This window comes from Molothrus aeneus, chromosome W (assembly GCF_037042795.1).
Source record: "Molothrus aeneus isolate 106 chromosome W, BPBGC_Maene_1.0, whole genome shotgun sequence".
Classification (NCBI taxonomy): Eukaryota; Metazoa; Chordata; class Aves; order Passeriformes; family Icteridae; genus Molothrus; species Molothrus aeneus.
In genome coordinates this window covers 3970122-4114300 of record NC_089679.1, presented here as the reverse complement: position 1 = coordinate 4114300, position 144179 = coordinate 3970122, and the positions used below count along the sequence as shown (strand labels likewise).

Here is a 144179-nt window from a genome sequence, read left to right as displayed (position 1 = left end):
TCATTCACATTCTTCACTTCCAGGTTTCCTAGCAGAAGGTAATGCCATGGCTGATTTTTAAGCCATGCCAATACAGAATACACTTCCCGATATTATTGAACAAGCCAGAATGAGCCATGCTTTCTATCATCAAAATGCACCTGCCTTAGTAAGAATGTTTATCTCTTAGAATCAGGCAAAAGCAATTGTTCAGTCATGTCCAGATTGCCAAAAATTAACCATACCAGCAATAGCAACAGGGGTTAACCCTCAAGACTTAAATAGCCTGCAGATATGGCCAACTGACATAACTCAATATAAGTCATTTGCACGGTTCAAACATATACACGTATCAACAGATACGTTCTCAGGAGCAATTTTTGCTTCCACTCATCCAGGAGAAAAGAGTAGAGATGTAATTAAACATTTCTTACAAGCATTTGCATCCCTAGGCATTCCTCAAGAAGTCAAAACGGAGGACAATGGACCAGCCTACGTTTCTAACAAACTGCAGGAGTTTTTCAAAACCTGGGGTATCAAACACACCACAGGTATTCCACATCCTTCCACAGGTCAGTCTATTGTAGAAACAGCACACAGATCACTGAAAATGATCTTTGAAAGGCAAAAGGGAGGGACAGAAGTGCTGTCTACAATAGAGAGGCTGAATAAAGCTATAAATGTTTTTAATTTCTCAAATAATTTTTTTTTTGAGCAGCTACCAACAATTTTCAGACATTTCAGCAATACCAGTGAGGCAAAGCTCAAGGAAAGGCCACCAATCTTCATCAAGGATGCAGAGACAGGACAGATTTCAGGACCACATCCTCTTGTGACTTGGGGGAGGAGGTTTGCGTGCATTTCTACAAATGCAGCTCTTTGATGGGTTCCTGCAAAGAATGTCAAGCCACGGGTACAGCTGATCCAAGAGCAGCATAAGACACCTGAAGAAGAACGCACAAACAACTGAGTGACAGCTGGAAGCAGAGACTGTGTTTTCTGTTTGCACTAGTTAAAATTGTTGAAAAAAGTTTTGCACTGAAAAAGTTCTGTAAGTTATTGTTGTTGTGTCAAAAAGTTATTAATCTACCTCCAAAGATGCTTTAATGTTCTATATGTTAAAATCACATATAGCCAGAAAATTGAGACTTTCCTGGGAAAACACTTCACCAAAGTTAAGATAGAAGAATAATTCACAAGCAATAAAAATTACAAACCAAAATTTAAAAAAAAATTAGCATAACTAAAAATTGTCAACAAGGGTGAGACTTCTTCAGATCATGTTCCTTCCTCCTCTTTCCTTTTTAGATATATAGAAAGGGTGAGATGTAGGAATGTGTCCCCTGTTGACAGACAAAACTATCCTTTGTCTCCTAAAAAAGGAAAAAAGCCCAGAAGTTTCTCTCCTCAATAAGGTAAAAAGACACCTCATAGGACCTTGGGGACTTCACCTCAAACTGAAGGATAGCCAGTTGGACAGAAGCCAAAAAGTCCCACCTGAGCAATTTACTAGAAAAAGAACAGAACAAAGAAACTAACTGCTTTTGTGAGGTGTTTTACCAGGAGCAAGAACCTCTTGCCCTGGTTCGGTTTTTCTCTGTAAAGAGTTTTGTTATTTTGCCTTTTATTAAAACTTTTCTGTTTCCAATACTGCCACAGAAGCCATCCTGCTAATTTTATGCCATCTGAGGTGGCTGAGCTATCTTGGGTGTGATATAAATCTGCAAGAGCTTAAAGACCTGGTTCGAGGAGACCATATATCACAGTGGTTTGGACTTGATCCCTGGAATTTTACTGTGTGCTGTTATTTTGACTGTGTCCAGAGTGTGTGAAGACCAGGGGAAGCTGATGTGGGTAGATGCTGAAGTGCTTTATGCTGTGTTGTGTTGAGAAAAGTGGGCACTTTGAGAGATACCCCCTTTCCCGAGTTCTTCCCTCGCATTGTGGTAATTTGATTCTTGGGATTGTATGGTTGTGTTTGTGGAGATTTTAGGATTTTGTTTGCAACAAGTGTAGCATTTTATGCAGAAAAACTGCAGTATGGTGATTTATGTTTAACTGTGGTAAAACGGATTAAAGGAATTCCAGGAATTCCCCTCCTACAGCAACTTAAGCCCTGACTCTTGTGAATTTGAGAAACAGCGGGGTGGGGAGTGGGGTGGGGGGTCTGTGTTTGTGGGCATATCAGAGTTTTTGCTGTAAGAGGCACAGCCTTTGCAAGGCAGCAAAGTGAGTGTCAGTGGAAACAATGCTTTAATTAGATTGTGCGGGAAGAGAACTGGAAAAAACTAAGATTTCGTAAAGCAGAGTTTAGGTGGAGGAGACCAGGACAGGCACTTTGCCATTTGTGTTATTCTAAGGAAACAAAGGCTACTCAGAGAGCTATAAAGATTTTAGTAGCAACCAGTTGCAAGAAGCAAAGAAGTAACAGGGTGTTTGAATTATTAGAAAAGTAATTTAAGAAACCCAGCAGAAATAATTAAAGTTGAGTGTGCTCAGCCTATTTTATACCCCAAGACTTTGAATTAAAGCAAAGAGTTGGGATGGGGTAGAAAGATGGGAACTAAGAAAATAGAGTTTTTAGTAGACATGGGAGCAGCATACTCACTGTTAAATAAAGCTTGAATGCCTATAACAGATGATTATGTTATGGTAAGGGGGCAACTGGCCAATCTGAAAAAGCATATTTTGCACTGGGAATATTGGCTCAGGACTTGGGTCCATATTGGAGAGCAGGTGCTTACTTTTCCAAGCAACTAGATGGAACAGCCAAAGGATGGCCAGGTGGCCTCAGAGCTGTAGCAGTTGTGCTGAATATTCAAGAAGCACGCAAGTTTACCCTGGGACAGAAATTTACTGTGTTAGTGTCCCACTCAGTGTCCGGAGTACTGGAAGTAAAGTGCGGCCACTGGCTTTCACCACAGAGGTTCCTGAAATACCAGGCCATCATGGTAGAACAAGATGATGTAGAGATAGTAGCAACTGATATTGTCAACCCAGCTTCTTTTCTCAGTGGGATTAAGGAGAAGCAGTACACCATGATTGCCTGAAGACTATTGAAGCTACTTACTCCAAATGCCCATACTTAAAAGGACACTCTTTTGGATGATACAGAGACCTGGTTCACTGACAGGAGTAGCTACATTGCCAGTGGAAAGTGACATGCTAAATATGCAGTCACTACTTGCAGAGAGGTAATAGACTTCGGACCCTTACCAACAGGCACCTCTGCGCAGAAGGTCAAGATAATTGCACTGATCCATGCCCTGGAAATGGCAAAAGGAAAGAGAATAAACATCTATACAGACTCAACGTATACATTCAGAGTCATGCATGTGCATGGAGCCATCTGGAATGAGATGGGACTGCTGACCTCACAAGGAAAGAACATCAAACATGTGCAAGAGATAATCCGGCTGCTGGAAGCAGTTCAGCTGCCTGAAAAGACAGCAATTATGCATATTAAGGAACACCAGAGAGTGAGCTCAGAATTGGAAGAAGGAAATGAGCTGGTGGATAGAGAGGCAAAGGAAGCAGCAAAAGGTGAGGTAACTATTGAAGGAGCCCTAATTCCAGATGGACAAATTTCCCTTGAATATAAGCCAGAATATAATAAGAAAGATAGAAAACTTATCAAAGATCAAAAAGAGACATACAAACAAGAAGGGTGGGCCACCGTTGAATGGAAGCTGGTAATCCCTTCCCATTTGTTGTGGTCACTAGTATGGGAGGAGCACCAGTAAACACAATGGGGAATAGATGCCCTGAACACCTATTTGATTGAAAGAATCGTTGCCAGGAATTTATATGCCACTATTCCTCAAGTGACCTGACTGTGTGATCTTTGCCTCCAGACTAACCCCAAAAATATCCCCCGACCAAAACTTGGTCAGATTGGGAGGGGCCATGGACCAGGACAACAGTTGCAAATTGAGTTTTCAGAACTCCCAAGGAAAGGGGGGTATCGGTATTTATTGGTATTGACAGATACATTTTCAGGGTTGCCAGAAGCGTTCCCCACCAGAACTGTCAAGGCTCAAGAGGTGATCAGGGTATTATTACAAGAAATAATACCACGCTGCCGAGTTCCAGCTACAATATCCTCAGACAGAGGATCACATTTCATTTCCAGAATAGTGCAACAGATTAGTAGCCACATGGGAATAGATTGGGAACTTCACACTCCATACCGCCCCCAATTGAGCGGCCAAGTGGAGAAAATGAATCATTTGATAAAGCAGCAAATTGTAAGACTGGGGCAGGAAGTTAATCTACCCTGGCCCCAAGCTCTTCCACTGGCACTGTTGTGAATTCGAACTAAACCTCGAGCTAAAGAAAGACTTAGTCCCTTTGAAATGCTTTATGGAAGACTATATGAAATACAAAAGGGAATGTCCACCCACTTTGGGGAGGTAACATTGGCCACCTACATGGTGGCTTTAAGCAAACAGCTCAGAGAAATTGAGAAACATGTGGCTGGAACTCAGAGCAGGGAGCTAGATGGACCACTACATAACATACAGCCTAGAGATTATGTATATGTTAAGTCTCTTACAGAAAAGACACTGGAACCACAGTGGAAAGGACCGTCCAGGTGCTTCTCACCACTTTTACCATGATTAAGATAAAGGAGCAGAGTGCCTGGATCCACCACTCTCAAGTAAAGAAAGCCCCAGAAGCCCCTTGAAGAGTGACACCAGGAGACAGTGAACTGAGACTAAAACTTACTCGGGTAAAATGAGTATATTGCGGCTGGGGCTAGTTTGTAATTACATTTACAGAATTGTTTTGTGTATAATTATAACTGGAGTCTTGGAATTAGAGAGTACTTCTATCCAAAGCGATGCTGAATGGCCTTGGTCCCAGGCTTTTATTCAGTACACTGGATCCATGGGAGAATCTTCTGAAATAAAAGATTTAAACCTATGCACTGTAATAATCTACAGGGATCAGGTATATGAGAAGCAGGAGTGGCAGGAACAGGAACTGTGGACAGTTCAGGGGATCAGAGGAGAAGAAATCAAGGTAGGATGCTGGGTGGTCAATGGGACCACTCATGAGAGACCAGATGAAAATAGTGTCTCAGCCTCTCCTGTATACAGGCACCAGGAAGTTTGTGATAGCCCAAGTGAATCAGACTGTTGGTGAAATTTCACCTTAATACAGCCTGTAGAAGTGACTTGCCTTTGGGCTCATGATGCTATCAGGCTCTTATTCAAATTTAAAATAGATGCTATACATTTTACAATGGCAGGACCTTATACAACTCACACCAGTACTCAAGGAGTTCCAACCCAAACCAAACTTGAACCTAAAGTATATGAAATAGGCCCATACGTAGTGAGGAATCTGGATGAACAACAACTGTTGTTCAATCCAGAGTGGTCTCTCAAACGTGTTGAATTGCTAATGCAAATTAACATCTCAGAAATCCAACCAGCCTGCTCCTCTTTCCTAAGAACATCCTTTGAGGGCTGGACAACGTGCTTACAAAGACAAGTACACCTCAGGAGCAGAATAAGAAGGGATATAACGGGGATATTAGGGACAGGATTGGGAGTTTTAAATGGAATTGATTCAGAAATACTAATGAACAAGCTGGCCACTTGTCAGAGTCTGTCCGAAATAATCTTAATTTTTGCCTCACGATTGTCATGAAGAGAGAGACCACCAAAAAATCAAATACTGCTGAACCAGTGGGGGGGAGGGGGGAATCATGTGCCTCTTAGCTCACTGTTTCCACAGCTGTTGTTTGCTATACACAACACTGAACTCGAAGAGGGCACCCTGCCCTTTTTCCTGAACAATAGTCCTGGAATTTCTCCCCACCTCCTGGCCTGGCTGGTTTGAGCTTTGGGGTGGTCCCTCCTCCAAAAGAAGATCCCTCTCGCCCATCCTCAACCATCGTGACAGACAAGTAGAGATGTAGGCCTCTTCATCAAGGAACCAAGACAAGAAACCCCCGTACAAGAAGACCCCCTCTCACCTTCTTCCAGAGACTGGGACTGAAACCCACTCCCAACTCAGGGGAGGTGTGCGGGGGGGGGGAGGAAAGCTGCCCAGAGCAAGCACAGGTGCCAAGCACTGAGCCATGAAAACAATAGTTCTTGCTTATTGCCTGGCTTGAGTTTGTGTACCCCTATTCTTTCCCCCCTGAAGACCTTTGTTTCGGCTGAGAAACTCATTCCCCCTTCCCCCAATGAAAGATAGTATAACTGGGGTCCAGATCAGCCATGCCTTTCGAGATGTCCCCAGACGTGGCCTGGTGAACTTCGACGGCTGGACCCCGAAGGATAAAGCATCACCACGTTTGGTAGCGATACCCATTTTCCCCTCTTTTCCTCCCTCTTTTCCTTATCTTCTCCTTTTCCCCCGGTTTCCCCTCATCAACGCATTTCTGTTGTGATTATTTCAATAAAACTGCATTTGTTGATTGTTACTGCAAATCCCCTGTGCCTTCGTTGGTTCTTTTGCACCTTGAAATCACTCCTACGAACAACCATGTTACCCATTCACTAGGACGGGTGGTGACACCACTGCAGCAGCTGGTCTAGCAAAATTGAAACAGTCCTTACAGTCATCTCTATTGGCATTAGGAACTAGACAGTGGCAGATTTCAAAAGTACTGCCAAAGTGGGAAAAGGCCAGGGACCAAGACCACAAGTTAATAGTAGAAGCGCTTAGTACAGTTCAAGATAATGTGTCTTTAGCTTTCAGTTGTATACAAGCAGAGTTATGGGTGCAGGCAACAGCAGCTTTAATCATACAGGAAGGGGGTGAAGGTGATTTTCCAGCTGAAATTCGAAAGATTGTCTGGGATAATGCGATCGATTTTGAAAGGAAGTTTCAATCCTGATGGACTGTGGTAAATTTCACCTATGATCCTGCTTCTAATGTGGCCACTGCCTTTGCGCTTACTATACATAATGCCACTGTTTACATTATCCTCCCCATCACTGCACTAGGATTAAATCATGAAAAACCAGTGCTCTACCCTTCAGAACATAGGGTGTGGGCACGAAAAGTGAATGAAAAGTGGCAAACAGTAAACTTAGAATCTTGTGTTACTAAGGAACACCTAGGAAGCAATACTATTAATGCTCAAGATGTGTGTTTTGACACTGAACAAAGTATTTGCCACTTCGAGATTCATCCAATCACTGATCAGAACACTGCTTGTATATACTGGTAAAGGTTGTGTATGCTTGAGGAACGTCCTTGGCAAACGTACAGGGTAAAGCATTAAGGCACGCTTATTGTTGTAGGGATTTGCATTAAGTAAAAGAATTTACTTATTCATTTTAGGAAAGGGGGGAATGAGACATAGTGGAAATTATCCAGAATAGAAATCCATTGCGATTTAGGTAAAGAGTACCTCTTTGAATTGTCTGTAGCTTGCAAACATAGCTGTTTAGTCTGACTGCCTGTTCTAGCAATAAAAACCCTATGTTTGAAGAAACTGCTTCAGCCGAAAGACAGAGATAAGGGGAGACAGACAGAGAGGCCGTGGGAGGCGGAGCAGGGTGACCCAGGAGTTCTTTCTGTACTTTCTGATAAAAAACTAGCTGCAAGTGTAACTACCTGCAAGTGTAACCCGAAATCAGTAAAATGAATATGTATGAACCTGTTGTGAAATTCCATGCATATGGATTAGTAAGGAAGATAAAAAGAGATCTGGAGTTCCAAGTGGTACGCACGTTCTTTTAAGGAGAGCAATCCATACATGCGTCCAGCGCTGTAATAGACATACTGTCTTTACAACTTTCACAAAAGTTGTGGAGTTTGTTTCCTTTTCCGCAATTCACCCAGTGCCTCACACGGCTTCCCAGAACACCATCCTGAGCCTGGAAAAGCATGTCCTTTGGAAGCATGGTACCCCCGAGAGAACTGAGTCTGACAATGGGACTTGTTATAGATGAATAATGAGATAGTTGGCTCTCACAATTAAAGGGTGAACATTTTAAGTATGTTAAGAGAAGTTTTATAGATATATAGTTATGTTAATGCAATATGTCCCCTCCAGCATTTTCATCCCAGGATGGTCTTGGTAGTCCAGGCATTTGGGGGAGGGGCAAGCTTGTTACTAATAGGCATGGCATAGCAACACATGACCTTCAATCAAGTTACAAGAAAGCAGTCTACACCAATGGACAGCAATAAAGAGTCAACAGACAGATTTTGGGAGGAGTTAAGGTTACCTGTTGCAACACCAAGGGTATAAACGGTAGAGCAGCCCTTTTGTAGATGAGCCAGCCATGTGGCCACCAGCCACGGGGGGGGGGGGGGGGGGGGGGGGTGGTGCTCCCAGTGCTGTAATTTTTTCTTTATTTAGTCATTTTGTTTTAATTTTTTTTTTACGGTTTTAATAAACCTTTTAAATTTTTGAGAAGTGAGCAGTCATTTCTTACAGACTCATTTCACAAACAGCCTTATAAACACCTGGTCTAGACAACATGCTATTGAGTGAGTGTACCATATTCCTTATCATGCACCAGCTGCTGGGAAAATTTAGCAGTGCAACAGACTGCTAAAAACAACCTTGAAGGCACTGAGCGGGGGGACTTTCAAAAATTGGGAGCTGCATTTAGCAAAGGCCACATGGTTAGTTAACACCAGAGATTCCACTAACTTAGCTGGATCTTCCCAATCTGAACCCCTGCATACAACAGACGTGGATAAGGTTCTGGTAGTGCATATGAAAGCTATGCTACGAAAAACTGTTTGGATTAATTCTGCCTCGAGTACAGAAAAACTCATCCATGAGGTTGTCTTTGCTCAGAGACCAGGTTGCACCTGGTGGGTGTGAAAAACATGTTCACTCTCCTGTGAAAATTCACAAGTTCAGTGAGCCTCCAAATTATGATTCATCTGTGAGAAGGATTACCACCTCTAACATCAAAAAGGAAAGAACGGTAATTGTAGTGGGTGATTCCTTTCTGAGGGGAACAGAGGGCCTGTCTTGGTTTCGAAAGACAGGTGCCTGCTAAGGAAGGCAGGAGCCTCCCCTAAAATGGAGAATGTAAACCCTCCCCACCCCTCTGAATTGCTATGAATTTTAAATTAAGGGGCTCTCAGGCAAAAAATGTGGGAGCAGGAAATAACAGTTCTTTAATAGGGAAGAAATATAAAAGGATAAAATAATGCAATACACTAGAACAACACTGACAGAGTCAGAGCTCAACCTGACACCCTGTTGGTGAGGGTGTTGGTAGCAGTCCAACTGGAAATGTGGCTGCAGTCCTCCTGAAGTGTCAGGTGTGGTTCTGTTGGAGCAGGGGGTCCTGTAGGAAGAGGGTGTATTCTTCCTCCAAAGATCCAGTGGAAGAAGAGGCAGCTGCTGTTCCTCTGGGAAATCCAGTGGAGAAGCCATGCTGCTGTTTCAGAACCTCCAGATTATATCTGGGTAGCAATGCTTGGCTCCTCCCTCTGGGTGGAGCATCTCACAATGGGATGCCGTAGTTCTTATCAGTCATGCAGTGACATTCAATAGCCTGTTATCAGCAGGTGTCCCCACCCGAGGGAGGAGTGATTGTGATCACTCAGAGAGGGAGAGATAAGGCAAACTGCCCACTTGACAAAAGACAACTGCCATACAGATGTTAATAGAATACGTCTTGCCTTGCAATCTGGAACAGGGCCCCATATGTCAACCAGAACCACCCCACAGAGAGGTCTGCTGCCTCCCTGGGGCCCAGATATGGGATATCATTGAGAGACTTTCTGGGCTGTTTCAGCCCTCTGATTATTACCCACTGCTGATACTCCAGGCTGGCAGTGATGAGATTGAAAAGAGGAGTGTCAGGGCAATTAAAAGGGACTTTAGGGCACTGCATCAAGTGGTTGATAAGACAGGGGCACAGGTAGTCTTTTCCTCAGTCTCTTTGGTGGCTGAGAAAAACAGTTAAAGGAATAGGAAAGCTCACATTATTAATATGTGGGCCAAGGGTTGGTGCCATCAGCAGAATTTTTGATTCTTTGATCATGGGGCAACTTTTATGGCACCTGGCCTGCTGGAACCAGATGGGCTTCATATCTCTGTTAAGGGTAGAAGGTTTTTAGCTTGTGAACTGACAGAACTTGTTGAGACGGCTTTAAACTAGGTTTGAAGAGGGAAGGGGATGCTGTTGGGCTGTCTGGAAGCAGGCCCAAGGGTGGTAAGCCTGAGAAAGGGGTGAAATCAGCAGCCCAGCTGAGGTGCATGTATACCAATGCATGCAGCATGGGTAACAAACAAGAAGAGCGGGAAGCCATGGTGCAACAGCAGAGCTATGATGTAATTGCCATTACAGAAACGTGGTGGGATGACTCACATGGCTTGAGTGCTGCACTGGATGGCTACAAGCTCTTCAGGAGAGATAGGAAAGGGAAAAGAGGTGGAGAGGTGGCCCTTTATATTAGAGAGGTTTTGGATGCCATAGGAATTGAAACTAATGATGACAAAGTTGAATGCCTATGGGCAAGAATTAGGGGGAATGCCAATATGGCTGATACCTTACTGGGAGTCTGTTATCGTCCACCCAACCAGGAAGAAGTGGTGGACAATTCTTTCTGTAAGCAGCTAGAGAATGTTTCTGGATCATTAGCCCTTGTTGGCGATTTCAACATGCCAGACATTTGTTGGGAACTCAATACAGCTGAAAAGAGGCAGTCCTGGAAATTTTTAGAGTGTGCGGAGGACAACTTTCTGTCACAGTTGGTGGGTTAGCCCACCAGGGGAGGGACTATGTTAGATCTGTTATTTGCAAATAGAGATGGGTTGGTGGGAGATGTGGTGGTTGGAGGCTGCTTGGGGCATATTGATCATGAAATTATAAAATTTTCAATATTTGGTGGCATCAAGGGGAACATTAATAAGACTTTTACATTGGAATTTTGTAGGGCAGACTTTGGCCTATTCAGGAGACTTATTCAGAGAGTTCCTTGGGCAGCAGTCCTTAAAAATAAAGGACTTCAGGAAGGGTGTGTGTGCTTGAAAATGGAGATCTTGACGGCACAGGAACAGACTGTCCCTGTGTGCCAAAAGACAAGTCGACGAGGCAAACGTCCAGCCTGAATGGGCAAGGAGGTTTTGAAAGAACTCAGGAATAAAAAAAAAAAGGATGTATTATCTTTGGAAGGTGTTGGGAAGGATCAAAGTTTGACAAGAAAGTCTCACAGATATGTATGATTGGCAGAAAGATTTTTGAACATAGTATCTGAAGAAGGAATAGAGATGGAAGCAAGTTTTGATATAGAAGAAAAGAATTGCTGAGCCAGTCTTACTGGATAACTATAAAGGCAAAGGGTATGTTAGTTAGAAGGGGGTTTTATGACTTAGAGCAAAACCCACCTCAAACAAGGTGTTTTTACCAAGCAGAAAGATACCACAGGCAAACAAGTCAGCAGATGTTGCAAGTAGAAAAAAGGTCTCAGAATTTTCCACTGCAAGAAAACTGAAAAACAACTTCTAGCTTAAACTGTAATGTACTAAACTTTAGTGATTGGAGAATAGTAACATGAATATGGTAATTATAGTAGTTATGATAGGCTATAGGTAAAAATTAAGGTATAGATTGGTTCTTCTGTATTAAAATGCTCAGTAAAGTATATAATGCATTGTAACCAAAACCAAAAGGTCTCCAGGCCTGCCTGCAGCTGGAGCTGACAGCTGTAGGCACAGGCTCTGTCGTCCATGATCCTGGACTGCTGTAACCTCTTGGATGTAATAAACTGCATTTTGAAGAGCTGCCTGGAGTCCCGCATCCCTCATTACGGCTCTTACAGGAAGGATGGTTAGGTTTCTCAGGAAGTATTTAAGAGGGCTGCTAGAGTATGTAGAAAAAAAATAGGGAGGCTAAAGCTCAGTTTGAATTTAAAATGGCAACTTTTGTAAAGGAGAACAAAAAATGCTTTTATAAATATATTAATGGTAAAAGAACAGTAAGACTAACCTTTGTTCTTTATTAGATATAGATGGGAACTTTGTTATTGCAGATGAGAAGGCAGAGGTGCTTAACACCTTCTTTGACTCGGTTTTCAGTGAGAAGACTTACCTTCTGTCCTCTTGGGTTGCTTGATGATATCAGGGAGCAGAATGGTCCCCCCATTATCCTAGAGGAGGCAATTAGAGAACTACTGAGATGCTTGGATATTCATAAATCCGTGGGAACAGATGGGATCCATCCCAGGGTGATGAGGGAGCTGGCAGATGAGCTTGCAAAGCCACTCTCCATCATTTATGAGCAGTCCTGGCACACTGGTGAGGTTCCAGATGACTGGAAGATGGCCAATGTGATGCCCATCCATAAAAAGAGTGGGAAGGAGGATCCTTGCAATTATAGGCTGGTTAGCCTGACCTCTGTACTAGGTATGATGGGTTTTCTCCTCGAGCCAGGTCTTATGAGCTCTCAGAGAACCTATCACACCCCAGATAGCCCAGCTACATCGAATGGCATAAAATTAGCAGGATGGCTTCTGAGGTAGTGTTGGAAACAGAAAAGTTTTAATAAAAGGCAAAATAACAAAGCTCTTTCAGAGAAAAACTGAGCCAGGGGCAAGAGGTTCTTGCTCCTGCTAAAAACACCCCAGAAAAGCGATTATTTCCTTTGTTCTATTCTTTTTCTAGTGAATTACATAGGCGGGACCTTTTGGCCTCTGTCCAATTGAGTGGCCCTAGGTTTGAGGTGAAGTCCCAAAGGTCCTATGAGGTGTCTTTTTACCAAATTGAGACAAGAAACTTCTGGGCTTTTTGCCTTTTTAAGGAGACAAAGGATAATTTGGTCACTCCATCAACAGGGGGCACATTCCTACACAGGTAAGGTTATGGAACAGTTCGTATTGAGTGTCATCACGCAGCACTTACAGGATGGCCAGGGTATTAGACCCAGCCAGCATGGGTTTAGGAGGAGTAGGTGGTATTTGACCAACCTGATTTCCTTTTATGACCATCTGGTAGATGCAGGAAAGGCTGTGGATATTGTCTATTTGGACTTTATCAAGGCCTTTGACACTGTCTCTCCACAGCATAATTCTGGAAAAGCTGGCAGCCCACAGATTGGACAGGAGCACTCTTTGCTGGGTTAAGAACTGGATGGATGGCCAGGCCCAAAGAGTGGTGGTGAACGGTGCTGCATCCAGCTGGTGGCCAGTCACCAGTGGTGTCCCTCAGGGGTCTGTGCTGGGACCAGTTCTGTTCAATATTTTTATTGATGACATGGATGGGGGGATTGAGTCTTTCATTGGTAAGTTTGCGGATGACACTAAGCTAAGATTGTGTGTCAATCAGTTGGAGGGTAGGATGGCTCTGCAGAGAGACCTGGAACAGTTAAATGGATGGGCTGAGTCTAACAGGATGAAGTTTAATAAATCCAAGTGCTGAGTCCTGCATTTTGGCCACAATAACCCCCTGCGATGTTATAGGCTGGGGACAGTCTGGCTGGACAGGGCTCAGGCAGAAAAGGACCTGGGAGTACTGTTTGCAGTGTGCCCTGGTGGCCAAAAAAGCCAACGGCATCCTGGCCTGTATCAAGAATAGTGTGGCCAGCAGGACCAGGGAGGTCGTCCTTCCCCTATACTCAGCACTGGTGAGGCCGCACCTTGAGTACTGGGTCCAGTTCTGGGCCCCTCAGTTTGGGAAGGACGTTGAGGTACTTGAACACATCCAGAGGAGGGCAACAAGGCTGATGAGGGGCTTGGAACAGAAACCCTATGAGGAATGACTGAGGGAGCTGGGATTGTTTAGCCTGGAGAAAAGGAGACTTAGAGGTGACCTTAGCACTCTCTACAACTTCCTGAAAGGTGGTTGTAGTCAGGTGGGGGTTGGTCTCTTTCTCCAGGCAGCAACTGACAGAACCAGAGGACACAGTCTCAAGCTCAGTCAAGGGAAATACAGGTTGGATATTAGGAAAAATTTTTTTTACGGGAAGAGTGATAAAGTTCTTGAATGGTCTGCTCAGAGTGTCTTAGGTTGGAAATGGGTGTGTGCATTCTATTCCTATCTGATGGGGCAGTTATCTTCTGTTAATTGGGCCATTTTCTTTATCTCTTCCACAACCAATCCTCCCTCCAGGGAGATATCTTCTGTTAATGGGCCATTGAGTCTCCCTGCATGACCGATAAAATTGCATCATCCCATTGTATGATGCTCTGCCCAGAGGGAGATGCGACGGTGTTCACAGGGGTTTTCAGGTGAGGGAAGAGATGAGAATGTTGACTCTATGTTCAGAAGGCTTGATTTATTATTTTATGATATATATATTACATTAAAACTATACTAAAAAGAATAGAAGGAAAAGTATCATCTCAGAAGGCTAGCTAAGCTAAGAATAGAAAGGAATGAATAATAAAGGTTTGTGTCTCGGACAGAGAGTCCAAGCTAACTGGGCTGGGATTGGCCATTAAATTGTAAACATCCAAGATGGCCAATCACAGATGCACCTGTTGCATTCCACAGCGGTAGATAACCATTGTTTACATTTTGTTCCTGAAGCCTCTCAGCTTCTCAGGAAGAAAAATCCTAATAAAGGATTTTTAATTAAAAGATGTCTGCGACAGGGAGGAGCCAAGCATTCCTACCTAGATTTAATCAGAGATTTGGAAGACCACAGCCAGCCTTTTCTGCTGGATTCCCAGAGGAAGACCAGGCCCATCTACTCCACCACTGGATTTTCAGAGGAAGACTACACCCTTCTACAGGATCACTGCTTCAACAGAACCACATTTGTCACTCCAGGACTGCAGCCACCATTTCAATTGGACTGCTACTAACACCCTGACAGGGTGTCTGGTCGTATTCTGACTCTGACAGTGTTGTTTTGTATTACTGCATTGTTTATTTATTTATTTTTAAAAATTTTCTTCCCTAATAAAGAACTGTTATTCCTGCCCCCATATCTTTGCCTGAGAGCCCCCTTAATTTCAAAATTATAACAATTCGGAGGGAGGGTTTTACATTTTTCCATTTCAGAGGAGGCTCCTGCCTTCATTAGCAGACACCTATTTTTTCAAACAAAGGCACCGGAGAGTTGGTGGAGTCACCATCCCTGCATGTGTTTAAAAAAAGACTGAATGTGGCACTCAGTGTCATGGTTTAGTTGTTAGGGCATGGGTTGGACTCAGTGATCTTTAAGGTCTCTTCCAACCCAGTCATTCTGTGAATTCTGTGAAGTTTAATAAAGGACAATAGGAGACGAAACAATAAAGCAAAGGTTATGGCTGGCTGCATCTTGGCACTCAGCCAAGAGCACACCTGCTATTTTGGAAACACCCTCTATATACAATTTCTATTGCATCAGCCTGTTACATATTCATAAACAATTATGCATAGTAAACTTTTTCCACAAACTATTTTACATATTCCAAGAATTGCTTAGCCTGGCTCCTCCTTGGTTCCACCTTTTTAGAGCATGCATATTCCTTGGTTGTGGTTTTAGTCCATTATTATCACCTCCAGTTTTTGGGCCTTGGTCCACACTGTCTTCAGATGGTGAGTGCTGATAGTTGGCATATCTGTAGCAGGTGTCCTCTTCATATGTTCATTGGATGTTATCCCATCGAAGGAGGCATTTTAACACAGGCATACTTATATCAGCTATTTCACTTCTATGTTTAAGCTTATTTAACAACAGAAATAAAAACTATATCTTTATAAGAAAGTTACTTTAACAGCGCACATATAAAATCCATTTTAATATCTGTGAAAAGCCAATATTATAATATGTATCTATTACACGGGTGATGCAGAAGGATGGAAAGACACGATGTATACCTCAAGGGGACCTTGTTTTAGGGTGAACCACCTGTCACACTGTTTTTATATCTAGATCTATATGTATACATGTATATAATTACGGTAGTGCATGTATGTATTTAGTTTAAAAGTCTAAGTTTGATGTAAAAGGTTGATATGGTAAAAAAAAAGCATGGTGGATAATGTTGCAGGTTAGGAGGTTAGGATTTTTCCTCTTTTTTTTTTTTATGGAATTTGTCTCTTATTTGTCGCCTAAGAGATGGATAGTTACGAGAAACAAAAGATGTGGCCAGGGAAGGGGGAAGGGGTGCAGCTTGTTATCCTCTCTTAGCTGGGGGGTTTTCTCTTGGGAAAGGCAGAGATATCGTGAAATTTTGGCTGGGGGTGAGGAGCTGGCCTCAGCCCTCTTTCTCTCTCTCAGGACCACAGTAGAGACAGGTGGGGTTTTGATGCCTGACTATTGCTACCCAGAGGATTCGCTGCCACTGTGCAGTTTTTGTCCTGCACTGCTACTACTTATCATGTGTGAGCCTTTGCTTGTAAGAGCAGCTGTTGAACTGGGACATTTTCAACATCCGACCTCACTGGGAAGGGGACCATGACCCCTTCCCCCACCCCACTCTGAAGGGAGCATCTGCTGGCTGCTTGCGGCAGCTGCTTGCAGAATCCTGGCTGCCGCTGCCAGACCAGCCCTGCTGTTTTCTGTTGCTGCTTTGGGCTTTTTTGCTACACTTGAACCTGACACCCTGTGTCCACCAAGATCTCCCACGGCTCCTGGCATGGCTTTGGAGTTCATGTTACACTTTGTTTGCCACCCTCGGTGTACTTGCCTCTGCTGCTCCAGCCTGCTGCTCTGAGGTTCCTGCTACAGTCCATTTTACCATCTAGAGGGGCACTGGGACTGGCTGCTTCCCGTGAGTTTGTAAAGGAAGCCCCTTTTCTCTCTCTCTCTCTCTCTCTCTCTCTCTCGCTGAGTGAGCTGCCATTACCACATGGAGAGGCTGCTGAGCTCATGCCACAGCACCCCCTGCACCTATGGGGGAATCATCACACCTGCCCTGTCTTGCCAGGAGCCAACAGCACCCCTGCTGGCTGTGGCCATAACTACACCAAAGGGGAGGTTGTGTGACAGCCAAGAGAAGGCTGTTATTGGGTGTCTGCTTCTTTCTGTTTGTTGTTACTGCTGTTGTTGTTTTCCTTGTTATACATACATATACTGGTAAAGAACTGTTATTCCTTTTCCCATATCTTTGCCCAACAGCCCTGTAATTTCAAAGTTATAATAATTTGGAGGGAAGAGGGTCATATTTTCCATTCTAAGGGAGTAAGGGAGCTTCCCACCTTTTTTTGGCAGGCACCTGTCTTTCAAACCGAGACAAATAGGGAAATGAAAATTGGTATAACCCTGAGGTGGTGGTTCAACACATAAATGTGGTTTTAAGTGAACAAAGGGTGCGAAAGGAGAAAGGTAAAGTAGTTTTATGTGCAATTTTGGGAGTGGTTTTAACCACTGCCAAAAAGGAAAGGTATCCCAGCAAATGGGCAGAGGGGGAAATTATTGGATCTCTGCAGGATATGGTGAAAGGTTTGCAGGATCAGTTAAATGAGGAAAAGGAAAGAAGGCTTCAGGCAGAGGTGTTGCTTGTTGCTGAGTGCGATCCTATTAGGAAGCTTCAGGTGGAGCTTTGGGATGCATATGAGTGAATCTTATGTGAGAAATTGCAGGATTTAGAATCTGGACCATTTGCAGAAACACTGTCTCACAACTCTGACTTTTTGTATCCAGTGAAGGAGCTGGAAGACAGTAAATGTATCTATTATTCTGACAAAAAATGAGACGTAACATTTGCATTGTTATCTATGGGGAATAGGACAGATAGTAAGATGGAACTGATAAAGCAGCCTGATATGTTAGGCCTGATCGAGCAGAAACCATGGGAGAGACAGACACAGATAACTGCTCCCCAGGGTAGAAGTGAGCAAAAGACATGATTTGAAACTTTGTGATAAGATAATGATTACCAGGTAACCAATGTCATGAAGCATGTGCAACCAATGGGAAATTGTTACCAAAAATGGAATCCTATATAAGTACCATAAAAATAAAACCATATATAAATGCATTGTATTCTCAATAAAAATCAGCTTCTGATCCAAGCTCAGACATCCTTGTCTCTCCATCGCTGATAATTGGTGCCCCTATGTGAGGAGCAAGAAACAGCCTGTCTGTGCTGCAGTAGGCGAGCCCCCGGAACTGGAAGTGCTGGAGCGAGAACCAGGAGCAGGCCCAAAATAATCTCTCCACGAGAAGGAGGTGAGCCAGGGGGAACATGGGGCAAAGTATGTCTAAAGAACAGAGAGGCGTTATTGAACTAGTGTTTGCTTTGCTTGCGAAACATGGCAAATCCTTGCCAAAGCTGGACTTGAAGCTAATTCTTAAATGCGTGGCTGTTAAATGTCCTGACCTCACTGCCTCCTCTATTTTTACAACAGGTGTTTGGGATGATGTGCGGATCAAGCTCTATGATTTAGCCACTGTGGGACATGAATCAGCAATGCATATGCTCCCATCTTGGAGAATGATTTTTGAGATATTGAAGAATCAGAGCAGTCTCAGGCTGTATCCTCTGTGGATACCGCTGGCCCCCCTCCCCGCTCTGACTCTCCCTGCCCACTTGAAACTGGCACCTCTGATACTGATGAGTGGCCACAGCCATCAACCCCCCCATCTGCCCAGTCAAAGGAGGGGAAGACATCGTATCTCACAGTTGTTAGCACCTTATATTGCTGACCATAGCTCTAGTAGTGAGGAGGAGGGGGACCCCTTTGATCTGGGACTTTCAGATAACTGATGCCTCAGGTTTTAGCTTTTATATTTTTCAGATTCTGTGCTGCTTTAGTGTGTGGGTCTGGGCTTCATATTAGGGGATAGTAAGCTCTCTTCACAGAGTAGGTAGACAAAACAATTCCTTCTCTAGCTGGGGACCCAAGGACAAGAGATCCAGATCTCAGGCCCAAGAGCATAAACAACAGTGGACTAAAGAGAGAAAGACAAGAGGGATGGGACTTCATGGGCGAAGCTGTAACTGGACAATTAACTCCAATATGCTAATGGACCAAAACTTATAAAAGTGTAAGACTCCGTGACCGGTCATCCATTTTGTGACCATTTTGAGTTCACTTGGGGTATAGCTCTGGCTGGGCTCTTGTGCTGCCCAAGGTGGATCTATTGAAGCCTCCTAATAAATACCTACTTTATTATTTAGCTCCGTCTAGTCTCTGTTCTAGGTCAGCCTTTACAAAGCATCATTATGAGCCTGACCTATTCCCTCCTGACCCTCTTGATTACTGGATGCAGTTAAGGGAAAAGGCTCTTAAGGAAGGGGACTTTGATATTGCAGAGAAAATAGTCACGCCAATCAGGCTTGATGGCACCAGGGGAAACAACCCACGGTGGGAACACCTCGCTTATTTGGAAATTAAGAAACTAAATCGCACGGCTACAGAACATGGGCTGGGTTCTCCCTATTTTGCTAATCTTTTACGGTCTATGTTGTCAATTCATCTTATGACCCCTCATGATTTAAAGGGACTGGCGATCTTATTATTAACCCCAACTCATTATGCCATATTTGATGGTCAGCAGAAAAAGGGGTTAGAAACTTTGCTTGTAAGATTTGGGGGCATGCAAACCAGAATATTGCAGGTCTCACGACTGACCACCTGGCTGGAGAAGGGGCTCACTCAGACCCTGTGAGGCAAGACCAAATTCCTAGAGAGGCCCCCAAGGGTATTACCAAAGCTGTGCGTATTGCATTTTTTAAAGTTCCCAATGCTGCGACCCTCCAAAAAGTGTTTACTAAAGTAAATCAAGGACCGGCTGAATCTTATATGCAATTTACTGACTGCTTAAAACAAGCTCTTGAAAGACAAATTGAGAATGACATTGCCAGAGAGGTATTGCTTTTAAAAATAGCTGTTGAAAATGCTAATGAGGACTGTAAAAAACTCCTTAAGTCCTTGCCTAACGAGAAACCCATCCTGCTGGAAATGACTGAGGCATGTAATCACGTCGACACGCTTCAGCATATGGCAACAGTTACTGATGCGGCTGTGGGGGCTGGTACAACTAATGCCTTTGCAGCTTTGAAGATTACACTGGGGGACCCCTGAACGGGCTTTGGGTGCAGGAAATCTGGGCATTTGAAAAAGGACTATTTTGAAAAGGGGGAGGCCAGATCCAAAACTACCAGTATTTGCCCTTGGTGCCATAAGGGAAGGCATTATGCTAATCAATGTCGGTCCAAGTATGATTTTGAAAGGTGTCCAAAATCGGGAAACAGGAGACAAAGTGCAGAGCGGCACCACGCGAAGACACAAATGCCACAGCTGATGCCTCAGAGAAGACCACTGCAAGCCTCAGCCCAGCCGCCGCCCCAAGCAGCCTTCGACAGACCACAAGCAGCCTTCTCTGAACCGTCACCGATTTACCACCCGCCACACCAGGGAGTGCTGGACTAGACCTAGAAACCTCCATCACAGTAACATTACTTGATTCATCTGGTCATTTGCTTCCCACAGGAGTTTTTGGACCACCAGGGCAGCATATGCATGCATTGCTTTTATGTTGGTCATCCACCTCTTTGATGGGGCTGTTTGTTCTCCCTGGGGCTATAGAGTCTGACAATGCGATTATGATAATGGCCTGGACACCTTGACCCCCTTGCACCGTTCCCCAAGGGACTCGAATAGCTCAATTGACTTTACTTCCCCAAACCATGAGCGTACTCTTCACAGACGTAATGCAAAAAGGGAGATTTAGGTCTACTGAGACACCCCAAGTATGCTGGGTACAGCCTATATCAGAACAACGCCCCATATGCCGATGTAACCTGACATTAAAAGGAGAAGTATTGTATTTGCTGGGACCCTCGTGGCAGGAAGGAATGATGAATCTGACTCCATGTTCTCAGAAGGCTAATTTATTATTTTAAGATACTATATTATATTAAAGAATGCTATACTAAACTATACTAAAGAATACAGAAAGGATACTTACAGAATGCTAAAAAGATAATAATGAAAACTTGTGACTCTCTCCAGAGTCCCAACACAGCTTGGCACTGATTGGCCAATGGGTGAAAACAATTCACACCAGAAACCCAATGAAAGAATCACCTGTGGTAAACAATCTCCAAACACATTCCAGAGGAGCAAAACATAGGAGAATGAAATGAGATAATAATTGTTTCCCTTTTCTCTGAGGTTTCTCAGCTTCCCAGGAGAAAAATCCTGGGTGAAGGGATTTTTCCAGAGAATGTGAATGTGACAGAGAAGAGGTAACACTTGTTGGTCTCATAGACACTGGGGCTGATGTTACAGTTATCTCTCAAGCTAAATGGCCCTCACAATGGCCCGTTGCTGAAGTGCCTTCAGGCACTTTCAGGCACTGGAGGAAGCAGTTGTAGCTATCAAAGCTGCCACTTGATACAGATCAAAGGCCCTGAGGCACACCTAGCCTCAGTCAAACTGTTTGTGTTACCAGTGCTGATGGTGCTTTGGGGGAGGGATGTTCTCTCCCAGTGGGGCTTTAGAATTCAATCAGATTTTTAATGGGGGCCATTGAAGCACGAAACACTTCAACCTGGAAAACCAAAAATCTGGTTTGAGTGGATCAATGGTCCCTACCATTGCAAAAACTGCACGTGTTAACGGAGTTGGTACAACAACAACTCCTGAAAGGACATATTGTCCCTTCTACCAGTCCTTGGAATTCTCCTTTGTTTGTTATCAAAAAACAAACTGGCAAGTGGCATTTACTCCATGATCTTCAAAAAATGAACACAGCTATGGAGGACATGGGGGCATTACATCCTGGTCTCCCATCTTCTACCATGATCCTCTGAAATTGACACTTGACTGTTATTGATTTAAAAGACTGTATTTCTGATATTCCTTTCCATCCTGAAGATGATACTAAATTTGCCTTTTCAGTTCCTAGCACAAACATGCAAGCACCCTTACAGCGATATCACTGTGTTTTTTTATCACAGGGCATGGAAAACTCCCCTACTATTTTTTCGTCAACAAATGCCTAATGTTCTTTTGTACCATTATATGGATGATATTCTTGTAGCAACTGAACAACAGGAGATCATGGAGAAAACCTTAACACTTGTCACCAAAGCTGTAAATCAGGCAGGGCTTTGCATAGCTCCTGAAAATGTAGAAAAACACCCCCATGGAGGTACTTGGGGTGGTGCATTGGAGTCCATTCAATGTCTCCCTAAGCTCTGCAAATTCAGACAGACATTCACACCTTACATAATGCACAAAAACAATCACCTGGGTGGGCTCCTTGTTAGGGATTTCAAATGCAGAGCTAAGTCCTTTTTTTGAAATGCTAAAAGGAGACTCAGACCTTTTATCACCTAGACAACTTACTTTACAAGCTCAGCAGGTGCTGCAGTGCATATCTGATGCCTTAGCAAGCCAGTAAGCTGCACACTGGGCACCTGAGCTGCCTTTCTTTTTAATAATTTCGCATCCAGCAAAACAACCCCATGCTTTGATTTATCAATGGGACTCCAAGGCACCAGACTCTTTGCTTATCATTGAATGGATTATTTTACCACACCAAATGACCAAAAGCATCACTACCCAACATGAAATGATGGCCCAACTAGTTGTTAAGGCCTGACAGAGACTCACTTCTTTTGGGGGAGTGGAATTTTCCACTATTTTCCTGCCTCTTGCCACCTTTTATTTAAATTGGATATTTCAGGAATCAGAGGCTGCTCAGATAGCCTTTGCTGAATTCAGCGGACAAATTTCAATACATCCTCCAAAACACAAACTTTTAACACCTCTATTTCAATTGATAGAAAAACCAAAGAAGAGTGAGGTTCCAATTCAAGCCTTAACAGTATTTGCAGATGGTTCTGGTTGCTTTCATAAATCAGTGGTAGTATGGAGACATCTCTCTTCTAGTGCCTGGAAAGCAGATATATCCACAGTTGAGGGGTCCCCCCCACATTGTTGAACTTGTTGTTGTCAGAGCTTTTCAAAAATTTTCTGTTCCTTTTAATCTGGTTACAGATTCAGCTTATGTTGCAGGAATCATGATGAGATCTGAAGCATCAGTTTTGAAAGAGGTTGAAAATTCACAACTTTTTTTTATTGGTTGCAGCTCCTTGTTTTTTCCTTAGAAAACAGAACATCCCCTTACTTTGTTATGCATATTCAATGGCATACAGACCTTCCTGGATATTTGGCTGAAGGGAAATCTCAGAATCTCTACTGGTTAGGATGACCCGGAGATGCATTAGAAAGTCTCTTTTCCCAGCCTGGCAGTCAAAGAAGGAGTCAGGATTCTTCAGCTGTGGTTTTCAAGGTTGTTTATTTTTCTGTTATCTATAACATTCTTTCCCTGGCCTGCTGAGGTCTGTTCAGCAGGTCAATCCGAGGCACACTGACCGCCTTCAGAGGCAGTGTTATCTTTTATACTAAAAACTACGTGTACGTTATTTCCAATAATTTTCCAATACCTATCACCTATGTTAGACAGTGTGTTCCTACCTTAAACCAATCCAAAAGTGCCACCATCACCCAGAAGATGGAGGCTAGGAAGAAGGAGAAAGAAGGAGAAAACATGCCCAAATTCCTCCATCTTGGGACCCCGAGCCCCCATTCTAAAAACCCAAAAATTCTACTTTTTCACCCTGTGACAACTAACTATTATTCTACTTAAACTCTCCTGACTTGTAATTCTTTGTACAAAGCTGGTAATTTGCTCCATGGGTCAAAATCAAAGTCACAGGTGTCTTGGGCTCTGTGCCAAGGTCTCTGAGCCCCCTGGCAGGGGCTCAAGCCATCCAGGACAGCCAGAGAGATGTCCTGGGTTCCGACAGGGAAAAGGCAGGCTCACCTTTTAATAATGCCTGGACAGCAATCTGTCCTACCTAATAAGATGGAACAGTCTAAATGGAGCCATTATTTTTTTCTTTAAAATGCTGCCACTTTGATTTGACACTTTGTCATTACTAAAGCCCAAGCTTCAGGAATTATTGCTGTTTGTCCTGATTGCTAAAGGTGTTCTTTTGTCTCTGTTGCAGGAGGAGTTAATCCCAGAGGGCTTCAGAGACTTCAAGTCTGGCGGTCACACGTTAACCATTTTTCTGAGTTTGGCCATTTAAAATATGTTCATTCTTCTATTGATACCTTTTCTGGTGCTCTTTTTGTATCAGCCCATTCAGGGGAAACAGCTAAAGATGTCTGTAGACACTTCACTGCTGCTTTTGCAACTCTTGGTATACCATCTGAAGTAAAGACAGACAATGGCCCAGCTTATACTTCCCGTCAAGTTGCTACCTTTTTTGCCTTATGGAGAAGTACGCACAAAACAGGTACTCCTCATTCCCCAACAGGCCAATCTCTCATTGAACAGGCTCATGGCTCCCCCAAGCATCTCTTAGGTCAACAGAAGGGGGGAGCTGGAGACGGCACCCCTGCCAAGAGACTACAGAAAGCCCTTTATGTTTTCACCTTTTTGAATTGTTCTTTGATGGACCCTAACCCACTGATCGCTTGACATTTTAATTGTAATTCACAATTGCAACAAAAGGAAAATCCCCCTGTTTTAGTGAAGGATATAGAATCCAGTAAGATATTGGGGCCTTATCCTTTGGTCACCTGGGGTAGAGGTTTTGCTTGTGTCTCCACAGAGAATGGTCCCAAGTGGATTCAAGCAAAGAATGTGGAGATGTTTCGAGAACCTTTGACTGCATCACCTGAAGATTCACCTCTAACACCAACATCAGAGGAGAACCCTTGTGAACAGGACCTTGTCACTACATCAGCACCTGTCTGAATGCAAATGTATTTAATGTGGGATACTGTGGTATTGTACATCTCATAAAAAGTGAGATACTTGCTGTCAATGCAATCCAACAAGATGCAGCAGAATGATTAGTGTGTGGGTATAAGTTTGGTCTACCTGAACAATTGAAAATTACTCTGGAGCAGTGGCTTACTGCTACTGAGAATAAGGATAAATTATGATTTCCCGAATACTATGGTATTTACTGGGAATTGTTTCTAGTGTTCAGACACGGCCTGTTAGCCGATCTAAAACAAATGTTTAGGTAACCTTAGCAAATTATACAGGACAAGATACATTGTGTTTGGCCACTGCATCCCCTGATAATCCTTTTTCAATGTGCCTTGTTGCTCTGCCCTTAGACAATTGGCCTTGCCTGACTCAAGCCAATACAATGTTGCAAAACAGCAATCATGCTGACGCCTGAGATCAACGGACCCCTTATCTCTCCCTGGCATCCCTTGAGCCTCAAGAGTTAGAACTCCTGGGCTCAGTGAAAATGGATCTTTGTGTAAGGTTTAATTATTCTGGGAAAAATCAGTCTAAGGCTTGGGATATTTTCCCTCATCACCCTGTATATAAAAATGCGAGCACTTGGTGTCATTATAAATCCGGAATTATTTCTAGCTCAACCAATGCTCCATTACTTTTACCTCCTGGGGTATTTTTAATTTGTGGGGATAGGGCTTGGCCTGCCATCCCATCACATATTAAAGGAGGACCATGTAGCCTATGGCGATTATCCCTTTTAACCCCAAACACGTCCATGATTTTTCAACATAAATATCCCTCTAGAATTAAGCAAACCTTACATGCTTTTGACAAAGATTGTGATGACCAGTTTGATTTTTGGTCCAAAGGACAGCAATGGGCAGCATCGTTTTTTACCCCCAGTCTAGCAGCAGGAAAAGCTTTAGGATTATTTAACAAATTAGGTTGTTGGCTAGCTAAACAAACTAATGCTACGTCCTTAGCATTAACAGGACTTTTAACTGATGTTGATTCTATTAGACATGCTACTTTGCAAAATAGGGCAGTGATAGATTTTTTTGCTTTTAGCACAAAGACATGGATGTGAAGAATTCAATGGAATGTGTTGCATGAATCTTTCCAACCACTCCTAATCGATCCATGCAAGCATTCAAGCCATGAAAGAGGTTGTAAAAAAACTGCAAGTAGATGATGGATTTGATTGGCTAGGCCAACTTCTGGGAGATTGGGGACTTAGTGAATGGATAAGAAATTTAGTTAAAATAGGCTTATATGTATTAGGCATTATATGATGTATTTTTATAGTTATTCCTTGTATTTTCCAGTGTGTAAAAAATTAACAAAGTCACTTAAGAGTGTATTGAAAGGAAAGGGGGAGGTATGGGGAATAAGACAGAGAGTACAATGGAACTGATAAAGTAGCCTGATATCTTGGGTTTGATCAAGCAGAAACCATGGGAGAGACAGACACAGATAACTGCTCCCTGGGGTAGAAGTGAGCAAGAGACATGCTTTGAAACTTTGTGATAAGATAATGATTACCAGGTAACCAATGTCATGAAGCATGTGCAACCAATGGGAAATTGTTACCAAAAATAGAATCCTATATAAGTATGTCCTAGGTTTCAATATAAAAATGTATTCTATTCCCATCCTCAAGAGCTGCTGAAACCAGGAGGGGTATTGTTTTTTTCCTTATCTCCTGTTAACGGCCCATCAATGTCTTACCCAGCCATTTCTGTTTAATGGGTAATCAAGGACCCACCGTATGACTCAGAATGATATCAGCCCATTGTGAGATCCTCTGCCCAGGGGGGAGGAGTTAAGCATCCCCACCTGGATAGACTCTGGGTTTTGGGACAGAGCAGTCAGTCTTTCCACTGGATTCCCAGAGGAATGGCTGCCCTTACTTACTGGTTTCCAGAGGACAAGAGCTACCAGATTGTTTCTACAGGATCACCACTTCAACAAGACCATTTCATCTGGACTGCTACCACCACCCTAACTAGCAGGGTGTCAGGTTGTATTCTGACTCTGTCAGTGGTTTTTCTTTTGTATTATTGCATGCATTTGGGTTTTTTCCCCTTTTCCTAATAAATTGTATTTCTGACTTGGAGTCTCTCACTGGTTTTGCTTTCAAACCAGAACATAGATTTTGGTGTCCAACATGAGGCCAGAGGTACTGAGAAAAGTCAAAATTACAGTTTTGTATTGTAGAAGCCACCTATTTGCTATGATGCTCAACATGCTTATGTGGGTCTTATACCTAGCTCTCTATATTTTTCCATCCATGGGGAATTATCTGTCGATTATAATGCTCCTGTGTAAACCAGGGTATGGTATAAAAATTGCTTTATTGGTCTGTCTATTGCATGATAACCTCGGAGGTAATGAACATAATTTGGAATATGTACTCGATTTTGTTTGCTTGTCCTAATCTAGGCTGCTACGTCTAGGGCCTCAACAATCACACCCAACCCCTGGGGGGAGGGGTAAAGAATTACTTTTTCAAGCCTTTCAGGTTTGACACGGCAGTTTTTGAAAATGTTGAGTTCTCTCTGGATGCCAAGGACAGCATAGTGTTGTTGTTAGTTCTGCTTTGCCTTCTCTGCACAGCCTGCAACATGCTTAGAAACAAAGCACTACATGGTGTGGTGCAGCATTTTCTTGAGGAAGAGGAAAGGAGAAGCAAAGCAACAGTGTCCGTGTCCACACAGAATGCCACAGAGGAGGAAAGAACCAAATGCCAAACAACAGCATCCATGTCTACGCAGACTATTTCTGACTTGGAGTCTCTCACTGGTTTTGCTTTCAAACCAGAACAAAGCACCATACCCGTAAAACCATGTAAAATGTGTTGTATTCTCAGTAAAAATCAGCTTCTGATCCAAGCTCAGATGTCCCTGTCTCTCCATTCTGATGATGAAGAAGTAACATTACGGCCCCAAATTAAAACTGACACCACAGATGATGGTCAGGGTCAGCAAACTGCTACTAAAATGGTGCTGTATAAGGCAACTGAGATATCTGTTCCAGGAAAAGTATAGCAGGCTTACATGGGATGGAAACATTGGGGTGATTCCAACAAGAAAGAACTGAAGAAAGATGATTCTTCATCTCCTTCAACTCCTGAATCTACTAGACCTCGGGGTAGAGTGGAAAATCACACATGAAAAATGATCCCATTCAATCAAATTCAGGTGTTTAATTTGCAAAAGCATTATGGCCACAAGCCAGGCAAGATTGAAATCCAGCAAGTAGAATCCTATCAATGCATGCATAATAATGGCCCATACATTCAGATTCCAGTAGGTTCTTGTCAACAATTGATTAAATTTCTAATTGATACAGGAGCACAACATTTCATATTGACCCAGCAGGATGCCAAGAAGTAGGGTGTGCAACTCAGGCGGCAAAGAGTTAAAATCACTGGAGTAAATGGAGCAAGTGTTACCTGCTGAGCTGCTAAGATTAATTTATGGCTCCTGGGTGAGAAGCAGGATGTCAGCTACTATTTTTTCAATTAAAGATTACAATGAAAACATTCTAGGTTTTGATCTTCCTAATGATTGAATCTGGTGTCTGCTGAGCAGTAGTGTGTGGATCTTTGGTTCGAGCATCAACCCTAACAGAAATCCAGAGACTGCAGTGTGCTTGCTCTGCACGACACCTGCACTCCCTGATTCAAGGATTGCTAGTGTATCACAGTGCCAAATTTTTGCTGTGGAAATTTGGCCCCTCTAACACCTGTGGTACCCAATATCACAAACCTAGCAGCCACAATACAAGCAGACGTGCTTGAGCATTGACAGGGTGGTAGCATGTTTGGGGAAAAAAGGTATTATCACTCACTCAAACCTCCCTTCTAATTCTCCTATCTGGTCTGTGAAAGACCTGAACAGACAGTCCTGGCTCACAGTTTATTATAGGTAGTGGCCTGCTTGGCCTGCTCAGAGCATACTGACATTGCTGAAAGCTCAGCGTAGAAGAGCGGCTTGTCATGTTTATCTTGACTTTGATAAAAGCTTTCTGTTCTCTTGGGGAAGGTGCATACCAGAGGGATGACTACAGCCATACAGCACATGTGAATGTTTTTCTTTTACCACCCAGAATGCTGGGAGGTGGCATGTTTGAGAGGCATTACCAACCTCTCTCATTGGCCCAGTTTTGGTCAGCAGCATGTCTATCTTCAGAGCCATCAGCTGTTTGGTCTGCTGGACATGGTGGGAAGCTTCATCTCTGTGGTAATATATTTAAGAACATAAAAACAAAAGTCACAAGTTTGTGCTTGCAGTTAGAGAAGAGGAGGATGTCGTTGTGGAGATAGTCATAACAAACAGAAGAACAGAAGAACACACTGTATTTAAGAAGGCTTCTCTATATTTATTTTACAGCATGCTGTCTTTTTATACTCTTCCACAACGTTTATACATATTCATTGGTCAGAACAAATCAACATAGTATTCATTGCAGCAAGGCGGCCTCCACCACTGTTTTCCACCCAAAACCTTACTACAGGCCACTCGTTTATCTCTCTCCCTCCTTTGTTTCCATGCTGACAGCCTTGGTAAAGCTCCTTTCAGGAGCAAAGGTGACTTTTATCAGCTCCTGTTGGAACCCAGGACATCCCTCTGAGTGCCCTGGATGGCTTGAGCCTCTGCCAGGGGGGCTCAGAGACCTTGGCAAGAAGCCAAAAACACCTGTGCCTTTGATTTTAACCCATGGAAAAAATTACCAACTTTATATGAAGATTTACAAGCCATGAGAGTTTAAGTAGAACGATAGTTAGTTTGTTAGAAGATAGAAAAGTAGAATTTTGGGTTTTTAGAATGGGGGTTCAGAAGCCAAGATGGAGGGATTTGGGCATGCCTTGTCCTTCTTTCTTCTTCCTAGCCTCCATCTTCTGGGTGATGGTGGCACTTTTGGATTGGTTTAAAGTAGAAATAAACTGTCTAACATAGGCGATAGGCATTGGAAAATTATTGTAAATAATGTACATGTAGATGTACATGTAGTTTTTAATATAAAAGATAACACCGCCTCTGGGGCGGTCAGCGTGCCACAGACCAACTTGGTAGACAGACCTCAGCAGGTCAGGAAAAGAATGTTATAGATAACAAAGAATAAACAATCCTGACAATCACAGCCGAAGAATCCTGACTCCTTCTCCAATCTCGGGGCTGGGAAAAAGAGACTTTCTAACACCTTGGGGTCATCTCAACAACAAAAACCCCGAGAAGCTCCTCTCTTTCTGACTCACAGACCAGCTATGAGCCCCTTCCACAGGAGGAGGTAAGAATGTGTGAGGGAAAACAACATGGCGACACCAAGGTCAGTGGAGAAGGAGGGGGAGGAGGTTCTCCAAGCACCAGAGTTGAGATTCCTCTGCAGGTTGTGGTGAAGACCATGGTGAAGTAGGCTGTCCCCCTGGGTGGGATGGGTCCACGGGGGATGCAGAGACCCACCTGCAGCCCGTGGGGGAGGTGCCCATGCTGGAGTGGGTAGATGCCTGGAGGAGGCTGTGATCCAGTGGAAGACCCAGTGGAGAGAGGGGGCTCTTGCTTCCAAGCTGAGGCAACCTGTCCTCAGAGGACTGCATCCCGTGGAAAGAGACCCATGTTGCAGAAGTTCTGGGAGGATTGTCTGCCTGTGGGGGGAGTTCATGTTACAGCAGGTGTGGTGAGTGGACCCACACCAGAGAAGTTCACAGAGAACTGTCTCCCGTGGGAGGGACCCCATAGCCTCACAGGGGAAGGGCTCCTCTCCTGGAGCAGTGGAAGAAAATCTCGGTGATGAACTGACCAAAACCCCCATGCCCTGTCTCCCTGTGCTGTCAGTGGGAAGGAGGGAGGGGCTGGGGGGATAAGGTGTTTTAAGGGCTGATTTTACTTCTCATTATCCTCCTCTGATTCTGTTAGTAATAAATTTCACTTTGCAATTTGAGCCTATTTTGCCCTTGAAATGTTTCTCCTGGTCTTTATCTCACTCATGAAGTGTTTAGTTATTTTCTTTTCCCTTCTGTGCCCAGCTGTGGCAGGGGAGGGTGAGTGAGTGACTCTCGTGGGTGCCTGACATTGGGCCAGTGTCAAACCATGACACTGTACTCAGTATTTCATCCACACCTCTTGATTCCCTTAAATGTATTTCTAAGGCTTCAAAAGGGGCATGTGGTTTGTGCTTACCTTTTCCAAAAAAGGCATTCGGTACAGTGTAAATAACAGATGCTCAATGACACACAGAAGCCATTTAGCCCCAGGCAATGGCCACACCATTAGAGAGGATAGGGGAGATACAGCAGGGTTTCCCAGATGTGGGATCCTCACCATCACTCTTTCTGGTACACCTCTGTTTGTAAAATCTCACCAGAGTGCTCAGATATGCAGGCCCTGTTGATGTCATTTAGCTTGTTGTCTAGAAGATTCTCAGGTTTTGTGCAAAGTTTAAGTGCCCTGGAGATGAAGGTGTCCAAGTCAAACTCAGGGTCTGTTTCACTGTTCACCTCTGTGGGTTCTTTGTGGAGATGGTGTGGAAAAGATGGCAGACTTTGCTCCTGAATCTCTGGAAGAGAGCTGGGACACTCAGACCCATCTGCATACTCTTCACCCACTGAGCAGTCTCCAGTAAGAGGTTGGATGGTTCTTTTTCCAGTGATAGCTCAGCTGCAGGTGCTATGGTTGCTCTTTTCCAGTGGGATAAATCTAAAATTAGCTTGGGATCTGAGTAATGATGGGGCTTATTGTCTCTCCCTAGCAATTTGTCCAAATAGGAAGGTGACCCTGCTTTGTAATCACATGATTTCCCACAATTGGCATTAAATACTCGTTCCATGGATGAGCAGGATAGCTCCAAGAACCTCGGCAAGCTGCTTTGTGAGTATTTCCGTGGATCAACCTGTACTTCTTCAGCGATGGATTCAGACCCTGCCCAGGAGTTCCGGTGAACCTCATCCATGTCATGGTGTTTATAGTGTCTCCATTCCAAATCAGAGGAGAGGCTTATGTGATATTTGTGAAAGACATGCTGCTATTACACACACAGATGATGGCTTAATTGGAAACAGCAGTGCTCAAACCAATATGCTTTGCCTTTTACTTGCTAATATACCATTTACCTAGAGGTCACTAAGTTCTTATTAATACTAAAGACCTTTTTCTTGTGTGCTAAAAAAGATGGGGGTGGGTGAGTAATTTATTATGAATCTGAGATGGGACCAGTAGCAGGAATAAAACCCCAACAACCGAGTCAATTGGCCCCTTCATTTAGTCTTTCATCTTCTCTCCACTTGGGATTAAAACATGATTATCAACATTAATAATCAAACTGTCCCTCAGCCCACAGACAAGTAACACAGTGTGAGTGCTCCCTGTCTGTTGCCATAAAAGTAAAAAAGATGAGCTTAAATCCCCACTGAGATTGGACATCACCAGTTTACTCTGACAGTGAGGACCAACAGCAGCCCTGAAGGATCACATTGCTAAGTGATAACTTCTCCAGCCAATTAAACTCCCTTGATTGCAATTACCCAATAACATCCGTTCTTGGACAGTTTTCAAAGTGACATCTAATTTACTGGTTCCTAACTGAGCTGCTTTTAAGACATGTTATCCCAGGTATTGAGGCTCTATGTCCTGTACCAAGGGGGTCTCGGTACCTTGAGCTGCAGGACCATGACTGAGAGAATGAACAACTCCCAGTCAATCCTGAAACTACGAGATCTGCTGCTCCAGCTGGATCCTGACAAATCTATGGGGACTGATGGGATTCATCCAAGAATCCTCAAAGAGCTGGCTGATGTAATCTCGAAACCCTACTCAGCTATCAGGAGTCTTAGGAATCTGCAGAGGTCCTAGCTGACTGGAAGATGGCAAACACTGTCCAGATTTTCAAGAAGGGCAAGAAAAAGGACCCTGGAAACTATAGGCTTGGAAGTCTCACTTCAGTGCTTGTGGAGTGCTCCTGTTCCTAAGAGGCGGGAATTTGATTGTACCCTCCTTATGTTGCTAATAACTCCTCCCTTGACCCAAACCCTCACTCCACCCCTGCGATACCCAATAAAAACCCCATGACCCTGCCTTTGCCTGGTCTTTCATCTTTGTCCCACCCCTCCTCCCCGGGGCTAATAAATGGATTCTGGAGCTTTATGAAACGAAGACCCGTCTCGTTTGTTCCCATGCCCAGCACCGGCAGCTGCACCCTCCCTGGATACGATGAACTGTGTTGCAACGCAATGCAACAAATGGCGGAGAATGCAGGCAACCAGTGAGAACAGCACAACTGGCACCTCGTAAGTCACCCGCTGATGGTTACACCTTGTGGGACCCCTATCTTAAAAAGGAGGACTCAAGAGTACCATGGCGAGAGGCCAAGTTGAGAGTGACCTTAAAAACATGGGGGGAGGGGAATTCCCAGTAAGGAGACCAGCTTACTGGGACCGGACAATGGGACTGACATCTACCATCACTCAGCAAGACATTTATGAATGGTTAATTTTTCTCATTTTTTATGGGAGGGAGTTTTTAAGTGGTACAAGTGGCTAGTCTGCCTGCAAAAAGGACCATTCTACGGACTCTTGTCAACTTTCCCGACATGTCTGCTGCAGCTTATGGACATTAAAGCCCTGGAGGCTACTTATGCATGGTTATGGATGATTGCATGCAGTGTGTCATGGCCCTAGATCAGTGGTCCCCCCTCCTGTAAACCCCAACGTTTTTCAGTTTTTGTGAAGCTGCCCATGTCTTTCCTTACCCTTTTGTTCCTAAGACAGCAGCAAGGAGTGACAACTGCCAGGATGGCATGGAGTTGCTACCGTCTCTCTGTCACCCCCTGTCCCTCTCCACCACCCTATACCCCTTTTCCTGAAGGCAGAACAAGGGTCAGAATCCATCCAGAAGTGATGCAGGAGTGCTACTGTCCTCTCACTGTCCTGTGTCCTCCTTTACTCCCTGTCTTTCCATATCCCCCTGTTCCCTACCCGGGAAGGTGATGGCTGCCCTGTCCTGAGCTCTCCTTCTAAAAATGGCGCTTACCACGCTGTTTAAGATTCCCCCTTTTCCTGTCCAAGTTCTTATTTTCTGGTCCCAAACCTCCCCTTCCCCCCTACTTACTTCCCTCCCTTCTTGCTGTACGGCTGCAGCTGGCCCCACCCCAGGCCTGCATGGCAGGGCTGCTTGGCCCAGTGAGAAGCCAGCCCCTGGAGCTGGCCCTGCTCCAAGCCCTACACCTGGGGCCCTCACCGCTTCTCTCGCTTTGCAGTTATCATCATCCAAAATAACAACATCCATAACACCAGTGCCAAAACTGAGACTGAACACTAAGGACTGTGTCTCTTGTGAAAAGGTGATCAAAGAACTGCACCCCTGCTGGTGAGAAGATCAAAAGCCAGAGGAGATTGAACTATTAACTCATTAAGTAAAATGTATTCATTTAATAAAGCATCATCATTTCTGTTACCATATCCTTGGTGATTAAGTCTCAAATGCTTTTCTATTCCTTGTTAATTTAGCTTAATAATTTTCATTTTGGTTTTGTAAACTATTAAGTCATATTCCCGAGAATCCCCTTATTCTAAGCTATTCAACATACATTGATCAATTTAAAAATGGGGGAGTTGTGGAGTGCCCCTGTTCCTAAGAGGCGGGAATTTGATTGTACCCTCCTTATGTTGCTAATAACTCCTCCCTTGACCCAAACCCTAACTCCACGCCTGCGATACCCAATAAAAACCCCATGAACCCTGCCTTTGCCCGGTCTTTCATCTTCGTCCCACCCCTCCTCCCCAGGGGTAATAAATGGATTCTGGAGCTTTATGAAACGAAGACCTGTCTCGTTTGTTCCCATGCCCAGCACTGCAGCTGCACCCTCCCTGGACATGATGAACTCTATTGCAACCTGTGAGACAAAGTAGAAATTCTCCAGAGTAGAAATCCATTTTGATTTAAGTGAAATGTACATCTTTAAGTCTGTGTAGCCTGACTGCAAGGCCTAGGCTCAAGAGAAACTGCTTCAATGAAGGACAGAGATAAGGGAAGACAGAAGGTGATAGAGAGACACAGAGAGACTGCTGTGAGAGCAGGTCAACCTGACCTAGGAATTCTTTCTGATAAAGAAGAACTAGCAGCAAATGTCACGCAAAATTCGTAAAAATGAATATGTATGAACCTATTGTGAAACTGTATGTATATGTATTTGAGAGAGAGATAAAAAGGGACCTGAAATTCCTAGAGGTACGCATGTCTTTTAAGGAGAGTAATCTCCACATGCGTGCAGCGCTGTAATAATAAACATACCAGCTTTACAACTTTCACAGAGTTGTGGAGTTTTTGGCTATCTCCGCAAAACACCTGATGCAACAAGTTCCTGGTAAAGTTATGGTGTAAGTTATTCTGGGAGATATTGAAAAACACCTGAAAGACAATGCAGTCATTGGTCACAGCCAGCACAGCTTCTTGAGATGGAAAGTCCTGCTTATAAAACCTGATTTCCTTTTATGACAATGTAACCTACCTAGCTCATCAAAGGAAGCCAGTTGATGTAATCTTCTTGGATTTCAGTAAAGCTTTTGATGCTGTCTCTCACAGGATCCTTCTGGACAGAAAAACCAGCACACAGCTGGATAAACACATCATGCAGTGGGTGAGCAACTGGCTCACAGGTTGGGCACAAAGGGTTATAGTGAATGGGGTGACATCAGACTGGCAATCTGTCACTAGCAGGGTTCTACAGGACTCCATCTTAGGCCCTGTGTTCTTCAATATCTTCATAAATGACTTGGATGCAAGACTAGAAGGGATACTGAGCCTAGTAACTGGGGAAATCATCTAAGACATGAGAGACCTCAGCTCAAGGCTTTGATCTACTCCTAACTTCCCATATGGCTGAGGAAGAACTTTCCAATGGTACCTTTTCATCAGGGCTTCCCTGTTGATAGTGGGGACCGAGAATGCGAAACGCGGTGCATCGTCAGGGCGTAGGGGAATTTGGAAAAAACAATCTTTTATATCAATAACAGCTAATTTCCAATCCTGGGGAAGCATCAATGGGGATGGCATACCAGGTTGGAGAGAGCCCATATCTTCAATGACATTATTAATTTGTCGGAGGTCGTGGAGGAGCTGCCATCTCTTTTTGTCAGCTTTCTGAATGACAAACACTGGAGAATTCCACGGAGACGTGGTCTCCACAATGTGACCCTTTTTCAGTTGCTCTTCCACAAGCTCCTCAAGCACCTTCAGTTTTTGTTTACTGAGTGTCCACTGCTCTACCCGAACTGGTGTGTCTGTCTTCCAATTCAGTTTTTGGGTGTAGCGCTTTTCAGTGACCGCTGCCCAAAAATCCTGTGGAAAGTCTGGAATATCAATTGTGACACCCCACTGAGCCATTAAATCTGTTCCTAACAATGGTTCCGGATAATCTAACACAAATGGAAGTATATTTGTCAGTTGTCCATTTGGTCCCTCGATTTGGATGACACTCTTGGATTGTCTTGCCAATTGCATGCCCCCTACACCTTGAACGTGACCAGTCACGTTTTGCAAAGGCCAATGTGCTGGCCAGTCCTGTGCTGGGATCACTGTGCAGTCTGCACCCATGTCTACAAGCATCTCAATGCGTTTTGACTCCCCACCCCCACTGACATTACACCATAATTTGGGTTTGTTTTTCCCAATAACTTGGACCCGGGCGACTGTGGGCCCTTGTTTTTCGGTGCCTTCAGGTAAACTCGGCACAGGGATAGCTTGTGCAACAATTTGTCCCTTGGGAAGAAACAGGGGTGGGTGGAAACAGTGCAGCCCAAGAATTAATTGCTCAGGATCTGACGTTGTCATTCCTGGAGCAATTTCGATCTCATGTGGTGTGTGTTTGGTGTCCCCAATGAGGATGTACTTACAGCGAATTCGGTGGCAAGTACCCTGCTGTTGTGGGTTCACGGAGACAAAATGCCAGTCAGTGTCTTTCAGGTGGAGTGGTTCTGTCAGCTGCAATCTGTAAGGCTCATTAGCAGAAGTTGTGGTTAACATAGGTTCACCTAAGTCATAACAAAGGTTATTTGGTTTCACTTTCAGTGGTGGACCAGCAGAAATGGTACTTGAAGCATCTGCTTCACTTAGAGAAATAGGCATGTTACGGCGCGCTTGGTCTTTTTTGCTTCCCTCATTGCCTTGGCGTGCTCTTTTTGTGTCTGCGCGCCTGGCAGGCGGGCGCTCCCCATTCAGTTTTTTTGTTGTTGTTGACCCCCTGGGAGCACTTGTAGTTCTCCTCCCCTGCTATTTTTAAATTAATCAAATTGATTTTTCAGGGGACACTGGTTACTCCAGTGCCCAAGGTTGTTACAAAGCAGGCATGGCTTTGTGGGGTCAACCCTTGCTGGTCTTCGCTGCTGCCCAGTGTGCTGCTGTGCTGAGGGAATGGGCGCAGGGCTGGCAACGGCGACTCGCTGAGGTGGTCTTGGCAGCAGCTTTGGTCTGGTGTCTTCAGCCACACTCATCAAAGGCACTTTCCTGTTACAGACTAGAAGCATATCTTTTAGCGTAGGGGGAGTTTCTAGAGGTAAGCTTAAAATTGCTGCTCGACACTGCTCATTTGCGTTTGTAAATGCCATTTCCTCTAAAACCTCTTCCCTTGCATTCTCTTTTTAAACTTGGATTTCAATAGCTCTAGTCAACCTTTCTACAAATTTCAAAAAAGGCTCTGATGGTAGCTGCTTGATCTTACTATAAGGCTCAAATAGGCCTTCAGGTTGGAGGGAAAAGAAGGCCTTTTCAGCTGCTTCTTTGACTCTCTCAAGGGCTTCTACAGGAATTAGTGCAGCTTGGATTGGGCCTAAAGACCATTAGCCCTCACCAGCGAGATGCTCAATGGTAATTGGCAAGCCATTGGCATCCTTTGCTGTGTTTGGATCAGCATGCAAGTCTGGGAGAGCTTCCTTTAACAGTTGTTTCCATGCCGATTCCCATAATTTGAATTCAGTAGAGGTCATGAGGCACGAAAAAAGCTGTTTTAAATCATGTGGTATAATAAAGCCTCTATTCTGGCCTTATTATCGAGCAGTGCAAGATGGCCCAGGAGCCCAGTCCTCAGGGAGAAAGGGTGCCTGAAAGCTCAGCTAGCTCATGGCCCTTGCTGCAGGTTACCCCCTTAGCAAGCTTGGTGATTGCCAGCTCTATAGTGGTATCAGCTCTCTTAGGTTATCAGCTCTTAGCTTGCTAGGTAGATAGCCCTTGGCTTGAGGCTGCAGCAGATGGCGAGAGAGGAGGAGCGCCTTGGTGTTCCACAGCGAAGGTTTATTGCGGGAGAGGCCGTGAAGGTTCCAACGACAGCTCTTCTTCTGTTGAATGGGCTAAAATAGTCCCCTTCTATAGGGTTAAGGGGGATCCAAACTTGACCAATAGTAATGTTTAGGTAAAATGGCCTATAGGGTTACAGAGATAAGCTTTGGGGCGGGGGTTCTGAGAGACAGGAACTTATGATGACTCAGCAGTTCCTACTGTTCAATTCTCCATGGAGCTTTAACAAGCTCCATGGGGTTTGCTACAACTCCACTTTCTGTTTTTACAAAAAAGGCGTTCACTATAGTTCTTTTGAAACAGTGAACAAGGCACGAGAACATAGCTAACACAATAACAACTACAAGGAGAATCCACAACATTCCCTTAACCAAAGATGCAACCCATCCTGTTAATCCCCATTGCCCAAAAAGTTCATTGACCCAGTCTGGGATTCTCTCTACTTTCAAGTCCTTCATGAGATCTTTCAGTTTCTGGATGTTCACATGGATGGATTCCGAGCATGAAGAGAGGTTGAAGCAGCACATCCCTTCGAAGTCTTCACAGCCGTGTCCATGGGCAAGCAGCAGGAAGTCAATTGCTGCTCGATTTTGGAGAGAAGCCTGTCTTGTGGTTTCTTCTTCCTTTAAAAGATCGCTCAGGGCTGCAGATGTAGCGTTAGCTTGTTTACTGAGCCAGCACCCAAGGTGATTGATTTCACCGAGGGCTTTAGCTGCAGCTACCCATGGTAAGAATAGGGAGACAGCAATCTTTCTTGGTTTGTTCCAATCGTATAATTTGGGATCACAATTTTCATCAAATTCAGTGTAGGACCTTTTTTGGCGTTTTGATTGACTTTCTTTTTTCCAATTATGTAACAGGGTGATGTTTGTAGTGAGGGTAGAAAGTTTTCCAAGGGTACAGGGACCTCCCTGGACTTGGGAGGGGATCCCAGCCCATACTCTGTCACCACAGATGAGAAACGTTCCCTTGGGTAATACTTTGGGGTGGAGAGAAGACACAGAAATCACACGAGCCATGTAATTGCACTAATCATGAGAGTTATAGGCTTTGTTAATTGGTGATATATCCTTTCGCTATGTGTTTTTGTTCTGGTTAATTTCTGGCCAATTGTTTTTTGGACGTCTAAAGTAAAATTTGACACAATATGTGGCCTTGGAGGACCCCAACAGATCTAATTCTTGGGGTTCCTCTTGAGCATCTGGCAGAATTTTTGTCCACTCATCCCAAGTATCAGCCACATTGGGTCTCTTACCTGTTGTGCAGAGGAGCTCTGAGTTATAGACGGGCCAGTCATCTGCTACAAAGGGAATTCCTACCAGACATGTGGAAAGTGGGTTATCAATGCTTCCCATGGACAAGCACATGTTGTCCTGTTTTAATGTTTTTGCTAAGGTTACCCAAACATTATGGCTAGGCTGTGGGCTAATCCAGCCGAAGGCACGTGGTACGGTAAAGAACATCCAGGCAGCAGTGAGGACAGCACCAACGGAGATATTTTTCATCTTTGCACAGGGATAGGGCGTCTGATAGGGAATATAAGCAGAATTTGTTATCTTTATGATGGGAGGGTTTTCTCCCTTGTTTCTTTCTCTGTTCCCCTCCTCCCCCCCCTGTGATGGTGGTCACAGGGGTTTGCAGGTGAAGAGAGAGACGAGATTGTTGACTCCATGTTCAAAAGGCTTGATTTATTATTTTATGATATATATATATAACATTATAACTATACTAAAAAGAAAAAGAAAGGAAAAGGTTCATCTCAGAAGCTTGCTAAGCTAAGAATAGAACAGAAAAGAATGATAAGAAAGGCAGCTCTCTCGGACTCTCTCTGATATAGCTCCGTCTTGATTGGCCATTAATTATAAACATCCAAGAGGAGCCAATCACAGGTGGACCTGTTGCATTCCACAGCAGCAGATAATAATTGTTTACATTTGTTGCTGAAACTTCTCAGCTTCAGCAGGAAAATCCTAAAGAAAAGATTTTCACAAAAAGACGTCTGCGACACCCCCCTTTTTTCTTTTAATTTCTAAACTACACTAAGGGAGGAGTGGGTAGAAGGTTAAGGGGTTTTAAAAGGTTAGGAAGAGGGAATAATAGGGTTTTTTGGGATACAAAAAAAAAAAAGGGTAACAACACATAATTCAGAGAACACTTTTGTGTCAAGGCTATCTATGGCTTGATGCAGCAGAATGATATTTAGGTTTCAATTTTGTCTGCTGTCTTGTGATGGGGGCAGTCTGTTCTTGTGTTTGTGGGTATTCGGCGATGTCTTCGTCTCCAGGCAGAGCTGGTTTGGTTTTGAGGTGGTCTTGTGTTTGACTCAGGAGAGTTCTTGTCCTCATTTGCAGGAGTAGTGTTTGCAGTGCCTAGGTATGGTTTTATGTTTTTTTCTGGGTACCGCCTTGGACCGGATGGTAGTAGCAGGCACGCATATACTTTACCCCAGGTAATCAACTGGTAAGGCCCAGAAATTGGGTGTGTTTCAGGGTCCTTCACGAGCACCGGTGGTTTCTCAGTGAGCTTTGCTTGGGTGGTATTTGCAAAGTGGCGAAGTATTTGGGGGTCAGGCTCTGATGCTGTACAGTTCAGGAAGTTGATGACATAGAGAGCCTTGCAAAGTCTTTCCACTGGAGGTATGATTCTCATGTCTCTGTTCTGTAGATTGAGGACTCTTTTGAGGGTTTGATGTGTCCTTTCCACGATGGATTGTCCTGTGGGGTTTGCAGGTATGCCGGTCTTGTGTGCTATTCCCCATTCATTGAAGAATTCCTTTAACTTGCGGGAGGTATAGGCAGGTCCATTATCTGTTTTAATCTCCTTTGGTACTCCCAGGGCAGCAAAGGCGAGGAGAAAGTGTTTTATTGTGTGCAGGGTATTTTCTCCTGAATGTGATGATGCAAATACTGCTCCTGAAAACGTGTCAACCGATACGTGTACGTATTTTGACCTTCCAAAAGTTGCGAAGTGAGTTACATCTGTCTGCCACAGCTGGCAGCTATTCAGACCTCGGGGATTGACTCCCGTCCCCATAGATGGTATCTGATAGTTTTGACAGTTCAGACACGTAGCCACAATAGCCTTTGCCTGATCCTTTGAGAGCTTAAACATTCTCATAAGGGCAGGTATATTTTGATGAAAAAATGCATGTGACAACTTTGCCTGGGCAAAGATGTTAGGAACATTAGCAGTTTCTGCTGCCATTGCTAATGCATCCGCTTTTCTGTTGCCTTCTGCAACAAAACCTGGGAGGTCTGTATGTGACCTCACATGCATTATATGGTAAGGTTGCTTTCTGTGGGAGATTAGGTGTATTAATTTAGAGAGCAGTTGGTACAACTTTGGATTAGAAACCTCTTTGAGAAGAGCATGTTCTGCTCTCATAGATATCCCAGCAACATAAGATGAATCTGTGACCAGATTGAAAGGTTCATTTTTAAATTTTTCAAAGGCATGGACAACAGCTGCTAATTCTGCGATCTGTGGAGATCCCTCCACTATTTGTATTTCAGATTCCCAATTTTGTGTTTGGGGGTCTTTCCATGTAATCACTGACTTGTGGGAAGACCCTGAGCCATCTGTAAAGATGGCTAGAGCTTTGAGAGGTTTTCTACTTTGGATTAATTTTGGAATCAAATGGAAGGTTACATCAGGGTTAAAAAGTTTGTGTTTTGGGATCTTAACTGAAGTTTGGCCCATATAGCTATCTAGGGCAAACTGGAGGCTTTCATTGTTCTGGAGCAAATCCTCAAAGTCTGTAAGGGTTATTGGCAAGTATATGCATGTGAACTCACAACCTGAAAGAGAGCGGAGGCGAGTCCTAGCCTTTTTTATTAAATGTGCTATGACCTCCTGGTAGGTGGTAAGTGTCTTTGTGGGCTGGCTACTTGTAAAGACCCATTCCAGTATCAACAAAGGGTCTCAAAGCTGGGAGTCCCATTGGAAAATCAGTCCATGGAATCGAGGTGCTTTTCCCAGGATGATGAACTGGAAAGGCAGGCTGGGCTCGAAGAGATGGGCTTTGTGTGAAGACAGGGCTTCCTGGACTTTAGTAATGGCACCTCTGGCTTCTGCTGTGAGAGTGCAGAGAGTCCAGGTCTTTAGGCCCATGAAGAAGATTGAACAGGGGAGCAAGGTCCTCTGTTGTGATTCCTAGCAGTGGACGTACCCAGTTGATGGATCCGCACAGGCTGTGTAAGTCCCTCAGGGTTTTTGGGTCGTCGTTTATGGTGAGCTGCTGGGGTACGATGGTCCTTTCCTGGATCTGGACTCCAAGGTAAGTCTATGGGTTGGTGTACTGTATTTTATCCTCATGAATCTCCATTCCTGACTTTTCTATGGTTTCAATAGTCTTTTTAACTGTTTTGTCCAAGTAAGCTTTATCTGAAGCACACACCAGGATATCATCCACATAGTGGTGGATGATAGCATCTGAAAATGATTTCCGAATGGGAGACAGGAGGTGAGCCACGTACCACTGGCATATAGTCGGACTGTTTTTCAGGCCTCGAGGAAGATAACACCAATGATATCTTTTGAGCGGGGCCTCCTTGTTAAGAGAGGGAATGGAAAAAGCAAACCGTGGAGCATCCTCAGGGTGTAGAGGAATTCTGAAGAAACAGTCCTTAATGTCTATGATAGCAAGTGTCCAGTCTCTAGGCAGCATCGATGGGGAGGGCAGGCCAGGCTGGAGGGTGCCCATGTCCTTGATGACCTCGTTGATTCTGCGAAGGTCGTGGAGAAGCATCTACCTGTTTCTCCCAGCCTTTGGTAGAACCAAGACTGGAGAGTTCCAAGGGCTGTTGGACTCTACTATGTGGCCTTTTGTGAGCTGTTCTTCCACAAGGGTGTTTAGGGCGTGCAGCTTGGCTTTAGAGAGGGGCCACTGTTTGATCCAGATCGGCTTGTGGCGTTTCCAGGTGAGACGAGGTGTATCTGGCAGTGCACGTGCTTCAGTGGCCCCAATTAGAAATCCTGAGTGGGAATATGTAGGGAAGCTCCCCACTGGGATAGAACATCTCTGCCCCAAAGGGTGATGGGGGCCCTTACCACGAATGGGTGGATGGTTGCCAGCTTGCCTTCAGGCCCTTCCACGAGGATGTTGTTCTTGCTTCTCATGGATACTGTAGCTCCACCAATCCCGGAAATCATGCCTGCAACAGGTTGTAGATCCCAGTGTGCTGGCCATTCTGAGCGGGCGATGATGGTCACGTCAGCACCGGTGTAGAGCATCCCTGGTAGGTGGGTCTTCTCCCCTTTGCAGGTAAGGCCGCACTCGATAGTAGGCTTGGATGGTCCCACAACTTGTGCCCACATAGCTGTAGGGTTAAGAGGAATCTGTTCCCTGTGATTCTTTGGGAGTAAGAAGGCTTGTGCTATTGGAGTTCCCTTTGAAAGAAAAAATGGTAAGTCTATGCAGTATACCTGGACGAGAATCTCTTGTCCTGGCTGCACTGTCAGCACTTCTGGAACAACGAAAATTTCCTTTGGGCTATTAAGAGAGTCACCTATAATTAAAATGTCTGAAGGACCACCTTTTGGCCCATATTTGCCTGTGGGAACACGGTGAACATTCTCATTATTAAAGTCAATGGACAAAGCAGTTACCAATTGGCGGCGGGTTCCCATCTGTATCGCCCCGTGTGTTGGGTCCTCTTCTTGTGGTCCAGAACATCCTGGGCTGGTGCGGGGTTGGGTCTGGGTGGCCTTTGATTTGTTGTCAGCGCCCGGGGCTCCACCGGGCTGTGCAAGGCGTTTCCCAGACGCTGCTGGTAACACGGCTGATTCTGGGGTCTTTGATAATTGTTACAGTGGTATTGGGGAGGTGATCTCTCTGGGCAGTCCTTTATGTAATGTCCAAGATCCCCACAGTGATAGCATTTAGCTTGGTCTTTAGAAGCTATTACTGCATATGCCCCAGAAACTCCTTCAGCAATACCCTTAGCAACTGCTTGGGCCACTGTATTTTCAGTGCACATGTGACGTGTACAGCATTCCAGCATTTGCTCTATGGTAGGGTCTGTATCCATGGGTAGAGACCTCAGAATGGCTTTGCATTGTTCATTTGAGTTACTCAAGGCAAGTTTACATAAGAGTTCCTTCTTTGCCTCTGTGCTCTCTATCTGTTTCTCCAGAGCATCTCTAAGTCTGTCCACAAATTTGATAAAACTTTGATCTGTCCCTTGTTTAATAGTAGAAAAATGCATTGTTGGCATTGACTCATCATGCATGAGAAGTAAAGAGGTTTTTGCTGCAAGTGCCACATCTTGCAGTGCCTCTTTATTTAAAGTTTCCAATTGGTCTGCTGGTTTCTGTAAATCACCAAAAAAACCAAATCAGCTATGGATTTCCAAAAACCGCAGTTAACAAGTGAAAACACGCAGACCTTTAGCCCTGCACTACGCAGCTGCTTGTACTGCTTTTAAAAGTGCCGCCGGCAGCAGCACAGAATCAGAACTCGCCACGCCGTGCCGGGGGATAGACAGAGCCCCCCCGCCCGCGCGGCAAACCCGAAACCGGAGCTGCCTTGCGCTGCGCCGAAAAAGCCCCCTCCGCGCCTAGTGGGTTTTTTTCCCTGCTTTCTCCTTTTCCAGCAGGCTGTTTGCAATCTACTGCAGAGATGGCACAGATAGTTCAAACCAAGTTGTTTCAGGCACCAGAAGCAGCAGGGATTATATGCTGTGCTGCTTCATGGGCATTCATTCCTGCATTCTTCTGTAGCTCACACTGCACAGTTCCATTGCTTCCAGTGCAACAGTTCCTTTAGCTATGTTATGTGGACAAACTTATAAATAGTCCAAGATAAACTGAATAGGAGATAATTCTGGAGCCAATATGCCCTTGTCACTCACCAGTGCATGATCCTAAAGGGTCCATCCATGATTCTAAACTCCATCTGTGATCATGGCAATACAGTGTGTGACTGCAGTTCACTTCTTGGACATACTAATGACAGTAAATTATGCAGAATTTAGGCCACCTAATACTTAAGATCTGCTGTCCTTTCCTACAAGATCTTAGCATGCAAAGAAGGTTGTTCAGGTATGCCAGCAATTACTTTTGTGTCCTGAGATTGCTTCATTAGACAACCTGTTTTGTGTGTAGGCCTAAAAATTCTCTGCAGATGCTTGGTGATTACAGTGGAAGTTTGGGGATGCAGCAATATAGCACAAAATAACATGCCTTCAGAAGAGCACTTAGTACTATGCATTTTCCCCTGGTTTTAGCACATTTACTGTATTACTTTCTCAGTTACTTTTCTCTCTGCAATTCCATAATGATTTTCACATGTCAATGAATTTAATTCTTCGTAAAAGCAACTCCTCTGGACTTAAAAGTATTCTAATAGCAATGGTGAGTAGTTGCTGATCCTATTCATATCTTACCATTTATTTTCTTTCTAGTATGTCTGGAAGTTTTTAGTCTGTGAAGGCAAAAAAGCATTTGATTCATTTTATGTGACTTTATATTTAATATTCAATTTTATTTCTCCTCTTGCACAGCCTTCTCTCTTTTTTACGAACCTTAGTGTTACCTAGTTTCTAGCATGCATATGTATGTCCTTATTCAATACCTGTCATTCTAGTTTCCCACCTTATTTTCTCACTTTTAATATATCTACAGAAGCACACATATCCTGTGTCAGTTTTCTCTTTTTCCTGTGACATTTTTCAGTTACTGATGGCTGTTAATAATCCTTCTATACACTCAGACTTCAGCAAAAGTAATGATACAAGCTTGTAACAGAAGACGGACATGAGACAAACACAGGATTCACCTCATAAAATAAAACCCAAACTCATCATATATACACACTCACATCCTCAAAATATCACTTAGGCTCTTCAATCTCTCCAGATGTATTCTGTAAGAGCAGTTATTATTGTCACAAAATAGTACCACATGCACTATAAATTAATGTTACTGAAATTCTGAAGTAGGCAGTTGGCACAAAAATGTCTTATCTTTCCAGTAGAATACATTTTGGTATCACACTCTGCCTGATTTCCCATTCCTGGGACAAATTGCTCAAGGCCTTCATGCACCATAAAAATTTTAAACTGATATTCCTTCCAAACCATCTATTATCTGACTGTTATTAAGTATCTGTTACCTGCCTTGTGTGCTCAGAAATAATAAAGTACAGGGAAATAGGAGCACTCATCTTGGTGCAAATCCAAGTGAAAGTAATGGACCTCTCACTAGTCCTAAACACATTCATACTCTTAACTCTAGTAACCCTCTCCACCCCCATACTATTCCCCCTTCTATCCAGCAACCTCAAAAATACCCCCAGCACAATCATAAACACAGTCAAAACTTCCTTTCTAATCAGCCTAATCCAAATAACAATTTAGATCTACTCCGGAACAGAAAGCCTCACCTCCTTCTGGGAATGAAAGTTCATCATAACCTTCAAAATCCCCATCAGCCTAAAAATAGACTTCTACTCTCTTATCTTCTTCCCCATTGCACTGTTTGTATCATGATCCATCCTACAATTCGCAACATGATATATAGCCTCAGATCCTTACATTACAAAATTTTTCACTTACCTACTATTCTTCCTAATCGCTATGCTCATCCTAATCATCGCCAACAACCTATTTGTCCTATTCATTGTCTGAGAAGGAGTCGGAATCATATCCTTCCTACTAATCAGCTGATGACACGGTCGGGCAGAAGCCAACACTGCCGCCCTCCAAGCCATACTTTACAACCGAATTGGAGACGTCGGACTTATCCTCTGCATAGCATGACTGGCCTCCTCCACAAACACCTGAGAAATCCAACAACTTCCCACCCCCTCCCAAACCCCCACACTACCCCTACTAGGCCTCATCCTAGCCACAACTGGAAAATCCGCTCAATTCGGCCTCCACCCATGACTCCCAGCTGCAATAGAAGGGCCAACTCCCATATGTGTAAAAATGATCTCAAACATTTCTGGCAGGTTAAGACATGGAGTGCACAGGGCATGACCCTGTGTTATGGTTATATGGCAGCAGTGTCAGCAGGAGATGCACATCAAGAAGATCTGCTGGTATTTGCATCCTTGAACATGAGCTTGGCACCAAGTGTTTTGTGCTTGGCTCACTGGTGAATGGAGGAGGCTGAAGCAGTGACAGAAGGAAACCTGCACTGCCCAGCCAGCTGCCACACCTGGCACAGAGCTCAGCTCAAACAGATCTGCAGCCTTTGGCCTCTCTCTCATTCCCTATCCCTCAGATTTAGATCTCTCAAAATAAATGGTTTTCGTTTAAAAAGAAGTGAGAATTTGCACTGAAGACTTGTGAGAGATGAGCATCAGAACAAGAAAAACAAAAAAGGAGATGGAGTTTTTTTCAGGTTTCTTGTGCTTCACAGGCTAGAGACCTCCCACTCATACCTGAGAATATTTTCACCATAAGAAATTGACAGAGCTTCTGTCTTTTTCCATAAGATGCCACTTTACTGTAAGCTGGCTTTTCCTAAAGCCTCTGGTGCCACATAACTACAGAAAAAACTACCTGCCATACCCCTACTATCACACTAAAGTGCAACACAATGTTATTTCAAACTGATGGATGACTTCAAAATCACAACTTCAGGAATTAGCCTTGGTCACTGCACATCACAAAGGGAAAAAAATGCAAGATATGCTTTAGAAATTATCACTATTATTTCTATTCTTACTTTTCCAGTCAAACCATAGAATTCAAAGAGGAAATCTCTTCCCCATTTCTCTGTCTTCCTCAAAGAGTATCTGAAGATGAAGCACATCTTATTTATGGGTTCCAGTATCTAGGCTGCCCTCTGAAAACTACAAATTCTCAGAATTGGAGAGAAAGTTCAATAGGAGGGCATTAAGGGTTCAAATATCAAGAGCTGAATCACAAAGGACTCTCTATCACCTGGGGGTCTAAAAATATTTTTTTTGACTTGACAATTCTCTTTCTCTCTTAGTAAGGAGGTGAGATAGTTTCTGCAGAACACTTTGAAGCAATGGCAACAGGATTCAGCATGCAGAGGCCTAGGAAAAACAAACCTTTTCTTGCAATGGTACAATTTCATAGTGATTGGGCAAAAAGACAGGACTTTCTTGAAGTTTTGGTTAAAATTCATGTCAGAGTTACATTATTAAAAACATACTGGGGCAGTCTGGAAAAAAAATACAGGCATAACAGTTATTTTTTGCTTTTTGTTTTGTACTGAGTTGTTGCAGACATCTTTTATGAAAATCCTTTTCTTAGGATTTTTTCCTGCTGAGAAGCTGAGAAGCTACAGCAACAAAATGTAAACAATGGTTATCTGCTGCTGTGGAATGCATCAGGTGTGTCTGTGATTGGCCCATCTTGAATGTTTACAATTAATGGCCAACCACAGACCAGATAGCTTGGACTCTCTGTCTGAGCAACAGACCTTTGTTATTCATTCCATTCTATTCTTAGCTAGCCTTCTGAGATGAACCTTTTCCTTCTATTTCTTTTTAGTATAGTTATAATGTAATATATATATATATCATAAAATAATAAATCAAGCCTTCTGAACATGGAGTCAACATTTTCGTCTCTTCCCTCATCCAAGAACCCCTGTGACCACTGTCACACTGAGTAAATATTCTATTTAATAAGCTGCTTTCAAAAGGTGCTGTAAAAAAAGAGGTTGATACACCAATATCTTGAGAAATACAAGCAAGCAACATTTACAACAGTAACAAGCCCCCAGAATTGTTGTTCCAGAGAGGAAATATCCAGTACGTTTTAACTTTATGTTCAAACAAGAAGTTCATTTTAGACAGTCTTAGCCTAAAAGGCATACTCTTATTTATAATTTAATGAAAACTATTAAAATATGTTCTGTGGTTTACTATGCAATGTAGCCTGTGGTACTTTTAAAAGTTAGTCAAGGGTTGGCGTGATGAGTTTTTTGGGGAGAGAGGTTTGTTTTGTTTATTTGTTTGTTTTCTTAAATATTATTGTCTAAATGCATGTTTTTCTGACTAATTTACCAACCAGGAGAGAAAGCTGTATCATTCACATATTTGTGTTTCACTAAAATAAAATTATTTCAAGATAACTGCAGAAACAAGAAGGAAGCCATCTAGATGACAGTGGCAGAAATGTAGACACTAACAGTGGTTATGCAGCTGGAGCTGTTTCTACAGATCTTGCACTGATACTGGTCCTCAATAGACTACATAGATGATATTAAAAGAAAAGGAGAAACAGAAACCTTTCTGTCAGAGGAAGTCAGTCTACCATTTTATGAGACAGACCTTTCCTATCAATATTCATAGGTATAGAATACATTGCATAAAATCAATTACATACTCATAAAAATCTAGCCCATTGTCAGTTACCAGATTCTCCTCAAGCAGAAAGCGCTGTTTATGAGAGCTCAGCCATCCTGGAAACTTTCAGTATTACTGGTTTTAGGTTTTAGTTATGAGGTGCTTGTAAGCAAGGCATTAGAAGCTACTCCTGATTTCAGAAAAACTTCAGTGTTTCCCCCTGCTCAAAGCACAAATAGTCATTCACTCAGAGCAACACACATTCCTCTGGGTAAACCAAGGCCAAATTATACTCCTGGGATATTGCCCACTGATATCTCAAATGTACCATGTGTTTATCTGTCATGTTGTCACACACCTTCTTTATGGCATTAGCTTTAAGGTGAACACTGCACAACAGACCCTTCAGTGCACCAAAACCAGTCTTTCTCAACAGTCAGTTATAGTCCTACAGAAATGCCCACAGCCACTCTTCCTGCAGAGAAAGTCAGACTAAATAAATGAAGACAAACCAGTCCCACAAGAAAAGAAGGAGCCTTGCTCTAGTAAACAAAATCTTAAACTTTTGTATTCTTTAATCTCTATCTGCTAGAGATTAGGTAGCAGATGGAGATTAAGGAATACAAAAGTTAAAGATTTTGTTTTCATCATACAAAAAATGCCTTTAAAATCTCAGCTCATTCCATCACCTTTAGTCTACTCTATATAGCTGACATTTTGGAGGATTTTCCACAGCAATGTTCTAAACAAGGGCAGGGAATCACAGAAATTTCCTTCAGTTTTTTAAATACCAGTTGATTCTAAATAGAAAGTCTCAAGATCAGCTTCTGTCTTGAGGGAATAACAGCCTCTGTGTATTCATGAAAGAAGCATGCTTTGCTGTCTCCTGTTGACAAGTCACTTGCATGCAAGCATTATGATTTTTCTCTCAGTCTCTTCCTTTGTCAAGTTCCAATTTCCTGTTACAATCTGGAATGATTACATTTTGCCCCATGTGAGTTTATAAACACATTGTAAACAGGTGAAACAAATCAGTTAGGATGATTAAAGGCTTCCAGCTGGGTCTCCAAATGGGCATTTGTAGGATCCAATTTTGAGCATCATTTTGTTTTAATAACACCTTGTGTATTTTTGCCACAATTTTCTAAATGATATGTTAAAGACTAAAGGTCTTCCTGGCTGTATTGGCCAGTCTAAGCCATTTTACAAAAAGACAAATTAGGTTTATTTTTTATCTTTTCTATTGTTGGGACCATAATCCACAAACTTCTCAAGCTTTTATAGTATTTAGCAGCTATTTGGCTCATGTTACTTGAAAACTGTAAAAGAGATACATGATTATGCTGCTATTAAAACTACTGGCTTAAAGAGTTTATCAACATTATTCAAAAGAAGACTGTCTATATTTTTGTTTCAGAGAAAACAGATTTTCTTGATTTGGTGAACCCAAGACACAAGAAAAGAAGAGTCTAAATTGTAGACTATAGACAAACAGAGCAGTTCAGAAGGGAACTGGATCTGTTCTGACCCCAGCAGCTACGAAAAGAGTGCAGCAGCAAGTACACCATGATGCACCAGCCATTGTATCATGAAGCCTGAGTGATTTCTCATTAAGCTCAGTGGAAAGACTCTTGCTGACTTCAGTAGTAATCAATTAGGGACAAAGATTAACACAAGATAAAGCTGTAAGAGAAGTGATGACAGTGGGATGTCATATGGCCAGAAAAAAAAAGAAATCATGTGCTAATGATGTGCATATGAAACTGAAGTGCTACCTAAAATGCTTTGGAGTCATACATGGAAGAACATGGTGCAGTTGTTGAGCAATCCACATTCTTGGAAGTGCTGGCTTGAACTCTACCTGCACATATTTCCATCCCTGCATTTCTAAATATGCATATTCCATCTTATAATTATTTCCAAGTATAAATGTTTTGTTGGGTGGGGTAATAATAATTTTTGCTTGTTGTGATAAATGAGTATAATGAGTTCATTCCTTTCAGCGATATAGATTTTACATCCCTGCTTTGTTGGGTAGAATAAGCTATCTGTGGCACTATCAGCAGCTCCCACTGGAGTGAGAAATCATTACAAGTCCCATCTTTAAATCAAACCACCTCAGTGGGAGTTCAGAGTCCTTTATTCAGCAGGGAATCACACTGTTCAAGCCTGGTGACAGACTGAACAGTAACTGTCCAAAGACCGCAAAGCAAATTGTCACAGCACCCCACTGAAAAAATGTCTGTGTGGCTCCAGAATGCTTTTCAGTGGTGTAACAAGGCTTCAGTTGCTTGTAGCATTAGAAATCCTTCTTCAGCTCAAATGCCTACCATCTTTTACAGTCCCTGGAGAGGAGGTGTGGAGAGGTACAAGGTCTGTGTATAAATATCACAGAACATGGTGAACCTATGAGGGCTTCTGCATTTGTCACTGGCTTCAGAACAAGTGCATAAATTTTGGGCACTATAACATAAAGGCATTAATCTGTCTAGAGAGCATCTAGAGGAGGACCACAAGGCTGGTGAAGGGTCTGGAGGGGAAGCCTTATGAGGAGTGGCTGAGGTCACTTAGATTGCTCAGCCTAGAGAGGAGGAAACTGAGGGAAGACCTCACTGCAGACTTTAGCATCCTCACAAGGGAAAGCAGGACAGGCAGTGGTTTCTTCACCCTCCTGACCAGTGACAGGACCTGGAGGAACAGCATGAAGCTGAGTCAGGGGAGGTTTAGGTCAGGTATCAGGAAAAGGTTCTTCACTGCGAGGGTGGTTGGGCACTGGAACAGGCTCCCCAGGGAAGTGGGCACAGCACAGCCTGTCTCAGCTGGATAATGCTCTCAGGCACACAGTGGGATTCTTGGGGATGGTCCTGTGCAGGGTCAGGAGTTGGACTCAATGACTCTCATGAGTCGCTTCCAACTCACTCTGTGATTCAATGATGAAGCTCAGACTACTTGAAAGAACTGTGGAGTAGCAGAACAGTCTGTAAGACAGATGACATTGGAGCACCCAAGAAGTCCTGCTGTTCCCCTCGCACACTGTTTATGGTTGGCTGATTACAGAGAGAAAAACTCTCTGGGAGTTCTCTCCCATACACCTGCAGAGGCAAAAGGGCTTGCCACCAAGCCACACTGCCAAAATGTTCTGGTTTTATACCACATCTACTTACCTTGGAATCTCTCCTATGCTAGGGCTGATTTCTGTCATGTCTTTTGCTCTTACATGACCCCCAGTTTCCTTTCTTATTCTCTCCTCTCTCAACACAATTTCTATATGCTGTTATTCTACAATTCTCCTTTCTTTGCTTCTCCTTCTAGTTTCTCATTTTTCTCTTTTCACTTCTATTTTTTTCATTCAACAAACTGCTCCCTAGTCTCAGTTCTTTTGCTAGATCCTATATATCTCATCATTCTCTCTTTCACTCCTGGCCTATTCAAACATTTCTTATATCTCTACACCATGTTCAGCACCATTCACTGCACAATTCAGACAGCATACCTACTCTTCCCCCCCTTGTAGCTAGCATTTTTCCATCCTTAATATATGTAAGGATATCATACAGAGCAAAAAATTAGCCATAATGACAGAACTACACCATGAAATATGACAGTAGTCAGCCATGGGGAATTGTAATATACAGGGGAAATATGCTCATCATACATACCCATTATCTTAACCTCCTTACCTCACTGATTTTCTGAGCAACACCTAAGCATGGAACTTCTAGCCTGTGCTAGCAGGAGCTTTCATTCCTGCTGGAAGCACCCTTGCTGAATGGAGAGAGATCAAAAGCGAGAGCAAACTGAAAATTTAGCTACCACTACTTCAGATTGAGCCTAAAGAGATAGACAAACTACCCTTAGATACCTGTAATGGCAAGATAACATTTACAGCAAACAAAATCATAAGCAGGAGCATGTGTGCCTCCTTTGCAAATGACAGCTAACAGTGCAGGAAGAACTCGCTTCTTTTCAAGGCTTCTTTTGGCTACAGAGATAACATCCAGATTCTGTTCAAACATGGAGGTAGTTCTTGACCTTCAATGAAGGCTCATTCCACATTTTCTACTTTACTTGTGGCAATGATGGTTTCCCTAAGAAAATGCTACCAAACATGTATGACAAATCTGAGTGAATATAATAATTGCAGTTATAAAGCAATATCTCACTATGTTAATGAAGCAATTTTGTTTCTAAGAAAAACCACTTAGAGAACTTACAGAATACACTGTAATTGTTAGCGTACCGGCAAAGTAGAATAACTTAGATTTGTTATCAAAGGCTCTGTAACAGAGCTGTCAATACTCTCCACTAAATCTATCCAGCACAAAGCTATTATTGAGGGAATAGTCAAAGTTCCCCTACTTCCTTTCCATTTTGCTTGTTAGAATGACTGCCTGCTACATATTTGTAATCAATCTTGTGCAATAGCTAGGCTGCTGGCTTATCATTCAGATTTGAACTCTAAAGATAAATAGCATACTTTTCATCTGATCCTTGGCCTTTGACTTATTTTACTCAGACAGCCAGTTGTTAAAAGTTCCATCAGTAGAGCTGTATGAGTCACTTCACCCAAACAATCCATGTCTTTAAAGGGCAGACAGGGAGATAAAACAACCAAATTTTATCTTAGGCAACAAGACCTACTGTTGGTATCTACTGGGAGTAAGAGTAATATAACTGAGAATAAGAATCATGTGAATATAATAGAAATCTGACAATAGCACATAAAATAATAGCAATGTGCAATCTGAAGAAAAGTAGCAATTTGAAGGAATTATTCCAGGCTAGAAGGAGATGCCTTAAGAGTCTCACAAGCATGCTTACAGCTTATCACTTACTACAAGTAAAGATCTTCAAATATTTGGACAGTGCTTGGCAGTCCACACAAAAGCCAGCTCAATTTGAAAGATGGGGCTCATGACTACAAACCTGACTTTACCAAGTGGTACCCACCACTCAAAACTATTTCATACTATGTAATACCAAATGCACCAGTTTAGCTGAAATAGAAAGCCAAAAGGCATGTGAAAGAGAGGGGAACTAACTGTTACCCTACAGAGAAAAAATATCAAAGTACAGTAAAAACAAAAAATTAACAAGCTTGAAATACCAGATATGGAAATTGATGTTTCAGAACTGAAGCTGTTTTAGATCACTCCCTGTTTCTGACAGCACTTAGATGTTTTAAGATATTAAGGTAGTTACGTCTACTAGAAAAGGCATAGCACTATTATGACCAATGTTGGATTTATCACATATTTTATCGTTAACTATAAACAGAGTTAGCTTTGCTAAAACAAATATCTGTTCTGTAATTACTCATCTGTCAAAGATAAAATTTCCAAAAAATAAGACTATCTTGAGTGAAATTTGTGTACCACAGCACGTAAATATGGATGCAAAAGATTCTTGCACAAATTTTTATCAGGAATATTATCTTATAAATATTATTTTTATTGTCTCATGGTTAATGTCTATACGTAAAAACCTTGGACAAGTCTGCCAAGAACCTAGATGTGTACCGTAACAATTAAAATATATCACTCCTTCATTTATTTGAAATGAGTATGAGTCTTTCAATTGCAGCAAACACAAGATATTCATCAAAAAATGATGGATACAAATCCTGTGTCTCCCTTATTCCTTGCACCTGTAACAGAGATCAAAAAACAGAAAATAAGACTTGTTTTTCTATTATTGTCCGTCTAGATGCTTTTTCTCATTGCTTTTTTTCCTAAACTTTTACATTGTAATTACTTAAACATTTTGATTCTTTTTTGGCATGTTCTTCTAAGGTTACCAGCATACCTGAATTGCCAATGCAATTACAGGGCAGCACAAAGAATGCTATCCTTCCTGGGAGCATGGGAACTGAGAAGGCAAATGAGATGTTTTCTTGCTTTATGCGTCTATTTCCCTTGGTGCTTTTACCAGTTCCAAACTGGCTCTTCTCTCAGTCTCTGTATGAATCGGTTGCTCTGGTGTTCTTTGGCAGACAATCTGAAGTCAGTCTCTCTCTACTGAAATAAATGCATGTGGACTTATCAGGTTCCTGTAGCTTTGGGACAGATGACTAATAATCCTGACAGCTTGTCTGTAAAATTTTGTATAAGAAATAAATGTTGTATGACCTAGCAGAGTAACAGAGGATCCAGCTGCATTCTGCTTTTCCATCAGGCTGTACAGTAACAGAATGGTCTAACTTTTTGCAGAATAGTTTCTCTACTGATTATACATATGATTAAGTGGGTGTCCCATGGCTGCAAAATAATATCCAATGAACCTGCTTCTCCTTTCAGCACTGCCTTCATTGGAGCAGAACCACACAAAGAGCACAGCAATATTAGAACTGCAGGAAGACAAATATCTCCACTTTTATCCTAAGCTTTGGCTGATTCCAGATACATGTGAATCTCTGAAGAGTTCTTACACAGAGGTTTTTGCTTTGTTTTACAGATATATGGCCATTATTGATCCCTTGAAACCTAGGCTCTCTGCAACTGCTACCAAGGTGGTCATTTGGAGCATATGGATTTTTGCATTCCTGTTGGCCTTTCCTCAATGCCTATACTCCATAACCAAGGTGATGCCTGGGAGATCTCTTTGCTATGTAGCATGGCCAGGTGGTCCAAAACAGCATTTTACGTAAGCTTTTGTTCTTTTAAACTTGTGCATGGTGGTGTTGAGACTTGTAATGGACTTGGCAAAATCTCTGGCATTGTGCAGATAGTCTACATGCAAAATAACTAACAGCTTTGATCACTGAGATATGCAGAGCCAGATTTCTAAGTAAGGATGATAAAGCATTATGTGTGATAAACAGAACAAATTTATTCTCTTCCACATCTGTGTGCTCCCTCCTGTGCTGCACTTTTACCATCATTGCTCCACATAAGATTGCTACTTCTATACAGACAGAGATGGTCAGAACTGGGAACATAACATGCAATTCAAAGCAAGTTTCCTCTTTATCCTAACCAGGAAAACAAGGCTTTCTAGTCTCTCCTTAGAATCATTTAAGTTGGAAAAGACTTCAAAGGTCATCAAGTCCAACCACTGACCCTACACTACCAAGTCTGCCACTAGACCATGTCCCTGAGTGCCACACCTACATGTTTTCAAAAAACCCAGGGATGGTGAATCAACTGATTCTCTGGGAAGCCTGTACCAATGCCTGACAAACTTTCTCATGAATAAAATTTTCCTGATATTCAGTCTAAACCTTCCCTGGTACAGCCTGAAGCTATTTCTTCTCTTGTAACTAGGGAGAAGAGACAAACATCCACCTCTCTACAATCTCCTTTCAGGTAATTGTAGAGAATGAGAAGGCCCTAACCAGTTTTTTTTTCTCTAGATTTCTTCATGGGAGGGCTGGATTTTGCCACTTCATTCTGTTACACTACCACAATTACTTATGTCAGATATTAGTCCAAAAGAGAAAACTGGATAACCTGTAACTGTTTCCACTTTCTGAAAATGAGAATATCAGTCAATTAAATTAAATATATCCTATTTGTCCCTCTGGTAGAATTAGGAATAAGTGTCTACTTAGGCATCTGTCCTTTCATGTCATCACTGACATTTAAGAAAAACATAGTTACACAGACTTTCAGCCTTGAACACAATCTGGAATCAAATTTGACCTTTTGCTCTTTATGAGGCAGGTGAAAGACGTCCTAGTCACATATAATTTTTATCACTTTAGAAGCCAGTCACAGACATATCTCTTTAGGGCAGGAAGGTCACTCTCAGTGACAGTTGGGGATCCTTCACTTATCATTCACTAGGATTTCATCTGAAGCTGACATTTAACCAGGAACTAGCAGGAGGCAAAAGAAATTATCTTTGTTTTCCCAGTGCTGACATCAGCAGTGGTGACTATATTGCACACAGGCTGCAGATCTGTGTTGTCTGTGTGCAATAGATCTGCCATATGAAAAACGGTGGGTGACAGGACTCTTATCAGGGTTTTTGCATCAATATATCACTAAAATACTTCTTTTTCTCTTTCATTTATGGTCCAGACTAGAGCTCCAAATGCCTAGCTTTCCCTCATGATACTTGGCTGTGCAATTAAATCAACTCAGCTAGTTATGAACAAACACACCTTACTCTGCAGTCACTAATCACAATAATAATAGAGTCACTCATAATATACTAGTGCAGGCTCAGCAGTAGATACCCCACAAAGCACATGCATCAAAATGTACATAAATTTGCAGTGCAATTCCAGACTTTCAAAAAGACAGTGAAAACACCAAGGACTAGTCAGTTAATATAAAACATGCTTTGTGCTAAAATAGAAGTCTTGACTTGCAGCAGCCCGTTCCATTGGTATAGCTCCTCTGAAGGCACTTACCACCTTAATATCTTTTCATCGCAGGTATCATGTTATTGTGATTGTGCTGGTCTACTGCTTCCCACTGCTTGTCATGGGCATCACTTATTCCATGGTGGGAATTACCCTCTGGGGAGGAGAAATACCAAGCAACACATCCAACGAATATCATGAGCAGCTCAAAGCTAAGAGAAAGGTACTGTTCCAGTAAACCCCACTAAGTGAATACTTATAGAATCATCTGCAATTTTGTTGCAACATATCACAGTAAATTCTTTCAGAAACACCAAATCACTTGAAATAGCAGTAATGAGAGATCAACTTCAGTACAAAATTTGATTAAGTTTGACAAGTTGTCTTCTCTGTTCACTGGCTGTTCTTTTCATAACATTAATATTTGTCATTAAATAAAGGAAATATTTGGGTTTTAACTTCTTACTCCACATGCAGCAGCACACACTGTGTCTGCTATGTGGAAGCTAAGGCAAAAAGTTTAGCCTTCAGAGAGTTAAGATACTGACTTTTGAACACTGGGCTAGCAAACCATTAGCTCTTGTTAGGTAAGATTGTCATCCTACTGAAACAAAAGTGAATCTTGCTGTAGCTCTCAGGGGATTAAGGTCCATGCATATTTGAGATAAGCACTAATCAGACTGCTTGTAATAAATAAATTAGATTTTTAAACAATAATTTTTTTTTTGTGAGAAATGCAAACAAGTTTTCCCAGATATTTTCTTTCAATCCCTTTCACTGTAGGTATTGCTTAAACTAACTAGACTTGGGATTGCTTATAAACTATTTAACTATCTCCAGTTTAGTTTTCCTAATGTTGCAGTGCAGTGAAAGTTTCTTTCCTACAACATTCTTTTTCTTAACCTAACTTTACTTATTTAGTAAGGCGGCCTTCTGCTTTTTTATTTCTGATACATTTTTTTTTACTAAAATGTATTTAACCTTTCAGATTTGAAAAAATGGTACCTTAACACAAACATCTAATTCACGATGAGCCCATTTTCAGTTGCTCAGTTTGCTTCCTGATGCTGTATGTTTTAACAGTGGAATATGCTACTGGGCTGCAGCAACAGCAGAGTGGGGCATATTTTGTTCCTGAGAGAGCACGAGATCTCCTGCAAATTCTGGAGAACACTAACATTTTCATTTCTTTCAGGACACTGCAGAAATCACTTTCTGTAACAGACACATCTTGCAAAAGCAAATGTGGAAGGGAAATTATTAAATTATTGCAGAACCAGGACATGCCAGAATTTCAGGACCTGTTATCATAATGACTAAGTAAAATAATCATCTTGTGACATAGAAACTAGAGGTCTCTGAAGACCAAATCTGGCTTTTACTATATGAAACAGAGAGCCCAATTAAATCCCTTGAATACTTTAAAAACAGCACCTGTTTAGAATTCTAAATATATACAAGAGACAAAGAGGAGGATTCCTAATTAAAGGATTTTAAATGTGAGAGTACAGAGATGCATACCTTCGAGACATGCAACAAGGGAATTAAATTATGTGCAGATATATTATAACTGCATCAGTGACTTTATGGGTAGAGCTCCATGACAACACTTTAGCTACACTGCTGTGCTCTCCAGCAGGATTCATGAAATAACTGTGTCATGGTTTGACACTGGCACAACGCCAGTGCCCCCATGAGGATACCCTCTCCCTGGTTTCTGCTGTGAGATGTGACCAGGAATAAGCAAAGCAGGCTCCCACTTAGAAATAAAGAAAACAAAACTTTATCAACTACACTACAACTATAAGTAAAAAGGAACACACACAGGAAAAATGAAAACCTTACAAATACATTTCCTCCTCCCCCCACCAAATTTCCAATACAATACATCTATTCCCCAAATCACCAACTCTTGGTCCAGAACCACCCTTCAGACAATCAATCCTCAGTTCATCAAGAGGAGAGGAGTCCTTCTTGTACCATGGGCTTCCCCTGGAAACACAGCTGAAGCCTCGTGTGTTTCCGTGTCACTCGTGGCACCACCCGGAGTACATCTGCCGTCGTGACCTCTTCCTTTCCTGTCCAGTGTTCTCACCACTGAACATGGACCAGAGCTGCTTCTAGGGTTGTCTTTTTAAGGATGCTCTGTCCCGATCCAAAAAGAGCACAGTCTCACCTTTGGGACACCTGCCCCCCCCATATTTTTTCACCCCCTGGGGCCGAGGGCTACCAACACTGAACCCTCTTGGTTCTGAGGCATTGCCTCCCCCTAGATGCAGTCTCTGTATCACAAGGAACAGGGTTCTGTCCATGGCTGTACAAAAAGAGTCCAGCAAAAGCCACTCCATCATCTCTTCCCTCTAGGATTCTTCTCTATTCTTCCACTATTTCTCACTCGCCCAGACCTCTCTCACACTTGCCCATTTCCTTCCTCATCTTCCACTCTATCTCTCTTCTAGGAAAGGTCAATGTTCTGTAAAGTTTTCATTGTCCAAAAAGGGTTAAAAACTCGGACTCTGCCTTCTCAGGAACTCCCACAGTGGCTGGACACCTTCTCGCTGCATCCTCCCCCCGCCTCCACTTCTCCTTCTCAGCCGTGCTGCCGGCACATGTTATCAAGTTTCAAGGTAACACAGTCTCAAGCACAGGCTGTACTCTCTCTCTCTCTTGGGGGGGGCTGCCCGGTGCCTCCTGGTACTTCTCCCACCCTTCCATCCTCAGGGGCCTCTTCACCTCCCCTCTCGGTCCAAGCCTCGGCCTACCTCACCCGGCTGCATGGCTCCCCTCCCCCGCCCAGCAGCAGCAGCTGGACGGGGGAGAGATCCAAACTCTTTCCTCACCGGAACCCAAGAGAGCCTCCCAGGGGAGAGCTCTGCTTTTAACCCTGTGTTCTCAGAGGCGGATCCATGTCCTAATGGCCATATTAGATGCCAGTATTAAAATCTGAACATCCATTGGCCCAACCATAGCATCCCAAAAAACACATTTCCTGTCAAACCACCACAAACTGGTATTTGAAAAGATGAATCATAATTGGTTATTCATGGAGAGGAACTAACAGACTGGAATCCAAATAAAGCCATAACTCAGCTTGCCTCTCAGAGCTAGTGCTTTGCCCTTTTCAGACAAAGAAATAATCTGTTTCTATTGCTATTTAGTATATAGGCATCAAGACATATGTAAAATCTATGCACTTATAATGAAGGAGAAATATTAAATAGCTGACTATGTTTCATATCAGGCAATGTTACAGCACAAAGGTGTCTGATTAGGGTTGTTTGAAATGGAATTTAATATTAAGAAGGTAGTGAACAGTTCATGTAAGACCTTTAAAAGAAACAATGTTTGCCAGAAAAAGATTTGAAGCTTGACAAAGTTGTTAGTAGTTCAACATAGTCTCATCACTTCATATATATGATTGGGCAATACAGTCCTGAATCCTCCCGAAAGCATCATTAAGGGAAGAAGGATTCAAAGAATTTCACACTGCACACTGTAGGCTGGACAACACAAAGTCATGCTTAGTATCTGTAAAGTCAAAGACCAAATATTTAAAAATTCAGGACTGGATGAAACTACAAACCCTTTTTTTTTTTTTGGACACACAGCTCAAATATCTCAGGGACTGTCCCATTTAAATCTGCCTGGTATCAGTCTTTTGAACTTCTGAACATTTGCTACATGTGGGGACTTTGCAGCCATTATCCCTTCTTCTTAAAGCTCCTGGCATGAGACTGACTAATGTCCAGCTGAACATCATCTATTCTCCTGCAATTCCTATTTTCATAATGTGGAATTATAGTCTCAATGGTGTCACACATAACAAGCTTGTACAAGTGTCTCATAATATTACTATAAGATTTGCTAGGTCAAAATGTTCTTTATATCCACTGCAAATCCTTGCTCTCAGATGTCGTCTCCACACCCTGCTTTTGCTATCTAACAAGTTCCAATCATTCTTTCAGCTTTACTTAAACCATAAGAGGGAATAATCACGTACTGCAAGTAAAATCAATTAGTATTGTTTTTATCAAGAGGTACAGTTCTGATATAACAGTTTGCTGAAAAAAAGAACATTTATCTCATCAGAAGATGCTATTGCCTGGCCACAATGGGAAGAATATAGAGGAGCAGAAAATGTTCTCCTTTTCTATTTCCTTTACTGTTCCTTTTACTCATGGCTGTTACTTTGTGATAATATGCCACCAGGCATCTTTTTCAGTAATTTTCATTCCTCCACACTTATGCTTCTGCCTGTATTTTCTGCTTCTCCTAACACAGCCTGACGTGTCATCTCAATTTATTTTAGTAATGAAGATTGATTAAAAGCCACATTGTTTCAATGTGTTTCTTTTTCTCAAATTTGAATATAAAATGAGAAAAAAAGCCCCATATGTTTTCTTCCCAGCCTCTGTGAGAACTCCTGTATGAATACTTCACACGTATTTCTCTGGTTTGTTCTCTTTTTCTTTCCCCTCCTTTTCATAGATTTAGAGAAAGTCCAAGGAAGGGCAGCTAAAAATGATCAAAGGACTTATGAAGTGATTAAAATGGCCTGCACTTTTTAGTCTGGAGACGAGGAGGCCAAGGGACAAGATGTCAGCGTTTAGAGAAACACAAAGGTAGTGGATAAAGTGACTGAAGAACTTCTGGTCACCAAATCCTGAAATGCAAGAACTAATAGGAGAGGAGCACAAGGTTGGTAGAAGAGAGAGCACTTTAAGAAAGGGTAAATTAAAAGCCAGTAAAGGGCATCTGAGAGGTTCTCCTGCCAGATGCTTATGATCTCACAGGATTCAGAAAGATTTTAGAAAAATTAGCAAACAATAAATTCATAAATCATAGAGTTGGAAAAGGTTTGAAAAGACCTCCAAGATCAACAAGTCCAACATCTGACCAGTCTCCACTGTCAACCAGACCACAACACTAAGTGCCATGTCCATTCATTTCTTGAACACTTTCAGATATAGTGACTCCACCACGTCCCTGGGCAGCCTTTTCCGATGGCTGACAACCCTTTTAATGAAGAAATGCTTCCTGATGTCCAAAAATTCTCCCTAATGTCCAAGCAGATACTGAAAGGATGGATCAGAGATGCACTCCTCTTTAATACAATCCTGGGTGCTGAGACAGTATTAGGAAAATAGAAGCTGGAAAATGGCCAGGTTCATGGGATAAATAGCACTTTCTACTGCCTCTGGACTGAACAGTAGGATAGATGGGCAGCTGTCTGATTCAGAAGGAACTGTCCTATGTCTTTATGCTCCAGTTTTTACATAGCAGTGCAGCTATAAAAATACTCCTGAATTCTCACTGGCTTTCAGTGCCACTAAAAATGCAGGTTTTCCTTTTTTATTTCTTTATCACATATGAATAAATTACATGAAAACACATCAATATGTATTTTATACCACAATTTACAAAGAGAAGCACTAGTTAGAAAAAATGTTACTTTTGCTGGCATTAAAAGGTAGCCAATCAGGTCAGACCAAAAAAATAGAAGATTATTTGTTTCTCTATGGAGTAATTTATTGTGGAGAAGAGGCAGGAAAAAAGAGAAAAGGAAAAAAAAAAGCAAGAGAGTCAAAGTCTAAAACATTGCAGTATGGCATCAAAACTCTTGAAATACTGAATCAATTATGGGCTGACACAGATTTGAAAAACAAGACTCTCCTCATAATATAAAGCTTATTAAAAATAAATAGGTGATGAAAATATTACACTATGAACTCACAGATCAGATGATAGCAAATAATTAACTCTGAAATCAGAGATCCTTCTAGTTAACAAGCAACCACTAAGCCTAGACAGACAGACTAGGGTTAGATATTGCTCCAGTCATAAAACCTTTTGTGAAAGTTTTCATCCAGCCATGTGAAACAAAATGTTTTGACACTCTGGGTCCAAGGGTTTGTCTTGCATGTGACTTTCTACACCATCTTGAAACTTCACTTTTATCCTACATATTTGCTCAGACTTCTTCAAGGTTGGAAAGTAATTGCTTCCTCATGGGACTGCATAAAGACATGGTAAGTTTAAAATCTTCAGTCAGTTATTTAAAACCAGTTATTTAAGCAACCCATCTTCTGGCTTATCCCAGCATGGGACCAGCACTGCAATCTCAACTTATATTTATATGCCATTTTCAAAATGGCATAGGGAATAGAAGTTTAATACAGCAGAAAGTAAATATAACTTGATTATCCTAAATTCAATTAAATCCTCCCCTGCAGTCAACTACTCTACACAAATTTGTACTACAGATTTCAAGGGAAAGCCCAATCTTGACAGCTGATGCCCTTATATACACTGAATCATCACTTGTGACTAGTTTTAAAAAGTCAGACAGTAAGAAACACAATTTTATGGTCTTTTTTCAGGTAATGTTTTGCCAAGGCTGCCCATATGTCAAAATATTCACTAGACATGTTTAGGTGTGCAAAGAGAACTAAATCCTGGAACACCCTGTATGCACAGTGAAGGCATCTTCACCCTACATACAGTGTAGAACTACAGATCACCCAAACCTGCCATGCAACAGCAGTCTACTGAAGAGAACTTACATTGCCATTGTGCCTTCCTCATCGATTTATTTATTCATGGGACATGAGTATTTCCACCTTGAAGATTCGTTTTGTGCTTGTGCACCCAGACAGAAACAACTGCCATGGTGGTGTCAGAGCACTTTGCTCACACACCTCTTCCCTTTAGCTGATCTTACACTTTCTGGGAGTGATATGTTAAACAACCTACTCATCCTGTTGTGGGGTAATGAGGTGCAGAAGCTCAGTTTACTAGGAATACTGTGTATCTCCTGCCAAAAATAGGGGCCTGTGTAATTTTTTGGTCCATCAATACACATCTTCTGTAAATGCGTCTTCTCTTTGACTTTGCAGAGAGTGGCAATGAAAACAAAGTACAAAACAGACTAAATAAATACCAGAAGAGAGCTAACATAGAAGATTAAGCTGGAGAAATAAACACTGTTTTAAGAAGAGGCGATCTCACTGATCTAACAGTCATAGCACTATGGCTTATATTGTAATGTGTGGGTGGCTGTATGGCTTGACTAGCTGAAATTTCATACAGCTACAGTTAAATCATCATTTATCCAAAATGTTGATGCACTGTGAGCACCTTACCGGCCAAAGCTCTATCATGATTGAAAGCCACAGGTGTACTTGAGTGCAGCCACATTCACAAATTTAGCAATCCTTGTTCAGCACATTCAAAAAGAAAAAAGGCTTAGTAATATGAGGTTGAAGAACAACTCGCCCCAGCTAGCACCACTTCTGGGCACTCCACTGCTCTGTTATCAGCCAACAATCAATAGAAACAGAGATGCTTTTTAAAGACTGCAGTCCTTACATAGAAATGTCCCTGATTAATTCCTCTGGCAACTGAAGGTGTAACAAAAATACCAAAGTGGCAGCTTATGCTCATACACTGTGTTTCCCCTAAGCAAAATACAAAGTGACTGAAAAGTTCCTGAAGTGATAAGTCTGACTTTATGATTTCATACTTTTAAGTCAGTCTCCTCTGAGGCTATAATCACGTAGTCATATATCTCAGATTTTGTGAAGCTACTCTCGAAATTAAATATTTTTGAAGATTTTCATATCAATGAGTCATGGAAAGTTTTGTGTTCCACAGTGTCACATTTCTTACTTAACTTAAAGAGAAAGAAAACAGGAAGAAGGAATTCTCAGATGGTTTTAAAGGCTCTTCAGAAAACAAACTCATCCCTTGTTTGCCAGACACTGGAAGATGTCGAACTGTGCTGTCCAGTGCTTTCTCCACTTATTCACTGAGTGTCAGTTTGTGTCTTTCAATGGTAAAACATTAAATGAAAACAGAACAGGAACCAGCCCTCAGGCCTGTCACCACAAACAACTCTTAGAGAATTCCCTTGATATCCTCTTAAAACTCCATCTTCTAAAACACTCACCAATCCTAGAGTTCAGTTTCCCAGGCTAAATTTCTTTATAGACAGCTCTATGCCATTATTCTCAGTTAGTTTAATTAATTACTTAACATCCCTCACTGGTGTCATGTTTACAGATGGTTTTATGTCCATTTCTTCTCTCAGTCTTTGCTTACATTTGTTACATAAATGAAACTAGTGCTTCTGATCTTCTTTTATATAACATCTTTATGCAACAAGTGACCAAAACCAGACAAGGAATGCCATCAATGTAGTGTCACCATGGTCGTGCACAGGGGTAACTCCCTGTTCTCTACTGAGAATGCCTCATCTGGAACATCCTAATAATTCTTTTTTTTTGCTTTCATGAAATGGATGACCTGGTCTTGCTGTAATGAGTCAAAAACATCTGTCTCCTCCTTTTTTGTTCACAACAGGCAAACAAATTCACAGCATAAAATTTTATTGGTCCTTAATTGAGCAAATGCCAGAATTTTTCTGAGTAGGATCATACCTATGGAAGTACAGTGTAAAACAACCCATCAAAACTAGCATAGTACCAGTCCAGCAGTTCCCATCTGCTCTGTGATATCTGTCACTGCCGCCACCCCACCTAGGGACACAATCACTACTGGTACCATACAAAGTATGTGACCAGCACTGTGACTTCTGCTCCCACAGCTCTTCCACATCCCAGTTCCTTCTTACTTCTGCAGCAGCACAGTTGCTCAGAAGTGCTTGTCATCAAACTTATCTGGCATGCCTTTATTTTGCTGTACAAAACTCCTAATACATTAAATTAGGTACATCTCAAGACTGATACTTAGAGAATACACCCCAGATTGGAGAGAGATAAGTATTAAATAATTTCAGTAATTTTTTTTCTCTCAACCACCTTTCCAGTGGAAAGTGTTTCCCAAATCATGCTCAGTAGTGAAATATAACAGGTAAAATTACTTACAAACATTAATAACTAAAGAGGGGTTTCCTCTCATTCTGCTTCAGGGCACCTCTTACTATGATATCCTTAACTCTGACTATTCATGGGAAATATGAAATTGCTTTGTTAATATGGTAGATGCAAACCAATCCTAATGAAGCTAAGCCTGACTTCACAAAGTGCTACACATGCCTAAAATTGGGTTTGTAACCATGTAGATGGACTAAGTTACATGAGGAGATGTGACATGCTTCCTACAGAGCACAGATGCTTACCCTGCCTGTTGCTCTTCTCCATGGCTCTGCATATGTGAGCCAGGACTGGCCATTAACAAGGTTATTGGACCCCACTGTAGATGTTAGTGTTCCACTAACATTTTGAGCAGTTGTTCCATAATCATAAAGATAAATACCCTGCCAGACTCACCAGATTGCTATTAACACTAAAGTCAAAGTCTCTACTTGCAAGTAATTGCTATTGCAGTCAAAAGTTTGCAGAATAGGACTTTTTTTAAGCTTATTTTCTCTAAGTTTTTCTTAAACTTGAAAAGGGTAATGAGGGTCAGAATATCACATGAGTATCCTTCTGGTGAAAATACATGCAGAATAAGATAGCTGTTACTATTTTGATCAGTAATACATTCCCATAGCTACCAAAAGTCTCCACAAGAATACAGAATACTAACATGAAAGCCTGATTTGGGCTTTTCATTTACGATTAATTAAGTTCTTGCACAATCATCACATTAATTACAGTGTATGACCCCCTCCGTAAACACATACATACAAAGAGGCACCTTTTATTCCATAAGGATGAGGCAGAATAACCAATAATCTTTGGTTTTAAGTTTTAAAAAATTCTGTAAACTCTTTCTATTACCAAGTATATGGACTGAAAACCCACTGAAAATGTAGGGAATGAGCAAGGTAATTATTAATGTTGTGAATCATGATTTCTATTTCACAGTCTCACTCTTCAAATGCTTAGAAATTGCCTAGGGAAAAATTGGGGCATGAGGTACAGGGGAATTACTGTCATTGCATGTTAAACACAAAATATTTTTTACAGAGCTGTTTTATGGTCTTAGAAATCCAGAAAAGAAAGGATTCACCTGTTCTTCTTTTCAAGATTTTTTTTCCTAGCAATTTGTTCTCTTTTTAATGATCTGCCCATAACTTTGAACAAGATTTCCTATTGAGGTAGAAATAAAGTCAGATGTCCTCCTGATCATTCTCTGAACATGACTGTCACAGTGAAATACAACAAAATAATTGGAATTATTGCTCTTCTCTGCTCTCTATCTCCAAATAGCTACAGAACACTCAGCAGCAGTATCAGCTTCCATTCATTGCCTCAAGGTCCTAAAACTCAGCTATGACCTGTGAACCAACACATCTTTCCACACCCATCGTCCATGCTTCAAGCAGCAATCACAGAGAAGTAAAAGCAGAGTAAATACTAAAAAATGGCTTTATACTGTGCATAAGCCTTGCCAGTTTACATATTTACTGACAAAGTTTTCCGGTCAATACATTTTATAGAACAGCTGGCAACACCTCCAGGTCAGGGGCAGATTTAATAGACTGGTTCTGCATGGTCAAAGATTAGGCTCAGAATTGTGCACTTACAGTTGCTGTGATGTTTCTCCTTATTATTTTAATATTTTCCATCACTATTGGCAGGAAATTTATGTGAACTATAAAGTCTGTGGGACCTTGCCTGACGCATGAGAATGCTTCGGGGACGCCCCCTGCCTCCCCTGTACTGACGTCACTGTCTCCGTCCCGCTCCACCTCCGAAGTCTCCTCCCTATTGTCTGTTCCTGTCCCTCTCTCCTCCTCCTCTGACGCTGTATCCACACCCTCCGCCGAAGCGCGCAGCCCCCCCCCCCCGCGGGTGCCCCCCTTCGCGCTGCGATTCGAGCCGATCTCCGGGTCCAGATTTCCGGGTCTGACGTCACCACCGCGCGTCTCCTGCGTCCCTCCATGGCAGCTCGCTGGAGCTCTGCAGCTGCTCCGCCCTTGCTGCCCGTGTCTGACGCTGCCGCGCTGGTTTGAGAGCTCTCCCCGGCCGTCCTTTGAGTCTTGCTCGACCCGCGCACTTTTGACACCGCGCTAAATGGGGCCGCTGCTGCTTTCGGCGTTGCGCTCGCAAAAGCCGCACCAGAACCCGTGTCTCCCATCGCCTCCACGCCCCCCCCGCCGGCCGCCGCCGCTTCCGCGCCGCCACGCATGCCGCGAGAGAGCGCATCCCCCCTCCCCAACTCCGCCACTTTTTCCACCTCCTCTCCCTCTGATTCCTCTATATCGCTAGGAGAAAACTTTATTTCATCAGGGAGCAGAATGGCATCATCTGTGTCTGAGTCAGAGTCTGAAGCCCCTGCACTCTCTGGAGTTTCAGGGCGCTTTAGGGTTCCCTTGGGTTTTTGGGATGGTGGGACTGAAGGCAATGACATTTCTCCCGGTCCCCTTTTCTCGGGCACCTTTCCCCCCGGGCTAACTGAGATCAGAGCCAATCTCTGCTTGGAGCCTTGCTCTGGTCCCTCCGCCCTTTTGGGACCCGCAACAACTTGTTGCCTGGCTGACCCTCTCAACTGAGTCGAGGTCGCCTCTAACATAATTCTTGCTGAAGACAGCAATTTCAAGGCTGTCTTATCATCATTGGTGGCTAGAAAATATAGGTGTCTGTTAATTTCTTGCCAAAAGCCTACTTCAAATAACAACCGTGTTTCTGAGTACGGGTAATTACACCGCACCCACAGCAATAATTCTCTAAGCTTTTTCTTTGGGATCCCCCTTGTGTGTGTGTCTGCCACGCCCTGTAGGTCGGACAGAATCTCTATTTGTTCCTGGGAAAGTGTACCCCCCATGTTCTTAATTCTTGACCTTCTCACCGAATTCCTGTCGTCAGAGCAGTCCGAAGGCTCCTGGTCTCTGGCCTGCAGGTCACAGGAGATGGATTCGGAGGCGCCTTTTCCGATTCCGATCCAGGCTGTCCTGCTACGAACTTTCTTCGGTGGAGGTGGAGTGCGATGTTCTCTGCGGCCGCCGCGTCTGCAGATTCTCCTGGCTGCTTTCTGGCTGTTTTCCCAAGGAGTTATCAGTGCTCTCCTGGGAATGAGTCCAGCTCGGGAGCTGCCCACTCGGAGCTTCAAGGCTGCCCCTGTGCAAGAGGTGCACAACAGAGCTCACCGTGGCTCAGCGAATGCTGCCGGATGCTGCTGGATCGCCGGTTGCTGCCGAGTAGCTCCCTGGGTCGTCCGCCGGGTGCCCACCGGGTGCCCACCGGGTGCCCACCGGGTGCCCACCCAGGGACGCCAAATGTCGGGTTCGGCTGTCTGTCTCTGCCCCGACACGGGTAGTGTGGTTCTTGGGTGGCACGCGTTTTAAAGGACGAGTCTGGACTCTTCAGCTTTTCGGTCTTCAGGTTGTTTATTATTTCTTATCTACAAAATTTTCTGTCTGCCCAACAGAGGTCTGATCTGCAAGCAGTCACAGGCACTCTCTGACCACCCACGGGGCGGTCATGTCTTTTTATACTAATATCTACGTACATAATATTTACCTTTATTTCCCAATGCTTTTCACCCATGTTAGCAAGTGCACCTTCACCATAAACCAATCCCCAAATGCCAACATCACAACAGGAGATGGAGGACAAGAAGAAGGAAGAAGAAGGACAAGACACGCCCTGATCTCTCCATCTTGTCTCCATAACCCCCCTGTACCCAAAAACCTTAAAATCTATATTTCACTTTCTAAATGTGCCCCTTTTACACCTTTTCTCTAAAGTGATTCTCTTGTCCTCAAACTCTTGTTATTTCTGTGGATGGATCAAAATCAAGCCACCAGACACTTCTGGCAACATTCCAGGATTTTCGAGACCCCCAAGGGTTCTCCTGGCATCTCTGAACATCAGGAATGATGTGCTGAGATCCCACATCTCCCCCTTCTGTTTGCACCAAGAAGACTTCTTTGGCAACTTGACTCATGACACGTCTCACACACAAAAAGATGCATGGGACGATGAGCATGAGGACTAAGAGAATTATTAAAATATAAAATCCCATTTTTAAAAACCCTCTCCATAAGGGAGAAAGATCAAAAAATCCCGCCAAATCATCAATCCATGATCCAGTGACTTCGCCTAGTTTCTTTATACTGTCTTTTATATTTTGAATGCTTTCATGAATTGATCTTGAATGATCTGAGAGATTCATGCAGCACATTCCTTCAAACTCTTCACATCCATGTCCATGAGCAAGCAATAGATAATCGATTGCCGCCCTATTTTGCAGAGTTGCCTCTCTCACACTGCTTACGTCTTTTAACATATCACTCAAAGCGAGAGAGATTGATTGAGCATGCTTGCTCAACCAACAACCCATGTGGTCCAGTTGAGTCAAGGCCACCCCCGACGCTGTCTGAGGTGAGAAAATTGCTGCCGCAATTCTCCTTGCCTTGTCCCAAGTGTACACTTCATCATCACAGTCTACACTGTAATGTTGCAAGGACCTTTTTTCTTTGTGTTTTTGCTCTCTTAACACTTTCAAATCTGGTGACAACATTGAAATTCTCCCAATGCTGCATGGACCTCCCTTGGCATTTGCAGGAATGCCGTGCCAAATTCTGTCCCCACAAATTAAAAACAACCCACGTGGCAATTGCACTGGAACCTGGATTGATCCTTTGGCTGTCGTCACTGTGTGATTGCACCAGGCTGATGCATTTCTATAATATTCGTGATTTGGTGTGACATCAACACTTTTGTTTGTCCTTGACACATTCGAAATTTCGAATTTCATGCATAGCTCCATTGTTGTGGACCCAAAAATTTCCAGTTCCTGCGGTTCGGTAGAAGCCACAGGTAAAAGATGTGTCCAAGCACACCATTCATTCACAGGATCTTTGATGACCTGCGAAATCTCCATTGGAGAATGCCCTGGAATTGGCCATTTGCCCACTGGCAACCCAACCATGCATGCTGTGAATGGTTTCCCTGGTTTCGAATGTGTCAGGCAGATACTTTCTAAATTTGCTGCCTGGGCTAACGCTTCCCAAACATTTTGTTTTGGCTGACTGACAGGTAGATTTGCTCTATTGCTTAAAGCAACAGATGAAAGCATGAGCATCATGAAGCTCACGACTTCACCCTTATAAAATTTCATTGTCATGCTCCCACTCAAAGCCACAAAGGAAAAAACCCCCAAAGTTTTTATTCTTTTCGTCCCTCTTCCGAGTCGCTGCTCACAATTTGAGTTTCTTCCTCCGTCTGCGTACTCGTTTCTCTGCCTCTGGGATCTGTGCTCTCCTGCTCTCTTCCCCGAAATGGCTTCACGTGCCGCGCTGACACCCACTTCAGCCCTCGCCCTGTGGAAACACAAGCGAAACCCTTGCCCCAAGTGATTAGTTTGAAAGGACCCTCTATTTGTCCTGTCTCTGGGTTTCTGATCAAAACCAAAGGATTCTCCCTTAGTTTTGCCTGAGAGCTGTTTGAAAAATGCCTCACGATTGGCGGATTGGGTTCAGAAGACGAGCTGTTAAGAAAATTCAACACATACAATGCTTTGTTTAATTTCATGTGTGGTGTCGCCTCTGGCTCCCCCCTTTTCTGCCTGTCTAAAAGGGATTTCAGGGTGTGATGTGTTCTTTCAATGATTGCCTGACCTGTGGGTGAATGTGGAATGCCAAATGTGTGTCTGACACCCCATTTTTTCAGGAATCTGTCAAGCACCCTGCCTGTATATGTTGGACCATTATCTGTTTTTATTTCTTGAGGCACACCTAATGATGCAAATGCTTGCAAAAAATGTCGACAAGCATGTTCTGCTGTTTCCCCTGCATGTGCTGAAGCAAAGACTGCCCCTGAGAATGTATCTACTGACACATGAACATTTTTGAGTCTCCCAAATGATGGATATTTTGTGACATCTGTTTGCCACAGCTGAAGACTTTGCAGTCCTCGTGGATTGACTGCTCCTGTTGAAGCAGGTGGTTGCACGAGTTGACAATCTGGACAAGCACTAATGATTTCCCTCGCCTGAGTTTTTGTGAGACGAAAGGATTCCATCAGCGCCTGCGCATTCTGATGAAAAAATGCATGACTCAGTCGTGCTTGCTCAAAAATGTCCGGAAGTGTTTGTGAAATGGGCAATGTCAATCTGTCTGCCTGAGCATTCCCTTCCGCTAGAAATCCTGGAAGTGTTGTGTCACCGCCATCACTTGTGTCGACGCGCGCTGACGGTTTGTGGGCGCGCTCCTTCTCCCGTTTCCCGGAAGCGGTAGAGGATTCCCTTCCACGTCTGTCTGGGAAAAACATTCTTTCACAGAGTGTCTTCCTCTTCCACACCGCGCACAAAGTGGCTTTGCAGGTTTTTGTGTCTGCACTTGTGTGTGTGCATGTGGACAATTCTTTTTCAAGTGTCCAAACGCCCCACATTTGTAGCATTGTCCTCCTGATGGATTGCTCTTCTTCTGGATAGTTGCAAGAACTTTATTTATGTTTTCACTCTGTTGTTGGAGTACCTTTTCCAGCATCTTTTCAACCTTGTCCTGATCTTCTGACTGCCTCTCCGGGTTTCTTCTTATCTGTTCTCCCCATTCTCCTCTCAGCTCATCCCTCACGATTGACGCAACGTGCTGAGGTGTTCCCACTCTGCTGCATGCCTCCACCATCTCTGCCAAGGATGGCCGTCCTGGCATTGCGCTGATGACCCGTTGACAATCCGGGTTGGCATTGCCGAAAGCTAGACTTTCCATGAGAGGTTGCTTCGCCTCATCAATCGTCACCTGTCGATCCACAGCTTGCGTGAGTCGATCTATGAAAGATGAGAATGGTTCTGTGGGACCAGAGAAGCAACCTCTCATGGAAAGTCTAGCTTTCGGCAATGCCAACCCGGATTGTCAACGGGTCATCAGCGCAATGCCAGGATGGCCATCCTTGGCAGAGATGGTGGAGGCATGCAGCAGAGTGGGAACACCTCAGCACGTTGCGTCAATCGTGAGGGATGAGCTGAGAGGAGAATGGGGAGAACAGATAAGAAGAAACCCGGAGAGGCAGTCAGAAGATCAGGACAAGGTTGAAAAGATGCTGGAAAAGGTACTCCAACAACAGAGTGAAAACATAAATAAAGTTCTTGCAACTATCCAGAAGAAGAGCAATCCATCAGGAGGACAATGCTACAAATGTGGGGCGTTTGGCACAGTCCCAGGGCAAAAATTTCTGCTTACTAGTGCCTCATATATTTAAGAATGGAAGTAACACTAGGTTAACAGACAAAAAAATTTCAACAATGCTTCACTCCAATGTCAATAAGCTCAGCATGTTTTCAAATGCATTGCTGAATTCAACTATACACGTTTGTTAATAATAAAACCAAGATACCTACAAAAAAGACAAATGAAAGCCAAGTGTCTCTTTTTCAACATTCAGATTTTCAACATGGAGATTAGGATCTTCATGTTTCAAACTATGGAGTTAGGTTTTTTAAAACAGACTTAACGTGCTCTGTACAGTTCTCCCCAAGGTCAAGTTTGGGACCTGACCCTCCAGACCGATAACCTTAAAATCCCACATTCAGGACAAAGTGTGTTCTTTAAGTTGTATGTAAATTTTTTCACCAGCATATAAAGAAACCTTGGAAACTTCAAAAGGTCTTTTGTTGTCTCATCTAATCTGCAGTCAAAGTTATCCCATTACATATGCTAAATTATGATCACATGAATATTCCTGTTTGCACATGGGTGCATAAAAAGACATGTATATATACACACACACACACATACAGATAGAGAGTGCATAAGAAGCCCCTTCCTCATCAAATCCCTGTAGGGAAGTCATGAACAAATTAATTTTAGCATGAGTTTTCAGTCTGCTGAGCTTTCCAGAATACTGCCAAGCATCTGTGTGGTGAAAAGTCCCAGAAATCTGATGCAGATCATTCATTTTGGAGGACTGCAGAGCCAAGACCCATCTATTCAGCAGAACAGAACTGCAGTTCCAGTATTACACCCACACACTTTGGCATTCATTACAGGATGCTCTTCATGTCAAAACAAAATGTAACTTCAGCAAAGGTTTTTTCTGAGTTAAAGCAGAAATCTACACACCTCCACACAGAGGGGTGTCTATGTTATGTCTATTAATGCCTTCTCCTAACAAATCTAATCCTTTAACTCAAGAATTTAATTCTTTAGAAGCTTCTGTACTGCAACCTATTCAAAGCAGCTTTATTTCATTACTCATTTTCTGGGGTGGATAGAAGTAATTAATTTTCCCCAGGTTTTAAAGCAGGTTTCCTAGGAAACAGTTTCAGCCACCCTGGCATGGGTAAGCTTATACTTTATTCCACAAATTGGGATACCACAGGAGTATCAAACCAGTGCAATAATTACCAATGTGTTGACCATTGATTAAAGTATCCAAGCCATGTGGATACTTTAATACTGGAAGGAATGCTTGACTGTACAAAAATAAATGCTTGTCAAGATAATTGTGGGATCTCAGCACATCATTCCTGATGTTCAGAGATGCCAGGAGAACCCTTGGGGGTCTCGAAAATCCTGGAATGTTGCCAGAAGTGTCTGGTGGCTTGATTTTGATCCATCCACAGAAATAACAAGAGTTTGAGGACAAGAGAATCACTTTAGAGAAAAGGTGTAAAAGGGGCACATTTAGAAAGTGAAATATAGATTTTAAGGTTTTTGGGTACAGGGGGGTTATGGAGACAAGATGGAGAGATCAGGGCGTGTCTTGTCCTTCTTCTTCCTTCTTCTTGTCCTCCATCTCCTGTTGTGATGTTGGCATTTGGGGATTGGTTTATGGTGAAGGTGCACTTGCTAACATGGGTGAAAAGCATTGGGAAATAAAGGTAAATATTATGTACGTAGATATTAGTATAAAAAGACATGACCGCCCCGTGGGTGGTCAGAGAGTGCCTGTGACTGCTTGCAGATCAGACCTCTGTTGGGCAGACAGAAAATTTTGTAGATAAGAAATAATAAACAACCTGAAGACCGAAAAGCTGAAGAGTCCAGACTCGTCCTTTAAAACGCGTGCCACCCAAGAACCACACTACCCGTGTCGGGGCAGAGACAGACAGCCGAACCCGACAGATAATGACACTCCTGATACTTTTCATCAATAATTGACCAGAGCATGTACCACTTTTTATTGACCAAGTATTTCCAAAATATTCTGTATGTGAGTTACAAGTCTACTTATCCTAATAAATTCACAACCTTGTACAGTCATTTGAAGAATGACAATAATAAACTAGGTGCATGAAATTCAAAATATAAACCTCAACATTACTGACATTAACAGTTTCATTTTAAGTCAATTTAACTGAAAATGGACTGGGGAACAATATTAAAATTTTTTGCCCTTTTTTTTTCTTAGGTGGTAATAAAAGTTTTTTCTTCAGACTTCGAAAGAGAAGATGCTATTACCACTGCAAATGCATAATTAGGATGGCAACTAAAAAACAGCTTTAACTGTGCTTTTCTCTAACAGAATTTTGCCATCCAATTTAAACAAGTACAGTCCAGGAATAATTCATAGTTATTTTCTTATCAACAGAAAAGAAGTTTTTCAAACTATGTAGTAAACAATCTGCATTACTTCTCATTATTTTCTTGTGCCAAAATTCTATAGAAATATGGTAAACATTCAAATGGCTTCTAATTATATAAATCACTTATTTAATTCTCCTAGGTGAATAAGATGGAAATAAAACAATTCAAACAGTAGTCTTTCCATATGAAATAAGAGTCTGTGCTCCTATTCTGAAGATAACAAAAGGTACTCATTTAATTTTAGGTTCAGGAGGAAAGGTTTCATTATAAGGAGCCCACATAAAGTAAAACAGAAGTAGGATGGTATGCAACTTGTGCATAATTCATTGGCATAATTCATCATAGCATTAGTTGGTTATTGCAGCGTCCAATACATAAGATTAATTTTCAAAAGAGAACATTCACTAGTGCCATTCCTTCAGAAGTCTTACACGGAAAATTAATTTAAACATTGAGCCTACAATAAGGATTAAAGGTTCCAGAACAATTTCAGAATTGAGAATTGTGTCAAAGTGGACTTCAGAATTAACTACCCCTATTAGCAAAAAAAAAAAAAAAATTATGATTATTTTATTTCCCCCCACACCAAATCTCATATTTGGTTGAAGGCATGGAAATGAACTGGGCCCCATCATTCACTCCCAACAAAGAAGGAAATTATTGTAAAATAAGTGGTGGTATGAATCTTAAGCACAGAAGCACTAGATCAGCTTTTCCACTTTTTTCCCAGAACTTGATCTCAGGTGGAAAATCATGCCCAATAATGCCAATCCCACAACAACCACTCAGAGTCGTTTTCTAAAGAACATAAACTTGTTATGCCACTCAATGCTTAAGACCAAGACAAGGATACAAGGCCACTTACCTTGTTGTCTAGCTTACAGAAAAATCTCTTAGGTTGAGTAGCAGACCTTAGCATATTGCCCAACATCCAACAATCTCTTGTGAGAAAGTGAGTCATCTCTTCTTAGATAAAGTAACAAAACTTGTGGAAACTTTTCCTCCTTGCCCCAGATCAGATGTGATAGTGGAGCCCTGGAAAATATTAAAGATAGACTTTGAAAATGTTAGGCTTTGTGTTTTCTCAGATCACTGCACCTGTGTAAGCAGTATGATAAATGATATAATTGTTAGATGTGATGATTGTTTAGTAACTAAATATAATTATTGTATAATCATAAGAAGAATCATGAGAAACTATGTAAGAAATTTAAGGGGGGAACCATGAGAAGCTGTGTTTAGCTGAAATCTATGTATACAATAGAACAATATAAGTTTAATAATTAACATGAAAGTTACATAACGATAGAGTATAAAACACGTTCACCTCGAATGTATGGTTGGAATCAGATTTGGGTGGAAACTACCCCGATTCCCAGAGCTCTTAATAAAAAGCACCGCATATAATCGCTTCTGTGATTATGTGTTTTTGAGCGCTAACATTTTGGCGACCCCAGATGGGACCCTGCGGGTGCTGCTGAAGCGAGTTTCGAGACTCGACCACGCTTCAGCTGGCACCGAGGGATTCTCGGAGAGCTCGATCGGCCGCGACCGCTTCTGCCGCTCACAACGTCCCCGGGAGAAAGGTAAGGTGCTTTTTACTTTGGTTTGGGTGCCTGCCAATAAGACGCTGTGAAAGCTACGCTTGGTTGGGCTAAAGGAATTCCTGCTGGTACAAGCCTAGGCGCCGTTCCATAAGACAATTGCGAAAGCAATGCGGGTTTGGCAATTTGTGGTATATTTGGAATGGAGAAACTTAAAGGGATTTTGGGCGGCAACACCTCTATCCCACAAAGTTCTCCTTTGGGGTGCTTATTAGCACATTGGAAACAGGGTAATTTTGGGGAAGAATTACGTAAAGCTAAGTTGATTGATTATTGTAATACATGGTGGCCAGAATATGCCTTGGAGAATGGTGAAAAATGACCAAAATACGGTACTCTGCAATATAACACTAGTTCGCAGTTAATGTCGTTTTGTAAACAAGAAGGAAAATGGGATGAGGTTCCGTATGTTGATTTGTTTTTCTATTTACGGGGAAAGCCAGAAAGCTTGCCCCAGTTGTGGATAGAAAAGACATAAACAGACAAAAACAGACCGTAATTGCCCCCTTGCAACAAGGTGTAGGAGTGGAAGGGCCAGTATTTGTAAAAAAATGCCTTTCTCTTCTGCAGATTTAGTTATTTGGAAACAATCAGCTGGAACTTATAAAGAAAATCCTGATAAAATGGCATGAGTAGTCAAATGGTTATAAAAACTCAAAATCCTGACTGGGATGACATACAAGTAATATTAGATACTTTGATGGATTCTACTGAGAAAGAGATGGTACTTAAGGCAGTCAAAGAAAGGGCAAGAGAGGACATCAGAAACAGACTCGTAACAGGGAATTTAGATGAGAATTTTCCAATTGAGGATCCAAATTGGGACCCTAATTTATTTTGCGATATGGGGAGACTACGGAAATATCAAGAGTGGATCCAAATAGGAGTTCAGAATGCTGTGCGCAAAACTATAAATTGGTCTAAACTATATGAACTTCGGCAGGAAAAGAAGGAATCTCCCACTGCATTTTTGGAGAGGCTTAAGGAGGTAGCAAGAAAATATACAGATCTCCAAATGGACACAGAACAAGCAAAGGTTCAGCTCGCTCTCATATTCTTGGGCCAGTCACAGGACGACATTCGTAGAAAATTGCAAAAATTAGAAGGGGAAGAACTAAGGAATTTGGATAAGCTACTCGAGGTAGCCTGGAAGGTATATAACAATTGCAAAAGAGAAGCTAGTAAAAGGCAGCAGCAGAATCTGTTGGCAGTAATACAAGGAAAAGGGAACCCAAATTTCAGGGGATGTAACAGGAATGGTCGAGGTAGGAGACCAGTTACGCAGGGGTTAAACCTAAATCAATGTGTGTATTGCAAGCGGGAGGGCCATTGGAAAAGACAATGTCCAGACTTGAACAACCAGTTTCACCAGGGCAATCAGTTCCAGCAGGTTACCAAGGGGATGGTTTTGGGGGAGTATACCAGCTGACTAGACATAGAACCGGTAGAACAAGTTAAGGAACCAGTTATAAATATACAATTAGGACATAAAGAGGTCAAATTTCTAATAGATACAGGAGCTACTTACTTGGTATTGAATGATTTGCAAGGAAAAATTGGGGACAAGGAAACAAATATAGTCGTCGCTAAAGGGAAAGAGGAAAAAACGGCCATTCTTGCAACCCCTTGATTTGTGTTTTGGAAACAAAGTTATAACACATGAATTCCTATACGTACCTGAGTTTCCAATTCTGCTTTTAGGGAGAGATTTGCTAGCAAAACTTGATGTGGTAATAACCTTTGAAAATGGGGAGCTTATAATGAAAATATCTGAATCAAAGATGGGACAGATATTGATGATCAAAGAAAAACCTGTTCCCTCTATCCCTAGGGAGGTAGAAGATGCAGTGATTCCCTCTGTATTGGAGACAGATATACCAGGGAAATCTAAATTGGCACAACCAGTGCATGTAGAGTTAAAGGAAGGGGCGAGGGCTGTACAAGTCAAACAGTGTCCCATAAAACCAGAAGCATGGCAAGGAATAGTAAAGATTATTGAGAAATTCTTGAAATACCGAATTTTAGAAGAATGTGAATCAGAATTTAATACACCAATATTTCCAGTAAAGAAGCCAAATGGTGAATACAGATTAGTGCAGGATTTGAGAGCAATAAATAAAATAAGAAAGGACATTTACCCAGTGGTAACAAATCCTTACACATTGCTAACATCCGTAAAGGAGACATATAAATGGTTTTCTGTAATTGATTTAAAAGATGCCTTTTTCTGCATCCCCCTTGACAAAGAAAGTAGGAAACTGTTTGCCTGTGAGTGGGAAAACCCAGGGAATGGGACAAAGACCCAGCTCACCTAGACACGATATAAGAACACGCCGACCCTATTCGGAAACCAACTGGCAAAGGAGCTGGAGATTTCGACCGAGAATGGGCAAGTACCAAGAGACCAATACCTGTTGTTGCAGTATGTTGATGATATACTAATAGCTACAGAAGAAAAAGCAACCTGTATAAAGGTAACCATTGAGATTTTAAATTCACTGGGAATGGGAGGTTATAAAGTATCCAGAGAAAAGGAGCAAATTGCCCAACAGACTGTGATCTACCTGGGATATGAAATTTCACAAGGGCAACGAAAACTAGGTACTAACCGTATCCAAGCTATTTGTGCTATTCCAGAGCCCCAGAATTTACATGAGCTGCGAGTCTTCCTTGGGATGGCAGGATGGTGTTGCCTGTGGATCATGGACTATGGACTGATTGCAAAACCCCTGTATGAAGCTCAGAAGATGCAGCCATTCACCTGGGGCAAACCACAGAAAGAAGCCTTCCTAAAATTAAAGGAAGCACTGACAACTGCTCCAGCATTAGGGTTACCTGATCTGTCTTAAGATTTTCAGCTGTTTGTACATGAAAGGCTGCACCTAGCACTCGGAGTCCTGACCCAACGTCTGGGAAGCTGGAAAAGGCCGGTGGGCTACTTTTCCAAACAACTTGACAACATAAGTGCCAGATGGCCTCCATGTCTGCGGGCAGTTGCAGCCACTGTGATGCTGATACAAGAAGCCAGGAAGCTTACTATGGGAAGGCACATAGATGTCTATGTACCACACATGGTAACCACTGTCTTAGAGCAGAAGGGGGGGCCATTGGCTACCCCCAAGCAGGATGATGAAATTCCAGGTAGTCCTGACTGAGCAGGATGATGTCACATTAAAAACAACTAACCTTTTGAATCCAGCTCTGTTCCTAGGTACCACAACTGAAGAAGGCCCATTAGAGCACCACTGTGTAGAGGTAATAGAATACACCTATTCAGCAAGAGAAGACCTGAAAGACATCCCACTAGGACAGCCAGAGTGGGAGCTGTTTACAGATGGGAGCAGCTTCGTGGAAAACGGAACCAGATACACTGGATATGCGGTAACAACAGTCAATACAGTAGTGGAGGCAAAAGCATTACCACCAAATACATCTGCCCAGAAGGCAGAACTGGTTGCTTTAACCAGGGCACTAGAATTAAGTGAAGGGAAAAAGGTAAATATCTGGACTGACTCAAAATATGCTTTTGGAGTGGTGCATGTACACAGAACACTGTGGAAAGAGAGAGGATTACTATCTTCTTGAGGTACGCACATTAAACATCAGGATGCAGTTCCTGCAATTGATAAAAGCAGCACAAAAACCTGAACAAGTGGCAATTATACACTGTAAAGCACACCAATCAGGAAACTCCAAAATCTGTGAGGGAAATAGAAAAGCAGACTGGGCAGCCCAACAGGTTGCTCAAGAGGTGCAAACAACAATGGCATTGATACCTTTAAAGCTTAATGTATCCCAATTCAATTTGCCTCCAAAACCAAAATATTCACTAGAAGATGAGAGACTGGCACGTTTGCTAAATGCACAAAAGAATTCAGAGGGATGGTATGTGACTGCACAAGGACAAATAGTGGTACCCCCCTTGATAATGAGAGAAGTTCTACAAATTAAACATAACAAATGTCACTGGGGAGCAGAGGCATTGGTAAAATTGCTAAAGCAAAGTTTAATTTCAGTACGGATGTTAACAATGGCAAAATCAGTAATGTCAAAATGTCATATCTGCTTGAAAAACAACCCAGTGGCTAGGCGACAAGGACAGCTAGGAAGAATTCGGATAGGAATAGAGCCAGGAGACTATTGGCAGGTAGATTTTGTAGAACTGCCAAGAACTCGAGGATACAAATACCGGGCTGAACATGAGCCAGCAGTGTGCCCAGGTGGCCAAGAAGGCCAATGGCATCCTGGCTAGTATCAAGAATAGTGTGGCCAGCAGGAGCAGGGAGGTCATTCTTCCCCTGTACTCGGCACTGGTGAGGCCACACCTTGAGTATTGCGTCCAATTCTGGGCCCCTCAGTTTAGGAGGGACGTTGAGATGCTTGAGCGTGTCCAAAGGAGAGCAACGAGGCTGATGAGGGGCTTGGAACACAAGCCGTATGAAGAACGACTAAGGGAGCTGGGTGTCGCAGACATCTTTCATGAAAAATCCTTTCTTAGGATTTTTCCTTGTGACAAGCTGCAGTTCAGCAACCAAAGTAAACAATGGTTATCTGCTGCTGTGGAATGCAACGGGTGATTGGTCTCCTGTGGGTGTTTGGATTTCTTGACCACTCATGGCAGAGCTGGCTCTTGCTCTGTCTGAGACACAGATCTTTGTTATTCATTCTTTTCTATTCTTAGCTTAGCTAGCTTCTCAAGAAACCTTTCCTTTCTATTGCTTTTTAGTATAGTCCTAATGTAACATATATCATAAAATAATAAATCAAACCTTCTGATCATGGAGTCAACATTCTCATCTCTTCTTCACCCTGAAAACCCTTGTAACCACAGTCACAATTGGTGACCCCCGACTGAGGAGGACAATCATCACTCGGTGAGACCACCAGAGGAGCATTGCTGCACTGGGTGAGCCCTGAATGTGTGGCCTTGATGGTTGCTTCACAAGTGACCACAGAAGTGGATTCTAGCCAGGAGCTGAAGAAATGAAGATCCGAATTTGGACAGAGTTCACAGCAAGGCTGAGAACCTTCTGAAAAGCCTCCAGGAAGATGTTCGGAAAGCTCAGCAGAACCATGCAGATAGCCAGAGAGTCCTGGACTGTAGAGAGCTTTTTGGATAATTGGTTAGCTGAGAAAGGACATTTCGATGTGATACCAATGGATAAGGATAGGGGAAACAAGCTGGGAACTGAGCAACCAGTGTCCAATCACTGACAAAGGTCACAGTGACCTTCTCTGAAACGGGAAGACGGGGGAGAAAATCGCTTGCCAGAAAATGTAGTTATCTTAGGTAGAAAAGTTAGAAGAATGCAAACATAGAAGCAAAATAATTGTTAGAAGATAGAAGTAGGTGTGGTTGATCTAAGTGTGCTTTAACCAATAATGAGCTCAGCTTTTGCAATATGTATAAGCTTCATTAACACCAATATAAATATGTGTGGGGTTTCAATAAACTTCGGGATTTGCTATTCATCGCATATGGTGTGTCGCATTTCTCCCGCCGTATCACGACAAATGGTGACCCCGGACGTTCTTCTTCGGGACTAGCCACGGTCGGCGGCGTGAGAGGGGTTCAGGTCCTATCTGCAGCCGAGGACGGCAATAAGCACCGCTGAAAAAGGGACGGTGCCAGCCCCGGGTGACCTGATAGCAGGGCCCGGCTGATACGTGCCGCCGGAGCTGGAAAAGGGCTGCAAGAAGCGCGCTATTGTCGTAAACATGGATAAAGACAGGCAAGCAGCATATGATTTATTTACTGACTTTTTACGAGGGCGTCAGGTTAAGGGTATAGATTTACAGAAAGAGCTCCCTGGGTTGTTAGCTTATGGGTGTGCACAGGGGCTTTTTCGTAATCCGCACACGGTGCATGAATTGTCGGAGTGGTGTATATTTAGGGATAAGTTGTGGCAGGCAGTCATAGATGATGATAAGACCGCGAGAAAGTTGGGAAATTTATGGCGAGTCGTGCATGCTGAATTCTTGAAATACCAGGCAGAGGAAAGAGCTGCCCAGCAGACTAGTGCAGCCCATGAAAGAAACAGGAGTTACGGAGACTGGTTTGGCTCCCCGCCGATACAAGCTCCTGCTCTAAACAGCAGCTCCCTGCAGCTATCGGCTCCTGCTTCGGGCAGCAGCTCCCCCCCCGCGCGTACTCCAGCCGTGCCGTCCGCGCCGCATGTCCCGGTGTTAAACCCTACACCTCCTCCGCCTCCTCCCGCTCCGGACCCGCGCCCTCTGCCTCCCCGCCGCAGCGCACAGCCCGCAGCTGCCCCGCCGGAGGGGCTCGTGCCGGCCCCGGCCCTGGGCGACTTAACAGCTGCAGCGCGGCCGCCTCCCGTCCCGCTCCGCTCCGCAGCCGCCCCGCCCCCGAGCCGAGGGGGGGGCGGCAGGACGGGCCTCCCACCCCCCGAGGGGAAGCGGGCTCCGGTGAGTCCGCCCGCCCCGCGGCTGCCCGGCGCAGTTCTGCTTCCTGGCCACCAGCCGCCGCGCCCAGACACAAGCAGCAGCGGCCAGTAACCCTGCTGTCTATTCACCCGGAAAAGGTTCCAACTGGGGTAAAAGGACCGCTCATTATTGATGGGTTACCAATGGGAGCTTTGCTTTTAGGACGTTCCTCAGCTACAATGATGGGATTATTTGTTTTACCTAACCTGGCTATGTTGCCAAGGGACTGGCCACTTTTGATTATTGATCTGAAGGACTGCTTCTTTACTATTGCTCTTCATCCTTGAGACACTGCAGCAGATATTAGACTGTGTTACACAAGGCAGTGTTCGGAGACGTGACCTTGATCTCACTATACAGCTGACAGTTTGGTGTGGACAAAAATTTTTACTGGGTGCACTTACTCAGCATAACAGAAAAACGGGGGAGACATGGGCCTTGGAATGGATATCTCCTCCACTTCAACAACATAAAACCCTTCTTCAGAAAATTGAGATTTTAGCTGATTTGCTCCAAAAAGGGCGTGATAGGACAGTGGGGTTGGATTCAATGCCCAAAAAGATCACTAAAGCCCTTATCGGATGCTATAACTGCCTACACTGATGCAGGAAGAAAATCCAAAACTGCTGCAGTGACCTGGCGAGAAAAGGGACAATGGCATCATCACATACTCCGAGCTACTGAGGTGGACACTTTATAAACGATGGAGCTATTGGCTGTTGTATAGGCCATGATGCATTTCTCTGGACCTCTTAACATTGTAACAGATTCTTTGTATGTTGCAGGCGTGTGTGAGCGAATAGAGGATGCCTCTATAATTTTATAGAGGTTCAGAACAGGAGGTTACATGAGCTGTTTATGCAACTGCAGAGAGCAATTAAGCTAAGAAAGCATTCTTTTTGTGTTATCCATATCAGAAGTCACAAATGGGATATTGGTTTGGGAGAAGGTAACATGCGAGCAGATAAATTAGTCTCAATCACACAAGCAACTCTGATTCCCAAACAAACCATAGCCAGAGAGGCACACTCCATGTTCCACCAGAATGCAAAGGGCCTTCATAGAGAATTTCAGATATCTATGGAGGAGCCACAGGCAATAGTCAAAGCCTGTCCTATATGTAGTCATCATAATGGAGGCTGTGGTATAGGACTGGGAGTTAACCCGTGAGGGCTGAGCACAAATGAGACCTGGCAGATGGATGTCACACATGTTGCTGAGTTTGGGAGGTTGAAGTATGTACATGTTACCATAGACACTTACAGTCATTTTATATGGGCCACAGCACAGACTGGTGAAAAAGCAGGGCAGGTAGAGAGACATCTCAGCAGTTGTTTTGCAGTAATGGGAGTGCCACAGCGCATCAAGACAGATAATGGGCCTGCTTACTGTAGCAAAAGAATAAAGCCGTTTCTGCAAACGTGGGGGATAGAGCACATAACAGGCATCCCCAATTCTCCTACAGGACAAGCGATTGTTGAGAGAGCAAATGGTACCTTGAAAAGATATCTGAGTAAATATAGGGATACCAGAGAGCCACAAGAGAGATTGTTAAAGTGCTTGTTTGTCTTGAACCACCTGTGTGTTTTTGGGGAAAATAAGGTTCCTGCTGTGATTCGTCACTATGTACATGAAACAGATGGTGTAAAGAAAGATGTATGGGTGAGATACAGGGATCCCAAAACAGGACAATGGCAAGGTCCTGCTAAGGTGTTATATTGGGGCCGCGGATATCTTTGTGTTTCTGCCCCTACAAGATCTCTGTGGGTACCTGCTAAATGGACCCGAGCAGCTGTGTTTGATGGAAACTTTATGTTGTTGCTTTATTAAATTTTTGCTTCTTTTGGGGACAGTGTAGACCATCAGGCATGGGCCCCTCCTCAGCCCAAAACTAACATATGGGTCACCCTGGCAAACCTAACTAAACAGGAGACCATTTGCCTGTCACTGTCTTCTCCTGGCAATCCTTTCACAACTTGTTTGGTTGGATTACCAGCAGATCCCTGGCCGTGCCCTTTACATGTGCCAACTTGCAAGGCCGGCAATGCTAGGATGAGTGTGGACAATTGGGATCAATGGATTTCCCGCTTTCCTCTAGCACCACAGGAGCCCCAAGAGTTAGAGTTGTTAGGGTCAGTGATGGCAGATGCATGCATTCATTTTAACCATAGAAGCCTGCTGTCAGTCAAGAACCACTCTAATGTTGTAACTTCTAGCATGGCTGTCTACCGGAATGCATCGGCCTGGTGCAATTATACAACGAAGAGAGTGTTAGTCTCATCCAATGACCCTATTCAATTGCCAGCAGGATATTTCCTAATATGTGGAGACCGTGCTTGGGCCGGTATCCCGTCAATGCTGCACGGGGGACCATGTACACTTGGACGGCTGTCTCTACTTACACCTAACATGTCCATGATACTGAACATGAGCCGCCGCCATCGTAGAGGCAGACGAATGGCTCATGCTTTTGCAGCTGACTGCCGGGACGATGTAAAGTTTTGGTCCCCAGCGGCCATAGTTGCAGCATCTTTCTTAACTCCAGGGGTATCAGCAGCAGGTGCTCATGCTATTTTAAATAAGTTAGGGTGTTGGCTTGCTAAACAAACAAATGCAACTTCTTTAGTGATTTCTAGTCTTTTGCTTGATGTAGATTCTATTCGCCATGCGACGTTTCAAAATAGAGCTGCAATTGATTTTCTCTTACTTGCACAAGGCCATGGTTGTGATGAATTTGAGGGCATGTGTTGCATGAATCTCTCTGATCATGCACGATCTGTACACTCACAGCTCTCTGAGTTACGGAGGTTAACTGGGAACTTACAGGTGGAATCAGGCCTTGGTATTGATGGATGGCTCAAATCTTTAAACTTAGGATCATGGTTACGTTCTATTGTTAAGATTAGCATTGTAGTAGCTATTGTAGCTTTGCTGTTAGTATTAGTCTTGCCTTGTTTTTGTATATGCTTACAGAATACGGTGCGAAAGATGATAACTACCGCATTTTATCAAACCATGCTTGTTCAACAGAAAAACAGGGGAGATGTAGAGAGCTTTTTGGATAATTGGTTAGCTGAGAAAGGACATTTCGATGTGATACCAATGGATAAGGATAGGGGAAACAAGCTGGGAACTGAGCAACCAGTGTCCAATCACTGACAAAGGTCACAGTGACCTTCTCTGAAACGGGAAGACGGGGGAGAAAATCGCTTGCCAGAAAATGTAGTTATCTTAGGTAGAAAAGTTAGAAGAATGCAAACATAGAAGCAAAATAATTGTTAGAAGATAGAAGTAAGTGTGGTTGATCTAAGTGTGCTTTAACCAATAATGAGCTCAGCTTTTGCAATATGTATAAGCTTCATTAACACCAATATAAATATGTGTGGGGTTTCAATAAACTTCGGGATTTGCTATTCATCGCATATGGTGTGTCGCATTTCTCCCGCCGTATCACGACACTGGACACTGTCACAAGGTACTGTTGGTTTTTCCCCTCCTAAAGATGAGGCCATTCGCAGTTTGTGGCTGCTCATCTGGAGGACTTCTCCCCTAGAGGATGAGGTTCCATTCTCCCCTTCAGAGGAGAAACTTATTGCCCTCTGGCAAAAATGGGATGAAGAGGACAGAATTCTCCTGTTGGAGACAGATCTCTATGAGTTTTTTCGATGGGCAAAGCTCTTTGGTTTTTTTACGAATGTGCTATATGCCCTCGATGTGTTTGTCTGGGAGGGTATGGGCTCCATTTTCCAATTCTTTTTATACCGGGGGTTTGGATGCCCCTCGATTTATCCAACCTTTTTGAAGCTCTTTCTAGTCTTGAAACGGAGAGCAGCTGTTTTTCCCTGGATTGCTAACTGCAAGGGCAAAGCCCCGTTCCCCCCAGTTCCGGGGGAAGACCCTTTGGAGGGGGATGCTCTGCTGCTTTCCAGCCCCCCTGAACCACAGTGGGGCGGCGAAGTTTCGCCCGCAGCCGAAGTTTTTTTTACTGCGTCTTCGGAGCATGCTCAGACGGAGCCGTTTGTTCCCCCCTCCCGTTGCTCTCAGGGGGGATGGGAGTGGGCGGCGCCGCCCCGGCCAGCGGCACGGGTGCCGCCCCAGCCCGCGCCACGGGCACCGCCCCAACCCGCCCCGCGGGTGCGGGCGTTTCCCTGCGCGGCCCCTCCCGCGGCCGCCCCTCCGGGGGAGCCTGTGGGCGCTCCGGCCGCGGTTCTGCCGGCTTCCCCGTCTGCATCTGAGGCCTCAGAGACACCGCTTCCCGCGGCTGCGCCGATGTTGCTGGGCAACAGCGATCCACCGCTCCCCCCGGCCGTCCCGCCGCCTTCTGCGACTGCGGTTCCGCGGCCGATGTCCGGCGCAGAAGAAGCTGCCGACCCCGTGCCGCCCCCACCGCCTCCCCAGGCGGCCCCGCTGTCCACCCCTGCGGGGACTCCGTCCTCCGTGTCTGCATCAGAGGCTTCCCTGGAGCCGGCGGCAGCTGCAGCGGCGCCTCCTGCGTCCAGCGTGACTTCCTCCCCGAGTTTTTCGGGTTGTCCCGGGGCTGCCCCTACGGGGGGAGCTGGGACAGGGGAAGAGGGCGTCAGCCTGTCCTTCCGTGGAGGAGGCATGGCCCGACAGCTGGCTGTGGGCGCAGCGCGGCTGCCTGTTTTCAAGATCAGCATTCTTGGCGGGTTGGGGGGTGTTTGGTCCGGGGTTTCCCCCTGGGGGATGCGAATCTCTCTGCCGCCCCTCGCGCACCCCAGCGGCGAGGGGGAGGTGGGTCCTGGAAGTTCTGCCTCTGGTCCCCAGCCCAGAGGGGGTGGAGGTGGTGCCGTGAGGCAGATGGGAGGAACACCTGGTGCATTTGCATCGCAGAGGCAGAAGGCACAGCAGGAAGCGAGCATCACTTGTCTGCTGTGGGGAAAGGACATCCCCAGACCCGAGACGAAGTTTCTCGGGACAGTTTCTGTCTTCCCATTGCCGGCATGCCTCGGTGATTTTGGGGAAAGGAAGCGTTTGGTCACCCCTTCTGCCATTGTACTGGCAGCAGGGTGCGGGTCTGTGCCAATGCAGAGCCTGCCTCGGGGGCTGGGCCTGGGCCGTCTGCCTTGGTTGCTTGGGCCAGGGCCACCTCCCGGCCTCCTGTTGGGTTTGGGGGCTTTGCTTCCCCCTTCTGGTCCTGGGCCACCTTTCTGTGGGCCAGGTCTGAGGTTCCTGATCCTTCCACATGGGCCAGGGCCCCCAAGGGCCTCTCTCTGGCTCCTCTGCTGCTGCTGCTGCTGCTCTTTCCGACAAGAAAAAAAAAAAAAAAATTAATTGAATAAAAAAGGGTGAAAGAGCTGGCAGCAGCTCAGAGGCATTGAGCAGAGGCATTGAGCAGAGGCATTGAGGAGCCAGGGATTGGCTTCAGCCCAAGTTGTTCAATAAGGGCTGTGGCAAGACATTTCAGAAATTTTCTCAAAATTGTTTGAAGACTGTCAATGGACTTTTGAAAACTATTGATGGACTTTTCTGTAGCAGGCCTGTTTCAGGACCAAAAGAAACTTTCAGATATGGCAAAGAGGAACATCTTCAAGCCATGGACTTTTCCTGAAACTCAGCTGCTTGGACTTTGTTGTGGTTTGTGTTTGGTTTGTTCCGTTCCCCCCTCTCCTAGCTTGGCAAGTTGGTCTGGCTCAAACCCCCAGTTATGTCAGTCACGGTTTTCCCCTCCTTCTTTTCCCTCATTATCCCTTATTTGTCCTTGTATCCCCTCCCCAGGTCTTCTGCCAGTCACCGGCACCCCACCCCAAGTTCCAGAATCTTCCAGCTAGGGTGTCGAGTGATTGGCTGGTAGGCCTGGGCTCCTCCCCTGACCTATCCCCATTGATCCACACCACCCATCAGTCTTCAATGTATCCAAATTTTTGTTCTATGATTGGTTTCTTGTGTACCCACCCCTTCCCTTTAAAACCCGGTCCCTGGAGGGGCTCGGGGCTCCTCCTCCGCTCGCCACCTTTGGGTGGCCACCCTGCACTTCCCCTACCCTGGATTAAACCAAGTTATTTCACCCAGCAGAGGAGGGCCGTCTCTTTTCTTCACTCCTGCGGCGTGGTTGCTTCAATATCGGTGACTGTTTCCTCTCGCCCCACCCACGGTCGGCACATGCCTCTGGCTTCGTGCCAGGGGAGTGCCGGTGTAACTGAAGGTGGCTGGTCTCTCTAAATCCCTTCAGCCGGGCCCCCCTTAAAAACAGCCACAGCTTCAGGACTTGAATTTTCTTTGCATTGTTTTTGCATTTTCTTATATTATAGAATTGTTTTAGTGATATGATAGAATTTTATGTTCTACAGGTGAAGAAATTCCCAGTGCATTCCACAGGAGCACTTGAGTGGAGTTTGATTGGCAACAGATAACCTGTCAAGTGTTTGCCTTTTTCTTCGGCATGAGTACAGCAGAGAAAATTACAAACACTTTTTCCTTTTAGTTTAACTAAATAAAAAAAAGGTGACGTCGCAGACATCTTTCATGAAAAATCCTTTCTTAGGATTTTTCCTTGTGACAAGCTGCAGTTCAGCAACCAAAGTAAACAATGGTTATCTGCTGCTGTGGAATGCAACAGGTGATTGGTCTCCTGTGGGTGTTTGGATTTCTTGACCACTCATGGCAGAGCTGGCTCTTGCTCTGTCTGAGACACAGATCTTTGTTATTCATTCTTGTCTATTCTTAGCTTAGCTAGCTTCTCAAGAAACCTTTCCTTTCTATTGCTTTTTAGTATAGTCCTAATGTAACATATATCATAAAATAATAAATCAAGCCTTCTGATCATGGAGTCAACATTCTCATCTCTTCTTCACCCTGAAAACCCTTGTAACCACAGTCACAGCTGGGGTTGTTCAGCCTGGAGAAAAGGAGACTCAGAGGTGACCCTATCACTCTCTTCAACTTCCTGAAGGGTGACTGTGGTGAGCTGGGTGTCAGTCTCTTTCTCTGGGCAACAACAGCCAGAACAAGAGGACACAGTCTCAAGCTGTGCCAAGGGAGATACAGGCTAGAATTAAGAAGGAAGTTTTTCACAGAAAGAGTGGTCAAATACTGGAATCATCTACCCAGGGAGGTGGTGGAGTCACCATCCCTTGATGCGTTTAAAAAAAGACTGCATGTGGCACTTGGTGCCATGATCTAGTTGAGGTGTTAGAACATGGGTTGGACTCGATGATCTTGAAGGTCTCTTCCAACCTAGACATTCTGTGATTCTGTTAGTGGGGGTTGACACATTCTCTGGGTGGCCAGAAGCCCTTCCCTGTCGTACAAACCAAGCAAAGCAAACAGTTAAGTGGTTACTACAGGAGATTATTCCCAGGTTCAGGGTACCCCTAGGGGTATCATCAGATAGGGGGCCCCATTTCATAGCTACAGTAGTAAGAGAGGTAAGTAGATTGCTGGGGATAACTCGGGACCTCCACACACCGTGAAGACCCCAGTCGAGTGGACAGGTAGAGAGGATGAATCAGACACTAAAAAGGCAAATCAGTAAAATATTCCAAGAAGCCAAATTGCAGTGGCCCCAGGCTTTGCCAATAGCACTGTTGAGGATTCGGATAAAGCCTAGGAGTGGGATGTCAGTCAGTCCTTATGAGATATTGTATGGGAAACCATATGAATCTCCTGAGCCTAACCCTAATGTACACGTCACAGGAAAGCAGGAAGTGTATAATTACGTTCCGTCTCTCGGGAAAACTTTAGCTCGGCTCCGGAGCATCCTCGTGTGGAATAAACCGCTGACTCTTGAGAATCCAGTTCATAACATACATCCAGGAGACGAGGTGTACATTAAAAACTGGAACGAAGAACCGCTGAAAGAAAAGTGGAGTGGACCCCATCAGGTACTGCTGACCACCATAACAGTCGTCAAGGTAGCCGGCATGGACCCCTGGATTCATTACACCCGAGTGAAGAAAATCCATCCGGGATCACGGACTGTGTAAACTGTGGAACCAAGAAGGCTGCAGATAAGATGTGTTTAATTACTTTGAGAATGCTATCAGTAATTTTGCTAACGTTATGGTCATTAATGTCTTTGGGATGTGGAATGCAAAATGATCAACTAACTACTCTTCATTCTAGAATGAAGAGAGAGGTACAAACAGAAACACAGGTGATAAAGGTTTCTAATGCAGTTCGGGCTGAGAATGTAATGATCAGATTAGTCAAAGACTTTGCCAAAAGGCAAAAACCAGTAGAATAACTGCCTGTCTGCCAATACCTAAGGCAGCAGGAGACCCAGTAAATTGGGGAATCATAACATCAAAATTACCTGAAATACAAAAGAACAAAACAATTACATGTAAACAGGTACCCGAATCGAGGCAAGTAGTCAAGGAAACTTGGGAGAAAATAGGAACATGGATGAGACCCATGGGCCAGAAAGACTATATTCTAAGTGATGGCATACTAGGAACCCCTATGGGATAGTCGGGAGGCATCACACAATGGCAATGCTATTTGCCACACTATAAAAAGATTATAGAAAATGTTACAGAAACCACTCTGGTATGGAAGTGTGAGGCCAAAGATCAGAAAGATCAGAGAGAGCCTTGGGACAGTGTGTGGTCTGTGAGTATTCTTCAAAGATTCCAATATATGGCAAACACCCCTTGGTGTATTAAGTGGGAAGGCTCCGAGAATGAAACAGAGCTAACAGTAACAAACACTGCCACTAGTAGCAGAACGAGGGCAGACAAAGTAAGTTGGTGGGCATGTAATAAAACTTATGACTGCACTTCTGATGATGCATAGATAAAACAGATGCCACCCCTGGCAATAGCCCTACAAATTGGTTGTGCTTGCAGAGGGATCAAACATAAACAAGGCAAAATGAATTATAAAGTAGTTATAGGATGTACCAGGAGTACAGTCCGAAGTCCAGGACAATTTGTATGGGCAAGAAGCGATGGTACCTGGACAACACATCTGCCTGTAGATGGGAAAGTAAAGGAGATTACTTTAGTCCTCCCAACCTCATGTGCAATTTGGAAAAAGTCCCCATTTAACAGAAAACATGAACTTCTGCAGATAAGAGCAAGACGAGAAGTTCTAGACAATGAAAATCCAGATGACACTTGGCAAGAACCCTCTAGTGGAGTGAAATCTGGGTGGGCCCTAGAGTCATTACTTGGTCCTATAGCAAACTATCAGAGTAGGGAGATGCTGTACAAACTTACAGGTCAGGTAGATAGACTGGCAAGAGTCACCCAGGAAGGATTTAAATAATTAAACGTACAACTACAAGCCACCACAAAAATGACTTTACAAAATCGATTAGCCTTAGATTTGTTACTCCTGAAAGAGCATGGAGAATGTGGATTTTTAAAGGGACAAGTTGATCATTGCTGCGTTCATATCCCAAATGTAACTGCAGATGTAGAATATGACATCAATCAGTTGAAACAAATAGAGCATGAAGCACAAGAAGAGCAAAAGGACTTGACTACAAGCTGGTTAGGAAAAATCTTTAAAGGGTTAGGGTGGAATTTGAGTTCATGGATTAAATCTATCATTGAGAGTGTGATAATCTTACTAATTGTATTCTTAGCAATTTGGTTAGTTTACAGCATCTTAAAAGGAGAGATAAAGAAGAAAACGTCCTGGAACCAGAAAATAATAAAGGCACTGACACGAGATCCATGCCCACCATCTTCTGGTTCTCCAGTTCCTGATAGCATCCACATCAACCCTGGATTTGAAGAACACCAAATATAAATTGAGGAATAAAGGACTGTATCAAGTGAAAACATTTACACCTACAGTGAAGTGAAAATGCTTTCAAAGGGGGGAGAATGATAGGGGAGCCCTGGAAAATGTTAAAGATAGACTTTGAAAATGTTAGGCTTTGTGTTTTCTCAGATCACTGCACCTGCGTAAGCAGTATGATAAATGATATAATTGTTAGATGTGATGATTGTTTAGTAACTAAATATAATTATTGTATAATCATAAGAAGAATCATGAGAAACTATGTAAGAAATTTAAGGGGGGAACCATGAGAAGCTGTGTTTAGCTGAAATCTATGTATACAATAGAACAATATAAGTTTAATAATTAACATGAAAGTTACATAACGATAGAGTATAAAACACGTTCACCTCGAATGTATGGTTGGAATCAGATTTGGGTGGAAACTACCCCGATTCCCAGAGCTCTTAAATAAAAAGCACCGCATATAATTGCTTATGTGATTATGTGTTTTTGAACGCTAAGAGATGCTTGTGAAATCACACATTCTCAAGGAAAATAAAACTCTGAGCAAAATATTTACCCCTTCTTTGCAATGGAACAGATATTTCTTGACATGCTGAGAGAAACTCAAAATCACTGTCAAACCTGTGTTCTATGAAGCTTTGGGGGAAAATAATTTAAACCAGCAGTAGCTAAGACCATTCATAAAAAATGTCAGAATTGCTTTGGTTTGAGGGGAGTCCCACATTGGGGAATTTGGAAGAAAACAAACTAATTAAAAACTACTTCACTCTAGACAAGAATATAATTTTGAACTTTGGAGCTTAACTAAAAAGTAAATGATTATGAATTCTGTTTGCAACAAGGGATTATGCAAACTGAAATTAAAAACAGTTTCTTTATTTCAAGTAACTAAGAAAAACAGATGGAAAACATAAGTCAGAAGACTAAAAGTATCTGGAGCACTGGAATTGGCAAATACCTTATCTGGCTGAAAGACTTCCAAGCGTTCTCATACTTTCTCCTCCTAAATGTGCATTTCCTTCAGCTATTGATAATCCATCCTTTCCTATGGGCTGAAAGAATACAGAAAATCCCTGAGTGAGTCAAAGCACTTGGTACCTCAGAAGTCAGCTCCATCTCTGTACTACTGCCAGCAGAATTACCTTGAATCCTAACTTTCCTGCAGAAGGAGAGATAGTTTACTCCAAATAAGCATCATGGAGAAGCAAAGGCATATTGGTGGTTTTTTCTCTCTGGTGTTTCATGCATACAAGTGCCATGTATGTCCCCAGGTCTGGGAAGTGGATTTACTGGCTGCATCCTAACATGCTGGGAGAAACACCGTGAAATGTTAGTGTGGCATTTTACTTCTCACACAAGAGCACGAGGCCAAAATTATGATTCCAGGGATTATCTGTGAACTGTGTTTAGGCTGTGTTCATGAATAAATAACATCCAGGAGAGGGTAAACAAAGACATTCTTACACTCCATGGGTTCTTAAATCATTTGCTTCTGGTTCATATCTGCATAACACCCAGGAGTAAAAGTTCTGAAAGTAATAAATTGTTCCCTGTGATATAAGTGCAAATGAAACCAAAAGCCAAATTCCTGTACTTGTAAAAGCAGCAGGATCAAAGATGACTTAGAAAGGCAATAAGGAGCTGCAGAGAAGATTGAAAAGGAAATGATTGCAGGGTCCAAGTATTTGCTGGCAATTCATGGCCTTGCAATGTGAACTGCTATATTCCTCCAGCAGCAACTGAGTCTCTCAGAACAGTATATGTTATTCCCAATCTTTCAAGAGCTGCTCTAAATGCTACATCTTAAACCGGACTACTCTTTTAGCTATTCTTCATGCAAAATAAAAAGAGTATGGAAAAATAAATGTACTTGCTGGTTTTTCTAAGTGCAGCAGAATCTATTAGTTCCTTTTCACTTTTACTGTTCCAAATGTCTCACAGCAAAGGTAAACTTGCAAATTCCAATTCCAATGAACTTACATTGGTTTTGCTCTTTTATATCCTTTTTTTTTCTCATTACATTCATTAATGAAAGAATGCTTCTTACTCAGAAAGGATTTAAGGAATGGATAAGACCAGAAAGCATATAAATTAACTTTTTCTAGACAGAGTTTTTCTTAGACATAGGCAGCAGTGCAGCAGAATCAGCAGAACTGGTTGATGAAAACCAATGTATAAAAATAAATACTTGGATTTTACATTTACAAATCAAGCCTCAAGACTTGCATGAAGGTTGCACAACTGGGAGACTCAGTACAACTCATTTAACAAAAGTATTGCCTAGAACAGAAAAAATCCTCTTTCCTCCAGTCATGCTGCCCACAATATACACAGAGGGAGACTGAACAGAACACCAGGAGAAAATGGTGCCACTGGGATAAAGGATTTTGACTGCAATTCACATTTTGGAAAGCTCCATGGTGAAATGGTGGCAAGAACAGAGCTAGATTTTAAGCTAACTGAATTCAGTCATTTTCTTGCTTTAGAAATGTTTCCTAATGCACAAGAGAAAACCTTTCTAATGAATTCTATGCAACTCAGAACAGAAGGAAAAGCAACTGAAAAATAGTAATATCTCAAAAAGTGAAACAGAACAGACCTATTAAAAAGAGTTTTTTTTCAGTCACAGGTTTAAGTAGTCAAAAAACAACTGAAGCTCTTTTATATTCTGCAGTTGGACCTGTAAAGTGTCACTGGGGTTTCTTAATGAAACACCACAGAGTACTGGGAAAAGACCATTAGGTTTTTGTGGTAAATTCATAATGGGCCTGTTTAATTTACTTTCTCTGTTGGTTTTCAGGCACTTGTTCATCAGAATTTATTCCAAGTAAACTCAAGGTGCCCTGGGTTTAAAGACCTTGAAGTCACTTTCTGTTCATAGTTATTGATATAATCAAGAAATGAAACTTTATACTGCAAAGACCAACATTACAGACAAGAACCACAGCTATAGACTGCAAGGTATGGCCTTGCAGTGTGTGCCTCTCTCTGAAAGGGAAAAGGACATCGGGAATAATCTCCCTCCTTCTCCTGATTCTTTTTTCCCTCCACTTTGCCAACACATAGTCATTCTTAGATGATGAAATGAAAACAGACTAGGTCTTTTTGACTCCTCTCACAATTTCTGCATTTGACTTCAAATTTAACCTTAATTGCCTTCTGTTTCCAACAATTTTGCACCATACTGACTTGCAACACCTCACGTATCTTCTCCTAGGAAATATGTCAATAACTGCACTGTACTATATAAATACTTAAAATGACATGCAAACCTGAATGATTAAGAATGTAATGTGCTTCACTGTCTGTCATTCAAGTGACTTGTTACTTCACAAATTAAATCAAACACTAATGTCCATCTAAAATCATCTGTAGCTTGTTATCTAGTTTGACTATTTGCTTCAGAAATTTCTGCTTTCAGGAGGATGATGACTTAATATTTAATCATGGATTTCCAGAGAGAAACAGCAACAAGAACGCCTTACATGAATCTCACTCTTTTAAACTATGAGTATTTTGTTTTAAATAAAAGAGTAACCTTGCAGGGAAAGATGCAATTCTCTGGGGGTGATCTGGCATTTTTCATTTTAAAACTTAAAGTTAAAACATTAAAAATTAGAACTGAATTGCCTGAAATTGTGACAAGAAAAATTTTGGATTTTCTTTGCAGGGTAAAAATTAGTTGGGGATTTCTGGTCCCTTGAAGAAAACCTGAAATGTTGTATTTAATAGTAATTTAAACTGAAACTTCATTCCTTCAAGGTTAATTGTGCAGCAGCTGAAATCTAAAAGCTCGTTTTCGTACAGCTTGTGAAGGTTTATTAGCTTTAGGAGACCTTTAAGTAGACTCTAGAAGCACTGCTTGCCTTGCCTGTCAATATATCACAGAAAATTAGACAATGAGCATTTGGATGTCAGAAAAAAGACAAACAACTTTCTTTTGGAAAAAAATTGACACAATTGAGTATGCCAAACAGGCAACATGGACTCTTTCTGTGATTTCTAGCATCTCTGGGGCATGAGTGACACAATGCTCAACCAGATTAAGCTACATTTGTTGCTGGGATGCTCTACTGTTTTGGTTCTCAAGCGCTGCACAGATGAACTGTAAACTGTAAATACAGATTTACCTGTTTACACTCTGAAAATTTGGACACAAAATCCTTTCATTCAGTACCTATGATATTCCAGTGATGACTAATTCTAGGAACAATTTCACATGCACAGCTGGAACTGCAAGGCTTGCTAATTAAATATCAAGGTAAATAATTAAGACTCTCAAGTGTTCTGAAATTACAGAAGTCCTAAAAGGTGCTGAGGTAACACTTATCATTCCTGACAGATCTATAAAAACACAACCACAAGCAAAGGGCACCTGTAAATCAATGACAGGGAGTTTAAGTACCATGGTAAAACTACAGAATTAAGACTTCTATCTATACAATGTGTGCAAGGCAGAGGTGTAAGTCCCCAGCAGAACAGTGGAAGTTATGTCAAAAGCAGTGAAATAGCGATGCCATTTAATGATAGACTGATTTGACAACATATTTTAATGCATCACTTCACATACATAGTTTAGTCTAGAAATTTCTGTCCACATAAAATCATAACCTTTTCCCCCCCACCCCAAAAATCACATATATAGCCCCCTAAACTTCTATATATGCCTAGATGTAGATACACAGACGTACCTGTGAAAGGCAAAAGTGATACCATGTTTTGGTGTGTTGCCTTCCTTTATAAAACTGATCTTCCTGATCACAGGATGATTTATAGTTAACTGATGAGAGGTGCTTCAGAAGAAATGTTTTATATTTGGCCAGATGCCTCTTTTTTGCCTTTAAATGATGATCAGTGCATATATATAACAATAAGCATTCTTATAAGCAAAATCTTGCACATTACAGTCCCATCCAGCAAGAAAGATTGTTAATTGGTGCCAGCTATTAAATGAAAAATTGCTCTATGCTTCCCATAGGAAGATGTAATGCGAGTTAAGGAGGATACTATAACATTTATATGCAAAATTATTTAATTATGTTAGTTGGAATTTTATAAAAACATTAACCAAAGACACGTAAGTATGGCAAGTTTCAGCTCTTTGGATTTTTTCCCTTGGTAAAACTAGAAACAGTATGAAATGGCACTTTGTACAGAGAAAATACAGGAACTGTTTGTAGAGACCCCTGTTATTCCTCAGTATTCACAAGTACAAATGAACAAGAGACTTCCCAGCATGGTTCTATCATGTTCACTTCCATTTCAGCTACAAAAAGAAAACCTGTGGTGTAAACATGTGACATATTGTGCTGAAAATGGTAGCTGGACTAGTATTTGACATAGCTGAAAGGAGAAAGATGGGAGTGAAAATTTTACATAAGTTGCAAGCTTTCCTCACATGTTTGGAGCACAAAGCAGAGCTCCTCTTCATTTGTGTTACTGGAAACTATGGTAGCTAACAGATGTGATGCCTGCAGAAAACAACAAATAAGGATCACCAGCCAAGGGATCTGTTCGGCTCTGAAACTACACAGGATGCTGCAGTTGCTCATTTCCTACAACCTAGTGGTATTCAAATCACATCTAAAAATTTGGGACAAGAAATAGACTTGCAGACCACAATAAAAATAGACAGCAAGGTCAATAAAGGCCAAAATGAGGTGTCTGAATAGAACACTCTGTAAACTTATGCCATGGCTAGATGTACAGAAAAGAAGTAATATTTTAGATAGCCAAATACATTACTTGCAAAAATGAATACAAATAAAGTCAGGAAAGGTTTTCTTGCTATTTTTCTTAGGAAAAAGAGGATCTCCAGTCAAGAAAAAAATAATTGAGTCAGATTAAAAGGAAAAACTATATAAAAGCATATTCATCTTTCCTTTGACTAACTTTAAAAATTAATTACAAGAAAATTATTAATGGATATTGAAATGCTAGTCCAAACTAAAAAGGCTTAATACTATTATTACTTCTTTCAGGTGGTAAAAATGATGATTGTGGTTGTGCTGACATTTGCTGGCTGCCCTACCACATTTACTTCATAGTCACTGGGATCTATCAACAATTAAACCGGTGGAAATACATTCAGCAAACCTATTTAGCCAGCTTTTGGCTTACCATGAGCTCTACAATGTACAATCCCATTATCTACTGCTGTCTTAATAAGAGGTAAGAGCTGGTTATGAAATGAGGTGCATAACTTCACCAAGAACATAAACTGCTTAAATGGAAAAAAAAAAGACAGAATTTTCACTTAAATAGCTTCCAGTTAATGGGGAAAAAACAAAATGGAAAAAAAACCCAACCCTTTTCTTAAGGTTTGTACTTGAAAAGAAGCCCCAAAAACCCAGAGGCAGACTTCCAGTAAATATTCTGGTCTACTTAAAATTTGAGAGCAAAATGCAGTTTTCAGAAACCAGTCCTTTCCGTGTGCACCTCCAAAATTTTTTTTTAAAAAAAACTATAGCATTTTAATGGTTTTGGTTTGCAAAATATAAAAATAAAGAAGATGGTAATTAGTGATATAGAGTGCAAGCTGTATGTTCACCAATTGTATACCCAATTTTGTTTTGCTGGAAGAATGCAATACAAAATGTGATTTACTGTGTTCTGCAGATCTCAGCATTAGATTTCTACTGCGCTCCAAGATCTGCAATAGGCTGATAAATATTATACAAATATTACGCATTACTTAATACTAAATTACAGTATTGTTTGATAGCAACGCATTATGCTCTGAATTTCAAAGGCACTGCACCTATTGAGTTTGGTGACATTTTACAGATACTTGCTAGCCTGAGACTACTGCATTCCAGAATAGACTCAAATCTTTCATTTCAATTTATAGGACCAGGATCTACACAAACATCATCCTGGCCATCTTATTCACCAGTATTTCTTCTAGCATTATTGGATAAAGAACACCAGGAACAATTAATTACTTCACAAACTCAGTCAGTATGAATCAGTATTGATTAAGTAATCTTAAATATTATTTTAAATCTCTTTTGACTTAGCAGCCAGTGCAAAGTTTAATTACTGTCAAACTTTATAGCAATATTGCAAGGTATTTCTAAACCCCAACTAAAGATCATGTAGCACTTGTCAAAAGGAATCTAATCAAAAATGAAGTGAACAAATCCTAACAAGTTTTTATTGGTGCAAAAACACTGGTGTCATCCTTCTTGATGAGGATAACTTATGACAATTCCATTCATGATCTTTTAAAAAGACAAGGTAATGACTAAATTCATAGAGCCTTCTGATGAGCTTTTTATCGTTTACAATTGTTTAAAGACGAGGAAAAATTTTAGCGTGCCAGAACAAAACTAACTAAAATGGCAAATTTTCCATGAATTTCAACAGAAACCAGATTTCACTAAGTGTCCAGTGTCTGCAAAATCAAAGGCAAGGAAAAATGAGGCTTCATTTTTTTCAGTTACTACCATAAAACTTCTAAACCAATCCCATTTTCTTCAAAAAGTTGTTATGGCACAGTTACAAAAGTATTTATAAAAAATAATATCTCTGATGTGGCTTATGTTTGACACTTGCAAACTGCAAAATTAAATGTCTGGATTATAGAATACAGCCCAATAAAAATTAATATTTTGAGACATACTAAAGGTCACCTTATTCAGAATTTGATGCAAGAATGAAGTCCTGGCAACAGTGCTCTTATAATTAAGTTCCATATTGAAATGAAGATACCAGAATATCTGCTTCCTTTTCATTAAATAGGAAAATAGAGCTTGTTGCTGGGAGTCAGATCAATTCATGCTTCTGCTGCATCTAGTATCAGACAGACCATCTAGCCCCAGCATCATCTTCCAGGCTAATTAGGATATTACGTATCTAGATAAAGAGAGCATTATTTCAAGATGAAGAAAAAACATGCCCTGAATTAGAAAGAGGATGGAAGGTGCCAAGAAAAGTAATACAGTTAAAAGATGTTTTGGTTTTACAATTCCTGTCACTAAATCCATTTCCATCAGAGGCTCTTTCAGTATTTTTCCAAAATATGGACTGCATGTAAACAGAGAATGCTGAATAGCAACCTACCTGCTCAGTTGTCATCATGTGAGAACTCCATGGCAAACTTAAAAATTTGAGGAAGGAAAAGTCACTTCTGTGAGATCTGTTAACTTTAACTGAACACTAGATCTGAATTTTTACCTGCGGTCATCACTGTGGTCGTTTAACCACTTCTCCAAAAAACTTACAAACAGGATAAACAATGGAGCTGATTGTTTAAACAAAACAAGAGAAGCAAGACAAGTGAGAAAGTCAGATAAGCTTTAGGTGTAGGTGAAAAGGTCTTCTTTTTCCAGTTATACACAGATACATAGAGAATTGCTTTTCTACTATATTAAGCTTTTATTCTGGAAGCGCATACACAGAAAATGTAACAATGGTCTTTATGGTGAATCCCTGCCTCTGTATGAGTATTGCAAACACTGACGCTCTAAAGCTTTAAAATATCTGTTTGTAGATTGCTCACATTCAGATTTCAACTTTCTAGGATCCTCTTAATTATTAAAAATTATTTTCCAAATATTTCACATGAACAATTATTAGTCATTAACTCATTCCCATATAAGCATCTCTGTTAGAGAGAAACACAGAAGGGATATTGAAATTTGGAAACTGGGATGGTATTTTAGAGAAAAGAAAGTTAGGAAGTTTCTTGCAGAAAGAGGAAGAAAATATAGGTGCAGATCTCAATAGAGGTCAAATCAAAACAATTTCTATGAAGACAGTTCTGTGAAAGTTGGTGTTTGTTTACTTTGCACAGGCAAAAGACAGGAAATTCATTATAAGGAAAATACCACTGTTAAAATGCAGGGACAGCATATAGAAAATCAGAAACTGAAATGAGTTGTTACCACTATCTTTTTTGCCCTACTCTGAGTTCAGTCAAGGAAACTCCCACTGACTTCAGCCCACCCAGGTCTAGGGGCAGGATAACTGGCCAAGTCAGTATCCTGGCAGCACTGTGTGTTTTCAGATGAAGGCCTGGGGCCTTGCAAGCCCAGGCTTTCACCAGGCTTCTTTCCTCCTAGGTTCCGAGCTGGCTTCAAGCGAGCTCTGAGCTGGTGCCCCTTCATTGAAGTGTCCAACTATGAGGAGCTGGAGCTGAAGGGGCAGCCAGGTTCCACCCCACGTGGCAGAGCAGCCTCTACGCTGCATCCAGGATGGACTCCAGCATGACGCTGGTGTTGGACACTAACGATGGAGACAGCGTGCACGCCAGCCATAAGAAAAGAGCAGCTCCAAGGGACCTGAACTTCAGTGGTTGCTCACAGGAATTCCAAGACTGTCTCCATGGCCTCAAGCCTCATCAGTTCACTGCACACATCAGCAGATGTTTATTCCTAAAATTTCACATTGCTAGAAGGGCAACACTGGACAATGTTCTACTTTGGAACTCGGCATCCATACCACAGGAAATCAAACCAGATTCCACTAATAAACCCTAGCTATAAATATTGTGAGACTTTTGGGAAATCTCTTCCTTTTTTTTTTGCTTTCGACAAGAAGAGGAATTTGAAGACATATGTATGTCTCAGTCCAAAAGCATAGTTGAACCTTAGCCGCAACAATGTTTGTAGGGATTATCCAGAATAAACCAATGGCATTAAAAACTTTATTTCAGTTGTCTCTGACCTGTGGCGTTGGACTTACCAAAACGTAACAGGCTCCTTTACTTATTGAAGCAGAAATGTACTGTGTTTTCCATTATGAGTGTATTAATTCTACAGTAACAAAATTACGTAATATTTGATTATAAAGATATATTTATAATTAACACCTAATGAGCCCCAAGTCTATAAAGCTGTTTCACAATTTAGCTCCATTCCCAGACAGATAAAATTAAGTTCACATGAATGCAGTTCAGCTCTGTCTGCAACAGTAATTTTGCAAATATATATAAGAACAGGAGAACATGACTAAGAGACTAAGTTAATTCTACCAAAGTTTGCATATTAGTAAACATTAGACTCTAATGGGATTGTAGTTCAAGGGGAATATATTGCTTTGATGAATCTCTCATAGCTTTGTATCTTAGTTCTAGGGGTAAGGTCTGTCTCCAGTGACCTTAACAGAACCTTTCTGATTGACTTTAGAAAGGCCAAAAGATTTTAAACTGGAGATTCATATATGAAAAAAATAACACTGTGGCCACAGACTCTTCTCTGCAGAAGATAAAGTAACAAAATTCATGATGAAAAACTTCCACTGGAAAAAAAACCCAAAAAACTATTTGGGCTCTTTTCACAATTTTTCCATAACTTGATGCATGTAAAAATACTCCTGTGCCTGCCTCTGAAAATATGCTAGGCATTCTTACACAGATATCTTCCCACTGAATTCAGACAAAATCTGCTTACCATCACTGTTGCAGAGGAAGCTGAATGTAACAAAAAAAGGGACCAGAGAGCAGCCTTAGTTTTAGTTAAATGACTGTGTCAGTTGCATGGATAGACGGGTTACATGAATGTTTGTTGTCAAACAATTAATAAAAACACAAGCAAGAGTGTGACTGTCTTCCTGAGTTAGCCAAACCAGCACAGGACAGTGTATATCTGGCTGAACCCAACACAGTACCAAAGCTGAGGAATTAATAAAGAGACATTTGAAGAGAGAAAGGCTTGAGCTGGCTTTAGTCCACATTCCTTCCCGGCAACTGGGGATGATCAGCATTGTGACAGTGAGCATATCAAACAAGACCAGTAAAACAAGAATCATATTTGTATTGTGATTCATGTATACAGTCAATTGTTATGTTCTGCTAAGTGTTAACTTGTACTCGTATAGTGATTGCAGTGCACTGTGGTATCACTTACTAAATCAAAATCCTGCATAAGGTAAAATATCCTCAAATACATAAACCTGATACATTAAATTCTCCATGAACAGAATAACTGGAGAACCTGGTCATAGAATATTGTACTCTTACAAAAATGAATCACAATTCCAGACTCACACTTTTTCTATCTATAGCCTGTCCTAGGGTGACGTTATGATGCTTGTATCCTCATTCATGTGTTCTGTTAATGTTGGATATTATGTTCTGTACCTTTAAGACCGGCTCTGAAGAGGGAAAGTTTTGTTTTGGTTTTCTTATCAGCCTGGCAGGACACAGAGACTGCAGCTTTTGCTTCTGCTTGCTTTTGCTTTTTGCTTTGATCTCTCGCTCTTGCTTGCTTCGCTTCTGCTTGCTTTTGCTCTTTAGCTAGTTCAGCTAAACTGTCCAAATTCTTCCTGGACGGTTTCTCCTTTCCTTTTTCTGATCATTTCGAACCTGCTCCGGACTGGGACCTGAGAAACACCAAGATCCTGCACCTTGTGGCCTGCAGCAGCAGCCCCAGCGCTGGAGGGACTGAGAACAGAGTGACCACCCCCAGAGAGAGAGTTCCGAATTTGTCATCTTTTTTCAGGGTGGTGTCATCTGGTATTGTTCATTTTGTGTGCTTGAGGGTGCTGTGCTTGTTAAATAAACAGGTTCTTTCCACTCCTCTCCGAGGAATCCTTCCCGAACCGGTTGGGGGGAGGGGCTGTGTGGGTTTGCTTACTGGAGGAGCCCTAATTTGGAAATTCTCCTCCAAATTTGCCCTAAACCAGGACAAAATCTTGGCGCCCAACGCCCGGCTCGAGAGACAGTGAGTGGAAAAACCCTGTTTTGAGGGTATTTTGGTTGCCATTACTCTCTGTTTGTTTGAAGCAGTTAATAGCCATGCTTTTTGAATTCATGATGAGTGTTGGGGTGAAGGCTTGCATGTATTTCTTGTCCCTAGGGTTTTTTGAGATCTTAATACCTCTGTGGTCCCTAGGTTTATTTTCCTATCCTGAAATAGTTCTAGTATTGTCCCTCATACGTAGTTTTTACAGTAGAGGGGCAGTGACCAGAATAGCTATCCTTCTGGGCTTGATGGCAATGATGTGCAAGAAGTTTATAAACATGTTGGGGTCTGCTCCAGGTATGAATGGTTCTTGGCTATGGTTATTCATCCAGTTTGTTAGAGGAGGAGCAGCAGGGAATGAGGCTTTTCAGCCTTTGCTTTCCTTCTTCTCCTATGAATCGGTTGCATCAGTAGTAAAGGATGTTCAGTTTCCCCTGAATGTTAAAGAAACCATCGTTCTGGTATTCAATCTGGTAACCTTCTTCTATACAGTCTGCAGTTTCTCCAGAATGAAGGCTGAGATTTCTAGACGGGCTGATGAGACCCCTGACACAGGAGTAGACTCAGGCGTGAAACATCCTGAGTGGTGTGGGAAATGGGAGGAAATGGGCCACATCCTGAAGGAATTCTCCGACCCTATAGTCTGGGATTTTCCCCATAAACAAATTCAGAACCCAGCTGAGGTGGGGAAATATCTGAAAGAGAAATACCAGGATGAGCCTAAGGAGAGAAAGGTCATTGCAGTGAGCTGGGCCCTGGCATATGCTTATCGCACTCTGTTGGAGACTGTAGGACAGCAGACGGAGGCAGGGGGACAGGGAGATAAATCAGCTATCCCAGTCACTCAGGCTGCAGCCAACACCACAGGCTCAAAGCCAGCAGCCAAACCAGATAGTGAGCCTAAGCCAGCAGCTAAACCAATGGCCGTTGCTACCAGTACCAGAAGTGGGAAATGCACGGACAAGACCAATCGACCAGTGGATGATGATGATGATGATGATGATGCAGCAGAAGGAACCTCAATGCCTCCTGACATAAAATCAGGAGTCAAAGCAGCAGGTGCAAGACCAGATGCAAATATTGAGTCCTTTTCCCTGAAGGACCTTCGTGGCTTACGGAAGGATTACACCCGACGACCTGATGAATCTATAATTAGTTGGTTAGTCCGTCTCTGGGATGCTGCAGGCGAGGCTACAATTCTGGATGGCACAGAAGCAAGGCATTTGGGATCCCTATCACATGATCCTGTCATCGACCAAGGAATGATGAGGGGGGCAAACCCTCAGAGCCTCTGGGCACGGGTCTTGGAAAGTGTTGCACAAAGATACCTGTGTGCAGATGATCTTTATATGCAACAGACACAGTGGAAGACCATAGAGCAAGGGATCCAACGCCTGAGAGAGATGGCAGTGGCAGAGATTATCTTCTCAGATGATGTGACAACTAGGAACCCAGACTTGGTGCCATGCACGTCTGTGATGTGGCGGAAACTTGTGCGACTTGGGCCACACGAATATGCTTCTGCCCTAGCCATAATGAAGCGGGATGAGAGGGACGGGACTGTGCTGGATATGGCAAGGAAGCTCCGAGCATATGCAGATGCTGTGCATGGCCCAACACATGCCAGAATTGCAGCGGTAGAAACACATCTGCAGAACTTAGAGGATAAGCTAGAGGAGAATCATAAGAAGCTCAGAGAGGAGATTAAAGAAGACCTTCTCCAAATCTCGGCAGTACAGATCAGAGGTTCTGGTAACCAAGGCAGACGTTCCCCAGACGGCCAGAGAAGGTACACCCCACGAGCTGAGCTGTGGTTCTACCTGCGTGACTGTGGAGAAAATATGAGGAGGTGGGATGGAAAACCTACTGCTGTTCTGGCACGACGGGTGCGTGAATTGAAGGAAGCCACCAGGAAGAAAGCAGCTCCACTTGCCCGTAGCCGAACCACCAGGTATGATGCTGATGATGCCACGTCTGATCCCCTTGAAGGAACATCCAAGACATATGCCCAGGGAAAGAAGGATAACCAGGCTTAGAGGGGCCCTGCCTCTAGCCAGGTAGAGGCCAGGGAAAATCGTGTTTTCTGGTCTGTGTGGATTCGTTGGCCTGGCACATCGGAACCACAAGAGTATAAAGCTTTGGTTGATACTGGCGCGCAATGTACATTAATTCCGTCGAGACATGTGGGGACAGAGTCTGTTTCTATTGCTGGTGTGACAGGGGGATCCCAGGATTTCACTTTGGTGGAAGCTGATGTGAGCCTCACTGGGAATGAGTGGAAGAAACATCCTATTGTGACTGGCCCAGAGGCCCCATGTATTTTGGGCATAGACTACCTTCGAAGTGGGTATTTCAAAGACCCAAAAGGACTCAAGTGGGCATTTGGGATAGCTGCTGTAGAGACAGAGGGCATCCAGCAATTGAACACCTTGCCTGGGCTGTCTGAGAATCCATCTGCAGTAGGATGTCTGATGGGAGAAGAGCAACGAGTGCCAATTGCCACCTCCATAGTGCATCGACGACAGTATAGAACCACTCGAGATGCTGTGATCCCCATCCATAAGATGATCCGTGAGCTGGAGAGCCAAGGGGTGGTCAGCAAGACCCACTCACCCTTCAACAGCCCCATTTGGCCTGTGCGAAAATCTGAAGGAGAATGGAGATTGACTGTGGACTACCGCGCATTGAATGAGGTGACTCCACCACTGAGTGCTGCCGTGCCAGACATATTAGAGCTCCAGTACGAGCTTGAGTCCAAGGCAGCGAGGTGGTATGCCACTATAGACATTGCCAATGCATTTTTCTCCATTCCTCTGGCAGCAGAATGCAGGCCTCAGTTTGCTTTCACGTGGAGGGGAGTGCAGTATACCTGGAACCGACTGCCCCAGGGATGGAAGCACAGTCCTACCATCTGCCATGGACTGATCCAGACTGCACTAGAAAGGGGTGAGGCTCCAGAACATCTGCAATATATTGATGACATCATTGTGTGGGGGAACACAGCTGCGGAAGTGTTTGAGAAAGGAAAGGAAATCATCCAAATCCTCCTGGGAGCTGGTTTCGCCATTAAAAAGAGCAAAGTAAAGGGACCAGCTCGTGAGATTCAGTTCCTGGGAGTGAAGTGGCAAGATGGACGGCGTCAGATTCCTACAGACGTCATCAACAAGATCACAGCAATGTCTCCACCCACCAATAAGAAAGAGACACAAGCTTTCCTAGGTGCCATAGGCTTTTGGAGGATGCACATTCCTGAGTATAGTCAGATCGTGAGCCCTCTTTACCTGGTCACCCGCAAGAAGTACACTTTCCACTGGGGCCCTGAGCAGCAACAGGCCTTTGTCCAGATCAAGCAGGAGATCGCTCATGCAGTAGCTCTTGGCCCGGTTAGGACGGGACCAGATGTGAAGAACATGCTCTATTCTGCAGCCGGGAACCATGGCTTGTCCTGGAGCCTTTGGCAGAAGGTGCCTGGGGAGACTCGGGGTCGACCACTGGGATTTTGGAGTCGAGGCTACAGAGGCTCTGAGGCCAACTACACTCCCACAGAGAAGGAAATCTTGGCTGCCTATGAAGGAGTCCAAGCCGCCTCAGAGGCGATTGGTACAGAAGCGCAACTCCTCCTGGCACCCCGACTACCGGTGCTGGGGTGGATGTTCAAAGGCAAGGTTCCTTCCACTCACCATGCCACCAGTGCCACATGGAGCAAGTGGATTGCTCTTATCACTCAGCGCGCCCATATAGGTAAACTGAATCGCCCTGGGATTTTGGAGGTAATTACAAATTGGCCCGAAGGTGAGAATTTTGGTGTCACAGATGAAGAACAAGAACCAGTGCCACGGGCTGAAGAGGCTCCTCCATATAACCAACTGCCCCCAGAGGAAACACGCTATGCTCTTTTCACTGACGGTTCCTGTCGCATCTTAGGGATGAACCGGAAGTGGAAAGCAGCCGTATGGAGCCCCACACGACAGGTTGCACAAGCTACTGAAGGAGAAGGTGGATCAAGTCAACTTGCAGAACTCAAAGCCGTTCAACTGGCCCTGGACATTGCAGAAATAGAGAAATGGCCAAAGCTCTACCTCTACACTGATTCATGGATGGTAGCCAATGCTCTGTGGGGATGGCTGGAGAGGTGGAAAAAGGCTAACTGGCAGCGTAGAGGAAAACCAATTTGGGCTGCTGATGAGTGGAAAGATATTGCTACCAGGGTAGGGAGGTGTCGAGGTTTAGGGCAAATTTGGAGGAGAATTTCCAAATTAGGTCTCCTCCAGTAAGCAAAGCCACACAGCCCCTCCCCCCAACCGGTTCGGGAAGGATTTCTCGGAGAGGAGTGGAAAGAACCTGTTTATTTAACAGGCACAGCACCCCCCAGCACACAAAATGAACAATACCGGATGACACCACTCTGAAAAAAGATGACAAATTTGGAAAGTCTCTCTGGGGGTGGTCACTCTGTTCTCAGTCCCTCCGGCGCTGGAGCTGCTGCTGCAGGCCAGAAGGTGCAGACTGTTGGTGTTTCCCAGGTCCCAGTCCAGACCAGGTTCAAAATGGTCAGAAAAAGGAAAGGAGAAACCGTCCAGGAAGAAATTGGACAGTTTAGCTGAACTAGCTAAAGAGCAAAAGCAAGCAGAAGCGAAGCAAGCAAGAGCGAGAGAGCAAAAGCAAAAAGCAAAAGCAGCAAAAGCAAAAGCTGCAGTCTCTGTGTCCTGCCAGGCTGATAAGAATACCAAAACAAAACTTTCCCTCTTCAGAGCCGGTCTTAAAGGTACAGAACATAATATCCAACATTAACAGAACACATGAATGGGGATACAAGCATCATAACGTCACCCTAGGACATTCCACCCCTTATCCCCATATCATCAACATACTACCACACATCATGCATTTATTCACACAAAATTTCCATCTGCTTCCCCAAAATTTACAAGCAATACCCATCATGCCCTCATCACATCCCCACACTGGACCACTGAATCCAGGCCCTATACTACAGAGCGGCAGGATTTCACCCCTTTCACTTTACTCACTCAAAGCTCCATCTATCACTTGCTCAGACCTTCGACACTTGCACATCGCCTTCTCCATCTCCCACTTGCCCAGACCTTCAACACTTACACATTTCCTTCTATCTCATGTCTGTATGGTTTAATGTACAGGCAATGGCAGTAACATCCAACAAACAGTGATATTGCATATCATTCTCACCCCACAATCAGATCTCCCTGTGGTACACATCGTGTTGTTCCATCTCTTTGCATTATCCACCATGTGCAACCTGGTCCCTGAGCAAAGACAACCCCACGAATGGGTTTGTCTGTACTCAAGGCAGAATTGACCCACACATTCTTCCCTAACAAACCTCTAACACGTACCACTGGGACTTTACCTCCATCTATTACATTCAGGGACTCAGACTGGGCAGGACCTGCTCGGTTCGTGGAACCTCGGGTGTTAACTAACCAGGTGGCCTTTGCTAAATGCTGCTCCCAATTTTTGAAAGATCCCCCACCCAAAGCTTTTAGCTGGGTTTTTAGTAGTCCATTGTACCTCTCCACTTTGCCTGCAGCTGGCGCATGGTAGGGGATATGGTACACCCACTCAATGCCATGTCCGCTAGCCCAGCTGCTGACAAGGCTGTTCTTGAAATGAGTCCCATTGTCTGACTCAATCCTCTCAGGGGTACCATGTCTCCACAGGATTTGGTTTTCCAGGCCCAGGATGGTGTTCCGGGCAGTAGCATGAGACACAGGGTAGGTTTCCAACCATCCAGTGGTGGCTTCCACCATGGTCAGCACGTAGCGCTTGCCCTGGCGTGTCTGGGGCAGTGTGATGTAGTCAGTCTGCCAGGCCTCCCCATACTTGTACTTGGACCATCGCCCACCGTACCATAGGGGCTTCACTCGCTTGGCCTGCTTGATAGCAACACACGTCTCACAGTCATGGATAACCTGTGAAATACTGTCCATGGTTAAATCCACCCCTCGGTCTCTTGCCCACTTATAGGTGGCATCTCTGCCCTGATGGCCTGAGGCATCATGGGCCCATCGAGCTAGGAATAACTCTCCCTTGTGTTCCCAATCTAGGTCTATCTTGGACACCCCTATCTTTGCTGCCTGGTCTACCTGCTCATTGTTTTGGTGCTCCTCATTGGCTCTACTCTTGGGGACATGGGCATCTACATGGCGGACTTTCACAGGTAGCTTCCCTACCCTGGTAGCAATATCTTTCCACTCATCAGCAGCCCAAACTGGTTTTCCTCTACGCTGCCAGTTAGCCTTTTTCCACCTCTCCAGCCATCCCCACAGAGCATTGGCTACCATCCATGAATCAGTGTAGAGGTAGAGCTTTGGCCATTTCTCTATTTCTGCAATGTCCAGGGCCAGTTGAACGGCTTTGAGTTCTGCAAGTTGACTTGATCCACCTTCTCCTTCAGTAGCTTGTGCAACCTGTCGTGTGGGGCTCCATACGGCTGCTTTCCACTTCCGGTTCATCCCTAAGATGCGACAGGAACCGTCAGTGAAAAGAGCATAGCGTGTTTCCTCTGGGGGCAGTTGGTTATATGGAGGAGCCTCTTCAGCCCGTGGCACTGGTTCTTGTTCTTCATCTGTGACACCAAAATTCTCACCTTCGGGCCAATTTGTAATTACCTCCAAAATCCCAGGGCGATTCAGTTTACCTATATGGGCGCGCTGAGTGATAAGAGCAATCCACTTGCTCCATGTGGCACTGGTGGCATGGTGAGTGGAAGGAACCTTGCCTTTGAACATCCACCCCAGCACCGGTAGTCGGGGTGCCAGGAGGAGTTGCGCTTCTGTACCAATCGCCTCTGAGGCGGCTTGGACTCCTTCATAGGCAGCCAAGATTTCCTTCTCTGTGGGAGTGTAGTTGGCCTCAGAGCCTCTGTAGCCTCGACTCCAAAATCCCAGTGGTCGACCCCGAGTCTCCCCAGGCACCTTCTGCCAAAGGCTCCAGGACAAGCCATGGTTCCCGGCTGCAGAATAGAGCATGTTCTTCACATCTGGTCCCGTCCTAACCGGGCCAAGAGCTACTGCATGAGCGATCTCCTGCTTGATCTGGACAAAGGCCTGTTGCTGCTCAGGGCCCCAGTGGAAAGTGTACTTCTTGCGGGTGACCAGGTAAAGAGGGCTCACGATCTGACTATACTCAGGAATGTGCATCCTCCAAAAGCCTATGGCACCTAGGAAAGCTTGTGTCTCTTTCTTATTGGTGGGTGGAGACATTGCTGTGATCTTGTTGATGACGTCTGTAGGAATCTGACGCCGTCCATCTTGCCACTTCACTCCCAGGAACTGAATCTCACGAGCTGGTCCCTTTACTTTGCTCTTTTTAATGGCGAAACCAGCTCCCAGGAGGATTTGGATGATTTCCTTTCCTTTCTCAAACACTTCCGCAGCTGTGTTCCCCCACACAATGATGTCATCAATATATTGCAGATGTTCTGGAGCCTCACCCCTTTCTAGTGCAGTCTGGATCAGTCCATGGCAGATGGTAGGACTGTGCTTCCATCCCTGGGGCAGTCGGTTCCAGGTATACTGCACTCCCCTCCACGTGAAAGCAAACTGAGGCCTGCATTCTGCTGCCAGAGGAATGGAGAAAAATGCATTGGCAATGTCTATAGTGGCATACCACCTCGCTGCCTTGGACTCAAGCTCGTACTGGAGCTCTAATATGTCTGGCACGGCAGCACTCAGTGGTGGAGTCACCTCATTCAATGCGCGGTAGTCCACAGTCAATCTCCATTCTCCTTCAGATTTTCGCACAGGCCAAATGGGGCTGTTGAAGGGTGAGTGGGTCTTGCTGACCACCCCTTGGCTCTCCAGCTCACGGATCATCTTATGGATGGGGATCACAGCATCTCGAGTGGTTCTATACTGTCGTCGATGCACTATGGAGGTGGCAATTGGCACTCGTTGCTCTTCTCCCATCAGACATCCTACTGCAGATGGATTCTCAGACAGCCCAGGCAAGGTGTTCAATTGCTGGATGCCCTCTGTCTCTACAGCAGCTATCCCAAATGCCCACTTGAGTCCTTTTGGGTCTTTGAAATACCCACTTCGAAGGTAGTCTATGCCCAAAATACATGGGGCCTCTGGGCCAGTCACAATAGGATGTTTCTTCCACTCATTCCCAGTGAGGCTCACATCAGCTTCCACCAAAGTGAAATCCTGGGATCCCCCTGTCACACCAGCAATAGAAACAGACTCTGTCCCCACATGTCTCGACGGAATTAATGTACATTGCGCGCCAGTATCAACCAAAGCTTTATACTCTTGTGGTTCCGATGTGCCAGGCCAACGAATCCACACAGACCAGAAAACACGATTTTCCCTGGCCTCTACCTGGCTAGAGGCAGGGCCCCTCTAAGCCTGGTTATCCTTCTTTCCCTGGGCATATGTCTTGGATGTTCCTTCAAGGGGATCAGACGTGGCATCATCAGCATCATACCTGGTGGTTCGGCTACGGGCAAGTGGAGCTGCTTTCTTCCTGGTGGCTTCCTTCAATTCACGCACCCGTCGTGCCAGAACAGCAGTAGGTTTTCCATCCCACCTCCTCATATTTTCTCCACAGTCACGCAGGTAGAACCACAGCTCAGCTCGTGGGGTGTACCTTCTCTGGCCATCTGGGGAACGTCTGCCTTGGATACCAGAACCTCTGATCTGTACTGCCGAGATTTGGAGAAGGTCTTCTTTAATCTCCTCTCTGAGCTTCTTATGATTCTCCTCTAGCTTATCCTCTAAGTTCTGCAGACGTGTTTCTACCGCTGCAATTCTGGCATGTGTTGGGCCATGCACAGCATCTGCATATGCTCGGAGCTTCCTTGCCATATCCAGCACAGTCCCGTCCCTCTCATCCCGCTTCATTATGGCTAGGGCAGAAGCATATTCGTGTGGCCCAAGTCGCACAAGTTTCCGCCACATCACAGACGTGCATGGCACCAAGTCTGGGTTCCTAGTTGTCACATCATCTGAGAAGATAATCTCTGCCACTGCCATCTCTCTCAGGCGTTGGATCCCTTGCTCTATGGTCTTCCACTGTGTCTGTTGCATATAAAGATCATCTGCACACAGGTATCTTTGTGCAACACTTTCCAAGACCCGTGCCCAGAGGCTCTGAGGGTTTGCCCCCCTCATCATTCCTTGGTCGATGACAGGATCATGTGATAGGGATCCCAAATGCCTTGCTTCTGTGCCATCCAGAATTGTAGCCTCGCCTGCAGCATCCCAGAGACGGACTAACCAACTAATTATAGATTCATCAGGTCGTCGGGTGTAATCCTTCCGTAAGCCACGAAGGTCCTTCAGGGAAAAGGACTCAATATTTGCATCTGGTCTTGCACCTGCTGCTTTGACTCCTGATTTTATGTCAGGAGGCATTGAGGTTCCTTCTGCTGCATCATCATCATCATCATCATCATCCACTGGTCGATTGGTCTTGTCCGTGCATTTCCCACTTCTGGTACTGGTAGCAACGGCCATTGGTTTAGCTGCTGGCTTAGGCTCACTATCTGGTTTGGCTGCTGGCTTTGAGCCTGTGGTGTTGGCTGCAGCCTGAGTGACTGGGATAGCTGATTTATCTCCCTGTCCCCCTGCCTCCGTCTGCTGTCCTACAGTCTCCAACAGAGTGCGATAAGCATATGCCAGGGCCCAGCTCACTGCAATGACCTTTCTCTCCTTAGGCTCATCCTGGTATTTCTCTTTCAGATATTTCCCCACCTCAGCTGGGTTCTGAATTTGTTTATGGGGAAAATCCCAGACTATAGGGTCGGAGAATTCCTTCAGGATGTGGCCCATTTCCTCCCATTTCCCACACCACTCAGGATGTTTCACGCCTGAGTCTACTCCTGTGTCAGGGGTCTCATCAGCCCGTCTAGAAATCTCAGCCTTCATTCTGGAGAAACTGCAGACTGTATAGAAGAAGGTTACCAGATTGAATACCAGAACGATGGTTTCTTTAACATTCAGGGGAAACTGAACATCCTTTACTACTGATGCAACCGATTCATAGGAGAAGAAGGAAAGCAAAGGCTGAAAAGCCTCATTCCCTGCTGCTCCTCCTCTAACAAACTGGACGAATAACCATAGCCAAGAACCATTCATACCTGGAGCAGACCCCAACATGTTTATAAACTTCTTGCACATCATTGCCATCAAGCCCAGAAGGATAGCTATTCTGGTCACTGCCCCTCTACTGTAAAAACTACGTATGAGGGACAATACTAGAACTATTTCAGGATAGGAAAATAAACCTAGGGACCACAGAGGTATTAAGATCTCAAAAAACCCTAGGGACAAGAAATACATGCAAGCCTTCACCCCAACACTCATCATGAATTCAAAAAGCATGGCTATTAACTGCTTCAAACAAACAGAGAGTAATGGCAACCAAAATACCCTCAAAACAGGGTTTTTCCACTCACTGTCTCTCGAGCCGGGCGTTGGGCGCCAAGATTTTGTCCTGGTTTAGGGCAAATTTGGAGGAGAATTTCCAAATTAGGGCTCCTCCAGTAAGCAAACCCACACAGCCCCTCCCCCCAACCGGTTCGGGAAGGATTTCTCGGAGAGGAGTGGAAAGAACCTGTTTATTTAACAGGCACAGCACCCCCCAGCACACAAAATGAACAATACCGGATGACACCACTCTGAAAAAAGATGACAAATTTGGAAACTCTCTCTGGGGGTGGTCACTCTGTTCTCAGTCCCTCCGGCGCTGGGGCTGCTGCTGCAGGCCAGAAGGTGCAGACTCTTGGTGTTTCCCAGGTCCCAGTCCAGACCAGGTTCAAAATGGTCAGAAAAAGGAAAGGAGAAACAGTCCAGGAAGAAATTGGACAGTTTAGCTGAACTAGCTAATGAGCAAAAGCAAGCAGAAGCGAAGCAAGCAAGAGCGAGAGAGAGCAAAAGCAAAAAGCAAAAGCAGAAAAGGCAAAAGCTGCAGTCTCTGTGTCCTGCCAGGCTGATAAGAAAACCAAAACAAAACTTTCCCTCTTCAGAGCTGGTCTTAAAGGTACAGAACATAATATCCAACATTAACAGAACACACGAATGGGGATACAAGCATCATAACGTCTCCCTGGGACACACCTACAGACTCAAAAGTCACAACTTAGTTGCTTTAGCCTCTGTGAAACAGGTTTCAGGTACACGCGTCAGAAAATGGAATTTAGGGAACCGGTTGTCCTTTATTCTTATCCACACAATTGTTACTCTGCAGAAGTATCTAAATAGAAATGGGCCTGACTGAGAGGTTTTTATAAATATGTATTAAAATCTACAGAATAGCTTGCCTGAATGACTGTTGTAAGTGGAACATCTTGTTCCAGGGGAAGAAAAAAAAAACTTTCACAATGAACCTCCACAACATGTGATAAAAGCCCCAACAACACAGTAAGAAGCAAAGAGAAACTAATTTAATGCTACAAACTGATGTATAGAGATGTGTGTACTAAATTATGTGGAACATAAGCTTGGTACAAACCATAGGGAATAAAGGGTGGAGATTGTATTGGGCCTGAATATGATGGAACTACGTTTTTCCCACAGCTGCCCTCACAGTGCTATGATTTGAATTCATGGCTAGGAAGGTGTTCATAACATACTGGTGTGTAGGTACAAATTATGGAAACCACTAAATCACTCAAGGCAGAAAGCTCTCTTAATATAAACATGAGACTTGTAAGCTGAACAGTGTGATGCACATTCTCTGAGCAGCTCAGGGACTGAAATTGATGAATCACAGGTACAAAGGAAAAAAGCTAACAAAAGTATCACTGAAAATTATTCTTAGGCAGGTATCTTACAAAATGCATGCACCCTGTTATTACAAGAACAAGAAGTACAGGAATCGCTCACTTCCCTTGTGTACCAAGAGTTATTACCAACCAAGAGTTGAAACCTTATATATCTGGGACATACTATTCTGATTAACAAGCATCACAGAAAGCACATATTCAGCCTTAGCTACTCCCTTGCTATGGCTAGTGTTCACCACTGGGGCTGGGGCATCATCTCACAACTAAACAAAAGCCAAAGAAGTTATCGTTAGAAAATATTCTGTAGCAGAAAACCTTACAATTGCAATGCAACTGAAAGAACTTGAAAAAAACATTGGAATCAAATCACAAACCAGCTTAGAGAAGAAGAAAATATCTCCAAGGAATCAGAGACTTCGATTTTGTCATGTTTTTAAGAGAGCTTCAACTCAACTACTAGCTAAATGTGTGTGGCTGTGTATTTGTGCACATAGCTGGGTTCCCTGAGACAATCACGTAGCTCGATACCTCACTAGAGTATCATTGTCCTTCTTCCCCTTGCAACCAAAATGTTTTCATCTTGGTAAATTTGGGACAGAATTTAAGAACAAATTCTAAAAGTCAATCCCTTTCCCCTTAGGAACTGGTAAAACTTAATGAACCTTTAATTAAAATGACCCACCTCAGGCATATGGAGAAGTTGCAAAGGCTTCCAACCAGAAACTTCAGTAGCACCCATTAAAAGTTTTGCTAAAACTTTCATTTTAGCAAGTAAAGTACTTTCTCATAATATTTGATTAAAGCAGCACAGGGAACATCAGGCGTCATAGGTCTGCATTACTTTCACAGACATCTGTAAGTTTAAGCATGCAAGATGACAGACCAAGAAATCTGACACCACAATGCTTGTAAATGAGATGGAGTGCTACAAACCAGTCTTGGTACCATCTTGTTCACCCTCTGCTCTTCATCAGTCCCTGCAAAATTATTACTCTGTGGGAAACAATATATTGTCAGGCACCATAGGAACAAGAAGTACTGCAGTGTCATCTTCAATGCAATAAAGATGACCACTGCTGGGTTTTATTTAGACACTTTTTAAAAGTGTCTAAATTTTTCATCTGATAAGTTTTTTTTCTAGAAAAGCTATTTCTTACAACATGTTTTACAATATTTTTCCTGCCATCCTTTAAAGAATTAGAATTAACAGAAAAGACTTTTTTCTGTCATGACATTTCTCAGAAAAGCACAGATCTTCCTTGGCTTTTGCAGTTGGTCTATTTCATTACATCACGTATTTATATAGACATTCGCAGGGGTTTTCAGCATTAGCCCTTTCTTAAAAAAATGAAATTCAGTTTTCAGTGATGTACTATTTTCTCCTTCATTCATGAACAACTTTTTGTTTTCTTCTTGTTTTTTAATTCCACTTTTCTCCTCATATGTTTGTACAGATCCTCGCTCTCTCTAATTTCTTTGTCCAATACTAAATTACTGTGTTTATGTTTGCTTGTCTGTACCAAGTAAAAGAAAGGTAGAGAATAATGCAGCAGGAAGTATTTTGTGCACTGATCTGGAGCTTGACTTTCTGCTAGGGCACAAATCATAGCAGAGTCTCTAAAATGCACAGGAATGGATGACAAACACCATTGCAGTAACATAAAGCAGGGCTCCCTAAACAGTGAACCAAACACTGACGCCCTCCCCATCCTTATGCACTTACACTTTGTGGTGCATTCAGTTTTGCAGTGCTGTCAGTACAAAGTCTCATAGACAAATCTGTTGTTGTACAGAATCTTTTGGGGGAAACTAAGCTAACTCTTACCCTTAAATTTTTAAGAACTTTTGTGGAATATAACATAAGCCAGAATGTCCTGCAAACATATTATACCAATTATTTAATTTTATTTCTAAAAAAACCCTAGGTTTCATTTCAATTTCTATATAAAATGCACACACATGTAGTAAATCCCATGGGGCTGGGTAAGGCCCCATGGAGAATTGAACAATAGGAACTGCTGAGACAGCAAAATAAGTTCCTGTCTCTCTGACCCCCACCCCAAAGCTTATCTCTGTAACCCTATAGGCTATGTTACCTAACCCTTACTATTGGTCAAGTAGTTTGGATCCCCCTTAACCCCATAAAAGAGGCCTGTTTTAGCCCATTCGACAGAAGAAGAGCTGTCGCTGGGACCCTTCACAGACTCCCCCAATAAAACCATCGCTGTGGAACCGCCAGGACCTCCTTCTCCTCTCTCGCCGTCTGCTGCAGCCTCAGGCCAAGGGCTACCTACCTAGCAAGCTAAGAGCTGAGACCACTATAGAGCTGGCAATCACCAAGCTTGCTAAAGGGGGTAGCCTGTGGTGTTGGCCTCGAGCTAGCCTAGCTTTTGGGCACCCTGTCTCCCTGAGGACTGGGCTCCCAGGCTATCTTGCACTGCTTGATAATAAGGCCAGAAGAGAGGCTTTGTTATACACATGTAATTGGTGGTTTTCTAAAAGTAAAGAATGATGCTTCTGCAAATTCAGAAATAAACTACGTACACTGATGAGGAAGTTTTATAGTCAAACATGTCACAGATTATTAGATTTGTCATTAAGCTATTCTCATTATTTTGCACCAGGTGAAACAGACAGTAGTTAGATTTGACAGTAGTTTACTCACTGAGATGCCTTTTATTTTTAATGTGATAAATTTCAAACTCTCATTGATTGTTGCTAAAGTATCATTCAGAAGTCAGCACTGAACTTAGAAGTGCATTCTGCTGCTCAGTTACTGCCACTGGAAAACCTCCCATCTTTAGATATCTACCTTAACACCAGCTCAACACAACTTGTAGCAACAGAAAGCTTGGCTTGAATCCCTAGTCTCATTAATTCATTGGCTAATACTACAGCAAACACCACCATTGTAAAAAGCAGTAACAAAACCAGCAGTGTCCAGGACAGTCTGTGACAGTGGTCACAAGGGTTCTTGAATGAGGAGATGAGAATGTTGACTCCATGTTCAGAAGGCTTGATTTATTATTTTATGATATATATATTACATTATAACTATACTAAAAAGAAATAGAAGGAAAGGTTTCCTCTCAGAAGCTAGCTAAGATTAGAAAGGAATGATAACAAAGGCAGCTCTCTCAGACTCTGTCCGAGATAGCTCCATTTTGATTGGCCATTAATTATAAACATCCAAGATGGGCCAATCAAAAATCCACCCGCTGCATTCCACAGCAGCAGATAACCATTGTTTACATTCTTTTTCTGAGGCCTCCGCTTCTCAGAAGGGAAAATCCTAAAGAAAGGATTTTTGGTGAAAAAGATGTCTGCGACAACAGTCATCCTATTGTGATAAAGAAACTTAGACTAAGTAAACTGTTGGACCACACTGAGCAATGCAGAGGCACAACTGTATCAAGCAGAGTATGAAGCAAAAGAGTACACACCATGAAGATTCTAAAAGAAATTGGGAACACCCTTGAGACTAAGAACTCTACCCGAACTGTCCTTTCCCATCAGTGTATTCCCATTTTTACTATCAGTATTTGCTTTTCACCTAGCCAGTAGAGTGCCTGTCTTCAGAGACTCAGTAGATTAAAAAGAGACTGAACTTATCCTCACTATAAGCTAGACAGTAAAATAAGACATTTGGTGCCCAAAGGCTGATTCAGATTATCTCAGCAGGTCTCTCATATGGTTCTCATCAATGGTGTAAGCTTACTCACTTCTTTAAAAAACCCTCCACCATCTACATCACTGAAGTCTACCCCATACTCACACCTGAGTATCATAAAAAGACACTGACAGAAAGCTTACACAGTACCTGAGATATGTATAAAGTGGTATCTGTACAGCAACTCCCATTAAATCCATATAGGAAGAATGTCACTTCTTCCTGTGGGAACCAAAATATTCCAAATGGGGAAAACACAATTAAGATTTGTCGCTATTTTTCATACCTAAGAGAGAAGGAACAGATGCTTTAAGTTTGCTAATCTTTCAATTTTTGAGAGGGTTTGTATGTCACTCATCAAGCTGACCTAGACACATGAGAAAAAAGATGGTCAGGAAAAAGAAGAATAAAGATGTTGAAGAAAACAGTCTGCAAGAGACAGGAAGGATTGGTGTCTACAGAAGGCAATTTTTTCTAAGGCAGATTTCTAAGAGCCATCACTGTTGTTTTTCCTTAGTGCTATAAGTTGTACCTATTTTAACTTATTTAGGTAACTGCACTATGACTGTCAAAGAGTGACACTAATATAATGGGGGTTCTTTAATGTTTTGGTCATTATGCACTTTTGTTTCACGTGAACCAAACAGACAAGAAAAGTGCTTTGAGTATAACAAGAAAATTCTTCCTTTCAAGTCAATTCAAAGTGTGTATATGTGAAGGAGAGCAGGAATTGAGTCTGAGTAGAAAGACCAATTAAAGACATAATAACACTGTAAAGAAGACAGAAGGACAGGTCCCCAGTAGATACAGGAGCCAATTCTAGCTACTAATTCCAGTGCTAAGCCAAAGAACTGCTGCAAAACAAGTAGCTGACTTCATAGGTAGTAGTAAAGACAGCTTTGGTCAGACATGCTATAAAGGGAAAGAATTTGCACAAGTAAGGAATCTTACCCCTAACAAGGATCTGTCTGTATTTGCTTCTTTAGAAGCCAGGAAAACTATTCTTGTTGAAACACACACTTCTGCAGAGTCAGGTGTTAAAGCACATCTAATGTTACTCAATAAGGACACGAAAAATGAAGTGCTACATATCACAAACTGAAACTGTCCTTTATGTCCAGTCTTCAGGCTTTCCTATGCTAATATACAGCTTTGTGCTTAGTTACATATGCAACAAATGCACTTGGGATATCTTTCCACATCAAAATCATTGAACAACTGCACTGAGAAACAGACAAATACATATGAACATAAGAAGCACTAGAGAAATCCTAGAAAAATCAGCTACCTGCAGATTCCCAGATGACATTACAATACTGAGAAAATATCAGAAGCAGTTTTGGAGCAGAAATGAAAGAACAAAGTCTGAATTTCTGATCTGGTGTCAATGTTTTCTATGAATTACCTGGCTGCCTCTCCGTAGTAGAAACACAATTTGTTTATAATAAAAATTAAAAAAGAAAGCTAATCATGTCTCATGGTTATTGAGGGGGGAAGTGAGGATATAAGTGATCTTTCTAGCAACTGCAACAAATTCAACGTAGTCTACAGAGGATTTTTTGTTTTTTTAAGGTTCATATAAAGATTTTATGACCTTCTCCTTGCCTGGATGAATACACAGTCCAGTTTGTGAAAGGAGATTTTTTTCCCCCAAACAGATTGTTAACAAGAATCTATTTACTCTTCCATATGCTCTTATCTAGTTTTCAGCTATTAGAACAATGAAGAGTATTTGTCAAATCATTCATTTAAAAATGGCAACTTCTTATACTACCAAAATCAGAGAAAAACAACCATTAGCTAGTTCACACAAATCTGAACACCAGAAAGTCCTAAACACAGGCAAAACACTAAATAGTTTTGCATTTTTTCTCCCCCTGCATTCACTTTTTTTTTGCTTAAATTTAAAGTGGATCTTGAGCCAGAAAAAATGAAGATGATTCTTTCTCCACTGACTTTCTGTCAAAACCACTAACCAACCAAAACATATTTGGAAGTTTAATTTCATAAATTTTGCTATTCCAATTATATCAAGAAGACTTATATGGCATTACCTGAAAAAAAACCCCAAAAAACAGGGCAGCTGACTGGCATAATTTATATGATACATTCAATAGTAATAATGATTCTTTTACAAAACAAGTTTATCATATTTCATGTACTATCTCTCATGTTTTTGGAATTTTACTGCATTTTCCCCCCATATGTCAGAGATTCTACATCACTGTTCTAAAAGATCAAATTTTCTCTCAGTTTCAACTTCTTGTTGATTCAAACATTCTGTTAGTGGTAAACAGGCTGGTAGAATAATGATAAGTTCAAAGTATCGTTGTGATAGTAGGAAAAGGTGTAAGGCTGATGTGAGAGCAATATCTTGGAAGTTTTGACTCTGAAAGTAGAGCAGATGCATGAAACAGGACCCAGAATGTCCCGGTCTCTCTGCGAGCCTCTCAGGAACCCTGGGCCAGTCTCGAGTCGGCAGACACCGGGGAGGGCAGCCCCGACACGGCCGACAGCAGGGAGACACTGTCTGTGCCCCGAGGGTACTGAGGGCACCTGGGCTGGGCGCCTGTGCAGCACAAGAGACACCAGAGACATCGGTAGAAGATAAAGGGCCGACTCTTAGCAGGGGTTAGTCCATGGTTTTATTCAGATCCCAAAGGAGCTCCTGCGCCTCAGGGGGCCTCCTGCCGAGAGCCCCGGGAGATCTCCGAAGGTCACATTTTCAAGGGAGCAGGAAACCAAAAGTAGATAACATTTTACCAACCAATAGGTATCTCTGAGGGATGGGAACTGGGGGATAGACATATAGGGCAGCGTATGGGACTAGGCCTGGGGGGCTGACCCCTGGCCTCTGGCAAATCACTCGACAACTTGGACCGAAACTTCTGGATGGGGGGGATGGGATGCTGAGTGATTGACAGAGAGCCAGGGTGGGGGTTTAGGGATGATCTCATCCTGGGAGAGGGATAACACAGATAAAGGGAGGGGAGTACAGTCTGGGATAAACCATTTGGGAAAAATATTGGAATACAAAACAAAACTACTTCAAAATATTACAAAATATAAAAACGCACTACAACACCAGAATAAATAACTGCAGTCACAACAGAGCAGAAATTCTGTAAAATCATAAGTATGTTGAAGAGGGAGAAAATACCCTGACTTACAAAAAAGCACAAGGTGAGACCTACTGAATGCACAGCATCCAAGATAAGAGAGGCTGTGAAGACACAAAGGAATTTCTATTAAATTCTCAGCTTGAGGAACAATTTCAGCAAACAATTCACCAAAGTTTTGTGGAAAAAGTATGTCCCTGTCTCCCCAGAGAATGTGTGGGCATGTGTCTAACCAAGTCTCCACATCTTCACACAGTGGACAGTAATGACTCCTGAGTCCCATTTCCAGACTTGTGATACAGAATACTCCTGTGTGCTGATTAGAGGTGGTCCAAATGAATAAGATGCAGTGCAAGAGATCCTAGAAGATCTAGATACATTTTTTCCAAAGAAATAGAAAGAGAAGTTCTCAAATACTGCCACAGGAGTGACTGACAAACTTTTCTATAAAGTAATTTTGCTACCGAATAAAACTACTTGAGAAGAGTTACAAGAAACCTACACAACAGTAGTAGCTACAGGACAAGAAATAAAAATGGTAACTCCCAACCAAGAAATAACTTGTGTCATTCACACCATATGCTTAGCTTGCACTTAAGCATCCATATTGTTGCAGACATCTTTTCACTAAAAATCCTTTCTTTAGGATTTTTCCTTCTGAGAAGCTAAGAGGCCCCAGAGACAGAATGTAAACAATGGTTATCTGCTACTGTGGAATGCAACAGGTCCACCTGTGATTGGCCATCTTGGATGTTTATAGTTAATGGCCAATCAAGGAACAAGCTATCTCAGAGTCTGAGAGAGCTGCCTTTGTTATCATTCTCTTCTATTCTTAGCTTAGTTAGCATCTGAGAAAACCTATCCTTTTTCTTTTCAGTGTAGTTATAATGTAATATATATATATATCATAAAATAATAAATCAAGCCTTCTGAACATGGAGTCAACATTCTTGTCTCTTCCCTCATCCAAGAACCCCTGTGAACATGGTCACACCATATTGCCAAAAAACAAAAAAAAGGGGGGGTTTCTGTCTTTAGATATTATTGTTGCTGGCAGGAAGATTTGTGAAGGTATCTTCCAAAACAGCAGTACTAGAGAACTGATTGGAATGGAAAAGAACAAAAAATAAACCAACCCATAATCAATTGAGCAGGTTTTATTCTCCAAAGAGAAGACTGAATCATTGCTGAGAGATTAGTTCCATTAATGAGGAGGTGAGGGAACACAGATAAAAGCCATGGAGCAGCAAACACAGGGTTAAGACAGTTCAAATAGCTCTGTTGTCCAAGGTAAAATTAATAGCTCCCAAGTCACTGTTCTTGTCAAACTGGGATAGCCACTGTCTGAATCTTCTTATAGTTACTTTCAAAGTCCAATAAAATCCCAAGGATTCTTTTTTCTCCAGGTAAAAACCACATCTTTCAGACAGGAGAGACAGAACAAGTAACCTTTCATACCTAAATCTGGTGTTTGCTGTAGTCATTCAATTGAGTGCACTTTTTTCCCCGCATAGTTATTAAAAATGTCCCCTCTATATATTTTTTGTATCATCTTTAAACATGGATTTCTACTTCAGAGGTTACTTCCCTCTTATTCCCTTTGGTAGGCTTTTATGCACTAACCACTGAAAAAGAAGACTATGAAGTAGAAAAGAATTCTGGTAAGTCAGTTCACTGTGTGAGAAGTAACTAGAGCCATTAGTGTCATTCTCAGACTCACTGGCTACATGTTTATTCTTCACAACTTGCTTGCTTTTGAAAACCAAAAGCTGGACTATATTTTAAAACCAATCAATTGTCTGCTAGAAAACTCTGCTGGTGTACCAGCCCTATCCATAACCCTGTATACATAAAGTCCTGTCTGGTTTGTTCCCAGATCTCTCTATTCAGCATGGAGCCTCCATAGGGCTTATACCCCTCAAGAACATAGCATGAAGAAAAGATACCAGGTTTAGAGCATAGGCAAGACTACAGTGAGATCAAGAACTACCAACCAGGAGCTGGCAGGACAGAAAGGGGTAAAAGAGAAGAGGAAACAGGACTGAAATGGAGATCATTGGTGAATAGCACTATATGAGTGCACAGGTACATCATAAATAACATAAGGAAACTGCAGGAGGAGTTGACCAGCTGGAGTGGTTGAGTACTGCCAGGACATGCAGGGCAGAAGTTCCCTGAGCTCTTGCTCATCAGTGCAAGATGCCATTTGTGTTGCCAAGCCCAGAGGCTTTGCAGTGCCTTGAGTCACTGTGTCAATCTGCCTCTGTCACCAGGAACCACACATGGAACTCAGGTGGGGTTGCTCCCTCATGGCACTGCAGCCCCTGTCAGCACTCCACTGATATTGCAGCGGCAGACAGAACATCCTAACATCCCTTTACAACACACACATCCTCACACACCACTTGGCTTCACAAATACTACCCTAATTACATTTCCTTGGAAAACAATTTGTAAGCTGGTGACACTCCTGTCTTCCTTTGAAGAAACCTATTTTGATGTATTTGAGCACTGAATTTGGCCTGTGCCCTTGCCTCAGGCTACATTTTTCTTTACAAAATTTCAGTAGCTACTTCACTAGGTCTGGTCCATGTCATAGCACAATCTGTCTACACTCCTTGTCTGCTTCACAGCTTAGTTCCTTAGAGAGCTAAACAAAAGTTGTCTTCCCTCCTATGACCTGATAGAAGTATTTACACTGCAGACTTATGCATGCTCAAGGAATCAATGCTGGTATATTCCTATTCTGAATTACTACAGACATTCAGCAATTTGTCCGCAAAAAGATTCTAAGAAAGAAAAACAGTAAAGAAATTACTTTATATGTCTCCTGAATAATGCACAGGAAAAAGAATGCTATAAAGCATCTCCATGAAAATAATTTTCATAATTTTAAAGTCACTTTCCAGGAAAAACATTTTCATTGACAAAAAGAGTATCAAGTTCTGTCTTGCCCTTGTTCTAGAATTCCCTTGCACCAAAAAATGGAACAAATGCATTACCTTGACAAAAATATATCCAGGATACACCATCTTCCAGCAATAAAGAGGCAGAATTTAGTTGCAATGCTTTTATAATTTAAATGGTGAAGAAATTGGAACCTCCACTAGGTTGGTAAAAGAGATAAAACTTGAAATATTTAAGTCAACATGAAGTCAAAAACAAAGTTTGCCTTTAGGCTCATGACAGCACAAGGGCTAAAGGGTTGAGGGCTTAGACAGAAACTGCACTGACAAAATTATTTTGTGCTTTCATCAGTCACTACATCAAGTCTTTCAGACAACAGAACAGAGGGTAATTGAAAAGGGAAAAAAGCAGTAACCTCCCCCTCTCAATGGACTACAAAAAAGAACCAAAGATGATAAAATTTCACATGGAATAATTGAATATAGCAAAAATAATGAGCTGAAAATTAAAATGCACCTTATGTGAAGTGCCCCATAGTAGCATACTCCAAAGAATGAGATTAGTTCTTGTCTGCATTCTGCAATATTAAAAAGCCCTTCTGCAAGTGATGCTCATCAAAATAGAAGCCATCTTCAATTAACAAAAAGATTCCTCTTTATTATAAAAATAATTGCTTCACCCTCAGAAATAATAAAGAAGCAGTTCTGTAGACAAACATGTTTCAGGATTCTGTGAGTGTGCAATCTGGCCACAAAGAAATACATAAAGTTTACAAGATACTTGGTACAAGAACATAAACATACTGCAACTTCTTATTTTTACACTGGAGAAAAATGCAGTATTCTCCAGCAAATTTCCACTTATAACCAAATCATTACAATGAAAATCCTCTTCTCACATACAGCAATGGATGGACTTCATCATCTTAGGGAACTTCTTCAACTAAAATTTTTCTATGATTCTATATAAATTTTTAATCAAAACTGCCTGATAGTTCTATTCCATTGACTCTAAAGAGATGAAAAGGGTTCTATTTTACTATTCCAAACACAATTATGTAATATAGCTTAAAACCAATAAACGCTTTGAAAAGAGACACTATCATCTCACTCTCTTACCCCTGGAAGCCTCTTCTGTGTAGACACAGTTTTATGGTTACATTAAAGTGGGCAAGGAAAACTTGACTTAAATACACCATTGCTAAATAAAGAATAAAACTACTCTGTCTCCTGGAATATGAGCACCTTTCCTTCTCAAGGGAGTTTTTAAGATTTCCACTAAATTACATCAGTTGGTAACTGAGATACTTGAATTAAAATATTACCATTCTGTCTTCTTCCTGATTAATTCTGGTAAGATTTGAATTACTTTGTTTGAACAGCCATAATTTTCTTTTCATACGCGGCCTTTGAAAATCATTCAGCACAGTTGCCTATGAACAATTTAAACCTAACCTCCAGTCTATTATTTTAAAGTTTGCCATTTAAAAAAAAATCTTACCGTTAACCCTTATAATTCATTTACTGTCAAGTTGAGTTATATTACTCAAAAATATAATTTCTAGCTTTGATGAATTAGTGTCTAAAGGCTGAATTGGTGTATTTATATTCAAAAACAGTTCAGAAAAAATTTTCTAATCCAACAACAATAAACCTGCTGCTATTACACTATTCAAAATGTATAGCTGGCCTCTTAGCTTTATGAAGTTTTTCTCTAGTCCCACTTTCTTACTTGCTCAATCATTCTTAGTTCTTACAGATGCAAATAGAACCAAAAGCTGAAAATGAGAAATGAACTCACTACAATTTCTTATGAGGGACTCCTTACTGATGTTCATAAGTGGCTGCTGGGAAGTTACTGCAATACCAGTGTAGATTTCAACCAGTACACCATGTTCTATGCTAGCAAAGCAACCTGAAGATTAAAATTAAAATGGGAGGTTAGAGCCACGCACAAGCGCAAGAAAAATCAAAGAAAGAAGAAAAAAGCTTTTTGTATTAATGTCATAGCATATGTCACAGTTGAGACAGCCACAATACAAAGTATCTTCATACCATGTCAGAAAGCTAAAACCCATACAGAGTAACACCAGACCACTGCAGAAGGCTTCAAGTGTCAGCCCTTCTTATTCTTCAGCCCAACCTTTTATACCCCTCATTGTCCATGCATTGCACCTGTGTGCTCTCTGTTCCCTTTGGTGGTTGGTCAGTGCCCCTGGGCACTCCATGGCTCATTGCTGTCAATGCTGCTCACCTGCTTCTCACAGCTGCAGCCCACTGGGGATGAGGCTCAGCCACAGCCCCGCTCCCAGTTACCACAAACTGTATATACCTACATATTAAGCTAGTTATTAATAAATATTAATAATTATTAATACATAGCAATACAATTCTACTCAACAGATTTGAGATGTGAGCAGGCTCTGTATTTACTTTGAAAGTCTATAGGTCACATGCCTTCCGTTTGGATCTACATACAGGCACTAATTCAAACCTCTATTTATAAAGACAGTTTATCTCCCAGCCTTTCCTTGTATTTACACTCAGTGAAAAGAATTATTTTCACAGATTAAATCTATTGCCAGTGGGAAGCAATGCTGCCTGTACTACTAGCAACTCTCCTGTTGCCCAGTTAGGCAGAAACAATAAATCACATAACACAGCTCTACTCATAATTACTAAGCTTTAGCAGGGAAAGTTCATAGGCAAGGTAAAATTTGGTGCAGCTGTGGGTTTCAGCTAAGCTGCTGTACTTTCTATCCATCCAAGATCTGTCCTTACTCAGTGAAAAAGCTAGAAGAACAAACAATAGCTCATGGTAAAACTTGACATAAACCAGCAAGTAGTCCTTAAGACACAAAGCTTTATTTTAAACAGGCCTTCAAATTTCAGTACTAATGACCAGATTCTTGGCTTCTAAGGATTTGACTAACAGGGCTGCAAACAATGGAACAATCATCAGCTTTTGTGTTCCAGCACCTGCTCCTTGTAGACCAGATAAACAAAGGGTCTACCCCCCCTTCACAAGGGTCAATTAGAAGAAGACCCTGGATATCATCACCTGCACTGCCAAAGTAAGAATTAATTACAATTGTACATCTGTTTTGAACTCAAGAAAAGCAGAGTGTTCTTAGGTCTCTAATTTAATGACTTGAACTCCAGCCCCTTTTTCATCATAATGGATGAAAATAAGAAATGGGATTCCCTTTGGCTTCATCTGGAGTGCTGCAAGAAAACCCTCCTTAGGCATTTTGTAAATCTGCAGTATGACCAGTCCTGTACTCTCCTGTAAATTAGCAGTAATTAAGCAGTTACACTGATACAAGAGGCTGACATGTCACTGAGGCTGTAACTCAGCCCCTGCTATCACAAAGCCATTATTCAATAGTTACAGATTCAGGCAGAGAATATTACACCAGTGACTTATATCCTGCAGATTTATGCCTAATGACAAGGATCATTCAGTTCTTTAAATAAAGACTACACTCATCATAAAATATCCACTTATTTGCTATAAGATGTAGTAATTCATTTATCAATAACAATTTTGTCCTTTTTCCTCACCCCAGAAAAATTTGCATTCAAACACTCCATCACATTTTGAATTGGAATGGATAGTTGTTCTTCATGCACAATAAAAGAACTATGGTATTTTAAATGTATGGCTGAGCTGTCAGCCCTCTCTCCAGCCTTCCTGACAGAAAAGCACCTTGATAGACAAGCACAAAACTTTTCCTGAACACAATGTCACTCAAGCTACCTAAAAGGAAAAAATGTACCATACAATATCAATAACCATGAGAAGGAAAGGAAATTTAACTTTTCTTGAGACAGCAGAAACAAAGAAAAAAGTTTCTTAAGCATTGCCCTCACCCCACTCCCCAAACCCAAGTTCAGGGACTTCTAACCCTAATGACAAAAGAATGCACAGTTCCCTTGCTATCTTCAAAATAGCCCAAGTGCATTCTTTCAAGTTTTCATGCTGGGAGAATGTACTTGCTAAAGATTTTTCTTCAGGAGTAAAGAAGAAATAATGGACAAACAGATTCTGGAGGAGGCCAACAGAGAACCAGCCAGCTATAATCTATGTCCTTGCACATGATGACATGCTGGTACATTTAGTTAAGGATTTAGATCAAGGCTGTCTTTATCCAAAAGAAAGGCAAAATTCCTACAGAATTCCTACTACAGAATGCCCAGACATTGTGAGGAATTGTAGCATTTATTTCATTTTAATTTTATGTTCTTCTAAATCACCTGCCTTTTATAAATGTTCTGCCTCAAATTGTCAGCATTATATTACAGCAATAATAAAGTGACTTATTGCTGACCTGTTATCTTTGAAGTTCCAGAAGGTCAAGAAGGGCTGAAAAATGGATTTTATGACATCCATTTCCCTTATGTGAGAACAGACCAGACTTCTCCGATTTATTGATTCTTTTTTCCAGCAAACTAATCATCATAACTTATCCATTCATATATCAGTTCATGACTGTTTCACATTACTACCTACATATGAGGAAAAAGTCTATTAAGAAATAATAAGAAAAATAATTTAAAATGTGTATCGCACAAACCACAAAGCTGTTTATCTGAAGGAAGGTGGAAACTGAGTAAGAACACAATAAATTAAAGAAAAAAAAAACAGGAATTAATTTATATAAGCAAAACCCAGAAAAACAGATTTCAACTCTAAATCAAAATGACAAATCTGAATTATTTCTACGTTGATGTAAACTTTAACTACAGAATCTTAGATATTTAAATGGCAACTCAGTACAACACAACTTCAACCACAGCTTGTTGCTGTTGAGATTGAGCAGTTGATTTTACACAGCAGCATAAGGAACACCACACAGCTTGAGTTTACAAGGGTTTTTCCAAGTGAGCAGTGACAATTTGTCAATCTTTTTGATAAGTAACTCTTCATAGGTTATATACAGTGCATTTGAGAAAAGTTTACATTAGTAAAGTTCATATGGATTAAAAATCTAGGGTTATAGAAGCAACAGGCCTAGACTAAAACAATTTTTTTCAATTTTCATTCATGCATTCATCTGATAAATTTTCCAAATGTTCATTACTTAGCTCAAAGAAATTCCTCCTTACTCTCATAAACTGTTTCACAGCTTCACTTGTGCCAACCATTACTTTGCTAGCTTTGCATATAACAGCAAAGTTCCCTGCATGATATTTTCCACAATTTTAGTTGCCTTGTTGCCCAGATGGACCTTTTCAACAGCAGAATGTTAGTTTGCCCAAAGTTTTAATTACTCTGGTACTGTTAATTGAATCATTGAATCCCCAGGCATTCCACAAAGCCAGGCTCCATTTTCACCACCCTATCCTATCAATATTTTTAACAATCTCTTCTATCTTGATTACTTTTTTCCATTTTGCCATTTCCTCTGTCGTCTTACTTTACCCTCACATCACTGTAATTTTTCACCCTATCATCAGTACTGGTAATACCACTGTCATTTATAAACATTACAGGAATAAAAATTACTCCTCACTCCCCCACTGAGATAGCTGCTTATTTTCCACTGTTAATTACCTTATGATATTTTTTAAAAAAATCTAATGAGGATGACAGTCATGATTATGCCTCACCAAATAAAGGAGTTGTCTAGAACTTTATCACAACTTAATTTTACACTTTATACCCAACTGAAATGGATAATTAGCTCATCATGCAAGGAAACATGGTCAGCAGTATTCAAGGGAAGTAAACACAAGGATAGCAAGCCTCAGCTGTCATCACAAACCATGAAACCTGACTGTAGTAAACCCCATAGATTTAGGAAAAGCACCATGGAGGATATGAACAATAGGAATGCTGAAACAGCAAAAGAAAATTCCTGTTTTCTTGTCCTCCACCCCTTAACCTACCTCTGTAACCCTATAAGGCAATGTCATGTTAACCCCTTACCCATTGGTCAAACTTGGATCCTTTCCAACCCTATAAAAGAAGCATACTGTACCCCATTAGTTGAGAAAGAAGAAGAGCAGAGACCCTTCACGGACCTCCCCAAATAAAGCCATCTTCGTGGAACAGCCTGCGCCTTCTCCTTCTCCTCTCTCTCCGTCTGCTGCAGCCTCCAGCCCAGGGCACCACTACCTAGCAAGCAGAGCTGAAATCCTGAGAGCTTGCAATCACTATAGAGCTGATAATCACCATGCTTGCTAGATGGTAGCCCTGCGGCCTTGGCATGAGCGAGCTAGCTTCGGGCACCCAGTCCCTACCCAGGGACTGAGCTCCTGAGCCCTAGTGCTCTGCATTATGATAAGGCCAAATAAGAGGCTTTATTAAAGTGGCAGCCCAACGACTTCGGATTCGGACCCCCCCAGAGGCGATATCCGTCGGTTGAGCAACGAAGCCCCCCTGGGGTTTTCTGTGATTGCCTGTTCGGGAAGCCGCTCCTTCTGTGAAGGGACTTTTCGTTTTAGAAAATCCTTTCCCCAGGAGGGTCAGTTCGACACTCAAAATTTACATCTGAACGACAGAAAGTTCCGAGGAGAACTGACGCAGCAGATCCCTTCCACAGATCTTGGACCCCAGGAATTGTAAGTATTAGCTAATATTGCGCGCATAACTTTGGGGCTCTAAAACTTTTTTTTCGGGTTTTTTTTTCTTTTTTTTTCACGTTTTTTCTGCTGGAAGGGCTAACCATTAACATGGGTAATATTTTTAGTACTTTAAAACTAAGTAAAACCGAGAGAGAGATATATTCAACTATTTTAGAAATCTTATCTGCTAACAACTTCTCCTTTTCTAAAGGCAAGCTCTCAAAAACTAATCTTAAAAAATTTGTAACTTGGATTATTTCGCAATACCCTGATACTGATAAGAAAGCAGTCATTGAAAATTCGTTTTGGGATATGATCGGGAACACAATATATATCTCCCAAACAAACCAGGATTTCTCTGTAACTAACTATTTGCCTTTATTCCATATAATAACTAAAACCGTTGAAAGATTTAACAGAGAAAAAATCTTGCAGGGCTTAACAGATACTTCCTCTTCAAATAGTAACAAGATCGATAAGGACTCAGAGGAATGTCACTTGCATATCTCACACCACCCCTTCATTTCTAAAGTCCCTCTCGCCTCCGTTACTCCTAAAGCAGGGGTTACGCTGCCCACCCCAGTTCCCCCCCCCACATCCTCCACCCTTGCGGGACCTGCGCTGCCCAACTCCGCGAATCCTATCTTATCTGTAACTCCACACATCCCCCCTACCCCTGGCTCAGCTTCCTCCTTGCTTCCGGTCCCGGGGGTCCCTTTTCCTGCCTCTGCCGCCCCCTCCACCCCTGCGTCGGCTCTTCCCCCCTCTGCTGCGTATCCCCCCACCCCCGCGCTGATGTCCCCCACCATCCCTCCCGCCGCCGCGCCCGCCGCCCCCGCTCCCCCCGCCCCGGCTCCGACCAGCCCGGCCCCTCCCGCGGGCTCCCCGAGCCACACCCCCGCCGCTCCCGAGCCCGTGTCCATCCCCGCCCACCCTCAATGCCACCCGAACGGAATCGCAGACACTTCCCACGGTGCTGTCCCCCCCACCCAGTCCTGTGCGTGCTGTGCTGCTATCCCAGCTCCAGTGGCACCTCCCCCCAGCCAGGTCATGCCATGTCTCCCCCCCCAGCCATTGAAACCTTTGAAAAACGCTTCTAAACGAAAAAAGCGCAAGTCACGGATAGCAACCCCCCCTCAGTCCTCCACAGAGGACCAGAGCTCTTGCAGTGAATCTGATTCTGATACGATCCACACGGATCCATGGGCTCGTATTAAAGTAGAAGCGACAAAGGCTGGAGACTGGGAGCTGGCACAGAAGATTAATGCTTTCCCAGTAGAATATAAGCAAGGACGGAATGGTGGCGAGTCCGCTATAAAGACATGGAAAGCTAACTCCAATAAGGAACTAGTGCAATTAAGAAATATAGCCAAAGAACATGGGCGAAGCTCACATATTTTTAGAAGTTTCTTAGAAGCCATGTTCTCAGCACATGTCTTACTTCCCCACGATGTAAAAAATATTTCACACTGCCTCCTGTCCCCAGCAGAATATTTGTTATGGGACAGGCATTGGAAAAGACATTTAAAAACGTTATCAGATTCATATTCTGCGGATGCTAATAAGACGAATTTTACAGTAGCCCAACTAGCTGGTGAAGGTGACTTACAGAAACCAGCAGACCAATTGGAAACCTTGAATAAAGAGGCACTGCAGGACATCGCTCTTGCAGCAAAAACCTCTTTACTTCTCGTGCATGATGAGTCAATGCCAACAATGCATTTTTCTGCTATTAAACAAGGGACTGATGAAAGTTTTATCAAATTTGTGGACAGACTTAGAGATGCTTTGGAGAAACAGATCGAGAGCACAGAGGCAAAGAAGGAACTCTTATGTAAACTTGCCTTGTGTAACTCTAATGAAAAATGCAAAGCCATTTTGAGGTCTCTACCCATGGATACAGACCCCACCATAGAGCAAATGCTGGAATGCTGTACACGTCACACGTCCACGGAAAATACAGTGGCCCAAGCAGTTGCTAAAGGTATTGCTGAAGGAGTTTCTGGTGCATATGCAGTAATAGCTTCTAAAGACCAAGCTAAATGCTATCACTGTGGGGATCTTGGACATTACATAAAGGACTGCCCAGAGAGATCACACCCCCGATACCACCGTAACAATTACCAAAGACCCCAGAATCAGCAGCGCTACCAGCAGCATTCGGGAAACTTCTTGCGCCGCCCGGTCGAGCCCCGGGCGCTGACAACAAATCAAAGGCCACCCAGACCCAACCCCGCACCAGCCCAGGATGTTCCGGACCACAAGAAGAGGATCCAACCCACGGGGCAACCCAGATGGGAACCCGCCGTCAACTGGTAACTGCTTTGTCCATTGACTTTAATAATGAGAATATTCACCGTGTTCCCACTGGCAAATATGGGCCAAAAGGTGGTCCTTCGCATATTTTAATTATAGGTGACTCTCTTAATAGCCCAAAGGAGATCTTCGTTGTTCCAGAAGTGCTGACAGTGCAGCCAGGACAAGAGATTCTCGTCCAGGTATACTGCATAGACTCACCATTTTTTCTTTCAAAGGGAACTCCAATAGCACAAGCCTTTTTACTCCCAAAGGATCACAGGGAACAGATTCCTCTCAACCCTACAGCTATGTGGGCACAAGTTGTGGGACCATCCAAGCCTACTATCGAGTGCGGCCTCACCTGCAAAGGCGAGAAGACCCACCTGCCAGGGATGCTGGACACCGGTGCAGATGTGACCATCATCGCCCGCTCAGAATGGCCAGCACACTGGGATCTACAACCTGTTGCAGGCATGATTTCAGGGATTGGTGGAGCCACAGTGTCCATGAGAAGCAAGAACAACATCCTTGTGGAAGGGCCTGAAGGCAAGCTGGCAACCATTCGTCCATTTGTGGTAAGGGCCCCCATCACCCTTTGGGGCAGAGACGTTCTATCCCAGTGGGGAGCTTCTCTACATATTCCCACTCAGGATTTCTAATTGGGGTCACTGAAGTAAGCGCGCTGCCAGAAACACCTCGTCTCACCTGGAAAAGTCACAAGCCACTCTGGATTGAACAGTGGCCCCTCAATAAAGTCAAACTGCGCGCCCTAAACACCCTCGTGGAAGAACAGCTCGCAAAAGGCCACATAGTGGAGTCCAACAGCCCTTGGAACTCTCCAGTCTTCGTTCTACCAAAGCCTGGGACAAACAGGTGGAGGCTTCTCCACGACCTTCGCAGAATCAACGAGGTCATCGAGGACATGGGCCCCCTCCAGCCTGGCCTGCCCTCCCCATCAATGCTGCCTAGAGACTGAACACTTGCTATCATAGACATTAAGGACTGTTTCTTCAGCATTCCTCTGCACCCTGAGGATGCTCCACGGTTTGCTTTTTCCGTTCCCTCTCTTAACAAGGAGGCCCCGCTCAAAAGATATCATTGGCGTTATCTTCCTCAAGGACTAAAAAACAGCCCCACTATTTGCCAGTGGTACGTGGCTCACATCCTGTCTCCCATTCGGAAATCATTCCCCGATGCTATCATCCATCACTACATGGATGACATCCTGGTGTGTGCTTCAGACAAAGCTTACTTGGACAATACAGTTAAAAAGACTATTGAAACCATAGAAAAGGCAGGAATGGAGATTCGTGAGGATAAAATACAGTACACCAAGCCATGGACTTACCTTGGAGTCCAGATCCGGGAAAGGACCATCGTACCTCAGCAGCTCACCATAAATGACGACCCAAAAACCCTCAGGGACTTACACAGCCTGTGTGGATCCATCAACTGGGTACGTCCACTGCTAGGAATTACAACAGAGGACCTTGCTCCCTTGTTCAACCTTCTTCGCGGACCTAAGGACCTGGACTCTCCCTGCACTCTCACAGAAGAAGCCAGAGGTGCCATCACTAAAGTCCAGGAAGCCCTGTCTTCATGCAAAGCCCATCACTTCGAGCCCAGTCTGCCTTTCAAGTTCATCATCCTGGGAAAAGCACCTCGATTCCATGGACTGATATTCCAATGGGACTCACAGCTTCGAGACCCTTTGTTGATACTGGAATGGATCTTTACAAATAGCCAGCCCACAAAGACACTTACCACCTACCAGGAGGTCATAGCACATTTAATAAAAAAGGCAAGGACTCGCCTTCGATCTCTTTCAGGTTGTGAGTTCGAATGCATATACTTACCAATAACTCTTACAGACTTTGAGGATTTGATCCAGACCAATGAAAGCCTCCAGTTTGCCCTGGATAGCTACACGGGCCAAATTTCAGTTAAGATCCCAAAACACAAACTTTTTAACCCTGATGTAACCTTCCATTTGATTCCAAAACAAATCCAAAGTAGAAAACCTCTCAAGGCTCTAACCCTCTTTACAGATGGCTCAGGGTCTTCCCACAAGTCGGTGGTTACATGGAGAGACCCCCAAACACAAGATTGGCACTCTGACATACAGATAGTGGAGGGATCTCCACAGATCGCAGAATTAGCAGCCGTTGTCAGAGCCTTTGAAAAGTTTGAAAACGAGCCTTTCAATCTGGTTACAGATTCAGCTTATGTCGCTGGGATAGCGATGAGAGCAGAACATGCTCTTCTCAAAGAGGTCTCTAATCCAAAGTTGTACCAACTGCTCTCTAAATTAATATCCCTAATCTCCCACAGAAAGCAACCTTACCATATAATGCATGTGAGGTCACACACAGACCTCCCAGGTTTTGTTGCAGAAGGCAACAGAAAAGCGGATGCATTAGCAATGGCAGCAGAAACTGCTAATGTTCCTAACATCTTTGCCCAGGCAAAGTTGTCACACGCGTTTTTTCATCAAAATATACCTGCCCTTATGAGAATGTTTAAGCTCTCAAAGGATCAGGCAAAGGCTATTGTGGCTACGTGTCCGAACTGTCAGAACTATCAGATACCATCCATGGGGATGGGAGTCAATCCCCGAGGTCTGAATAGCTGCCAGCTGTGGCAGACAGATGTAACTCACTTCGCACCTTTTGGAAGATCAAAATACGTGCATGTATCGGTCGACACGTTTTCAGGAGCAGTATTTGCATCATCACATGCAGGAGAAAATACCATGCACACAATAAAACACTTTCTCCTCGCTTTTGCCGCCCTGGGTGTACCAAAAGAGATTAAAACAGATAATGGACCAGCCTACACTTCCCGCAAGTTAAAGGAGTTCTTCAGTGAATGGGGAATAGCACACAAGACCGGCATACCTGTAAACCCCACAGGACAATCCATCGTGGAAAGGACACATCAAACCCTCAAAAGAGTCCTTGATCAACAGAACAGAGACATCAGAATCACATCTCCAGTGGAAAGACTTTGCAAGGCTCTCTACGTCATCAACTTCCTGAACTGTACAGCATCAGAGCCTGACCCACCAATACTTCGCCACTTTGCAAATACCACCCAAGCAAAGCTCACTGAGAAAACACCTGTGCTCGTGAAGGACCCTGAAACACACCAAATTTCTGGGCCTCACCAGTTGATTACCTGGGGTAGAGGATATGCGTGCGTGCTACTACCATCCGGTCCGAGGTGGTATCCCGGAAAAAACATAAAGCCATACCTAGGCACTGAGAACACTACTCCTGCAAACGGGGACAAGAACGCTCCTGAGGCAAACACAAGACCACCTCAAAACCAAACCAGCTCTGCCTGGAGACGAAGACGTCGCCGAATACCCACAAACACAAGAACAGACCACCCCATTACAAGACAGCAGACAAAACTGAAAAGCTAAACAACAGTCTGCTGCATCAGACCATAGATAGCCTTAACACAAAAGTGTTCTCTGAACTATATGTTGTTACACTGTTTTTTTGGGGTTTTTTTTGTTGTATTTAAAGAAAGAAAAAAAAAAAAAAAAAAAAAAAAAAAAAAAAAAAAGAAACACTGTTATTCCCCATCCCTGATCTTTTAAAACCCCTTAACCCTCTACCCACTCCTCCTCCCATAGTGTAGCTTAGAAATTAAAAGAAAAAGGGGGGGAGGAGGGGAACAAGAAAAGAACAAGGCAGAAAACCCTCTCATCATAAAGATAACAAATTCTGCTTATATTCCCTATCAGAAGCCCTATTCCTGCCCAAAGATGAAAAATATCTCCGTCGCTGCTGTCCTCATTGCTGCCTGGATGTTCTTCACCGTACCATGTGCCTTCGGCTGGATTAGCCCACAGCCTAGCCATAATGTTTGGGTAACCTTAGCAAAAACATTAAAACAGGACAACATGTGCTTGTCCATGGGAAGCATTGATAATCCACTTTCCACATGTCTAGTAGGAATTCCCTTTGTAGCAGATGACTGGCCTGTCTATAACTCAGAGATTCTCCGCACCACAGGTAAGAGACCCAATGTGGTTGATACTTGGGACAAGTGGACAAAAATTCTGCCAGATGCTCGAGAGGAACCCCAAGAATTAGATCTGTTGGGGTCCTCCAAGGCCACATACTGCGTCAAATTTTACTTTAGACGTCCAAAAAACAATTGGCCAGAAATTGACCAGAACAAAAACACATATCGAAAAGAGATATCACCAATTAACAAAGCCTATAACTCTCACGATTGGTGCAATTACACGGCTCGTGTGATTTCTGTGTCCTCTCTCCATCCCAAAGTATTACCCAAGGGAATGTTTCTCATCTGTGGTGACAGAGTATGGGCTGGGATCCCCTCCCGACTCCAGGGAGGTCCCTGTACCCTTGGAAAACTTTCTACCCTTACACCAAACATCACCCTGTTACATAATTGGAAAAAAGAAAGCGAATCAAAACGACAAAAAAGGTCCTATACTGAATTTGATGAAAATTGTGATCCTAAATTATACGATTGGAACAAACCAAAAAAGATTGCTGTCTCCCTGTTTTTACCCTGGGTAGCTGCAGCTAAAGCCCTCGGTGAAATCAATCACCTTGGGTGCTGGCTCAGTAAACAAGCTAACGCTACATCTGCAGCCTTGAGTGATCTCTTAAAGGAAGAAGAAACCACAAGACATGCTTCGCTCCAAAATCGAGCAGCAATCGACTTCCTGCTGCTTGCCCATGGGCACGGCTGTGAAGACTTCGAAGGGATGTGCTGCTTCAACCTCTCTTCACGCTCGGAATCCATCCATGCGAACATCCAGAAACTGAAAGATCTCGTGAAGGACTTGAAAGTAGAAAGAATCCCAGACTGGGTCAATGAACTTTTTGGGCAATGGGGATTAACAGGATGGGCTGCATCCTTGGTTAAGGGAATGTTGTTGATTCTCCTTGTAGTTGTTATTGTGTTAGCTATGTTCTCGTGCCTTGTTCACTGTTTCAAAAGAACTATAGCGAATGCCTTTTTTGTAAAAACAGAAAGTGGAGTTGTAGTAAACCCCATAGATTTAGGAAAAGCACCATGGAGGATATGAACAATAGGAATGCTGAAACAGCAAAAGAAAATTCCTGTTTTCTTGTCCTCCACCCCTTAACCTACCTCTGTAACCCTATAAGGCAATGTCATGTTAACCCCTTACCCATTGGTCAAGCTTGGATCCTTTCCAACCCTATAAAAGAAGCATACTGTACCCCATTAGTTGAGAAAGAAGAAGAGCAGAGACCCTTCACGGACCTCCCCAAATAAAGCCATCTTCGTGGAACAGCCTGCGCCTTCTCCTTCTCCTCTCTCTCCGTCTGCTGCAGCCTCAAGCCCAGGGCACCACTACCTAGCAAGCAGAGCTGAAATCCTGAGAGCTTGCAATCACTATAGAGCTGATAATCACCATGCTTGCTAGATGGTAGCCCTGTGGCCTTGGCATGAGCGAGCTAGCTTCGGGCACCCAGTCCCTACCCAGGGACTGAGCTCCTGAGCCCTAGTGCTCTGCATTATGATAAGGCCAAATAAGAGGCTTTATTACCTGACATTATACATTATGCTTTTCACTCTTCTAGTGCAGATTCCTTTTGTATACTATTACCCTTTTCCTACATTAATGAATTTCTGCATTAATTGTCTGATAGCAATATCATGCTGTTTGTGTCTTAAAACTAAAGTTCACGTAGAGACACACACATCTCAAAGGAATATTAAGTTTGCTGATGACACTAAATTGGTAGGGACTGTTGACTGTCTCCAGGGAGGAGAGGCCCTGCAGAGAGACCTTGACAAATTAGAGAGATCGACAATTAGCAAGTGTAGGAAGATTAAAAAGGGCAAATGTCAGATTCTGCACATGGGACAGGGCAACCCTGGTGGTGTGTATAGGCTGAGGAATGAGAGGCTGGAGAGCAGTGCCACAGAAAGGGACCTGGCAGTCTTGGCTCATGACAAGTTTAACATGAGTCATTGTGCCCTGCCAGCCAGGAGGGACAAGCATGTCTGGGGGGGATCAGGCATAGCATCAACAGCAGGGCAAGAGAGTGGGGGATTGTCCCTCTCTGCTCTGCACTGGAGCAGCCTCACCTTAAGCACTGTGTGCAGTTTTGGGCTCCACAATCTAAAAAAAAAAATATACTAAACTATTAGAGAGCCTAAAAAGAAGGGCCACAAGGAGGGTGAAGGGTCTGGAGGGGAAGCCACATGAGGAGCAGCTGAGGTTACTTGGCTTGTTCAGCCTGGAGGAGACTGAGGGGAAACAGAGGGGCAGACACTGATCTCTTCAGTTTGTGACCAGGGACAGGACCTGAGGGAACAGCCTGAAGCTGTGTCTGGGGAGTTTTAGGTCACATATCAGGAAAAGGTCCTTCGCCCAGAGAGTGGTTGGGCACTGGAACAGGCTCCCCGAGTAAGTAGGCACAGCACAGCCTGTCCAAGTTCAAGATGCATTTGGACAATGTTCTCAAGCACATGGTGTGACTCTTGAGGTGTCCTGTGCAGAGCCAAGGGTTGGACTCAATGATGCTCATGGGTCCCTTCCAACACTGCATATTCTATGTTTCTATGGTGAGTTGCACTGGAGCCATTGTCCACTTCCTTTTCTAAAACAATGTTCATGCTAATTTTATATGCAAAACTATGTTTTGACTTTTCTGTAAGAAAAAAAAAAATCTAGTGAAGAGAATAGCCTCTCCAGTAAGTAATATGCAATTAGCCCAAACACAGCCAATGTCTCTGCTAAAAGATTGTAGTAATATACGTCAGATATTGCTTCATTGCATTTCATTAGAACATTGCATTTCATTAAAACATTACTTCCACTGCAGTATTTACTTATCTCAATATGTAGAAATAAACATAGGCCAAGCTGCTAGAACACATCATTGACAGAATGATTGATTCAATCATTAGTTTAGTTCACAGACCCCATAGCTTCCGGCTAGAAGTTCCTTCTCATTACACCTCTATGCTCATAACAATTCAGAAAACATTTACCCCTGCACTTCCACAGGAAATATTAGTTTACACTACATGAACAAAATTTGTAGCAAGTAAGTTTATTGCAATAGATTCAGACAGGAATTAGAAAATTGTCTTGCAACATTTCCCACAAAATAATATTTTGCAACGCAGAAGAGAAGGGCTCTTCACCTTTAGTTACTAGTCCATGGGGTTAAGTTGTTACCTTACCTGCTTTTTCTATTGGCCTGTCCACACAGCATAATCTACAGACAGAAAAGAAAATTTTCGTCTTCCCTCAAACAAAGTCACACAAAGCACCTGTCAGCATTCAGCTATACAGTTAGTGTGCAGCAGCAGCCAACCAGGCTTCAGAAGCTTTTCTGGTAACCATTTGGACAGTCTTTGAGGTACTGTGATGGACATGCTGGCAATCCAGAAATTGACGCATTTGTGCTTTCTCTTTACATACAGCTTTACATGTATTGACATCAGCTACCCATTCCAGGAAATGCAGGCTAAGACCACTGCAATGAACCTATCATCTGTCAGGTATTTTTTCCCTCTGGCAAGCAACTGACAACACTTCATATAAATCCAGGTTTATTGTATAAAGTGCGCTGGCCACTAAAGAAAAACCTGAACTGCAATTTAAATTTTTCTATACTTTGGAGTTGGACTCTTGACTACTCATCTTCAGTTGCTGCTTCATTCATGGTTGGTTTTCAACAGTTTTTCAGCTAGTATTTTGTGAGGAACAGAGGGAGTTGGCAACACTAAGTGCTGAAGAAGCAGCAACCCTAAGGACAGACCCTGTGCTTTGTCTGTAGGATGATATGAAAGATCTTCAGCAACAGGATTTGAGAAGTGACCATCGGCCTACTACACAAAGGCAGGGATGGACAGGGCTTCATTCCAAGAAACAGGGGGGTTGTGGAAAACAATCTGTCCTTTTATCTTGCCAACAAATAATCAGAGGTTAAAGGGAAGTGGCGAAAAAAGGATTAATTCTTCTTTTGCCTACTTAATCTCCTTCAGTCTACTGACCAGCTTCTGTATATTCTTTATGAAGAACTTTGATCTGCTCCAGGTTAAAAGAGACTAAAGGCATATGAAGTAAACACAAATCAGATTATTTCATTCAGAACTAACCAAAGGAAGAGACAAAAAGCCTTAAAAGTTCTGACCATTACAAAAAACAGCTACAGTTTTCAATGATTTAGTGGATTTGATATCAAGGCAGGCTGTGATGGACCCAGAAGCTAATGGAACTTTGAGAAAGAAAAGTTAATCCATTGTCTAGGTGGGACACAAGTCCAAGTTTTAGACTTCTTACAACTTCTTTTTTGCCTTTGAATAAGTAATTTCAGATTTTACTCAAGATTCACTGCAATATTTAAAAGCAAGAATTTGAACAGAAACTTGAAATGCTTTAGAGGACTAAAGAAAGCTGAGACTTCCCAGCCAGTGTCCAAAATGACAGCATTTTATATGCTATCTGTGAACAGAGGAGGACTGAATTTGTCTACTGTATAA

General features: G+C 42.9%; 1 protein-coding gene across 1 annotated transcript; it reads left to right on the top strand.

Moving 5' to 3' along the window:
• Nucleotides 1-44879: 44879 nt before the first annotated feature.
• On the top strand, nt 44880-103023 carry LOC136568502 (neuromedin-K receptor-like). The gene is given in 8 exon segments (XM_066568510.1): nt 44880-44899; nt 55584-55772; nt 57511-57661; nt 99624-99654; nt 99657-99813; nt 102708-102786; nt 102789-102943; nt 102945-103023. Coding segments are annotated over 8 exon segments (861 nt in total).
• Nucleotides 103024-144179: the final 41156 nt, after the last annotated feature.